Source organism: Calypte anna, chromosome 9 (assembly GCF_003957555.1).
Source record: "Calypte anna isolate BGI_N300 chromosome 9, bCalAnn1_v1.p, whole genome shotgun sequence".
NCBI lineage: Eukaryota > Metazoa > Chordata > Aves > Apodiformes > Trochilidae > Calypte > Calypte anna.
The window spans coordinates 107571-251749 of NC_044255.1; the positions used below are offsets into that span (position 1 = coordinate 107571).

Consider the following 144179-nt stretch of genomic DNA (forward strand, 5'->3'; position numbering starts at 1 on the left):
TACAAGCAGCTTTCTGCATAAATCAGAGTACATTTTGCAAGCACAATGCTTAAAATCTGAAGTCAGGGTTAGTTGCATATGCTTAACATCAGTAAGAGAAAGAAGGGGCTTAAGTACCTAAAAACTGTTCAGTCCTGCCTTCCAAGAACATACTCTGGGGACTGGATACTTTCTAAAAATAAAAGCAAAGAACCACAGGGTAAATTTGAGAGCAAGTTTAGATTTAAGCACATATGTTTGAATAACTTAGTCTGTGAGCTTTTTTTGGACTAATAAAAAAAAGTTTCAGTCTTTGTCAAGCAAAATATGATGGATAGTATCCTTTGGGATTCTCCCTTTCTCCACTACAGAGAAAGATTCAGGAGAAATATCTGTCTACTGCAGAAATTCACCACAAAAAACCCAAACAAACCAGATGCCTTCATGGAAGAAAAGTGTTTTTCTTAAGAGAAGTTGCTCTTGAAGTAAAATAATAAGTTCCTAGGTGATCTTAGCATGGAAATAACAGAAAATGCTCCATAAAATATAACCTGTTCCTTTCTTCCTTAAAGCCAAGTATGTAATCACTCTTGTCAGAAATGTTATTGTGCCATATAGTAACATTTGAGATCATTAAAATACCAGAACAGAGATTTGATATTATAGGCACTGCTCATGAAATTACTTGCTTGCACACTGACAAAATCTGGAAGCCCTGGGAGCTGTTTCCTTTAAAAAGATATATTTTATTCTGACAAAAAGAAATTTGAAGAAATTGTGTGCAGGCTAATTTCCAAGTAACAGCAGAAACCCAAGTCGTGCTCAAAAACAAAAGTCTATGTACAATAGCCTTTAAGGATTGTATTGAGAATGTTGACAAATGAATGGAGAAGAGGTGAAATTCCCTGCATGAAAAAATAAACATAGTGATTACAGAAAGTACATCAAATTCTGTACAGGAAACTTTCTGGGGCATTAATATTTTCATTTAAATAGACTTGTAGCATATCTTGTTTCTTTGAAGCAGTAAAAAGAACCATATAAATACTCCATCAGTCACAGAAGATATAGCAAGATGTGCCTCTAAGTGCAGTTAAACCAGAAGTCAGTGTATAAATTAAATCAACTAAACTAGGAAAAAAAATAGAACTTTCACTATAGAGAAACAAGTGAGTATTAATGACAACTCACAGCAGCTATGGACTAAACACATGAAGTCCTTTTTCATGCATTTAAAAAGAAAAAACAACACAAAAACAAACAAACAAAAAAGCCCAGGATAGCATAGCAAGCTGGGAGAAGCTTAGGAGGTCACCTTCCCCTGCACTGAATTCTCAGAGCAAAAAGCTGGAATAGAAAGATTGAGGGAAGCATCGTAAAACACAGGACCTCCTCCTCACACACACCAAATTCCATGTCAGGAACTTGCATTTGCTTCCAAAGAAGCAGCACCAAACATAATCACAGAATCATAGAATTGGCTGGGTAGGAAGGGACCTCAGAGATCATCAAGTCCAACCCTTGATCCACTCCCCCCGTGGTTCCCAGCCCATGGCACTCAGTGCCACATCCAGGCTCTTTGGAAAGATCTCCAGACACGGAGAATCCACTACTTCCCTGGACAGCCCATTCCAATGCCTGATCACCCTCTCCAGAAAGAAATTCTTTCTCATCTCCAACCTAAACCTCCCCTGGCACAACTTGAGACCCTGCCCTCTTGTCTTGCTGAGAGTTGCCTGGGAAAAGAGCCCAACCCCCCCCCTGGCTCCAACCTCCTTTCAGGGAGTTGTAGAGAGCAATGAGGTCTCCCCTGAGCCACCTTTTCTCCATATTCTCTTATTCCCTCTCATCACACTATCACTCTGAAGAAGAGAGGTACAAGTTTGAATTGATCTCTCCAAATCTGCATCTCAGATCCTTTAAAACACTCTCAGCACTGAGTGTCAGAGTGCTTTTTAGGGACTCAGTGGCCTTTCTGACAGAAGATCAAGTTGACTTTTTTATAGTCAAAGGAGCAAAACATGGGCTACCTGACTGCTATGAAGATTTCTGCATTCAGATTCCTTCCCATACTGCCAGGATGGTCTGAGACCATGGCTTCAGCCTGTTGGTAAGAGATTGTTTTTTTCCCTGCTCCTAATCTTCTCCTTTTCTAATAGTACTTCCTCTTGAATACATGAAAACCTTTTTACATGAATAAAACATAAAAAGTTGGGCAAATGTTTTGACCCAAGTTTCTTTTTGGTGCAACTAATCCCATTTCTCTATTGCATGCCAAAATCATGCATTGCATAAAGCTAGAGAGTTTTGTCTTGAGGTTATTCCTTCCGTTATGTTGGAAACCCTATCACTGTCCCTCTTTTTTAATCCATAAATGTAAAACACCAGGAATGTGGTGGGGGGGGGTTTCTGGCCAAACCTTGCATTAATTACATATTCCCACATTTTGATCCATCACTAGGGGCTCTGCTAAAGCACTTTCCTGCTGAGCAATATGGATAATCTTCAGTTTACCTCCACTTCATTTAGTTGCCGAGTATCAACCTGCATACCTAGCAAGTGCGTGATCAGAACTCATACATAATTATGACAAACACTGTCTGAGATGCTGTCCCAGAATAAGCAATGAAGAGGAAGAAATAAACTTAGGTAATTGTGGAATATAATTAGCTTGTTTCATAAAAAATGTGGGCTGCATCAAAAATAAAGGAATTGTGATTTTATTTAGACATAGCTTAAAGAGTATTTTTAGAGGAGCTGACTGGGAATGTTTCAGCTGAGATGTGCTCTGAACACAGAGACAGAGCTGTAATTTATACTAATGAAAAGTCATAAATGTCTCTATTAAAGAATTATTTCCTGCACAAAGGAGAATAAGGGACTGAGGGGTCTCATAGGTGAATGCAGAAGGAGCAGGTACACTATTTTTTATAAAATAGTTCCAGAACAAGCACTGAACAAGAAGCCATGTCCAAAATCCCTAAGTGGCACTGATGCAGATGCCAGCTTGGGGCCATGGCTTTGGATCAGTATAGTATCACTCTCTCTATGGAACACATTAGTTTCAACTACCACAAAACTGAATTTAAAAAATTAAAGCCTATTGAGCTCTTCTGAGACTGTGAAATCATGTAACTTGGTGCCAAAACCTTTCACTAAAACAAAAATATTAACAAAAAACCCCACAGCTATGTTGTCTGTAAGATTATATCCTTGTGTAAGACTCCAGCACATTTAAGAACAGTATCTTAGGAAAAAAAAAACAAAAAACAAAAACTATACTGCAGCACTCGTCATGAGTGCCAAGGCTGGTGGCTGACAGGTCTAAGGGGGATTTTAGAGCATGACCTGAAACAGGTAACTTCTGCCTTTTTATGTAAGACTTCCAGTTAATATAGTCACTGATGAGGAGGCCAATATGAAAAGATAAAAATCTACCTTAAGTTTTAAGGGAACGGGGTCCACAATTTTTTTGGATTGCACTCAGACTTTCCAGCATCAGCTTTAAGTCATCATCTCATTGTTGCCACATACCAGGAGATATTTGTGGGTCCCTGGAGTACAATCACAGACTCACTTGAAGGGAAAAGAAGTATTTTGATATTCTAGAAATAACTTTATAAATTAGGAGGATTTCTGACGCACAACCTTAGAGATCCTCATGAAGGGGCATCCTCAGACCTCAGGCCCAAGATGGCACCTGGGAGGAGCCCCAGAGCACCAGGGCCAGACTGGGGCTGGGTCACCAGAGAGGGGTCCCTGAGCCTGACGGGGATTGGGTCACCACAGAGGCAGTGGCTGTCACAGTGCAGCGTGCAGCTGTACCAAAGTGGTCACTAAGGAAGGGGACAGCCACCATCACTGTGGGGAGCTGGGCCCTGGGTGGTCACTGAGGAGGCAAAGGGCAGGGTCAGGCCAGACCTGTGGTGTTGGCTGCACTGCAGAGCTCCTGAGCTTCTCTGCAAATGTTTTTGGGTGGTTTTTTTGGTGTTTTGTTTGTTTGGTTGGTTTTTTTGGACTAATTCTCGTTATGAGCTTATAAACAGACTCTGCCATGTCTATGCTATATTCTGAAGATTAAAGATGTTTTTCTTCCCTGAAAGGCAGAGTCCTTTAGCCTCACTCACTATATGCACCCAAAAGGATCACACACACTTTGTTGAGGGGAGGAGTACGTTTTTGCCAAAAACAACTTTTGATTCTTGTAATAATTCCACATCCCAACCCTCAGACATAACTGGGGAATAGTAAAAGGGGAGTTTAGCACCGGGACTGAGATGAACAGCAGTAGAGATTCTGAATCTCCAAGTGACTTGAACCAGATGGAGCTCTGCACTGGTGACTCACGTGGCCCCATGCTCTTGATCATTCTGGAAAACACCAGACTACAATGACAGTTAAGAGCTTAAAACTAGCTAGTGTAATTTTAAAGTGCTTGTTAATTCAAGTGTCACAATAACATTAAAAAATTACAACATCCTTGCTACCACTGTCAGAGTCTGGATGTTTCAAGGGTCCTCAGCACACAAAACCTTCCCGCAGCTTCGTCCAGCTCCCTCTGCTGCCTCATCAGCTGGGTAGCTCAGATTGCTATAGCTGCCCAGGTCTTAAGATCTCATTGTGTAAAACAAAAAAATAAAAAAACCCCCAATATTCCATCATATTCACTGTACTTCTTTGTTTTGAAGAGATATGCAGCCATCACTCCAGCTATTTATAAGGAACTTATTCTCAGCAGCAGATGCTGCTTCTGATTCTTTAAGTTTACAGGCCCAAAAAGACTATGAAAACTTCATTTGGGTCAAAAACTCTCAACAGGACGGCAGAAGAAATAGCTAAATACCTAAAAATACAAAGTTAATTTATGACTGTGCACTAAGAAAAGGTAATGGTTACTGTGTTGCAAGCAACTGAGAAATGAAAACTATCCATTTCAACCTTTCCTCTGGAAATGTTCCATAAAACTAGAGGAGAATGGAGGTCAGCCTGATAAGATTTGTACCTCTGCAAAACCAATGGCAAAATAAATACTCTGTATTAGGGTATTCTGAGGAGGGCGCCATTTATTTAAAGGTGAAGTTCTGAATTTTAATTACCATTTGACAAAATAGAATTCTAAACTTATAGAAGCAACCCTCAATTGGAGACATCAGAGAAAAAAGGGGCATTTTTTTGATAAAAAATTCTGGTTCCTTGACATCTGATCTTGCAATCCAGAACTCATACTTCAGTCATTTAATACAAGCAAGATTGTTCTACTTCTATGAAAGATAAAAACACATAGAGAGGAACCACTTAAAACTTGAGGTCTGAAATACTACCAGTAATTCAGGAGTGTAGAGTAAGGCTGGAAGCATGATATTGATGGAGTTGTTTAATACACAGTTCTGCGCCAAGTCAAGACAGCATTGCTTATTCTCTGTTCTGCTTCAGGTTTTGTGCTATTTAATCTCTGAAAGGCTCAACCTCTGACATAAGGCATTAATTGAGAACACTTTTTAATCTCCTAGTTGTTTATAAAATCCTCTATACATAGGTGGGTTTTTTAATCCTTGAAGTAGCTAATACTGAAATTTGGACTTGGGAATTTTGTTGCAGATCCTTTCCAACAGAACTATTAATACACATCAATTCACTTGTTTGTGTGGATGACCATATCCCCAGAAATGGAGAGATACTTTCTTCTTCTAGGATTTTGTTATTTTGCACTTTTCTTTATGTTACAACCACAGCAGACTCCAACACTTACCCAAAAGAAGGTTCAGAGTAGTTTAACTCACCCAAAGCAACAGCTTGCCAATAAAACCAAACAAAACAAGACTTTACACACAGTCACATATTGGTTATTTTTATCTTGTTCATCATGAGAATGTTACCAAACAATCCCTTTCTTTCAACAAATAATTTGATATGTACAGAAACATCTGTGCCCTAAAGCACCCCAAAAAGATTTGCATTAAAAAGTGAATATAATTATGTTTAAAATACGTAATTGTAGGCAAGTCAGTAGCAGTAAGCAAATAATTCCTAATAAGCATCTATTCTATTCATTCAAACATCTCATTTTAGTACTCTAGAATACAATGTTCTCAAGCAATGCTGAGAGCTGTACAGCAAACTGGGAAGTATAGAGATTCCTGTCAGTGGAGAAAATTTCCACAGGGCAGCCTGGGAATGGGTGAAATGGAGGCTGTTTGTGCATCTGAAACATTCTGAGAAAGCCCATGAGCTAAATCATAAAAGAGGGATGTAAATGAAAATAATCAGAGCAAGCAGTGCTGCCTAAAGGTAACATTACAGTGTCTAGCATTTTCGTGGATGTATCAGGCAATTTTAGAACTTTTACATATTTCAAGAAATGGAGCTGAAAATTTCCTGCACTGTCTTACAGAGGAAGCTCTTACTGGGGCTTTTTGGGAGACGTTATATCAGATGTACTTCAGTCATTTGTAAAAATTAGCAGAATTAGTAGAAACTTCTCTTTTGCCCCTATTAACAAAATTAAATTCCAACTACTTTCTTAAAGAGCTTGCTATGTACTAGTGTTCCTCCTCATGAGGAAATTCTTCACCTGTTCTACGAAAAACACTATTTAGCTGTTCCCATGCAGTTCAGAAATACTTCATCTGCTGGCACTGAGCAGCTCCAGCCTGGGCAGCTGAGGCACAGAAATGCAAGCAGGCTCCAGGGCCAGGAAAGCAGAGTGGTGGCTGGGACGAAAGCCAGGATGAGGGGGTGGAAAGATGCAGGTAGAGAAACAAAGAAGTTGCAGGTGGAAGACTAAAAGCACAAAGTAATTTTAATTTGTTCCTACTGTCTTTGTTAAGTCTGTAACCTCCCTGTCCTTCTAAATGGCTTTTATGTTTTGGAAGTCTAAACGCTTTGCCAGATTTCTTTTCTTGGTCTGTATTTATCAGTCCATTGGCTGACTTAAAGGACAAGATGACTTTATGTCTTCATCTAGCACTGGGAACACGCACATAACTCTGTATATATAGGAATCTGCAGCATTCCAAAAGAAAAAAAAATTAAAAAAAAAAAAAAATCAGGTTTTGTCCATACTGAACATAACTTTTCAGTATAGAGTAACAGTTCATAGACAGTTTAGGTTCAAGAGGAGGACTAGGTATTCCTAATAGTACTCACATTTAGGTGTAAGCATCTTTTATGGTGTAGCTGTGATGTTAACAGATGTGTAATGACTTCCAGTTGCGTGGAACAACAGATTATACAAAGATGTGAGGAAAGAAGAATGCAACAGTACTTCTGCAGCACAATCCTTATGAGAACTCAGCATCACTATCACCTTCTGGAGATGCACACACCCCCCAGATATCTACTTGACTAATGTGACTGATACACATGATGTTGAATTAGAAGATTTTAACCCCAGCTATAACTAGATTTAGCCTTCAATATAAACACTTTTTTTTCCTTCTGCTCACAGGACTATCTTTAAAAATGGTCTGTACCAGCACAAGTAAATATGAGGCAAATATAAAATTGCTTTTGACATTGCTCCTTGACTCATTTCCTTCAAGACCAGTGAACCCTGCAGAGCTGTTATCAACTACACCTAACTCACTGCAGCTTCTTTTTGGGTGCCACACCATATCCCTTGATCCCCTCTATCTTCAGGCATTTGGAAGGAAAATTCAGAGCATCAAAACCAGTGAGTCAATACAATTATATGAATGACTAACAGCACTATAAATACACCCTTGATATATCATCATGCCCCCTCACCCTCTAAGAAATTAGGAACCAAAAAGCCCCCAATATTTTGTTTTGCCTAGGATTTTCAACCTTTCACCTCATGTATCCTGCTCTTTGGGTTTTATATCGGCCTAAGTAACAGGATAGTCACCCTGGATATGAAAATTGTGTAACTTCTTGCAATTAAGCAATAATCCAACAAAACCTCTGTGTATTTGAGGTTCCTTTCTGACACATGGTTTTTACAGGAGCATCAGTAGCTTTCACCACTGGACCTGGACCTGCTGGTAAGGGCTTGCCTGGTTCTGTTGTACATCACCTACTGCTCCTTAGCACTCCTCTTTCTCTGACTCACAGGGTCGTAGTTCTTTTTCAAGTTTATGCTTGCATTCCTGCAGCTTGCCAGCCACAGTGGTCTAATACATGGCAGTTCAAATTCATAGCCAGGAAAGTTAGTGGAGTAAAATGAAACCAGAAACCCAGTTATTTAATCACTTGGGTCCCAGATTTGCACAAACATGTGCATCCCTAGCAGCAGTTGTGCCAGCTTCAGTGAAGTTGGCTCTGACACAGCTGATTAGCACCAAAAAGTATCCAAACAGGGCCTCTGCTACAACACCAGTGAAGCTCTGATCAACAGAGTAATTAAAATGCTTGTAGGCATCACAAGCTAAAACACTTGATGTGAACACAAGAGCTGCTGCATGCTTTGTGCTGCAGTTATCTTGCAATTACAACAGTAGCTACACATCTGTCAAGTATTAGGGATTTGTCACATAGACCCTCTGCAGGAAGACCACCAGATCAAATCCTTTGGGAGATGCCTGCTCATTCTAATCACAAGATAAAGCAAGATGTGTGAATGCCACTGAAGGGGGAAGTCCCTGTGCTCATCTCATGCCCATCACGGAGAGATGGGAGCAGGCACCTTCCCTGCCTGAAGCTCTGCCAGGCTCTGGCAGGAGCAGCCTCCACAGCTTCAGTCCTTTCAGTGCTACAGAGTCTGCAGCCAGTTGACCATTTCAGGTCACCTCTTCTGAAATTTTAATACATTTTAAAAGCTGATCACTTGAACTGACCTGTTTTGTTTTGTTTTTTTTTGTCAGCTCTTCAGACTGGTTTCAGAGATCCCAGAATAAGATTTACACTTCCCTAGCTGTTTTCATGGCGGCCTTGTAAATTCAGTCTAAAGAGTTTTACTACAGGAAAATAAGCTGGTATTTCATTTCACTCCAGTGCATTTTAAACACACCAAGAGCACAGAGCATCCAGGTTGAGCACTGATTTGCATAAACTCGGTTGTTCTCCCTAGAAGCAGCACATTTGCTGTAGGAAATTCAGGCTGCATTGCAGGAACACCATGAAAAACAGAGAGCACAGGAACTCTCTCACCAGCTTCCTCACACACTGAATAAAAAAGAAATCAGCCAAGGTGTTAGACCAAGTAAGAAGGAGGCCTGTATTTGGCAGCTCTTCCCTACATGCAGTTCCACTTGAAAGCAGCAAATGTAGTGCCTCTGGTAGCACATTTCAAGCCATAACCTTACTTCAGCTACACAGAAATTCATTAATTTCTACACACAGCCATATTCCATTTTCTATTTTAACAGTTCTTGAGGTTTTTCATAAGCATGTGTAACAGCCACTAAAAGAACAAACCAAAAATGAAAAAAACTTCATGCACACCCCCCCTAAGACAATCCTGGTGACCTCCCCTTTGCCAGGCTTCTGTGTTCCCAGTCTTTAGACCAGGAACCTGAATTCTGGGAGAAGAGCATGTTTAAGCACATCCTTTATTTTATTCCAAATGCACTAAACCTTTGAAAAGTATCATGTAAATCAAACCTTAAAGCTGTTGGACAAGGTGAAGGAGACAAGAGGGGCAGTGGGAAGGGTTGCTTGCTTTTCTGGCATCCTTTCAAAAAGCAGGGCTAGGCAAAATTCACAGAGAGAAAATGATCTTGTTTAAAAGATGGGGAATTCCTGGTAGAAATAGCCAAGACTTTAAAATCTGGAAACACAAATATCAAGCATGCAACAGAGATATTCTGGCACAGAACTAGTGTGCAGAGATGACCCATTCACCATGTCTTACAGTACAAGAACGAATCATAGAACCATAGAATTGGCTGGGTTGGAAGGGACCTCAGAGATCATGAAGTCCAACCCTTGATCCACTCCCCCTGTGGTTCCCAGCCCACGGCACTGAGTGCCACATCCAGGCTCTTTGGAAATATCTCCAGGGATGGAGAATCCAAGTGCCAAACTCAAATAAAAAAGAGTTGTAAAGCTATGGATCTCCTTGTTAGATAACACTGAAACTTTATATTAAATATTAAAGAGAAACCATGCAGGTTTTCTGGAAGAGATTCCTGTCAATGGTTACTGAGTAAATATCACCTCAGGATGCTCCTGCATTATAACACCTGAAGGCTCAGAGGATCCTGTTTGTGTATATTTGTCCGGTTCTCATGCTCTGTCCAACATGTTTGCTTTTAAATTCCCTTGGAGAAAGGACCTTGGTCTATAGCTTTTATTATTAAACAAAAAAAATAAAAAACTTGCATAAATATCTCTTTATAAAATTATTTCCATGCTGTTCTCTCTCAAGTGATTGTAAGTCATAAAGAAAAAGCCATGTGACTTTCTCTGAAGTCCCAGAGTTTTAAAGAAGGCTCAAAGTAGACAGGTTTCAGAGAACATCTAATGGAGCCCTGGTTTGTATTATCTAATACTTCTTATTCTTCCCAATGGCTGGTCTGTATGGACTTTGTTCCTTTGATACATGACCAAGTCCCAAGAAAAGTAGGAAAGAAAGGAGATTGTCAGCTTACAGCAAAAGAGGTCACATTATATCAAGGAGGAGTCATTCTGCCTTTCAGCTCTTATACAAGGAAGGCAAATAATCCACCAAAACAAGGACAAAGAGGGAGGCTTCTGTAGGTTCTCCCAGACAGTGATTCAGAGTTCAACACCTACTCAAAAATCCTCTGCTGGTGTATTCATCTCTCCCAGGCAGACTAAGAGACAAGCTGGCACACACAGAAATCCAAGCAAAAAGGCTGAATTTAGGCAGATAAATAACCCTGGGTGTGAAGATTGTAAATAAAGAGCCCAAAGAGAGAGAGCTATCAAATAAATTGCTAATGATTGCTTTTAGACTGCCCAGGAATGATAGTATTTTATCATGTCATCATATCTAATAAACAGAAAATGCAACTGAGTCACTCAGTGGGCAATTTCATTTGAATTTTCATTTCTCTTTGATGCTTATAATTTCATTTTATATTAGAAGGAGAGAGGGTAGGCTGTGAAAATTAGAAGAGATAATCTAATAGTGCATATTTATGCTTAGGTTATCATGAAAGTACCAAGACCTGATAACCCCCTAGCAGCAAATAAAGATGAAACTTTCACAGAGACTTTTGCAGCATTCCTGCCATCATTACCCTGCCACTACAGAGAAATCTGATGGGATTTTTCAGCACAATAGAGCAACTTTCCTTTGGCAAAATGCTGGTGTTAGCTGAACTACTCTGCAGCTCTGGAAAGCCCAGAGGAGCTCATTTCGATGGGGGTTAATGGACTGAATTCTGCACTTGAATTCCCAAAATCCAAGCTTCCATGCAGATATTCTCCCAGTTTTACTACCATTCAGCTATCTTTGCTTTCTGCCTTTCTGACCAAAGATAAATTGCATGGCTTCACTGTTTTCACAGCTCTATCAGCTGCTTCAGCTAATGGTAACCTAACTTCACAACCATTACTGTGTGCTTGCATAGCAATCCAGCCACATACTTTACACAGTTTCACCCCATTCCTATTCCAAAAGTCCTTGAATTAATTTAGGTTCATAATTATCCAAATACGCACTTAATTGCTTTTGGGATGAGTCCTTTTTTAATTATTTTTTTTTTTCAGTCTCTCTCAATTAGGCTCAATTTAAATGCTTCCATATCATAGAATCATAGAATGGGCTGGGTTGGAAGGGACCTCAGAGATCATCAAGTCCAACCCTTGATCCACTCCCCCCGTGGTTCCCAGCCCATGGCACTCAGTGCCACATCCAGGCTCTTGGGAAATAGCTCCAGACACGGAGAATCCACTACTTCCCTGGGCAGCCCATTCCAATGTCCGATCACCCTCTCCAGAAAGAAATTCTTTCTCATCTCCAACCTAAACCTCCCCTGGCACAACTTGAGACCCTTTGTGCCCTCTTCTCTTGCTGAGAGTTGCCTGGGAAAAGAGCCCAACACCCCCCTGGCTCCAACCTCCTTTCAGGGAGTTGGAGAGAGTGATGAGGTCTCCCCTGAGCCTCCTCTTCTCCAGCCTCAACACCCCCAGCTCCCTCAGCCCTTCCTCACAGGAATTCTGCTGGATCCCTTCACAGCCTCCTTGCTCTTCTCTGGACCTGCTCCAGCACCTCAATCTCCTTCCTGAACTTCCTGAGGGGCCCAGAACTGGACACAGGACTCAAGCTGTGGCCTCACCAGGGCTGAGCACAGGGGCAGAATCCCTTCCCTGGACCTGCTGGCCACGCTGCTCCTGAGCCAGCCCAGGATGCCATTGGCCTTCTTGGCCACCTGGGCAAACACCCTAAGATAAATCCTCTTCTGGAAACTCTTGCTGTAGACAGCTCAAAGCACAGCAGAAATGGAGCAGAATTTACCTGTCTGGGAATATGAAAGTAGAAGAGTTTTGTGAACTTGATTTTTACCTAAACCAAGTTCTGCCTACTTCTCTCTTGCTGTTTCAATTCAGCAAGTATTATGGGCTTCTGAACTGTAGTACAAAGGCATCTTAACTGCTATGATACTGATGTGGATTGCCTATCTCATGCGTTTTACAGCAGAGGAATAGATTACCTGCAGCAGTTCAAAAGTGTCTAGCAATTAGAATTTTTAAGAATAATTTGGAAAAAACTGCTTCTGACAGTTGTTTAAGTGTAGCTGATGTTACCTTCAGACAAAGGAATTATCTTTCATGCTTTTTCTCGAACCTGTTTTGTAGGATTTTGTGGCACAGCAATATTTAAACTGCAGTGTAAATGTATAAAACAGCAGCAATTCAGAGACTTGGGGATTTGGTGTGGCTAGATGGCCTTCTAAAGCTCTTTCTAGCCTGAATTATCACCTGTTTTTCCCTGTATAGATATATAGATTGCTGTATATCAAACTGTTCCCTTCTGCACACCTCTGTGATTTTAAAGCTCATCAAATACTGAAAACTATAGAGGGTAACCAGTTGGTAACATATATTCCTACATAGAAACATAGTTCTTATACTGTCCATTCCACACCCCTAATCTTGGGGTCTCTATACATCTCCCATCTGTTTCTCTCTACATTGTGGTCTGCCTATACTTCCCCCTCCATTTCTTTCATCTTTTCTCTTTTCCTCTGGAAAGAGGCACATTCTAAGGATTTTAATACATTTCTCTATGTGTTTAGAATTTATCCAAAGTGTTCTAACGTTCTAAAAGATCTTCACACCTAAATGAGCTATATTTACAGATAAACTCTCAGAACAATGAAAAAAAAAATATTTGTGTTTTAATTTGCAGTAAAGTAAGAGCTTGGCTGCCACATCTATAAACTTTTATGTAACTTTGTGAGGCAGTAAATACTTTTCCCTATACATAGTGGATTATGAGGATGTAATGCATTGAGTTTGCTCTCTCATCTCAACACAGAAACAAAGAAAAAGGAACCAAAGAAATTACCACCTTAGGAAACATGCAACGTTCTTGAGTTCAGTGTAACCAGCTTCACAATCTGAATGAGCTTTTGCTAAAAGGTGTTATAAATCCACACCCTGATTTTAGTTGTATCTCTAGAATCTACTTTTTTTTCTCTCAAGAAAAACAGCTTCATGATTCCATAAGAACATTTAGAGATCACTGCTCATGACAGACAAAATTTAGTTCCTCCCAAGGCACCATTAAAACTGTAACATGAATCTGTTGTTTTTTTCTAAAACTGAAGAACTACATAGTTGAGATCCCAAAAACAATAAGAAAAGGTAACTTTATTCTTTCTTTATTATTATTATTGTTACTACTACTTCTGGGTTTTTTTACTTCTTAGGTTAAGGAGGATTTGGATATGTCATATCCAAATATTTAGTAGCATTTTTATGCATATCCAAACACCAGTTGCATTTTTATTTCAATCACAAATCCATCAAGTTTAAACTTTAATTCAGCCTTAGTTCCTGCTGTTTTCCTTTAAATCAACCAGAAGGTAAGAATAAAAGCAGAGTTTGCCTTTGGATTTGTTAATAAAAAATACCTTTAAAAACCCAACCAAATGAAAACTCAAACCCCAAACAAAACAAAACCTAACCCCCCCCCAACACACACACAAAAAGCACCAAATATACACAACCCAAACTTAAAAGCCAAAATTCCAGTATTGTTCACATAGCTGAGCCCTTGCCAGATCCCACTGGTATGTAGGAAATGTATGCCAAGACTATTTTTTATCCAGTGAAAAGAGGGTCTAAGCATCTGTGTAGTTGTGTGGTGTTATATGCATTGAAATTGTTCAAAACTGACACCAAAAGTACTGAGGGAATGTTTAATGAAAAGCTCTGCTATTGCCACTTCCCTGGATATTCTGATTTTAAAGAAATATACCCAAACAATGATCTTGTGAGTTCCTCTACAAGAATGAACAAAAGCCAATGAATCAGGACTTTAAAGACTTCTAGTGTGTCTTGACAAGCTTTAAGGGACTTTACTAAGGCAGAACAGCACAGATTTTTTTAGAGTTAATTTATGAAAAAAAAAAAATTTAACTCATGGACACTTTTGAAAGGAAATTAACTGAATTTTTGGTGAAAACGGCAAAAAAAAAAAAAAAAAAAATTAAGAATTAACTGAACTAGAAACACAAACTGTGAAATAGGTGATTCCATAGCTTTTATAAATGACTTAGAGGTTTGCATGCATTCCTGGACAATCCTACCTGTAGAGATATACTAATCCTTCAGAAAACCTTTCCTGACACCAGGAGACCATACTGACCAGGCTCACAGACATCTTTCCCAAATGCCAGTCCCTGGGGAAGTCAATCTAACCTCAAAGGACTGAAAATTAGTACACCACCATTTGAGTCTTTAAAAGCATTTGGTGCAACATGTTGACAGACACAGAAATAGAATTGTTCCTAGAGAAACCATAATTAAATTTAAATATACCTATTCCACCAGGAGGAACATGGCTTAAAAACTATATTATGATAGTACCATTTTCTGATGAAACACTGTTTAAAGCCACCTAACTTACACCTAGAATATAAGGGGGACCTTTTTTTTGGTGGTTGTCCTTTTGATGAGAAAACCCAAATATCTTCTGGCCAGTATCCCACCCGTTAACATCCTAACAAAAGACACAGATCAAGCCCTTGTGTGCAAAATTGTTGTGGGACCCCCTCATCACAAGGATTTTCCAGCTTCTGGTACCTGACAAGGGACACAGAAAAGTTGAGGTAACGGATAAAACATTTTAATGAAACAGGAACCTTGAGCTACAATCAAAATGAAACTGTTTGCACTGACAGGTGTGATGGAGTCATTGCACAAATGTTGGTTTTGAAGGTAACCATGTGAAATATCAGGTTGTATATACACAGATATCCTTCCAAGTGTTCATAATTTATCCAGGAACTTACATATATACTAATTTGTAACTTTCCTCTAAGACATCACATATTAACATGCATTTTTAATACTGTTTTAAAGAAGTAGAATGACACCTATTTCCCATCTTTCCCTTCCTCTGCCCCACTTCTAGGTGTTTAAATGCAGCCTCTGAAATAAAAACAGTAAGTTTGTCCCCAGGATTTCAGAAGGAAGCCTCATATACCTGAATTGAGATTATTTCCCTATAAGACTCAGATTGTGCTAGGGAAATTCAAGAGAGTTCTGCCATGGATGTCAGAGAGAGCCAGACTGGATATTAAAGGGGATTCAACAACACAAAAATGATCCCAGTAAGTGCAAGGTCTGATAGCATTACCCAGGGGTGAGGGTTTTGTGAAAAGTATGGGAATGATTGCATAGATTTTGGTTTAGAAGACTGACAGTGGAGAAATCTGAGCATGCAGCAGTGGATAAATGCTAACTCCTGAGGTCTACTCCAGATATTTTATACTCTGCATATATAAAGCTCAACCAAAAGGCCATCTATTCAATGTGGCATAAAATAAAGTAAATAATTCAGGGAAACAAGGAACAATATCATTACCAATAGTTTCACCCTTCCCTATGATTTAAAACCCTGCAATTGAAAGCAATGGGGGAAAAAAAACCAAAAAGAACATTAAAATTGGTCTAAGCTTTAATTAAATTATTGAACTACTAACTCAGTTTATCAAAACTGCTTTTTATGGTTCTACTGCTATTTCATTTTGATTTTTTTGATCATAAGAATAAAATGTAAGGCTGACATTCAGGAAATTATTTAAACATACCTTAGTGTTTAAATACCTTTAATGAGATCTACATGTGCTTTATAGTATCTCGGTGAAGGCTGGTTGAATAGATGGTTTAAAATATAAATATATTAAAAAAAAAAAAAACAAAACCCAACTAAAAAGGAGAGGAAAAATAAAAAGCACTAAATCTGAACCTTAGAATCCAAACACCAACCTAAGCCTACTCCCAGCAATTCCAAAAGGAGCTCCACTACTGCTGGGCTGGAGGTTTGAGCTGCTTGGTGGATGGATGTTCAGGTTGTCTGAACTGCAGCCAGAAATATGTTGAGCCATTAACACAGCAGATGTCAGAGAGTGTCTGAAGTGTCTGATCAATTTGGCAGGAAATGTTAAGTTTAAAATTAGCTATTAATTTTAGGAGTCTGAAAGCAGGTGGTAGAGTCAGATTTGAACAGAAATTGAAGAAACTGTCATTGCCTTCAGTAAGAGGAGGAGAGAACCTTGCACTCTGAGAAATCAGGGATCAGAAGAGGCTCAGCCTCCCAGCTTGCATTCAGATCAATACTCAGGCTGCATTTATGACAATCTTGTCAAGGGTTCTTCCATTTGGATCTCTATCCAGTAATCCATATGGAATTGAAACCAGGGTCCCTGGAAGGATACAGTGAGGTAGCCCACTCATTTCTGAAATATAAACGTTTTGACAAGACAAAAAGCAATAAAAGTCAAAAAGGAGCTCTGCCCTGTGGTATATTCCAGCTCTCTGGCAGGAGTTATGAATATTAGCTCTAAATATTAGAAGAAGGGAACTGTTACTGTATTCATGCCCTGCCCCTACTCAGCCAGCCCAAGCAACAGATATATTTTCAAAGACTCTTCTGGATGTCTCTGAGTGGTGGAAGTTGAGATATTAGTGCAAGGTTTTCATACAGCACCATCACAAACTAAAAATATTAAATTAGAAATTATAATTGATGTCACGAGCTATACTAAGGAGCTTTGATCAAAATATCCCCAGCAGGTGGCATAGTCAGTAAGCACAAAAAGTCAGACACCCCAATCCAGGATGTGGCTGCCATATGGATGGGTTTAAAGTGCAATAAATGAATGCAAAAGGAGTCCATTTGCTATCTGTCCTCTTTTCTGAGGACATCTCAAGAGCACTCAAAGGAGAAAGATATAGAGTGGATTAAGTGCATTGGTAATGCACTAAAAAAAAACCTAAAAAACCCCCAAAAAGCCAAAACCAAAAAACCCACACAAAAAAACCCCAACAATCCTTTTCCCTAGGGCAAATGCAGAATGCACATGATTTGTGCAGAACGCAAATAAATGGGTTTGCTGGCTTGCAGAGCACATAAGGAAGGAATTCAGAATTTGGAAAGAGTTCCTCTTCTCATGTGTGCAGTGTAGTTTTGTACAGATACAGAGCATCTACACATACCCAGAGGAGCTGCAGGGTGCAGAGGATGCAACCCAAAAAGAAGTGCAATTTAGAAGGAGAAAAATATTAATCCTGCAGAGGATCAAAATGAGGCTGCTTTGCCCAGGAAATGTCTTCTGCAGATTGAAGCATTTTTCAGATTCCACATGAATTGGCAATTCCAGTACCCAAGGTTATAAATGGAGCAAGCAGTGGTGGAGCTGATACAGGATATTTCATGCTTTTTAGATGATTAGTGACAGAATGGCAAAGAACTCTCTGAAGAAAGATGAGACAGTTTTTAGGACTACTGAATTATCAATTAGGGACTGACAGCTGAACTAAAAAAATCCCACTGGGCCACTGGGACAGTCACTGTGGGGAGTTTGTATAATGCTGGTTGCTTTGGAAAAATCTTGCCCAGTGAAAATGTAACACAGGAAATGTAGGAAAAGTCATCAGCCATGTCTGTAAAAGCCAAAGTTTCGTGTGATAAATGTGAGTGTGTTAAAAATCTGTGGTTTTGTAGAGGATCTTCCCAAAACTCTTCTGAGCCAGAGAACCTACATAATCCAGATGTTTCAAGTGGTTTTTGAATTTAAAACTGTCATGATTTTCAAATGCATTGCACTAATTTGTTTCAAACTTCATCACGTAGCAACAGTGCAACATTTGAAGTTCAAACAAATTCCTAAAGAACAGCAAAACCCTATTCCTGATTTTAATAGGCTTAAAATGAGATGTGCTTGATAGATGTTCTTGTATATTTGTTCTATTACAATGTGCTCTTGGTTTCTGTTAATTCTGAAGAAATACTTTTCTCAATACTTTTAAAAAACAAATACCTAATAATTAGTACTGGGTTTGGTGCCTTTATTTTTTTTTTTAAGAACTCTAGCTCATCCTTCCTATTAAAAATAAAACAGATAACTAGCCATTGCTTACCTACTTGACAAGAAATACATCCCAACTTTGGAAAATTCAAAGGTTAGTGATAGGCACCATGAAATCTAATCCTTATAAGAGGTCTTTATTGGTATAATATAATATTTCCAGTTTTTGTCAGCATCTTTGCCATATTATCTTCACCATTAGAGCATCAACATGCAAGAATGCACTTCTTAATAATACTCTTCAGATTATCTGTAGCTCCTTAAACACAACCAGGCTTTATTTTTCCAGTATGAACCTTAACCCATCTCTTTGTTGTCACTAAGGGTGGCCTCATTAAAGCTTCATGACATGGCTACTCTCTTGATGAGTGCCTAGAGACCATCACTGCCAGACCCAGCTAAGTTTCCAAGGCAGCTGAGGTGCTAAAAGCACATAAAAGCTGGAGAGTGGCAAATTAGAAGCATTACCTTCTGTAAAGACATCCAGTCAGCAAGTGCACTCTCAGCTTCTGCTGTTATTCACACCCTGCCCAGGAGCTGCTGACCCCAGAAAGCTCTTAAAGAGAAAAAAAAAAAAAAAAAAAAAAAAAAAGCAAGAAAAAAAAGCAAACCACCAAAAAACCAACCAACCAAACCACTAAAAAAAAAAAAACCCAAACAAAAAAACCAACAAAAAAACACCACCAAAAAACAAACATCAAAACCCTACTAAAATGCTCTCCCTCCTGAAGTTAGATGAACAGTTACACAGACCTTGATTATCAGTTTCTTAAGAGGATTTCTCAGAGTTCCACTTCATCTGTTTGAATAGTTGTTTTCTCACAAAACCAGAAACAATTGCACTACACAAAGCTCCAAAGTACAATAAAAGCCCCCAATATTTACTATGGATTGCTTTGATTATTTGCCTTATCATCTCTGTTCATACTAGAGCAAACTAGTAGCAAACTGTTCTCCAAAACTCTGACAGATTCCCTTCTAAAGCAACAAAAAGCAGAAACCAGGATGTTGCAGAGGGGTTTTTATGTTTGCATAAGAAAAAAAGGCAATTGGATTACCATTACTGTATTCTTGAAACACAAGAAAGTGGATTCTTGAACATATATGTAAATCAGAGTCATTCTAAATTAGTAAGCTATAAATATGAGTTAAACTTCAAACACTAATTTTCTATTGGAGGGCTGATCATAGAATCATAGAACTGGCTGGGTTGGAAGGGACCTCAGAGATCACCGAGTCCAACCCTTGATCCGCTCCCCCTGTGGTTCCCAGCCCATGGCACTCAGTGCCACATCCAGGCTCTTTGGAAATAGCTCCAGACACGGAGAATCCACTACTTCCCTGGGCAGCCCATTCCAATGTCTGATCACCCTCTCCAGAAAGAAATTCTTTCTAATCTCCAACCTAAACCTCCCCTAGCACAACTTGAGACCCTGCCCTCTTGTCTTGCTGAGAGTTGCCTGGGAAAAGAGCCCAACCCCCCCCTGGCTCCAACCTCCTTTCAGGGAGTTGGAGAGAGTGATGAGGTCTCCCCTGAGCCTCCTCTTCTCCAGCCTCAACACCCCCAGCTCCCTCAGCCCTCACCTCACAGGACTTGTGCTGGATCCCTTCACAGCCTCCTTGCTCTTCTCTGGACCTGCTCCAGCACCTCAATCTCCTTCCTGAACTTCCTGAGGGGCCCAGAACTGGACACAGGACTCAAGCTGTGGCCTCCCCAGGGCTGAGCACAGGGGCAGAATCCCTTCCCTGGACCTGCTGGCCACGCTGCTCCTGAGCCAGCCCAGGATGCCATTGGCCTTCTTGGCCACCTGGGCACACTGCTGCCTCCTGTTCAGCTTCCTGGCAATCCAGACTCCCAGCTCCCTCTCTGTCTGGCTGATATTGGACATGATGTTAATTTTCAAAGGATTATTCATTCTGTAGTAAATGTATACATTCATTATGGACACCAACAAAAAGCACTAGCTCTTGCAAAAATGAATTTCATACAGAGCATATTTTCTCACCACTAAGCATCAGTCTTTTGACAATTCTGTAACAGCTTCTTCATGATTAGGGCCAAAGACATTATTAACTGCTCATAGCACTTTAGAAATTCATTGATGCACGAGTGAGCAGAATGTAATCCAATGTGTGAAGGCAATTTTAGAGAAGCTTACAAGATACAATTATTATTTTGCATGGACAACCAATAAGCAGCTAAAAGCAGTCAATGAACAATTCGTAGCAATATTGTCAAAAATTGCAGACTTTACCTAAAAGTCAAAGGCTCTATTCTGGCTTTGTCTGGGGGGTTGATTTGGGTTGTGGGGGTGGGTTTTTTTGTTTGTTTTTCTTTAAAAAAAACACCAAACCATTAATGCTTCATTTCAAAAACAAAAATAAGGCTGTCATTCCTGAAGTAGGAAGGCCTGCACTGCTATGTCCTTTCTAGGTAACCTGTAGGAACAGAGGACTGGAAGAGGCTTCTCATGCTTCCAACTGGAATTTCATGCTGGAGCAATAGAATTCCCACCCTTCCAGAGAGAACCAGACAAACCATGCATGGGCTTACACGGTAAAGCTGATGTTGTCACCTATTAAACATAACCTTCATGTAGTGCTCGACTATGAAGTCTGATATCATTCTGATAAATGATACATTTAATTTCTGATAAATTACACAACTGGTAAATCCTCCCAGAGCAGAGCCTGGGCAAATCAGTGTGCAGACAGCTAGAAACAAGGCTGAAAGCCCCGAGTTTTCTGAGGGCATCACCAGTTAGACTGGTTTCACGTCCACCTCCTGCCCTGATCTCTTTGTAGACTCTTCACTGACAATGGACTCAGAAGGAGCTGTGCTCTCAGCTACATAACCAGTGGATGATGCTCATCCTGTTATCCTTCAGTGTCCTTCAGTCCTGATAACTAGAAAAGTAATAAAAAACCCACCAGAAACAGGTTCTAATGTTGTTCAGAAGGTTCATAACTATATAAGCAGTCTGTTGGGGGGTAAGTCTTGTCACCCTGGGATGCCTAAAAACCATCTGTTCTGCTGAAGCTTTGTGCCATCTGGTGAGGCCCTGGCACAGGTTGCCCAGAGAGGTGGTGGAAACCCCATCCCTGGAAGTTTTTAAGGCCAAGCTGGACAGGGCTCTGAGCAACTTGATACAATGGGAGGTGTCCCTGCCCCCATGACAGGGGTGATGGAACTAAAGTCCCTTCCAACCCCAAAAATTCTCTGATTCCATGACTGTATGGAAAAGATTTAGAGATTTAGTGGGGTATAAAAATCACAAAAAAGGAGCAGAACTCATCTGGGAATGTATAGTCTTGGCTCCATTCTATACTCTCGAGCTAATAACTCATTTCTTTAGAGAATGTCTTCTTTATATGTTATCTCCTTGAGCTCAAAATCATGAGTCTGTGAGGCCAAGTAATGAATTTTCAACTCCATTTCATTTTAAATTTGAAGATATAAACAGTTGAGTACTACAGAAAATATACATACCCCAAAGCCAAAATAACCTGTAAGTGCTTTAGAGCTTGGAAAAGTAGTTTTCTCCATCAAATCATATACCTTGCAGGTAACATTTTACTACACCACAAAAAAGTGAACTACAGTTTACAGCAGAAAATTGCAGCACTTACTCCACCTTTCCATTTTCAAATCAAAATATCATAATCTTCCATTTTAAACTAGTCTCAGTATTATGTTTGTATAATTTAATAGTTTAGTATCACAGATCCTTTTCTTCCATATAATTTAATGACATTATATATATTATATATGTGGTCAATTTTGAATATAAAACCTACACAGTAATAGCCTGATCATTCATTTATGTGAGCTTATCATATATTAACATCAGAGCCATACTCATCATTTTTAAAAGCCTAAGAGGATATCTCACAGGAGAGGCCACTAAATTGTGGCTCCTTATTATGCTAATGTAGGTGGGAGTTTTCTTAAACAACCAGAATCCATTACTGATTTTCTCACTTTTCATGTAGAAAATGGGACCAGAAAGAAACAAAAGTCATCCACTCCAGACTGTAACAACAGCACAATGCCAACCCCATTCCTCACTGATGGCTTCCCATCCACTCACAAAAACATCCTGTGACAGAAAAGTCACAGATCTCACAGTAATTTATTCCAGTGGCTTGAGTGTAATTAGATTTCCAGCCCATCACCTAAACTGATTTTCCTAAGACACAGAGAATCTCTAAGCACTGTCATCTGCCAGGACAGCAAAACTCAATAATGCATTCAGCTAATGATAAATTATGAAATTTTAGGGAGAAACAAAAAAAAAACCAAACCAGACCAAACAAAAAAATCAGCCTGAAAAAACCAAACCATCACTCCAAGTAGGACTCATTAAATAGTACTGCAGATTTACTCATTTATGGGAATGCTTGGCTATGCCAGAAGTCTTCCAGTTTTGTCCTGTTGTGCATCTTGTTTCTTTGTCTCCCCCAAATTCACAGCACACATGATTAACAATTAAGCAAACAATTAGAACTAGCATTCTAAAAGCATGCTGAATTTATTGCTATTTAAAACTTTAAAATTGCTATTCCCTTAGTATCTCTCTTTACCAAAGTGGGTGGAACTAAAAAAAAAATGGTGTTTAAAATTTTTTCATGAAAAAACAAACTTGATTTCACCATTTCTCATCAAATTCGGAGCAGTTGATCCAATTCAAATGAACCTGGGGTGAGCATCCCCATGAACCACTCAGTTCAACTTGGAATTTTACAAGCTTCCTGGGAAAATACAGATTACTGATGTAGAGACTGGGATATTTAAATTCCTTCAGAAAATAGAGTAGGTCTGCATTCCATAAAAGAGCCTGTGCAGAGAGGCTTTTATGCCTGTGGCTCAACTGTACCTGTTACACATTTCATTTTAAGAACTGGTATTTCTGATTCTGGAAATACCATTAGCTACTATGGTGATGCAAATTGATTTCATAGTAATTATGAAGCAAACTTTTAACTCCAATAGAATTCTGTACATGACTGTAGGCATCTATTTACAATTTCCTCTCCTGCAGCTATTTAAACAACTGTACACAGTTACTCAGAAGCAGAAGGTATCAAAGCCAAGCAAGGTCAGTGTTTTCACATTTATTTAAGCTGCCATGAAGGCTGCTAGCTTTTTTTTTATTCTCTTGAGCATCCAGCCAGAGATGCCTAAAAGGAGTTTGGAGGAGACTCAATAAATTACTTTTTAAAATAGCTGCACTTCTCCTTTCATACACCTGCATTTTGTTGTCTATAGATCCAGCCATTTATTCAAATATATTGCATGAGCCATTTCTCACATCCCATCTCATCAAATCCATACAGAAATTTAAAACCCAGGAGCTGGTATATGTTTACATGAAAAATCTGCCAAAAACTGAAGTGGTTTTCCTCCATGTTTTAACTGTACGTGGTTTTAATGTCTCAATTGTCATCTAAGAAAGCACAAACCAAACTAGCTACAGAGAACCCTACCAAATCAGATTTTTTTCCATTGTCATTCCCATTGGTCTTTGAATTTCCTCTTTTAGCCTCTTTTCCTGACCACTTCCAGTTTTTTCTTGTTTTCTTGCTTGCCTGTCCATTTGGGAAAAAATTGACAGTTATTATTCAGAGCTGCTATGAGACCCTTTTCAGTATGATTTTGCCCTGACCTTTTTTCCTACAGACACACAAAACACAGTTCCTATGTAAAAAACTAACTGCTCTCAGCACTTGAGGATTTCACCCAAGAGAACAGCCAGATATATGAAGCCCAAGGGAAACGTGGGGTTGAGGGATCACAGCTAGAATTCAGATAAAACTTACAAAAATAATTTAGTAATGAAAAATTCCTGTGATTTTCAGGAAGCCTCAATTCCAGAACACATTAACAATAATTATTTGAAAGAATTTAAAAAACTATATGATTAAGAATTAAAAAAACTATATAATTAAGAATTTAAAAAACTATATATATTCTCACTACGTAGTCACAGTCATTTAAGTAAGAACCCACACTGAGAACAAGCTCTGGAGCTGTAGAAAAGGGCAAGAATAAGCATGCAGAATTTGTACAATAAGTTCTCACAGCTGAAATCACACTATTTTTGGATGCTAGAAAACAGAAAAGCATTTTTTCATCTCCATGTGAAAACTCAAGACAGCACAGATGAACTCCAAGTGTACTTGTGAGTGTGTCTCCTTCTGTCTACTCTGCATCAGCACCTTCAGATGCCTAAAATATTTCAGTTAATGCTACAGATGATGGTTCATTGCCTACAAGCTGGTTGTTATTATCAGCTTCTAGCCCAATTCTGAAGAAAAGTGAGTGTGTTAGTCTTGACCTGAGATGAACTAAGTGAGTTTATTACAAACAACAGCTTCTTTCCCTGTGGGAGCTCTCTAGTTTACTGGAATGAGACTGACAACAAACCATTCAGAATTGTAAAAATCTGGGAACTCACTACTCTTGGTTAATCTTCCAGAATTTAGATGCAATCTCCTGCCCCCTTCTTTTCCCCCATCTTTTCTCAGAATGGGGAAAATACAGCATGGATTTGTGAATTGGAGACTGACTGGTTGAGTAGGTTTAATATTGAAACTGGGATATTAACTAAAAAATGGAGGCTGTATTGGAAAAAATTCTCTTTGTAGTTATGGATGGGTATATACACGAAAAATAAATACATCTACCACCCATATTTATGGTAAATATCTGTATTTATTAAATGGGAAGCAGTGTCATTCAGTCTGGAGCAAAGCAATAAACAGCACTGAATATTCTTTTATTGACTCCATACAGCAGGTAGAACAGAAGTCTTTGACTGACAGACCACCTTCCTCTCAAGCTTCTGGACATTGCTAGTGAGAGCCTTGTGACCTAGCTATGTTCCAATATAAATTACAGGAATTCATTCTACTGATTTGCACAGCACATCATGACACCTCTTCCACACTGCTTTGTTAACCTGGGGTCCTTTAGTCACAACCCAAATTCCCATTTCAAAGAGAAAAGGACTTTGATTGACAGAACAAGAATTCGTAATTAAAATACCAAAACTGTAACAAACCAACTTCATGATCCAAAAAGATAACAACATCTTCAAACTAACTACCTCATCTTCACTGTAAAGCCTTTAACCAAGGTAACTCCACAAGCTAAACACACCTGACTTTTTAGGTAAAAAATATCCATCTGTCTGCAGTGCCAGAACTCAACCAAGGTACTGAGCAAGTACCTGAAGAGAATCATAAAACCTAATTAATAACCTGATAGCACATGTGGTAATAATTTACTTATGATATTCAACTGCACAGTAAGACAGAGAACTGTAATACACATTTCAGTCAAGAGCTAGTAGACAATATGAACTATGTTAGATGATCTCTATTTAAAAAAAAAAAGTTTTCAAAATAACTACACAAAATCCATGTAGGAGCCTTTTAATATTCACAAGGAAATGGAGATATTTAAGTTGTCAGGTGGACAGAGAGGATAAATAAAGCTGCACCAAACATACTGTTTGACTGACACCAGTGCCCAAAGGTCTCAATTAAGTTTAAGACCTGGTCATCCTAACTGATTTTCATTCTACAACAGATATATACACCCCATATTGGGGATTTGACAGTATCTTATTTATTTGGGAAATACACTGCCTATGTCCAAAAAAGTCTAAGACATCAAGAGCTTTTTTAATCCTGATTTTGTAAACATGCACCACATGCTAAGCTTACCACTTCCATATTCCTAATTTCTAAGTAGGATTTTTTTTTTAAAAGCAACTCATGGGACAAGAAAAGATCATCAAAAAGCAAACCACAGTTTTACCCTTGCAACACTGATCTATTCCTGAAAATACCATTCAGTTACAGAGTCTGTATAGACTGGAGAGATTTCCTGGGACGTACCAAGTCAGAGGCACAATTTTCAAGCACATTTTTTACTTCAAGTCAACAAAGCTTCAAAGCCACAAAAAAGCACAGAATCTCTTGGGCTGAAAGGGCTCTCCTAAGACCACTTAGTCCAATCCCTCTGCTCAGCAGGGTCAGCTAGAGCAGGTTTTCCTGAGCCACATTCAGAGGGATTTTGTTTATCCCCAAGAATGGCTGGTGTCAAATCAAAGCCTCAGTGTAATTTTGGCTCCCTCTAACTTTTCAGGAATGATTGATGTGTTTTCTCATGTCACAGTCAGCTCTGTTTAGTGCTATTGTTTTACTTTCTGCCAGTTGAAACTAACAGTTCTGGAGCATTTTACTCTTCCTGTCTTCCCATCAGAACAGCTGATTAATTATTTTTAAGAATCGCCTTGGGGTTGTTAAAAAAATCTAAAAATCTCAAAATCTTAAGGCAAACAACAGGAATATGCTTAAAATATTATAATACTATATTCTCTGACCATGACTTTCTGTTATTCAGTGCTGGAAGAGTGTCCCAGGCTGACATCTAGAAGTGACTGGGCTAAAATGCCACAGGAGCCTCTTCTGTTTCCAATTCATATTGAAAAACTGTGGGGAAAAATTCACTCCTGGTGAGAGCTCTGAATGAAGTCAATGTATGGCAGTAATCAGTTCTCTTCTGTCAAGTTAGGTTCCAAGAATAAGGTTTTTTAGCTTATGTGCCAACACTGTCAAGGAATAAGAATAATGGCACAAAGTAGTACTTGGCTACTTTCCTCAGAAATAAAGACTAAAGTCTGTTAGCAAAGAGTAATGCTGGCTACCTGAAACAGGAAAGTTTTGATAGATTGTGATGACAGCAAGAGGGGCTCTAAAGAGGGGCTCTGAAATGGTGAGTATCAGTAATTGGAGAGCTCACATCAATACAAGACAGGATTTTGGAGCCAGAAAATAAAGAATGCCCACAGGAAAAAAAAAAAAAAAAAAAAAAAAAAGGGCAAAGGAATCAAATCACAATATGAGAATCAGAGGGCTTCATGACAACTGTAAACATGATAAAAATCAAAGCAAGAACCAGTACCAGTGTCATTTCAGTGCTATCTGTGGGGGCAAAGGACAGCTGAGTGGCAGTGCATATGATGGGAAAATGATAGTTCAGAGCTGTATCACATCAGGGAACAAAGACCAAATGAAAAGCTGATTGAGCAACAAAAAAAATCTTTACTTACAGTGAGGGAAAAGCCTTTCCTTCTCTCTTTTTTGTCTCTCACAGAACTCTCCCCCTGACATCTCACTGGAGCAATTTGAAATCAGAGTGTGGAAGACCTGTTAGTTCTGGAGTGCAAACATCAGTGACAGAAAATGGTCATTTCCTTTCTCTGAACTGTCCCTAGCTGAAGGTCTCTCTGTCCTTTTCCTTCACAACAGAAGCAAAGAAACTCAGCAATATTGAAGAAGCTGTTTTAAAACCTAGAAACAGCACGGAAAAGATCATTTTTATAGAGCAGTTGGAACAGAGTAGTCGAGTGGGAAAAAGTAAAAGGAGTTTTAAAAAAAGGCTGTAAAAGATGTAAAGAAGAGAACAGCAAAGATAGAGATAATAAAGAATCACTCATTGCTAGGGAAAAAGAGGGTAACAAGTTAAGGATGGGAAGAGGTGTGACACAGGCAAACAGAATACCTGTAGGCAAGCAATGGCTGAGGCTTTCCTCCAAAATCTATCAAGATGATAAGTAAAACAGAATATCACAGGGATAAGTTAACTTTAATCACCTTGCCCTTGGTGGTGATGAGGTCTAAGGAAAAACCACACATAAAACCATGACAACAAATAAGGGCTACAAAGACTGAATAGAGGCTGAGATGCTGGGGATGTGCTGAAGGGAAGGCATCAGAGAGGTGAGATGAGACACTGGAGTTTGGTGCTGACTGACACTGACAGCCATGTTACGTGACTGGCAGTGTCTGTGTGTGGCAACAGAGCCAGGCACAGTCCTGTGATCAGTTGTGCTCTTTAATTCTTAGTGTTTTCTCTTCAGAGAAAAAAAAAACCACATACAAAAACTCAAACAAACAAACAAACAAAAAAAAACAGTCAGGATGAGGTCACACCTGCCTCAAAAACTAAGGGAGATCACATGCAAGTCATGCCCATCAATCTAGCAAACAGGTTTTGACCAAGTTTCATTACTATCCTAAATATAAACTAAGAAACACGTGGGTAGTTACATGTGGACTCAGCTTGAAGTAACAGTAAATATCTGTGGCAGATGAAATGCTTAAACGTTGACAGAAAAGGATAAAATAATTACTGTGAAGGAGAAGTGTACAAGTTACTGAATGAGGGAAGATGTGTGAAGGATTAGAAGGGTCACAATAACAGTACTGAACTCATCAGCACTGCCACAAGGAAAATAGAATACTTAAAATACAGAACTGGAGATCTGACACAAAGTCATGAACAAATAGCTTAAAGAAGAAATTAAAGGAACCTATCAAGTGATTATCAAGCTGATAAAAACCATTAAGCACCACATGGGGGGTCAACAGGGCTGAGGGACACAACAGACCTGGGAGGCCGAGTGATCCCAAAACATGGAGCACACATGGTTAGAACTGAGGATGGTTAGAATTGAGGAGAAGGAAAGGGCATTACAACCTGTTTCCAGGAGTCAAAAGGTTCCAAAGCATTGGAAGATCATGAGAAAGGTAGAGCACAGTGCTGAGGATGTAATTTCAGAGGGGCTGACCTTTAAGTTCTAAACAGAGTGGGTAACATTTCATGTAGACAGTCAGATTCAACACTGAGTTGGGCTTGTATTTGGCAGGTAAAGTCTGTGGTTTGTCTGGGTTGGGATTTCCAGACTTCCCACTCACTCAGAGCCTAGAAAGATTCCTCAGGTCTCTATGCTATTAGCTGGGCTGGCTTCCAGCCAGAGTATTTCAGTTGCTTCCAGAACAGGCTGCTGTGTCTCTTCATATTCTCATATTCTTCACTTCCCATTTAAATCCCAACACTGGATTCCCATTTACTCTTAACCATCACAATGAGGCATGGCAAGGGTGAGAGCTACATTTGTCACTTCACGAGCTGACAGATGACTGCTATAACAGCAGGGATAATCCAGATTCCTAGCACAAAGTCCAGAGAGGTATTTTAAAATTCACACGGAACTTTCTCCACTTGGTTATGAAAAAGTCAGCAAGAACAAACCCATTAGGTAGCCTTTTTTAACAATGAAAAATATTGGTTCAATAGTTAAATGTTTCCATACCTCTGGCTCAGGTAAGTTGGAACAGATAACAAAACCTTATCTAATATACAGAATTATTCCCTACACATACCCCTTACACTCACTTAACTTCATAATTTCATAAAGTTGTGCCAACTTAAGGAACATTAAAGGACAAAATCACTGGATCCTTATTGTAAAAGAAAAAGATTGTTGTCAAAGTGTAGGTTTAGTTATCCTTGCCACCCCCCCTTCCTCTTGGTCTTTGAATTCACTCAGCAAATCTCTGAACACAGCAGGGCAGCACTCAGCATACAACAGTCAAGCTTCCAGCAGTATTTATGGATATTTATCCATTCTTGTCACAGCTTTATTACTGAGTTCCTTTGCTGAGCAAAGTGTTTGCTACAAAACTAATCAAAGTAAAATGTTAATCACCTAACTGGACAGAGTAGACCTTGAGCTCTGACCTAGGTCATAATATACTGAAAACAAAGACTAGTCAAAGGGGGATCTTGCCACTCACTACAAGGTGATGACAGTTGTTTCCAGTCCAAATTTTACACCTGAGCCCAGGAGGCTCTGCACACACTTTGGTTCACAAATAGCTTACATTTATTTGCACCACTCATCACCTGGGACTCAGATACTTCTCATCTCACCTCTTCTCAACTAGAGACCAATTCCTGTAATTTTTACTGCACAAACATGACAAAGCCAAGCCAGGGAAAAAGAAAGAAGCAGGAGAAAAAAAAAATAATAAAAAAAATATATCTATACCTTTAAAGAATTCATAAGTCCCAGTTAACCAAGGAGATTCCTTTTCTACTTCTTGAGTCTCCTATCTAAGACAGAAAGGCACACACACTGTCATTTAAACCAGCCGGGGTTGGGGCTGGAGCTCTAAGGCTCCCAGAACATCACGACATTCCTAGCGAGGGGTCAGACACGATCGTCTGTTCCTTGCTAGAGCCATCCCACACATCCTTGTCACGTCGCAGGTCCCACGCCACGATCTCAGCTTCGCACCACCAACTTCCACAGCCGTCCTGAGCTCGGGGCGCCCGGCTGCGCGGGGACCAGAACCCCCAGACCCCCCCTGATCCAACACCGGACCAGCTCCCGCTGCCAGGCAGGTACGAAGGGTCCCGGGGACGGCGCTGCCGTGTCTGACCGCCGCTCGCCCGTGCAGCCCACACCGCCACGGGCACAGCAAGGGGGGGAAACGGGGGGGATCGCCGCCACCGCGGGGCCCGGTCGTGAGGGAGGCGTGAGGGGAGGACGGAGGAGGATGCCGGGGCGGGGAGGGGAGGAGTGAGGCAGAGGGCAGGGCCGGGAGGCGCCGCGCCGCAGCGCGTTGGGGCCGCGCTCCCGCTGCCCCGACACCGCCGGAGCGGAGCTGAGCGTCCCGCCGCCGCCGCCGGGCCAGCCATGTCCGGCCGCCCCCCGCCCGCCGCCGCCAGGTAGGACTCGCGCCCCCGCCCCTCTCCGCGCGCCGCCGCCTGCGCGCGTAGGGCTGCGCCGCGTCGCGAGGCGCCTGAGGCGAGTAACGGCTCCGGGAGCCGCCGGTCCCTGCCCGCCGAGGAGCCGTGCTGGGCGCCCGCCGGTCCCCTCTGCTGACCCGGTGAGTAACGGCTCCGGACGCCCGCCGACACCCCCTTCCCCGTCAGGTGCCGCGCCGGGCTGCCGGTACGGACGACTCTCGCCTGCGCTTACCCCGGCACGGGAGCCGCGATCCCGCAGGGGAAGGGTCCTCCCGGCCTGAGGGTCCTCCCGGAGGCGCGGGGACATCGCGGCGGGGCCGCGCTTGGCTTCTGCCGTGCCCGAGGGGGAGCACGGCCGGCCGGGCGGACGCGGGCGGCCCCGCGGGTTCGGTGCCGGCGGGATGAAGCGGGCCAGGGCTCGGGAGCGCAGGGAGCAACCGAAACCGGCACCGCGAATTCGCATTCTTCTCCGGAGGGGCTGGGGATGTGCTGCTACCTGCTAGTGGGTGACCGACCACCGCGGCTTAATTCCTGACCGAGAAGCAGAAATTAAGGGGGGTTTCTTACACACGCACAATAATAATATTTTTTTAAAATAGCTTTTTCAATCCAATTTTCCTCTAAGAGCTTGTTTTAACAGCGGAGAGCCTGTAAGTTAATTAGTGCTGTAATAAAATACCTTTAGGACACTGTGCTTGAACCACTTCGTCATCTGTGTTCTACCTGGTAAATCAGATTCTTTCACAAGGAAAGAAAAAACTAAAACCCATTGTACTTTCATTAGCCCAGCTCTATCCAACATGCATTTATAGCACTTATGAACAACAGATGAGGGCAAAACTTCCTTCAAGACAGAAATTGATGCACAAATAGGAGTAACCTCCTGGAGATGCGAGATGTGGTCGAGCATAATTTTCAACAGTCACAAGTAAATTGCATTTTTATGACAGCAAGCAGAGAAATTGCATCATTTAAGTACTACACAGACTATCAAAGATAAAAAAAGCATATGTTGCAAATTATTGCAGTTAGTTTTAGATTGGTGGCTACCAGTGCAGTGTCCTAATGAGAGGTGAGTGGTAAAACATGATAAAGTTTGGAGAAAGCACAGACTTGAAAGGATGTGTAGCTACCTGTATACTAAAGAGAAACTCGGTGGTGGAGGGAGGGATAATTACTTGCAGGAGAAATTTTTTTTGTTTACTTGAAGGAAACAAAATGCTTTAAAGAGAGCTGACTGCATAGTGCTTCATATCAAGAAGCATTCACTGGACAAAGCTTAATAATGATTTTGTATTTTGATCTGAATCGCCTCATCTTGAAATAACATTTCCTGATTTTTTCCCTGGCATTTCAGGGGGAAACAAGCAGGAGTTAGCTTGTGCATGTTAACCTCATCTAGTGATTTTTTGTTAAACTTTTACACATAGAATACCAAGGTGATTGTACAACCTTCAATATTTTATGGAAAGCAACAATATGAAGTGAGACAGACTGAGCTTATGGACAGAGAGACTTGTAGGTTTTCTGATCTGACATCTTCTATTTCATACTCTACAGAAAAAAATAAAAGTGTATCATTAGCCTGGGTCAGGATAAAACAGATTTTGCAAAGGGAAAGCTTTGAGGATATCAAGAATTAGACAAACTGGCTGCTTTTCTTATGGTCTTGCCTTCACTGTTCCACATTTACCTCAAAGGCATACAGCCACCTTCTAACTCCACACATTTGCTCCTGACCATACAAAACTGAGGGAACCCATCCTACTGCACTCCAGAGCTTTACCATCTCTTCACCCCAACCAGGCCAACCACCCAGAAAACATCTATTTCTGTAGCAAGGCTTATTTGGGTTTTGGGGAGTAACATACCTCTGCCTTCTTCTAGAAGAATAAGAGATTTTTCTTTCTGTAGCATAAGCAGGTTATAGGCTTCCTTACACCGAGGACTGCAATTATCCTTTTTATCTCCTGCAGCTGGTTTGTTGACAGCTGCTTGTTATCTCTTAATCAAGACAACCCTTTCTTTGCTGAACAAGTAGGTAACCTTCATACTTTCTGTCAGTATCTGTCTCCAGGAAAGAAGGGCACCAGAACATTAAGACTTTTCCTGTCTTCACCAGGAAAACCTAGGAAAAAAGCACACCTGGGAAGCTATGGAACAGATAACTTGCCCGGGTACACTTTCAGCTTAAGATGCCCATCAGGCAATATTTGACCAACTTTAACTGGGAACCAGTTACAGCAGCTGTCAAGAAAGACAACCAGTGGATGTCTGCATTTAGCAGTTAGCTTTACAGGCCCTACCAAAGTTTCACTGTCCAACAACCATAAATAGAACAGTACTCTGCATCTTCCCTACAGAATCACTGTGCCTGTTTCTGTGGCTATTCACACCTGACCTCATTTAACTACAGCCAGCTTCCACAGCTCTGCCTGCCTTGCTGGCTCTCCCATCACACAGCATCAACTCAGGGTGCACATGAATTCCTGCTCAATATATTTCCCTACTTTGGCTTCCATATGTGAAGGTAAAACCAGAAGCCCTAGTTCTGGATGCCTGCAGCCACGGTGAAGCAGAGCAGGCTCATGGCTGTTGGGCACCCACAGATAAATTAATGTTTCTGGCAGTAGCTTTTTGCAGTGAACATTTACCCTGGGGAGCAGATGAGCAGCTGTAGAGAACTGCATAACTGGTAGCTGTCACTTTTTCTGCAAGCTACTAACAGATATTTTTGTGCATGTCACAGCTGGAACTGTGGTCTATAACAATATTTTTTTTTTTTTTTTTTTTTAATGATGGGGAAACCAAACATTAAGACCTTAAACATATCATCTTCCACTTTGCCTCTAAGTGAGAGCCAGGAAGAAAAATACTTGACTTTACATATGAGCCAGAAACTTCAGTGCTTCTGTCCCCTGTGTAAGCCAGTGGCTATCTGGGATGTGGCTGAACAGCTGCTGAATGAGATATAACCACCCCTCTAGGCAAAGCTGCAATTTTTCTGCTCAAGCTTTGAAACTAAACCTATACACACATGCAATATTTGGCCAGCATTGTATATTTGAAAGTAGTCTTAGCCAACAAGAGTCTTCAGACTTCTTTGGACTGGCACATGCTTTCAACACACCTTTTGTGTGAATACTGGAAACACAATGAGGGGGAATAAATGTTCTGCAAAATTAGAAGCAGCACTGATGCAACATTAGACTAAACAGCAATTCAGAAGTATTAAAATACACACCCACCCAACAGAGATGAGAAATAACAGGTTTTATATTTTAAACACTGACAACACAAGTCCAAAGGATGTCTGGCTGTTTCTGAGAAACTTACTCTCCATGTAATGCAAAAAGTTTGGTATTACCAATACGAAATATTTTTGCTACATCTCAGGAATACCTGGCATGGCAGAAAACTGAGGCACACAGAGCGTAGAAAATGGCTCTGAAAAGCCTTACTGGTTTTAGAGGGTCCTGTTGGAAACCACCATTTTTTATATTTAATTCATACTCCAGGGCTGACCATAGACTCAAAGAAGTAAATTAAGATATTCAAACCTAAGAAAAAATGGCTTTGTGCTAAAATGTTTTCAGGAATGAGTAAAATAAGACTTTGATCCTTTCAGGAGACAAAATTTCTGGCAAAGCCCCAAATAATGCAGTTTAACAGCCAAGGACTAAGCTGTAGATAACTAATTATTTTTTTTTCTTTTTTTCTTTCCTTTTTTTTCCAAAAGGGCAAACCCCCCCACAGAACAGCATGTACACCATCAGGTGTACTAAGAACATATTTTGAGGAATTGTCAGTGTCAAGTGAAATGTCAGTTAGGGTGACAGGTGATGTTTGGTGAGACTGACCACCTGTCCTCTATATTTTTTCACCTCTGTAAGAGAGAAACAAGTCTATTACAAATCTTATTTAAATAAAAGAGAAGAAGTGAAGCAATCCCCCAAACAAGAGAGTGTAGTATCAGAACATTCATTATCAATACAGCTGCATGCATTTGTCTCTTCAGTTGTCAAAGTCATAAATCTATGGGTGAGGCACCTCATTGCTTAAGGAGTGTGACCTGGTGTGGCAGGGGGAGGGAGACTTGCAGAAGTAGTAAAGAAATGAACTATATAATTTCCATGCTTTGTTTTACTAACCCAGGATACACTACAGTAACAAAACTTGTTGCTTATTTCCAGACTTGCATCTCCACTTCTTCCTTTATTTTACCAATCTCATCTCTTTTGGATTCTTTCATCCAGGCTACCATAGCATCCCAAGTGAATTTCCCCAAAACATCCAGTAATCTCTGATTTCAGCTCCCTCTCTACTCCCATACATCACTTCACCCCTTTCTGCCTGTAGTCCCTGTAACAATGTCAGCCACAGCTTGTAAGTACCAATCCTCCTTCTTCATCATTCAGCCCTCCTCTCCTTCAAACGTCCTTTCCCTAGGATTAATTTGAGAAACCATAACAAGTATCAGTGACAGGCGGATATGTCCCTAATTCATTGCTGAATTGTTCATTTTGCATGTGCTTTAAGCTATGATCTCCTTCCAGTAATCATTGTAAGCACACTAATTACTGTAGCAGGATTTTGCCATCTCCTTCCTCAGCCTCACATTAATTACTTCACCCTTTTTTGCTACATGCAGCTTGTTAGGCTACACTCTGAGTAGAGGGATGGAGGCATAGTTTGCTGCTGGGAGCTTTCAGCTGCACTGGAGATAACCCTGGCACTAAAACCTCCTTCAGGTCACTCCTTCATGAAGCTGCCATTCCCTAGTAACCTGGGTCTATGACCCAAGTAAATTAGAGCACCCTCTAAAGAACTATATTCTAAGCCTCAACTGGCACCTGAACAGCCAGAAGTCCAGCTGGGAAGTTGTGTACTGAGACAGCAGAGTGCCTTGTGTCCCAGAGGTGCTGAGGAACAGGATGATAGGAGAGACAGAGAGCTCACTCTGGTGAGGATACCAAGCTGGGATCACAGGGATCCTGGCAGTGGTTCCTGCAGGGAATGCTCCATGTGTCATTCCTTCACAGCTCAGCTGGAATGCTGCAGCTGCCTCTCAGACACAGCATCCAGTTATTTACCAATGGGAAACAGCTTCAACATGAAAAACCAGGAGCACAAGCACTAATAGCAAAGCAGTTTTGAGGATTCACCCAGAAGTGGAAAAGGCAGTTTTAGTTTCCTCTCAGAGGAAGCAAAATAAATTAAACTTCTACATCAAAGCAATTGTTTTAATTACCAAGTCAGTGGATAAAATGCAGCAGCAGTCTCCCTGCATCCTGTGCAGGCTGCTGTGGTGCTGGCGGTGCTCTCTGGAGGAGCAAGAGAGGAAAGCCTGCCCAGCACTGGTGGGTACACTACATTTTGAAACTCTTCACACATATCAGGAGCTCAGTGTCAGAAACTTGTGGGGGTTGTTTCCCAATTTTTTGACCAACTCTTTCTTATCTGTGGATTAGACAGTGCTCGATGCTGCACTTACAGTACACCTCCGCTTCCTCCTGCTTCACTGAAAACAGGGGGGAGAATTATACTAGATATTTGTTTTTCTTTTCAGAAAAAGTATAAATTTAGTATCTGCAGATTCATACTATGATTGGTAGGATTTGTTTGGTGCCCAGTATAAATTTGGAACCTTTTTTTAGTCTTGTCAACCTTAGATTATTTATTTAATCTCTTTAGTTTCCCTCATTAATTTTCTTTGCTTCAAGGCTTGCCTGATTATTATGAAATATCTGACTGCTGCCAATGCCCATGACACATACAAGGTAGTCAGTGGTTTTAATCAAAGCAGTGTTTTCTCTTAGTTGAGGCATCCCAATTTATTATATATGTAATTATTCTTGACTGCTCTTTAAGAAAATTTTCTTTTTAAATCTTGCTTTATTTGTAAAAGAAAGAAAAAGGTCTTTTTAAAAATTCTAACACAGAACCTGATGCTGCAGTGCACATTTCCAAGATAGGGAAATTCAAAACTGGTCAACAAATAAATCCTGTATAACCCTAAGCCATCACTTCTAACACCCAGCCCTATCCTCTGGGCTCTATGTTGAGCTTGCTCCATGCACTTGCAATAACCAGCCCCCAAATATTAAAAGGATTTTTATAATTTCTAGAAAAATGTTGTTATACAAGTTGCTGAAAAACTGGAATTTACTGAATTAAGATAGCCTTCTGTTACAGTTAAAACTTCTTAAACAGAAAGATTCACAGAGTTAGGATACCGAGACATAGGTAATAACTTCAACTAAATTGCTGTTTCCCAAAGGTAAGCAACCAACCATGGGCTGGGATATTGTCTAGAATCCTTACTTAGTGGCAACCATGTAACTGCTTAGATTTGTAGCATTTTGTCTCCATTTGTAGCACTGAAATTCATTTCCTCACAGCGGCAGCACAGGGTACTGCAGCTTCCCTTCAGCCAGGAATCTGGTTCCTGGGAGCATCCCATGGGACTGGACTTTTTTCTTTCAGCAAATAAAAACCTCGCTGGTCCTTATGTAATCCTTGGGAGAGTGCATGATCAGCAGAATTCCATATACCAGGCACAGTGCCACAACAGCCCCATGGGGAGCTCCAGGCTGGGCAAAGAGTGGCTCAGAGCAGCCAGGCAGAAAGGGAGCTGGGAGTCTGGATTGCCAGGAAGCTGAACAGGAGGCAGCAGTGTGCCCAGGTGGCCAAGAAGGCCAATGGCATCCTGGGCTGGCTCAGGAGCAGCGTGGCCAGCAGGTCCAGGGAAGGGATTCTGCCCCTGTGCTCAGCCCTGGGGAGGCCACAGTTTGAGTCCTGTGTCCAGTTCTGGGCCCCTCAGGAAGTTCAGGAAGGAGCTTGAGGTGCTGGAGCAGGTCCAGAGAAGAGCAAGGAGGCTGTGAAGGGATCCAGCACAAGTGCTGTGAGGTGAGGCTGAGGGAGCTGGGGGTGTTGAGGCTGGAGAAGAGGAGGCTCAGGGGAGACCTCATCACTCTCTCCAACTCCCTGAAAGGAGGTTGGAGCCAGGGGGGGGTCGGTCTCTTTTCCCAGGCAACTCTTAGCAAGACAAGAGGGCAGGGTCTCAAGTTGTGCCAGGGGAGGTTTAGGTTGGAGATGAGAAAGAATTTCTTTCTGGAGAGGGTGATCAGGCATTGGAATGGGCTGCCCACGGAAGGAGTGGATTCTCCGTGTCTGGAGATCTTTCCAAAGAGCCTGGATGTGGCACTGAGTGCCATGGGCTGGGAACCATGGGGGGAGTGGATCAAGGGTTGGACTTGGTGATCTCTGAGGTCCCTTCCAACCCAGCCAGTTCCATGATTCCACCATTCAACACAAAGGCTCTTCAGAATATTAAAGGAAGAAAGAAAAGGCATCTATTAGTTTCCAGAACTTTTCTCCCAAAATTCCTTTATAACTGCCTATGCTATTTCAATTTGAAAAAAGAACCAATCATCAGGGTAACAACTTTCAACAACGTGCTTATAGCTTATTCCTCTTCTATGATTTAAGGCAATGCCTTCTTCCTCAGCGAAAAAATGTGTATTACCAATGTAGCTATCTAATAAAAATTAACAGCTCATTTATTTTTACAAGGAAGAGGTTTGTTTCCATGCTGTGATATTGCAATGAAAACCTTATCATCCTCACACAAATTCGGGAATAAGGCCATCCCATCAACTAAAAAAAATAATTGTTTCTCAAATATATAAAGTACAGAAGCAACAGTACTGCTATTTAGAAGCTTTAGGTAAATGCTCATGTTGTACCTGACAATAAATTCAATCCTAAGCATAATATATGCCATAAAAGCAAGTTACACACATGAATTGTACCATTATTAGAATGATGTAATGTAAACATTAGTATAGTTACCAAAGCTTTGATACTCCTGAAAGTACAGCTGTATTTCTAGGATTATGGAAACCAATACTGTACGTTATGGAACGGAAACAGTCACCAGTCCATTTTCACTAACAGCTTTGTCCTTACCACTTTTTAAGTAGCTGAAAGTGATTGTAGGACAATAGGAAATTCCCAAGCTTCTCTGTTAAATTCTGGGGACAAGTAATGCCTTTGCTAATCTCTGATCTCCAAAGGCAGATTTATTATTTCTGAGTAGAGCTGCTACAAAGAATGCCTGCCAAACATTAGAAACACACCCCTCAAAACATGAAAGCAATGTTCACCTTCCTAGCATGCACCTAATCCTGAGCACCTACCACATTTCAATTGCATTTCTCCACTGTTTGATTTGTAATCAAACTAAAAGAGAAAACAGAGGAACATCTAGCAAGTTCTGATTAGATACATGTCTTTTCTAGTCAAATAAAATAGTGACATTTCATTTACGAACTGTCTTTCATTTACATCTCTGTCACATTTTTCTTACTTTCAGAAGTCCTTAGTATCTGTCTTGAATTTAACTAATGAGAAGCTTTTCTAGAGTAGATTGGAGGTCTTTAAAGGTAATTTTTAAGACTTGTCAGATAATTAAATACTTGATGGCATGTACTGCACTTTGAGGCCTGTTTTGTCACTATTGACTCTTCTTCCTCTAATGCTTAGAATCAGAAATGCATTGCATAGGTTGATGGCAAGAAGCTTGGCTGGGAACTGAGCTATAGAGTATAAAAAAGATCCCCAGAAATACTTAATAAACCAGTCAAGCAAAGGTTAAAATTGTCCACATGAAATCACCAGTTTCTTCCCGTGTCATTCCACTGGTTCTCCTGAAATGTCACCTGAGAGTTGTCACCACATGCCTGAGAGTTGACCACCAATGTCACCACAGCAAAAAGAGGAGTAGTCAAAGAGCAGGAGTTGTTTGTGAGATACAAGAAACATTTAAAAGAGACTTAAAAATTACCATTGGTTCATAGCATAAAAGCAGCTTAATTTGCAACATCTTTGACTTCATCTTGAAAAAGGTTGAGAAAGTTGAAATCTGTGGGAGATGCTTGCATGTTTGTCATGTATTTAATTTGGACCTCATTTCACCAGACTCCAGCTGTGTCACACTGTTTTTTTCCATTAACTTTAAAAGAAGATCAGATAACATCACCCACTTTGAACACTGCGCTGAGCTGCACTAACAACACAATCTATATTAAGAATAGGTATTGCCATTAAAAGTGCAGTAATAACACAAGTTGCTCAGTACATACACAATTTTAAACATTTTTGAGAGAAAAAAAAACAAGTTTCCTGTTTGTTCTCCTTTCCACAGCACAAGGACAATCACTGTTATACAGCACACCTACATATGCTAAGTGAATAAAGATTTTTTTTTTTGTGGAGCATCTTTCTTACAATATTTCTGATCTTAGATTGCTTCTTTTTAAGTCTGTGTGCTTAAACAGAAGCAAGCCCTCAGCCCTCCTTCAATTTAGGGTCTGTTCCTTCATCATTCCAAGATTCAGTCATTCTTCCTCATCTGGTCCCTAGTTTTTGATCTATGGCTTCTTTTTATGCCTTCTAAAAATCTATGCTTTTCATACAGTCTGAGCTCACCATGGACCTTTCTACAAGGTTCCCTTACCAAGTAGCCATCCTACTAAAAAAAGTGTAAAAAAAGCTCCACCTGGAAATTGTATTCAAATCAGGGTTAGGTGGAAAAAATGCAAGATGGATACAAAAGCCCAGTTTACATTGGGTTGGCTCTCTGTCAGTAAAAATAGTTCACCATCAAAAAAACAGAAAAAAACCCCAAAGAACCAAAACAAAACTACAAAACAAAACCAAACAAACCATCCCAATCATTTGCCATCCAGCTGCTGTCTGCTGGCTCCCTGAACTCTCAACTGGTCCATCCGAGTATGCCCTGCCAGGACTATGAAATGTGGAGTTTTTCAGACTTGTACTTAAAAGCTTGTTCTTTTCCTTTAAGGATTCAATCTGTAAAGGAAGGAAGGAAGGAATATTTCTAAGTAGATCCTGTGAGATTTAGTTAGTTTGGTTTACATTTAATCTTCAGTAATGCTTATCTGTTCTTTTATAATAACTTTAAAACATGGTTTGAAAAAAAAAAAGGCTGATCATTGCTAATGCTAGTAGAGGCTTCTGCATCTATTTGCTTTTTAAAATTTGGAGGTGAATAAAGAATACCCAGGGCTCAGTGAACATGGAAGGAACAAGCTTTTTTGGTGTGTGCTGTACCATGGGATGGATCCCTTTTTCTCTGCTCGTTTTTTTCTTGGCATATAGCTAAAGACGTGGCCTTTTGGCAGCTTCACCACTGACAAAAATGAAATGTAAATCTAGAGTACCCAATAAACGTTATGAAATGAGCAATCTGAATACAAAGCACTTCAACTTGTACTCTTTTCAGAGCACTGATCTGTAAAATTAGCAACCCAATCCTTTGCCTCTTAGACTGCACAGGCACTGGGGTCTGAGGATGAGACAAGTATTCAGTATTTTCTATTCCCAGTGAAGTCAATAGTAGCCAAGGGACACTTGAAACAAGTCTTAGAACACCTTGAGATCAGAGCCTGGTATTGTCAGTGCTTATAGACTGCACATGGGTTCTCAATCCATAACAAAATCAGACATTTGTTTGAGGTATTTATAGAGCATCTGCTTGGCTAACCATCTGTGCTCTGACTGAAGTATACACATGGTCCAGACTGAATAAAAACCAATGCTAGGGAACAAAATAGTACCTTTGACACTATTATATCTACAGATTTTACTCTCAGTGACTTGGTTGACCTGCTTATATGTAAAAATAAATGTTTAAAGTGTAAAATCTGAAAGGTAGCCTGAGGAAGCTGTGACTGGTCTGTCCACTTCAAAAAGGCTTTGAAGTTAATGGATGCTGTTTGAATGCTGCATACCTGCCAAAAAGGCTGCTTGCTTAGGGTCCAGATGAAGCCAGCTCTCTTCCTGACTTCCTGGGTATTTATTTTTTCTAGGTATTATTTATTATCTTCAGATTTATTTGCAAGTGTAAATGTAAGGATGTGGTTAAGGATTTTGCTGTGCTTTCACAGTGTCTCGTATGTCTATTTCAAAATGAGATAAATCCATTTTTTTGCTGTTCAGTAGAAATAAATTCATTTTGGTGCTCAGCAGAAATATTAGCAACACATTAGAAATGTAGCTGACTATAGCTTGGAGTTAATTGCACAGAGAAACCTCGCTGTGTTTGTTCAGTTTGCTTTCTTCATCAAGATTTGCTTTTCCATGGATCAGTGTGTTTCATATGTTCAAAACACTGTGATTAGGAACCAGAATGAAAAGATGAAAAGCACTATATATACAGGATTACATATATATATATATGTAATGGTCACTTAATTTATTCAAACTTCTCTTTAGGAAGGATTACCAAACTGCAAGTTTTTGGAAAATGTTTTAATATGGTAGGAAATTGAAGTTTCTGATACTGTTTCACAAGATAAGTTTTCTTTAGTGATAACCTGGGGAATCCTTAAAATTACCTCTTAGCTGATATAACACCAATCTGCCACATCTGCAAAGAAGAGAATTATTTTAGGAACAGCTGTGGGGTTTTTTTTATTAAGACTTGAGTCATCAAGGTCACAGTGTAGGAAAATAGAAGCCATTGTTGTTTTGTTCATTAATAAAGGATGCATATGTTACTAGAGTTAGGGTCATAAACCTCATAGGTATTACTGAAGTCCTCCAATTTCCAATAAAACTTGTTATGTTCTTCATGAGAGCTCTTGGCTTTGTATGAAAGGTATCAGTCATAATTCATGAATCAGTAAGACAGCACCTGATGGCAAATAAGGGGCTGTGGGGGCTCTCCTACAAGTAGAAATATTGAAGTATTCTTAGCACAGGATCACAGGTCCAAGTCTCTGCTTTCTGTCTCCAAAACAGAATCATAAATTAAGATCTTTCACACCAAAGGAAAAATCCCCAAACGAACCGGCCTTTAGCAGAGCTTCTTTTTATGCCTGTGGCCTCCCATAATAGCTCTAAATCAGATAAGCAGACTTAAGTCAGATGAACATTCCCCCTCACAAAATAAGCAAGGGGAGTGAAGCAAAGGTGAGAATTAGAAGGTTTCAGGTCCTATCTTGTATCAAAAAGGCTTCAATCTGTGCAGGATGTCTTGAAAGACCAGGGCTTAATTCACTCTTAATGGGAAGTAACAAGTATAGTATGTGAATGTAGAGGCATCATTTGATGATGAGATGACTACATTTCAGCAGCAGTTTCTTTCAGCTTCCTGCTGCTGAGGAACTAATGAGAGGAGGCAGTTTCTCAGAGATAGAATAGTTTTTCCCTGGGGAGCTAATGGCTTTTCTACAGTGTGAAGGTGTTTTTATGGCCTGAGGAGGGCCTCTTAACAAATAACATATATGCTGAAAATTAAAGCTTAGAAAGGGTGCCCACAGGATAAAGAAAGAGAGGTAACTTGGATCTGAGAGATGAGATCACTGAAAAAGAGTTGTTGAAAAGCTAAACCTGTGCTCCATGTTGAAAGACAGCCACGAATCTGAAGGTGTCTAGACAGAGCCTCATATACTGCACCTCCTTGAGTTATGGAAGATCTTATGTTTGTGACACTGAATACCCAACCTGAAGCAGCTCAGCTAGGTTCTCATTTTTATATCACTTACTGCTCCATGTCTGCTTTGTGTGACACCTGGAGTGCTCCACGGAGCTGACCATCTACATCAAGGAATGTTGGCCAAGGTGTGGGTCTCTGTGTTTCTCTTTATTTCTTTTAGAAACCATAAACTTAGCAAGAAAATGCTGTGAAGTCTGTATTTCCAAACACAGCTCTCATAATCTAGGATTTCTTTCTTAAATTTATTCCTCATTTCAGTGAACCCTGACTGCATGAACCTGTCTGCAAACAGTAGGAACCTGGAGTTCAGATTGTCAGCACAATGCCAGAGCTGAACTGCAACACAGTAAGAGAATCAGGGTTCTGCACAGGAAACAAGAACCCTGCAACAAAAAGCAGCTCTGAAAGTGTTCCACATACTCATAAATGTGTTGGCATTTGTCCTGTGAAACACTGCTGTTGATTGAACCTCTGCTCTGAGTTACCAGCTGGACCTGAAATAGGGTCCTGAAATTCAAGAGAATTCAGGTTTCCCAGATTTCAGGAACACCAAGCACACTTTTTGTTGCCTGTCTCAATTGCAGTGTGAGAGTCGGGTTTCTCATTCTAAACTCCTCAAGCATTCTCCATTTCTTTCACTCATCACTGAGTTTTAACAAGCTTCTCTATATTTAGAAACTAAATGTGGGTACCTTTAGGAAAGAACACAGATTTTAAAGGATTAAGATTTTACAAATATTTTTGCTTTCCACATGATTACTTCTGTATGGAGCACGTGTGCTACCCCTTAGTGGATCATCATCTAGAGATAGCACAAACCCATTAATACTTCAGAACGTGACTTCTCAACTCTATTTTCTAGGTATGCTTTCATGTACTATTCTACTTGGACTGTTTAAGGGCTAAAAAGGCCTTCAGTCAGTGCCCACACTATCATCTTTGTAGCTTTGAGACTCAGCAACACTTTATGCCCCAGAAGTTCAATTCCCTGCAGACAGTGTAACTGAGAGCAAATAGTTATTATCAACACATCATCTGCCTGTAGGGCAAAGCAGTGGCAAAGCCACTCAGCCTTTCCCTCAGAGAAGAAGTGGACAAAAAAAATGGCCCTTGCACTTCAAAAACTTCAGGTCAGAGTTGATTTGTAATTTATTGTTAGATGGCAGAAGTGATGCATCTTATAAAAAGCAGTGCACAGCTTCTGCTAGCAGTGCTAAGTTGTACTTAAAACAGAGGCTGCATCGAAATGTCAGCTACTAAAGGAGGGGACGTACAGAATATTTAACTCTAAACATGAAGTTCTCATTTTTAAGGGAGATATAAAACCAGAATGGCTTCATATTTTTAATATCCCTCATTCTTTTAAAGAGCTCGGTACAAGGCCTGAAAAATGCAATTTTGCTTTGTCAGATGCCAGAGAAATTACTGCCCAGAAATGTTGCTGTTTATTTTATCTGAGCAATGGGGCAGAACTTTGTAAACAAGCAAACCCCTCCCTTTTAGATGCAATTGATCCTGATATCTTAGAGAATATTAAGTGCTATCACACTTTTCAAGTGTGTATACAGACCACCCATGCAAATCATGAAGCTTCTCTCCAGTTAGCAAGTAAGTGCTAAGTTAGTTTTATATTTTTCATTCCCTCTTAGCTCCAGCACACATACCTGTATTTTTTTAAAGTAGTTATGGAATAGGACCACACAGCTTAGCAAAATTCTTATTGACTACATCACTTATCAATGGGAGTGGATATATTCACAGAACAGAACTGGCTGGGTGGGAAGGGACCTCAGAGATCACCAAGTCCAATCCTTGATCCACTCCAGCACCTCAATCTCCTTCCTGAACTTCCTGAGGGGCCCAGAACTGGACACAGGACTCAAGCTGTGGCCTCACCAGGGCTGAGCACAGGGGCAGAATCCCTTCCCTGGACCTGCTGGCCACACTGCTCCTGAGCCAGCCCAGGATGCCATTGGCCTTCTTGGCTACCTGGGCACACTGCTGGCTCATGTTCAGCTTCCTGGCAATCCAGACTCCCAGCTCCCTTTCTGCCACTCTGTGCCCAGCCTGGAGCTCCCCATGGGGTTGTTGTGGCCAAAGTGCAGGACCCGGCACTTGGCCGTGTTGAACCTCATCCCCTTGGGATCAGCCCAACTCTCCAGTCTGTCCAGGTCCCTCTGCAGAGCCCTCCTGCCTTCCAGCAATCATCAATCATCCATAAAGATATTAAACAGAACTATTCATAACTGCTTCTAACCAGTACCAAGTGAAATATACATTCCTGAATCTTGGAGACAAAGGAAGCCTTATTGATGTTTGACTGTGGATTTGGGTAAAAAGTGGAAATAGCCACCCCTTAATAGATTGGCTTAAGCTCCAGTGAAGGTGACTTAGGAAAATATATTTTAATTTTTTATAGAGCACACCTAGAAATTGCACGATGTCCATTATCCCATTGGGACTGATGAAAGGTTGTTAGTTAAGCCATTGTCACCTGGTTGCTTGTTATGGTCTGTCACAATGTGTTCTGCATCTTCTCAGAGATGACTTGCAATAAATTAAAAACACTCCGGAGACCCAATTTGTGAAACAGAAATAGATTGCTTAGGATACTCTTTTGCTAGTACATTTGTGGAGAAACAACCCTTCAGCACTCTGTGGTTTGTAATTATAATTATTCTTTCTCTCTGCAGAGAGAAAAACTTCTCTAAACTTGTGACAATTTCATTGCTATACAGAGGAAGATCTTACAATACTGGCCTCAGTATTCTATTCCAAAAGAAAAGTGTAAGGGGTAGTACAAGCTGTGTGTGCAAATAATTTGGCTGAAGAAGCTTGTTCTTATGGTTTTGTATTTCACATCTGCACAGTCCTGAAGTCAATATAACCCAGTTGTGTACAGCTGACTCACAAAACAGAATATGTGCTCTAAACCAAGAATGTAAAAAGCTGTTCCACATAGATTACAGAATTTAATCACTCCTGCTGCATTTTGACATTTTAACCACTTTTGGCAGGCAAAAAATGCAGCAAAAATTTCTTTTTGCTACCAAGATGAATGAATCCACTGAGTGTTTAATTCCAAGATGCATCCTCACTAAAACAAGCTAGTACAACTTTTTGCAGTGTCATTCAAGACAGGTGGATATGAATCTAGGCAGCTATATCCTATATTCTTCCAATTGCATTCTTCAGCTATTTTATATCCAGAGTATGCAGCTCAGGGGAGTCTTCCAAACTGGGAAAAACTCAGGTAATAAATAGATCAGCAATGTCAGCAATAACAGTGCAGACTGCTTCTTGGAGTCTAAGTTAAGATACATCTCTTTACTGAGATGTATTTTGGGATCATTTGAGTTATTTATGTAGCTGAGTCACTGGCAAGGTTTTTTTGGTTTCTTTCTTTTTTGTTTTTCAGCAACTTTGAATCTCCACTGATGCAAGAAGTCCCAGAGCACCAAAGCGGCAGCACAGACAGTTCAGCAAGTAGTTTGGGAAGCTCTGTCACAGCATGTAAGAAGGTAAAGTCTAAGTTTGTTACATTCAAAGGCAGATATGTCCCAGATTATAGCTTGGCTTGCTAGCTTTTGCCTTTATTGGGGAATACAAAATTTAGCTGATACTTAAAAAAAGAAAAGGACCCACACAAAAACATGAACTCTGCGTCCTGTTATGGTATCTTGCAATTTCATCTGCCTGATCTACACTTGTTTGGTCCCCAGATAAATGATACAACTATGGGAGATAAAATCCCCCTGAACATTTCTAGTTTTCCTCATTAGCAATGTAAAATCAAAGCAGCACATAGCATGAATACCTTCATGTTTGCCATTCAATATATGGCAAGTTCCTGGGGACCCAGGTGGAAGGTATAGAGCTTTACTTATCTCAGGTCAAAAAAACTTCAGGGTTCATTCAATTTTCCAATATTTCTTACTTAATTTTTTTTCTTTCCTTTCCACTAGTAATCATAATGCTTTCCTTTTGTTTGCTTTTTCTTTTTTTAAACAAAATAGCAATATATTTCTATACATAAGCAGAGAGAGAGAAAGATAAAACAAGCAAGAGATAAAGATTTCTTTTCCTCATCCTGTAAACCACACTGTGAGTGTGGGGGTATTATGTGTCTACAGAAATTTTTTTAAATGTAAAATCACTGATATGAAAAAAGGTCTCAGTAAATTGATGAGTAGTCTGGGACTGGGATTCTTCAGCTCACCTCAATATGGCTCAAATACAGTATCAATATTTCTTCTGATCAGAGTTTATTTTCAGAAGAAGACCTGACTTGCTAAAAATGTTTCTGACTGCAACAATCTTCACATAGGCAGAAAATACATTGTGCAGGAGAGTATCTTAAAAATCCATTTAATCTCAGAGTTATCTATTTTATGTAAAACTGAAGGACAGTGGGACAGCACTGAAAGTGCCACCACCGTTTACAAATTCTCCCAGCTTGGTCACCTTCAGAAGCATCACTCTCTTTTAAAGCCTAGTCTTTACCACATGATTTATTACTGCTTTACCTGGCTGAGCCCTTACATTTGAAGTTCTCATGAGTCAGTTTTATGATTGCCAACATACTAAAAGAAGTGATTCACTTGTGACAAACAGCAGGATATTTTGGGCTTCTTTACAGCATAGACACAGAAACTGTTACTATTCTATTTTTTCTTTTGTGTGTGTAAAAGGATAAAAACTTACCAAAAATTGGTCAGTACCATCTCTTTTACACTCTGTTATTTACAGTGATTTTTAAGTTAGATGTACAACTGTTGGTGGAATGAAACACTAGGTGTTCTTGCTGCACTACAACAGTTTAAACATTGACTTGTGTGTTTGAGTAGCTGTATTTGGTATGAATGACTCCTGTCAGGAACCATATGCAGCCCATTACTACACAAAATGAAAAAAACTCAGGATCTGTGCCCCTAGATATCTCATTCTGTATGTCCCACTTTTTTTTTTTTTTTTTTTTTTGGATGAGTAGTAATAAACCAAAGTAATTAAGATGCTCAGCCATGAAGATGCAGATGTTTGTGCCTTTTTAATCTTGTCTTGGTTATTGTCACAGTTTAACACTGGCCCGGCGATTAAACCGAATAACAGACGCTCTCTATTAATCTCTCTCTCTCCTTGATAGAGAAAGGAGAGAGAATAAGGGAGAGAGACTGATGGGTTGGAAACTAAACTACACAACTTTAATGAAACAGTAATGATAAATAGGTAAAATTACTAAATATATACAAATATACAGGAAAATGGAAACCACATTCCTCCCCCCTCTCCCCCAGTAACTCTCACATCACCACCGAGGCTGCAGGGCAGCCCTGGGAAAGTCCAGGCTGGACTCCTGGAGTCGGCAGCAGTCGGGAACCGGAGGCAGGAACACACAGATATGGGCTGGCACGGATCAGGACCACAGGCAAACGAACAGACAGGATCCTTCCAGGATGCCGGGTGAAGGAAGGGAAGCAGGAAAAGATCTGGCTCGGCCCTCGTGATGCCTCAAATTTATACTGAGTGTGACGTATATGGGATGGAATACTCTGTTTGGTCAATTCTGGCATCTATCTTGTCTGTTCCTCCCCAAAGGAGGGCTCAGGTGGGGCCTCTTTACTCCTTCTGGAGGGTAAAATATTTTCCTTAGAGCTGATAAGAGTCCTTGGCTCTGTATACCAGTCTCTAGCAGTAACTATAAACATCAAGTGTTATCAGTCCTAGAAGCACACACACTGCATGAGAAACTTGCTGTTAATTTCAGCAAATGCAACTACTTACAAGGGACTTAACTAAAAGCAAAAGTACAGAAACAGAAAAACCACCTTTATCCTGGCCCAAACCAGGACAGTTATAGATATTTCTTGCTTTTTTATGGCTTAGGATCTAAATCAGGGAGCAGGAAGCTGTTACACTCAACTCGGACGCAATATTTTCCTCTGGGAAAGGGTGACTTTTCTAATCCCCACTCTGCTAGGGGCTGATTTAGTTCATTGATTCACAACACACTGAGTAATGCTGACAGCCAGAGTCTCTAGATGAGACTGGAAAATGTTTTTTTAGAACCATGAATTACTGCTGATTTCACATTTAGTGCGTGATGCAAATTCATCCTGAATTACTTCCCAAGTGTGATCATCCTGCTCTGAACCAGATATGCAGCAGTATAGTGTGTGCAGCTGGCCACAGAACTGTGGTCACTGACTCAAGTTCTGCTGTCAGTTGTATTGTTGCAAATCAGAAGGAACCTGGCTGAATCCAGCAAAATTCTTAACTATATGTCAGTGAGATTGGCCCAGAACTTGCCTCAACTGGGTAAGAATTAAGAGAAGTCCAAGGTAGGAGTAGGCTAGTTTAGCAAGTTACACTATTTGCCTTAACATTGCAGACTATATCTATAAAAGGATACTGACTGATAGTTGAAGTACTATATATTTAGGTTTCTCATCCTTTGCTGCAGACCAGTTCAGTATACTTTGAAAATACACTTAAATGCAAAAATGGCAATCAGGATGTATGGGTAGAGCTATGTCTCTAAGGAATACCAATTATCACATTGCATTTGATTAATTAATTAGCCTTCTTTATTTAGGCCAGCTCATTCAAGCTTTTGATCATAACAGCCATACACTATTTTACTCTAAGTGCTTTAGTATAGTAGTTTAAAAGTATGAATATTCCAGCAAGTTTTACCCCCTTTGTATAAGCACATGCACCTAGCTAACAGGCATAACTGCCTTACAACAGCAAGGTGCTGGAAGAAGTCTTACATTCACTCTTACTGCATGTCACTGCAATAAAATACTTTTTGTTTTGTTTGTTACAATTAAATATGCTCAGAAGTTCACAAGGCTTCTATATATGCATTTATTTGCATAGCAGGTGTGTGTAATCAGCATTGTGGGGTGATCTAAATTATCTCCCCTTCAAAGTACCACCCATGGCAAGATTCTGAACAATAACATGTTATTGTTATTATAATAGTCCTAATAATTGTAATTATAATAGCCCTAATGCAGGGACTTGCATTTAATAGAGTTTAAAACCATGCAAAGGTTACTCCTCATTTCTCCCACTTCTTCCATCTCCTGAACACTACTCAGATGTGGAAAGCCATTCAAGGAGGCCTCTCCCACATCCCTTTTCCACAGTCTTGTCTTGTCTGAGGAATTTCCAGAGGGTTTTCAGGTGACTTTGGGCCAACCTTTATTTCTTAGACTGCTGACCTCTACCATCTTCTGCTGCACAGACTTAAGTTATTGTTTTTCCCACTTGTCTGCAAATCTAAATTGCTGCACAGGATTTTCTCCAACCTCCAGCAGTAAAATTGTTATGCCTGCTGCACCCTTCTTCACTCTGCTGACTGCAGTGACTCTGCAGAACTACTGATGCACACGTCAGAGCAGAACCTGGCCCAGGGAAAATACCACCCCACTAATACTGTTTATCTCCTTGAAGTTACTTTAAGGTCACATGCTGTCCAAAACTTCCAGCTTCCATATTATAATTTCTACCCTTGACTTCAAAGTCTCATTTGAAAAGCTGCATACAAGATTTAGATGTCCTATAAAGCCTTGCAACTTATAAACCCTTCTTGAGTGACCCAAACTGGCAGCTATGAACTGACCTGTCTGAAACATTTGTTCAATAGAGTTGTTTCTTCTATTGTTCCTTTACCAGTGTTTGTTTCATGATAAAAACATCCTCTGAAAGAAAGACAGAGCTCCAAAGGGTCATTTAAGATACCACAGGGGGAAAAAAAAGTAAATTTTGGACTGCACAGCTCGTTTCATGGCTTTATCATCAACAATATAACATGCTATGACCACTGCTCTGAAACACTGAGTCTCCATGAGGCAGAGTAGCACCAAGGATTTCTGAAGCTGATTTCTGCCTATTCTGGTTTCTCAGAAACTTCCTGAGATTTGGGAAAGAAAGATCAGAAGTGACTGAGGCTGAAGCTCATTGTGATTTTTAAGGAAATGAAACAAAACTGCTTGTTACTGCAAAAGCTATTTGTGCTAAAGAGAGCTGTTTCCTAGGTATGCAAAATTATATCTTACCAGATAATTGGAGTTTATACCCTTGAGGATGAAAAGATCTAGAAAAAGATGAAATCTGAAATCATATATACATATATATAAAAACACACAGATATATATGTGTGAGTGCTTGTGTATCTTCAGTTCTTCATGTCTTAATAAACAAGAATGGTAGTGTTTTGGAAAGAGGAAAAATAATGCTTGATTCTAGACTTTACTGACCAGTTTATAATGCTTTGGTATTTTAACATTTGAAAACGTTTCTTAAAAGTTTCTTTTAAAAAGAAAAGTTTGTAACACGAACAGAAAATTGTTTCTTTGAGATATGAAGCATATTATTTTCCACATCTAGTCTCAGAGTTAGTTATGGCAGAAATCCTTTTTCACTGAGACAGGAGGTTATAAAATTTATTGAGTGAGGAGTCATTCATCTGGTTTAGCTAGCAGCTAAAGATTAGCTAAGAAGCGTAAGAAGAAACTGGTGGTGATGTGAAGCAATCATGAACTTTTGTAATTATTAGAACAAACTCTTTTTGCAGTGTCTTTTCCCTGAGTATTTTGTGAAACCTAAATTTGTATTCAGAAGCTCTTTGGAAATCCCATAACAGGGCTGGAGTACCAAGAAAGGACCACAAAAACAATTGCAAAACCTAAGAAGGGTGCAGAAGCAAACCAAACTTAGAGACTGTGGTGCTCCCCATCACCTCCCCATCCATCTTCTGCTGACTTGTATTCATAAATCACTATTGAATAACACAGTTAACTAGGTTAACTGGCTTTCTGCCAGAAAGATAAAAATGGCTGTGGGTGTTAGTCTGTGAGTGGTAATAAGCTTACTTCTAAATTGCCCCTGAGTATTAGAAAATTGTGTAAAATGGCCAGATCAGCTTTCCAGAGTCATTAATCTTCCCTGAGAAATTAAGAAGCCTCACAGATTCTTGTCTTTTCCTAAGGAAGGGATCTAGGCTTAGGGATTAAGTGTTCCTCAGATAGGACAGAGGTGTCCCAATGCACAACATGCAGTCATGTAGAGGAAAGTACTGTGAATATTTTTTTTTCTTGTTAGAGCAACAGAATATCAGCATTAAAAAAAAACCCAAAAAATTGAAGAGCTTGAGTACAGCCTATTACCATGTAATGCAAGAATTATGAGAAGTACAAACAAAATAGAAATCCATTTCAGAAACAAATGTAACTGCTGCATGGGGAAGACAATAAACTATAAAAAGTGGTCTATAAGCAGCATCATGGTTGCAGCTATTCTTTTCCTGCTGTTATCTACTAGTTTTCAAAATACAAAATGTCATTTTCATAGAAGAACATTAGTCCAGAGGAAGCAAGTCAGGAATTCAGTCAAATCTAAGCATGAGACTTGCAAAACTGGGCATGCTACTTTATAGCCTACAGGTCTCTGTAGCTCAATTCTGGTTTTGTTTGAGCAAAGCTTGTGGCATAAGCTGTTGGACTGAGACTACACAAAGAAATTTAACACAAAGTTTTGGCCTCAGGGTGGGTACTTATTGCAGCAGGTCTTAAGTACTTTAGCTTCTCAGAAAGCAGAAAAATGCATTTAGGAAGAGTTTATAGCCTAGGCAGTCCCAGAAATGAGGCTGCTGGCAGAATGAGTGCTGACCTGTTGTGGAGAGAGATGCAGTAAATCCTAAAGGCTGCAGAAGTTTGGGAACTGGTATAACTAAATAATGAGTTTTTGCAATATCTGTGTTTATCACTTGAAAAAAGAACAGAACTCCTAGCAATATTTTCCAATAAAAATGCTTGGCTTGGGCATCTCCTTCGAGTATCACCAAGGACCTTCAGTTCTGAAAAAATATAGGTCAGTGCTTCAGGGGCTGTATAAATCACTTGATTTAAGATGCATTAACTGGAGAGGTTTGAAAGGAAGAGGGGTCTCAGTCTTGGCCCTCCCAGATTTTGTAGGCAAGGTTTCCTTTGAGTTACAATAGTAGAATTCAGCCCAACAAAACTATGTGGAACTGAGTAAATTTCAGAATTTTAACTATTTTTAACTATTTTTAACAGATCCTCTGCAGTAACAGTTTGCTCGAATCAACAGACTACTGGCTACAGAATCAGAGGACACCATGCCAAATTGGCTTTCTGGAAGACAAGTCAGAAAGCAACTGTGCCTCAGTAAGTACTCACTGTAATCTCCTCTGGGGAAAAGTCCTTTGTGAATTATTTCAGTAGGGTGTGGAGCTGACCACAGCACATCTCAAATTAAGAAAAAAAAACCCAAACCAAAATGACTGACACTGGAATTTTAGGCTCTCTATAGCTTCTGTAACCTCCAGCTTTCTGTTAAAAGCAAATATACAAAGCCAAAATTTCTATACAGAGCACATTAACAAATATTACTGCAGAAGATTCCCCACATTTGGTCGTCAAACATTGTTGCCCCCTGTATTTTATGTTCATAATTTGCAACTGATTAGAGAAAACTAAGCCAAAGACAAAATTATTCCAAACTGATAAGTGGCAGGTTAGAAAGAGCAGATGTTTAAAAGGCTGCTCAGTGTTCCTGAAGGCACAGAGATACAATTAAAAACACTTTCCATATTAGATGAAGGAAATTTGCTAAAGGACTCAAACAGAATTGTTTTACATTTGAAATGAATTTTCTTGTATGTTATAATGCAATCTAGAACAGAGCTTTTGCTTAAGAGTATACAAGAAGAAAGAAGTTGCTATGTTGCTTTACACATTCTGTACATGAAACTCAATGCAAACACATTGCTATGATTGCAAGAGTTTTTTATTTGATGATGGAATCAAGAGAGCAGATCCATACTCAGGATCCCATTTGATTGTTCCTCCCTCTCAAAAAATGCTTACATGGCCATCTTCATTTGAGCCTCCTAAAATGTGTATTTGTCCTTTTGAAGTTACATGACACAAGCTAAGGACTTCATTCCCAGAAAAACAAACTTGTATATTCACAGAGGAATATACTGGGGGGTTCAGAGGTCTAAAGGACAGAAACAACCCAGCAAATAGGATTTCCACTGTGACCATCCCTCCTAAAGCACACATCAGGAGCCTCCTGAGGTAATCCTTGCCACTAAAGGTCACAGTGAATTGGGTTTGCCAGCATTGCAGGATAATGTTGAAAGCCACATCCAACTCCAGCTACCCAGTAATCCAAGTGACAGCTTGGAGACTGCAAGTTACCTAGAAGCCAAGTTTTTTTGTAATAGTAAAAAGAGACCAGACAATAGAGTTGAAGCACATGCATGGGGTATTTTGGTTGAGGAGACTGAAGTGGAATTAGAGAAAGGGATCAAGCAGCTACCAGGGACACACAATGACTTCAGGAAGATAAATCTATATAATGCAATAATATCTATGTCTATAATTTATTAAATCTATATAAGTGTAAACCAAGGTGCAAAGAGCCTAAAATCAAAGCATGCATACAATGGTACCCAGAGGACTACTGAACTTCATATGTAGAACCAAGTCAGCACACTTTTCAGCAGTGCTGCAAATCACACCAGATGTGAAAATATTTCACATTTGAGCAGGAAAAGGTATTTCTACTGCTAAAGAGAAAAGAAAACCAACATTGGGATGAGTAAACTTGTCTATCATTAATAAAGGCTGAAAAAGTCAACTTGAAATACACATAAAAGTACTACATACAATTTAAACTAAAAATCTCAAAGTATGTACAGTTCAGCTTCTCTGTACCCGTGAGCATGATGCAGGAAATCAATATGAGGAGGACATGAACCTGGGCTCTGTTTGCTGTCTTTCCCAATAAAAAAAGCTTGGACCCAACAGGTGAAACTTGCAGGAGTCGGATTGGGAGCAAATAAAGGAGAGATTACACGTTACCAAACGAGAGGCTGCAAAACTTGCACACAGGTGTAACTGGAGCTGGGTAACTACTGCAAACAGATGCACCCTAATTTACTAATTAAGACAAACAGTCTGAGCACCAGGAGGTCCCCTGGCCATCAGAGGGCCAGTCCCAAACACAAACACAGGTTGGGCAGAGAATGGATTGATTGGGACACCTGGGGATCTTAGCCTGGAAATGAACTCTGCTCACTGAGGGACTCGAGGGAAGGGTCAGAAACAGAGACCAGATGGCCTCCCAGTCCTGTGCTGAGGCTGGGAAACCTCAACTTGCAAGTCTCCATAAAAATAGGACAGCAGCTCAAAGCCAGAAGCCACAACAGATGTTTCATTTGCTGAATCACTAGAATGGTGTAAGAGAAAAATCATCAAGGAAAAGGAAACAGAAAGGAACCCATTCTGAAAGACTCAGAAAAAAGAACCTACTTCCTAGTCACACTCCAAACAATTCTTTACTTTGTGATGGTTTCACAACAAGGTTTTAACACTCTAGCAGTATTTGTACACATTTTGTTACACAAATTCTCCTCCTTTTTGTCAGCCAGAAATCCCCCACCTCACACCTCCTAGTACAGGGACAAACTCTCCTCAGGACACAGAGCAATTCCCAAGTACCACCCTTCATGCCCTTCCAGAGCTGGAGCACTGAGAGCTCTTTCAACATTCCAAGGCTTTGCACAAGACCAAAGGAAACTCCCCAAGCATTACTGTCACATCAGGATCAGCCACTTGGTAAAGGTTTCGTTCTAAATCATCTGCAGCACAGTCCTTACTTCTCCCACAGCACAACACGACTTAGAACAACAGAATATCTGCCAAGGGATGACAGGCACTTTTGTGTCACTTACACACAAGGATGCTGGCAAGCACTCAGGGACAGTCAGAACACAGCAGCAGCAGTAACTTCCTATTAAACTTAACACTTGGAAGTCAATTCCCTGACCATCCTGAGACAACCAGGATAAACAAAACACCTTCAAGTTCCTTCTCTGCTGCACACTTCCTTTACCCCTTTTTTCTCTCAGGCAACACATGTATTATGTTCAATCCTACCTTTTTGGCCTCTTCATTCTTCTCTCCAAGCTGCTGGAGGAGACCAGGAGGCTCTGCTCCTTCTCTGTTCCCTGCAGAGAGCAACTGTGGTTGCTGGGGCTCCGATAGGAGGAAGGGAGGAGGGTTTGACCTCTGCACAGGTGAAACCTGTTGGTGATTGCTGGTGAGAGGTAAAGCTGAGCCACAGCTCCTTGTATGGTGGTTAACAACTTGCAGGTGTTCCTCATTCAATTCTAAGTTCAAGTCATGACTGTTGACTCAGGTTTGCATCTCTGCTTATTCTGCATAAAACCTAAATACCAGCTGAGGGCTTTTATGGAGTCTACTGGGAATCCCTCAAGGACAGGGACATTTCAGCTCCAGCTGAGGAACCCAAACACCTGCTGTTAAGAAACTCAATCTCCATCCCATGGTGGCAGGAACTGGAAGTTTTGCATCCTGCCTGGGGGTGTTGGAGCATGTTGAGAACAGGAGGGGTGATTCCAGAGTGTAAGCATAGCTGTTAAAATTTCAGAGTATGGTCAAAGGTATCAGGGGTCCATTCACTGTCATGCTGCCCACTGTACTCAGTTTCCATGAGATAGAGTGAGCAAAAAAAAAAAAACAAACATTACTCTCCCCACCTTAGATATGTGAGTATTCCATTTGGCTGTGCACATGAGCAAACCAGGAAACAGGGAATACTCTAGCAGTGTGCAAGGATTAGGCATTATTTCAGTATCATACTCAGAACCTGCCAAGCATTTCATGCTGAGTCCTTTCCAATGACTGACACAAAATTAGCAAATGCTGCAGGAATGGGGGAGCAAGGAGGATCTGAACATGGAATAGGTTCCCCAGCTTCCTCATTATCAAGCACACCTTAGTGCCATTAGCAGAAAATATGTTCTATCTTCTCTTTATAAACTCACGTGCCCTGTGGTGCAAGAGATGTTTTGAAGTTTTCATCAGGTTTGCAGAAGGAAAAAGAGAAATCTCAAATGCACTGTATCAATAATGGTTGCTTTTCCCCAAAATAGCTGGTAATATATCCAACTGTAGTGTTCTGTTACATGGTTAGTTACAAGGGGTCTAATCTTACTGTAACTATAAATGCAACAAGACCAGATGAACATCACTTTTATCAACATTATATTCATTATGTCCCACTACAGATTAGCACAGTTTGTACAAGTAAAAATAGACTCAAGGCTGTCTTACATATGCTCACCAAGTATACTAACACTGATTTATTAAACCACTAAATATTTTACTCAGTTATACTGCTATATCTGAGTTATAGAACTCAGAGATATTGTTTTTTAAAAGCAGAACACTAATTTGGTACATTTAAGAACCTATTCATTTCCCAGCTGGCTAATGAAATGTAGCAATCGTGATATGAAATTAATAAATTTAGAGGAACAGTATTTCATATTCAATTATGTTGGAAATCTCCTGAGCTTTGAAAATTGTCATTTCAGATTCTGTTAGCTCACCAGAATAAAAGAAATGTTGGTGTGTCCATATTTAATTCCAAGTTTCTGGTTACCTGCATGGATGACCATACAAATCATAAGGAGAAATAACAGTGAAATGGCAGGGCTCTTCTCCATTTTTCTGCCAGCTGAGCAGAAAGATCATGAGTTCTGTGTGAAAAAAGAGTGTTATATGTATAATGAATATGAAGTGAACAGAGTTTGTAAGATTATCTTCACTTTCTCTTCCTCCTTTCTGAACTTTTGTCCAGTTCTCTGTGAGGACATTTAGGAAATCAAGTTGGAGCAGTGGTACTGAGTCCAGGGGCCAGGGCTGCCTGTCCTAGGCTATTAGGGTTTTCTAGGCAGGCTTTTCCTGAGGTTACTCAGAAAGGAGCAGCTGAAAGATTTGTGTGCTTAAAGTGAAGACACAGTGAGAGACAGAGAAGGTAAATCCTAGGTAATAGCACTGAGTTTTGTTTCTGTGGTTTTTTGGAGTGGTTTTGTTGTTGTTTGTTGGGTTTTTTTTACTCTTTTGGAATAGAAGCATCCTACCAGCTCTCTTTTAGATGTCCTTGGGTTGAAGTGTGCTGCCCTCATTATTTCAAATGACTGATTTTGCTGTGCTGTCTGCTTAAAAAAGTTAAACTCTCTCAAACAACTTCTACACCACTAGTATGAGTGGTTTTTCCTCTTCAGAGATTATTGGAATAATCACTAAACATTAAATTAAACAGTTCAATTAACAATTATACTGCTTAGCAGCAGTTTACTGCTGCAGATTAAAATACAGTTTCATGCTAATATATCATAATTAGATAGCATACATTTTAAAGGTAGTTTCATTATGGAAGTCTTGTTTTGTTTGTTTCCACTGCATGAGAACTTGATAATCAAGATCCACCTAACAATAAAATACATGAATTCATGAAACAGAGTTATTCATAAGCTGCACACAGTGATTTATAAAATGGAATTATAATATCTGTATTGTGACATTCTTATTACCCCATGGAGATGTTTCATACATATATTTCATACGTTTCATACATAAAATATTTGTAGCTTCACATAAATATATACACCATATATTTATACCTTTTTTCACTTCATTCTTGCCAACCATCTTTCTCTGGACCTACATCTGAAATTCCCTGATTTAGACATGCTTTTAAGCAAACCTTATCTAAAAAGAAAAACCTGATAAATACTCTGTCCCTGCTTTTCCTCCAGAGATCTAGATTATTCCACTGTCAGCACTGAACCATTGTGGTTGGCTTATCTTAGTAAAAGTTAAAAAATTGGAATTCTTCCTTAATTAGATTATTTATAGTTTCTTCCAGTACTGGACTCCCCTGAAGTGCAAAGTCTTAATTTTGCTCACAGCAAAGTAATTTATGAATTTTCTTAACATTTCCTGACATTTTTCTCTTCAATGCCTGTGCAGCAAGCATCAGCGTGACTTCAGGTTGTACTGCCACAATGCTAAACATGTATCTTACTTGTCTTCTAGGAATTCTTAGTAAAAGAGTTATTTATAAAAGTGATACAAAACAATTCAAAAACCCATGGTGTTACAGTCCTGCAAGGTATTTGCCATTAATTTCCCTCAAGTTGCATAAACCATAGCAGTGAATTTTCCAGAAAATCTGTGGACTTTCACACTCCAGAACAGCAACAAGATAGAAAAAACATTAGCAATTATATTTGCACTGAAAGAAGCTTTTTTTTTTTTTAAAACTCAAAATGGACCTAGGCTTCAATCATCTCCCTACAAAATGCTACATCATGTCCTCTTCATGTGACCATCTTGTCCCAGCACAGCAGCTGGGAATCAGGCCTGCCCACTCCACTCAACAAGTGTTGGAGTCTTTTGGTAGAAATTCTGTAAATGTCAAAAAATGTCAAAAATGCCTTTTGTCAAGTTTCCTAGAGAAGCAAGAATGCAAAATTTACACCATTAAATGGAAATAATAGAAATGAAAGATAGAAAATCTCCACTTTTCAATTAAGAAAAACAAAAAAATATTTCTCATTTCTTGATTTAGCAAAAGATACCACTTTGAAATGAACTGGGCACTAAAGCTCATTTTAAAAATCATTTTATGTCTGCTTATATGTGAAAAAAAGACAACTGACTTTGCAGCTGGACAGGAGAAGTTTTAAAGATTTAAACTATTTCAAGACTATTCTTGGAAAAATTTCTGCCTGCAAATACTCCTACTCTGTAACAACAATAAATGCTCACACCAGTTCAGGGAGAAAATAAACTATGAAATTAAGAAATTGGTTTTTTCTGGCCAATGTTTTCTTGAATTGTCTCATCGTATTGCAAGCCAAATGCCAGTGATGGAACAAAAACTTCCAGGAAACAGCTCCCACAAATTGATTCAAAGATAAGCAGAAAGGTGAAATATTCTGAGGAAAAAAAGAAAGAGTATAACTTTCAGTTGAATTGAAGTAGATTATGAATGGTTTTAATTCATTTCTTCACCTAAGGCTTTTTAAAGATCCGACACTGCATATCTTTAGATGTTTATATACAAACATCAGTCTTTGACAGTAGAGCTGCTCTCAGGTAACTTGCTAACAACAGTGCAGACCCTGGAGCAGTGTGTTGAAATCTAAGCACCTGTATCTCTTAATTAGATCCCCTTTGTCCTGTGTGTTCTCCAGAGACCCCAAAGAGTGAAAGAATGCCCTTCCTGAAGGATGGACTTGAGAAAGGAGGATGTTTCTCCTCAAGATTGGTGGTATTCAACAAGGCTTTTTATACAGCCTTAAGTCTGGAAGTGCAATCTTGAGAGTCCCAAAGGAGGGTTTTTTTTTTTTATTATTGGGTGTTTTGAAATCAATACCATTTGTCTGTTCCTGAACAGTGACCACAAACAATCAAACTCATTTGTTTTATTGTGTTTGAATGAAGATTTACATTTCCTAGTAAACAAAGCTAAGCCTTATTTGTCTGCATAAGACAGAAAGAATTACAGATGACTATGCTTGCCCTCCCTCAGAAGGTTGCATGCACACCCTCAGCAGAACATCACACAGACAGGGGATTACAAGAGTGTTTATTTTACCTTTCACTCCCTAATTACTCAACCATCTTCAGGAACAGCATTGTCTCTTTCAGAAATCCAAACCCATCCATTGCTTTCCTGATATAAGCCATAATTACTAGAGGTATTTTTAGTTTTAAGTCCCATCTTCCTATTCAGCCTGATGATACCTTAATTGTATCCTGACAAGGAGCAGGAATCAACAGCTGCAGGCTAAATCATGGCATTGAGCTTTAGTCCCTTCTCAGGAATGGGTGGGTGTTCATGTTGCTGTGGGAAGGAGTTGGACCTTCCAGAGAGCCTCTGTCTCACACAGAGAAACAGGAATTCACCAATTCTTCACCAATTACTGACTTCCAGAGCCCACTGCAGGCAGACTGAGCACCAATTCAAAAGACAACTGGAAGGACTACTTCTATCATCTGTAAAATATGTTTTTCTCTTTGCATCTGTACACACTTTGCTCTGAAAAATGTATCTTCACATATGAGCTAAAGTTAAGGCAGAAATTAAATATGCCCTTAACAGTTATCATAGAATCATAGAATGGGCTGGGTTGGAAGGGACCTCAGAGATCATCAAGTCCAACCCTTGATCCACTCCCCCTGTGGTTCCCAGCCCATGGCACTCAGTGCCACATCCAGGCTCTTTGGAAATAGCTCCAGACACGGAGAATCCACTCCTTCCGTGGGCAGCCCATTCCAATGCCTGATCACCCTCTCCAGAAAGAAATTCTTTCTCATCTCCAACCTAAACCTCCCCTGGCACAACTTGAGACCCTGCCCTCTTGTCTTGCTGAGAGCTGCCTGGGAAAAGAGACCAACCCCCCCCCTGGCTCCAACCTCCTTTCAGGGAGTTGTAGAGAGTGATGAGGTCTCCCCTGAGCCTCCTCTTCTCCAGGCTGAACAGCCCCAGGAACCACACATGTTTTATGCAGCAGCCCAAAGCTGCCTCGTGGATTTCGGAGCATGCAAGACTAACAATAGATTTTCTTCTCTTTCCCTGTAGCTTCAGACCCAGATGACCTTTAATCCTTTGCCTACATTTGCCACCTTCCTTCATTTGCCTCTGTGACAGTCTCATGCAGCAGTGTTTTTCTAGCTGTATTTAAGAGAAGGGGCTGCTTAGCCTGACTCTAACAAAGCTAGAAACAAGCACCAGGAAGATCAAAAGTGGCATTGCAGCTGGATCCCCTTCAGCATTTCACACTGGCATATTCTCAGTGCTTCCCTGGTCTGCTTTATCTCCAGACTGGGCATCTGTACCTGCTTGTGGCTGTTCTAACCACAGGCCCTCTCTGCCACCAATTGCCACATGAGGCTTATGGAAATTTGTTAAGCATTAAGCATAGAGGGCACTGGAGAAAGCAGATGGTGTGTGTAGCATAAATATTTATTGGCATATTTTCTTTAAGTCATAAGTGACAATTATTGACATCAAACCCAAAGGAATATGCCTTAGCAGGAAGAAAATATTTGCAGCTGGTTTGAAGCAACACGTTATGAAGTGGGAACTCAGGATGATTATTAGAGCAGTCCAGCCATTAAAATATGGGTAGTTTCTAAAATATCAAGAGCCATTAATCCATCGAGGTGCTTAAGATATTCACCTTCTGAAGAGTAGTTGGGACTAAATTTCACAGTATCACAGAATTATCATTGTTGAAAAAGACCTCTAAGGTCACTGACTCCAACCATCAAGACAGAAAAAAAACACCATGCCCACTCAAGCATGTTATGAAGTGCCCCATCTACACAATTTTTTTAATACCTCCAGGGATGGTGGCTCCACCACCTCCCTGAGCAGCCCATTCCAGCACCTGACTACTCTTTCAGTAAAGAAATTCTTTCCAGTATCTAGTCTAGACCTCCCTCAGTGCAACTTCAGGCCATTTCCTCATCCTATTAATTATTTACTTGGGAGAAGAGGCCAGAACCCATTTTCCTACAACCTCCTTTCAGGGAGCTGTAGAGAGCAATAAGGTTTCCCCTCAACATTCTCTTCTCCAAACTAAACAGTCCCATCTTCCTCAGCCTTTCCTCACAGGACTTGTTCCCTGGACCTTTCTCCAACCTTGATTGCATCCTCTGGACACTCTCCATTAACTCAATGTCTTTCTTACAGTGAGGGGCCCAGAACTCAACACAGCACCTGAGGTGTGGCCTCACCAGAGTACAGGGGCATAGGCACTTCCCAAGTCCTTCTGGCCACAGGACTGATGCAGGCAAAGATGCCATTCATCTTCTTGGCCACCTAGGCACACAACTGTCAGGTTGTCAACCAACACCCCCAGGTCTTCCCCAAGCCTGTAGTGTTGCCAGTTGTTGTGACTGAAGTGCAGGACTCAGCATTTGGTTGAACCTCATGCATGATGGCTTCAATCCACCAACCCAGCCTGTCCAGGTCCCTCTGCAGAGCCTTCCTACCCCCCAGCAGATCAACACTCCCATCCAACTTGGTGTCACCTGCAAACTTACTGAGGTTGCATGCAATACCCTCATCTAGATCATTAAGATACTGAATGAGATTGGCCCCAAAACTGAGCCCTGGGGGATAACAATGGTGACCAGATATCAATGGGTTTTAACTCTGTTCAGCATCACTCTCTGGGCCCAGTATTCCACCCAGCAAAGAGGACACCTGTCTGTGCCATGAGCTGCCAGCTTCTCTAGGATAATAGAAGGCCCAGGCTTGGCTTCAAGCTGTTGTTTCCCAACCTGCCCTGCATCCTGCTCAGAGAAACTGTCAGCAGGTCCTACTTGGACAAGGATGGATTTCTGGATGGTTGGGAATTGCCTGATCTTACTTTGGTGAGATGAGGAAGGTAACAGCTGAGGGATCCCTGTCATGAAGTCTTCTGAGTTCTTTAGGTTGCATTGCACAAGGGGTACCTGAGCTTTCCCATGCTCTAAGGTTACCACTTAGGAATTCTCCTGCCTGGGTAGCACTGCTGCCTCGCCCTTCCATCTTTTTGCAAGCAGATACATTGCAGGCATCTCTAGTACTTCTAAAATATTAATTTTGTTTCTGCATTTCACAGCTGGTTCTGCTGCCAGAGTAATTTTGGCAAGTATAGAAATGAATGCAAGACAAACACTTCATCCAAATTTTAATGGATAATAAGCTCTGTCTTCCAGAAGATGATTTTTTGTTTTGAGTCACTATCTGGCTATTCCAACCACCTCATAAGACATATTCCAAATCCAGAGCCTCTTTAGCCACTTAAATATAGAAGATCAAAATCTACTTCGTGTGGAGAGCTCTTGCACCATTCCTGGTCTCCTATCTACCAAAGCATTGATCTATGCATGTTAGTTATAACTATTAAAGATCCAAAAAAAAGAACTGTTGAGAACCAATGGCAGGAAAAATAAGTAACCAAAATTTGGTCAATGTGGGAAAGGAAATTGTAGTGTAAAAGCAAATAACTGCAACATAACAGTAATGACTGGTAATTTTCAGTTCCCATATTTCTTATGAAATATCTTGGATCTCTACAAAAAGGAGGTATCAAACACATTCTTCTTCAGCAGGCATTTATCTCTATTCTTGGGGAAGAGAAACACTTGGAAACTACCAAATTATGTTCTTCCATCCCACGACAGCACAAAAATTCAACAGCAAGGGAGAAAATCAATTTTGCCTGCTTTTCAAGGCTACTCAGAAGTGTAGCAGTAGGAGGCTAAATAATAGTAACAACAAGGAAAAAAAAAAGTGAGAGAACACTCTATAGAATATTACCTGACACTCAGCAAATTTCAGCAAGCAGTTTGTGAACTCTTTGTGATCTCTCTTTCCCAGAAACCATAGGAAAGTGTCTTTTCCTCTACACCTTTCCGATGCAGGTGTCACAGCCTCACTGCTCTGCATGAAGACATTTTAAGAAGCACGCTATACAACCAGAAGGAACCTCAATGAAGATTACACATTAAACATCCTGAAAATGTATTGCACAAGAGCACCATACATGCACACTCCCACTCTGGATAATCCTTGTTTCCTCTTCATTAGGGAGTGACAGCACAGCTTTGTTTTTAAATAGCTGAGCAATTTGTGAGTGGGCCTGAGTGAGTGGAAAGTCTGCCTGCCCCCAGGCAGCTTGGCTCATTGCTCTGCTCCAGTTCAGTCTGCTGCTGGCTGCAGCAGCACAGCTTCTACTGAGCAAAATGAGCTGTTTCTTACACAGATAAACACACCTGCCAAATTACAGTGTAAGCAAGAACTCGGAGAACATTCTTGTATTGGAAGTTCTTTTGTGTGTAGCTTTGTGCTCTTATAGTTCAGCACATGAGATCTTACCTTCCACTTGAAGTGAAACCCAATTATTGCAGTTGAGTGTTCTGCCATACAGGTTTTGTTCTACAGAACTCAGGACCTTCTTGTGACAAAGTGTATGTTGACTTGCTCTTTGAACTAGAAGATTGACTGCATCTGTCTGCACAGCATCCATTTCATTATCATGGTGTTAGCATGTAGATGCATTATTTTTTCCCCTAGCTGCACTACGGAAAAGGTACCAGAGGCAAGCAAAAGCAGGGATGGGAATTTCTGTTTCATAGAGATCCTTACATTCTCAAATTAGAATTTATACTTCTTCTAAGCATAAATTAGAAAACAAGCAGGAACCTTACTTCAGACTGTTACTGAAAGTACCTAAAACTCCACTCCTGAAACTGGCTGAAATTTGTAACTACTTTTCCAAAAAGATCAATCCAATCCTCAGCTGAATGCTCAGATTTCTCATCTCTCGTTGCCCTTCTGCAAAGAAACTGGGAGCTACAAATCCCCTGTCTAGTCATCACCATGGAATCTTCCAGACCCTGCTCTATACAACATTCCCAGTTTAGGGATGATGCCACAGAACGCGTGTCAGGGATTCCCACAGTCCTGTTTGCACCACTGGTCTGGACCTCTAGGTTAAAGAAGGCCTTGAAGAGAGCAAATTCTGTCCTGATAAAAGTTTAAACAATTCTAAAATTTTCCAGCTTACATCTTAAACAGTGGATCTGGGAAGAGAAGCCCCTCCAGAACCATACCTTTCCCCCACTGTTTTTCTTTTGTGTTTTTTTCCCCTGGAAGGTGCTTAAAGGACTCTGTAAGAATAAATAAGTTATGTTTACTATTTCATAGTAGATTCAGGAAATCAACAGAACCAACTTCAACAGGGGCAACACCTAGATCCACCAAAAATACCTTTAACTAGACAAAACAGTGTTTTAAAGCAGTTGTTGAGCATAGAAATATTATGACAAGTAGTTGAATTAGACCTAAATTAGTTTGATTAAATATTTTTTTAAGAATTCAGGAAAATACCTCGGATTACAGCCTCCATGAAGAAACATTAGTATAGTTTCTGTTTGCTTGCTTACCTACAGAAATAGTTTCAGGCTCAACTGAGAGCAATGAAAGCAAATTCAAGTTGAGGTGAGGGCAAATCAAGAAGATCCGGGGGGAAAAGAAAATTTCAAAGTTCAGTTAAGGCTTTCTTTCTAATTATGCAGTGACATTTAGGGTTTTGAGAGTGCATATTTAAGATGTCAAATTAACTGTCTCAGAGAATCTTTTTAACGTGGCTGAATGACACATTCTGTGAGTATGGTAGGCACGGTGATTCATGATTTTATTTTCAAAAAATTTGTGGGATACGAGATGGTGGGATCTGATATTTTTATGGGTGCTAACACAAAGGAGCCCTCTAAAAATAGGCAGAGAGAAAGAGTGCAACACCAAAGCAATACCCTACTTATAAACAAGAGACAAACCCACAGGCCCACTCCTTTCAAGGACGTATTTGGCAACAAAACCTCCCCTCCTGGCACTGAGGGGCTAAAATAGAAAGAGAGAAGAGTCCAGTGTCTTGAAAGAGCCATGTCAAAAAACCTCCCACAGCAGCAGCCTTGCGGCAGCAGAAGCTGAGCACCAGGATTCTGCTTTTTTCAGAGCCAAACTGAAGCCCTGATGGTCTGTGGGAGGCAGGCAAGAACAAAGGCTGAAGGGTGGTATCTCTGATATGGAGACAGACTGCATTGCCACCAGTGCTGAGAGTGGAAGAAGGAAGAACTGGTGCTTCTTCCCCACCAGTGTTGCCTCCTGTGACTCCTCTGCAGTTGGCAGGATCTGGCATCTCATGTGCTTGACATGTCGTGCAAAGCTTCCATGCTGTGTGCTAGAGATTACAGCTTCCTTTCAATCAAGACACAGCTTATAAGTACACGTGGTAGAGGTCTCCATGGGGCAATCAGCAGTCAGTGTTAAGCTTCTTGGGTGATATTTATCTAACCTGACAATAGGCCAGAGGTCTCAGAGGTAAAAACTCCCAGAGGTTCCATGAATCTAGATGAAACTGGGAGATTTTAAGTGTGTCACCTGAGTGGGAGCTCAAGCCTTGTTCTAACAACAGAGAAACAAGAAAAAGCCAGACCTTCGGAGAAACTCTCCTGAAGGCAAAGTGGCAGCCAGCGCTTACACCTCAAGATGCTAAAAACATAACCTTGAAATGTTAATACACAGCCAAGCAGGCTTTTCTAATCCCAGCACTCACAGAAGCCATTCAGAAAATGGATTGTTTCCCACTTCACAAGCACAAGAAAGTGTAATATTTCTTCTTTTTCAAGCAAGTTTGCTGCTTCAGACTTCTACTTATCTATAAGCTAACAGCTAGGGCAGAGTTTCCCTGGATTTTGCAGGGCACACAAGAGCAGACAGATGCCATGCAAGTCTCCTTCAGCAGGAACAGAGGTCAGTCCCTGAAGGTTTAGTTGAAATGCCTGAAGCCACAGGCAACCATATGACATCTTTTTCAGAGAATTTCAGTCAGAAGTGATGAAAGGAGAGATTGGTGAGCCACAGCAGGAACAAAACCCCCACTGAAAGTCTGAGCTGGTGAGATCGGGCAATTAGACTTTTGTTTGAAACATACTGCTAAGAAGGGACAAACAAAGCAGAGGGCATCACTCCTGTTCTGGGCTGATCCTCAGCTCTGACATTTCTGTTTTTCTGCTTTCCTGTTACTGTTTTCCTTAGTAGTTCATGTCTTATCTTCACTGTCCTTTGTGTCACTGAACTGATGTAGGTTAACAGATCTCAGGATGCATTTAGAGACTAAATATTTCTGAATTTAGAAGCTACATCAAGCATTGTAAACTCAGAGTTGAGAACAGGGTATGTTATCTTGTGAAATGCAGTGGAAACCACCAGCTAGTTGCGAAGAGTTTGGTTTATGTGGAAAAAGTCTCTAACGAACAAAATGGTTCAGTCACAGAATAAATGGATTTTTTTATTTGTACTTTAACTTAACCAGGAGATTCCTACAGCGTGGCTGTTCAATACTGACAATAATGTGCATGGAGCTAAGAACACTGCAACCAAAATATCCCATTATAAAGCTTTAATTTTTGTTGCTTATAAACATTTGTTTATCCAGCCATAGCTGGATCTTCTGTGTGCTGAATGCAAGTAGTGTTAAGGGACAGATGAAACATTTCTTTACAGAGGGGAGAAAATGGGTTGGTCTTGATTTAAAAATTTTATCTCATGACTCAGGAAGCAAAAAGAAGCACTGGTACCTTCATGTCTCCTCCCTCAGTTCCCATCTCGTTTTCTCAAAAGCAGAGAGGACTTACAGAATGGTAAGCTTTTACTACAGAAGGATCTCACTAACTAGTGGAAGGAAGGGGCATGTTTTTTAATCTAGAGACAATAGTTTCTGATCCACTGGATCCAGTCCTGAAAACCTTTCACAAAAGGCTTTGAGGAGAGCTTTTTCAGTAGAGCTGTGGCAACTATTGAGCTGTGGATTTTGTCTGCAGTCCTGCAAAGTACCACCTCCCCATTCCTCCTTCCCCATCTGTAGTTTAGAACAAAGATAACTAAACCCAAGAAATCCCATCAGAGCTGCCCTACTGTGTTGAAGATCGTATGAGAAAGAGATATATGGTCTAAATAATAAATGTAGACTAACATTATACTACAAAACAGGGAAAAAAAGCCCCATATTTGGTATCATCACGAAGTGATAAGCATTACTGAGTTGTAGAGGCAAGTAATAAAAGAGCTAACTCAGTTTAAAGAAAAAAACAAATACAATTTTCTAGATATTGCTGCTTCAACAGCTTATACTCAGTTGCCCAGCACACAATTTACTCTTTTTCTCCCTCTGATAGATGTGCTTGGGCAGTGCCTGCCCCACAGACCTGGGGCAGGTGGAACCTGAGTCCTTTCATTCTGTCATATGGAATATTTTCACTCAACATCTTTGTTTAGCACAGTCATTTGCCTTTTTTAATTAGGCTTAGCAGCATTTTCTTCCTCATCCTGTTCAAGTACAGAAAATGCCTGTAGAGCATCATGGAATTGTTTGACATGCACAGATAAGCAGAATGGGTTTAAGTACTTATAGCTTGTTCATTTCCTTTTACTTCTAAATGACATCTTCAGAAAAAAAAAATATTTTTAGGAGTTTAGATCAACACTGAACCAAATGAACTATCTAGGTCTGTTGAAAAATTGTATTAATAATAATTGTAATTAATAATAATTTCTGCAGCTCCAATGAAAGAAGACTTCTACTCTCCAAAGTCGCAGTCATAATGAAAACCTGAGAGCAGCTTTTCCAGCACATGGATCAGAATAATGTTCTAGAAATCCTACAGAGAGGTGCAGACATGCTGGCCTAGAGATGTCAGCTGTAAAAGTTTTGAGTAAATAATTACAGTGAAAAGACCAAAGCCACAAATCAGCCCCCAAAATTAGCACAAGCAGCTTTCCTGCAAGCCCTACCAAACCTAAATGCTAAATAAATTCCTGATATCCCCGAGGTTATGAGATAATTTTATTTATTTAGTATGGGAAGGGTAATCTCATGGGACATGTTAGAACATTTATTTAGAAATCAGGATTTTACAGCTATTTTTTTCTCTTGCTAAAAAAAATAAATGGTACTTGAAATTGCTGTAATTACAAGACTCAAGAATCTCCAAGTTAAAAGAACAGAGAGGTCCTTATAGACAGGCTATAGATATAGATAGATATCACAAGAAGTCCAGGAGTCTTTATTTATCCTTCACATTAGCCTAAATAATTCAAGTGAAAATAAATGCAAGGTTCTTTTTGGTAGCTTGGCAGGCCACTATTTTGATAGCCACCAAAGCAAATTGTCTTGTCATACAGAGAGAAAAAAGAGGTGGCTACATGCTAGAATCTGCTTGAAAAGGCATTTTATGTCATCCTAATATAAGTCAAAAACATGTGAGTATTGCTGGTCATTTTCAAAGAGACAAAGCTCAGGAAATTTTTATTTTATTTTTTTTTTTAATGTTTCCTGTGGGTTACAGTGTGCTTTGTCTCAGATGCTTGGAGTAAAATGATATTTATTCTTAGGGTTTTCACTGCCTTCAGCTGCACATTCTATGAAATAGACACTGAGCATTCCAGGGAGTGATGCCTTGGAGCAGCTACATTTGCTTATTGTGCTGTGAGGAAGTTGTGTTGATCTGATTTTTTTAAAGGCAGGAGACACTGACTTTGGTGTAACAAAAGTTTAGAGCACCTGGATATTTTTAGTTTTGCAGGGATGAAATTAGAGTAAGGATAGGGCTCAGAATTCCAGACCTTCCAGCCCATCCCAAAATGCTTTGAGCAGAAATTAAGGAGGTCAAACACTCCATGAAACCCTTAAAACCAACTATCACAGCAATCAACTGCTGTAAAATTTCACAGCCCTCTTCATGAACTGTATCCTCACAATTCTATATGTTAAAAAGGATTAAAGTGTTCAGCAGCATAACAGAATATAAGAAACAATATGCATCCTGAGAAGAACCATTACCTGCCCAAAACATAGAAGAGAAACAACATGGAAATCAACACAAAGCATTTCTCCAAGGATAATGCTAAATAACTGGAACATCACTGCATTATTCTAAGAGGCATATTCCTCACATTGGGTACAAAGAGCAAGGAAAGATAAAAACAAGAGCAGACTTTTATATTTTTTTTACACTCAGCCTTCAACCATCTCTGCTGACTTAGTATTCTGACATAGAAGACTGGAAAATAAACAGATTTTCTTCTTAATTAAAAAAAACAAAAAAAAAACCAACCCCCCCCCCCCCCACATTTAATTAAAAAATCCCCAAGCTAGGACTTGTTTTAATTTCACCAAAAACTACAAGATATTGCATAGGACAAAGAAGAAGCCTTCCCTTGTTGTCAACTAGACAACAGAAGAGCCATTACCACTTCCTAAAAAAAACAGAAAAAAAAGTAGTTTGGCAATCTCTTACCTGGGGAAAATAGAAATGAACTGAAATAGACTTGATTTATTGTAATAAAGGAAAAATACCCTTTTTTTTTTTTTAACTGGTTTTAGTATTATACCTTTCAGTATTTCTTTCCTACCTGTGTGCACTTTTATCTAGGGAATATTGTAATGCCAGCTTTGGTTAACACAACTGGAATGAAAGCTTTAAGGAAAACAGAGACAAGAATATGTCTTTTTTTGTCATTCAGCTCTTAGCCAGCATTAATACTCTGATAAAAATGAAATTTCTTTATTCTTCTCAAGTGAGAGAACTGTGTTACACTTAGCAATTCCCCAAGGCAGTCTGTCCCTGTGTACCATATATTGTGTAAAGGACATTATATATCCTTAAGTGCTTTATAAACAGCTTGTCTTAAAATGTAGTTCTTTTAAGAAGTAATCATTTGAATTTGAAGACAGTGGATGCTGAAGTGTTTGCAGAGTTTCTGACTCAAGAGCAGATTTCATGACTTGAAATTGTTGATCTAGAGAACTCACTTCATGCACCTCTTACCAGTCACAGAAATGATCATGCAATAGGGGAAGAAAAGGGGAAAAAATACAGGAAAAAAGGGGGGGAAATGCTCTTTTTATATATGATCCTGGAAGACTTCTTCAAGATGAAAGTTCAGCAAGTCAGTGATAATAATCTGCCTGGCACTGTCCTGGTAGAAATGCATGGAGAGTTTTATGAAGAGGAGGCTTTAATGTAGAAGAATCAATTCAATGTATTCAGTGTAGAAGAATCTGCACAGTAAATATTATTTTATCTGCTAATTTTATTTTTTTATTTATATTTATTTTATTTATTTTTATATATTATTTTTATCTGCTAAATATTATGTATATCTGCTATATACAATATTATTTTGTATTAAATGGTTTCTGGGTATTCATGCTGCTTCTGACAGTATTGAGACTCTGGATTTGAGTGCAGCAGCTCACCAAAAGAAAAGTCTTGTTGTCACTTAGAAACACTCCTGAACCAAAAGTAGGTATCAACAGGGAAGTTGTGGGTGAAAAGCCAGAATTTCAGTGCTGATTTTTTCCTTTTTTTGTATTAAATAACACCATTTCATTTTTGTGGGTTTTTTCCTTCCAAAATAAGTAATTCCTAAGCCAGAAAAAAGGCAATATCTCTATGTTTCTGCATGGCTGTTTTTAGCTTTTAAGCTTATGTTATTTAGCTTTAATTACCTTCTCAAAATTAAAACAAACCAGCAACCCCCTCCCCACTTCAAATAACAGATATTCCTACTCATCCTCTTATTTCTCCTGCTGTGGCACCAGTGAGTTTTATACCACACACACCACAGGAAACAGATGACAACTTTTTGGCTGCTGACAAAGAAGACACTTTTAGGATGTAGTCAGTGTCACTTGTGGGAATGCAGAGAACACTGCCAAGACCCAACACATAGGTAGCAAGGGACAAAAAAAGGTTTGTCACAGTCAACTGGATGGATGGACTGTGCCCAGAGACCTGACTATTCCTGGGTACCTTCTTCCCAAAGCTTTCCCACTGAATCCAGTACAAAACTGACTTGAGAAACTGGACCCAGACCTGCCAGGGCTCCTTCCCTGGTTGCCAAATTAACAGTGGCATCAGCCAAGGCACCTCTGGGCTCAGAAATCATGGATCACTGTGGGCACTGGGCAAGGAGACGTGTTAACCAGAAGGATAATTTTCTCATGCTTTGTAATAACCACCTGATGTGTAAAATGCCTACCTCTAAAATTCTAGAGGAAAGGAAGACAAATTTTTGTCTGTATAATGAACTGGAATGTGGTTAGGACAGTATATTGCCAGGGGATATTTGTAGGATTTCACAGCTTAGAAATTTGGGTAACTCTTCATTCAAGTTGGCCATCAAATGCAGATGACCCTAGCATATCCTAACTGGTGACATTGTCAGGCAGAGAAACATTTTTCCCAAAATCATAAAAATGTTGGAAAGTGTGTTTTTAAGTGCATATACAGATGCCATTAATCTATTTAAAAGGGCAAAAACCTTACTTTTTCAGTGTGCTTTTTTTTGGGTTTTTTTGTACAATGGCTGGGTCTTTCCATCTGCTGTGCTGGCTGTTACTGCAGATGGTCATAATCTGTACATGTGCATATATAAACTGAAATCAGTCTTGTCCTGGGGTAAAAAAAGGCACACAACAGGAGTTCAGATGCCTAACACAAGAATATTGGTGAAGGGGGATGCATTTTAGTTTTCTAGTGAGAACTGACATAGAATTAGAGAAAGAAACAAACTGCTTGCTGGAGGGAACTTCTGGATCTGCACTTTATTTGGAATTAGGTGTTGGTTTTAACTCAGACCTGAATCTGTGCCAGCTTTTGGCTTTAATCAAGACAAGAGCAAATTCTCACAATCTTGTAAAGAGATATCCACAGAACAAGGAATCATTCCAGCTCCTGATTCTATTCCTGAATCTAACTCAGAAACGAAGCTGGAAGAGAGATTTTCTTTGCTAACATTTCAAACTGCTTTGTGTTAGGAAAAAGCTTCACACGCTCAACCACAAGGATGCAAAGGGAACATACATTGAATTTAAAAGGGTTGCTGCCATTCTAATGTGACTTTGTTGCTTTTTTTCTCTTATTACAGGTTTGTTTTGTGAACTTAGATGCAAACAGTGATGACTGCAGCGATGAGCAAGTGAAACAGGTAACAGCTCAGGTCAGAATAACAATCCCAGCAGGTCTAGGCAGCTACACCAGGACTCTCCAACACAAACACAGCTCAAAATTCTTTGGTCAAATCAAAACAATCTCTAGATTTTTAATCCTTACAGAGAGCAAAGCATCAGGAAGCTGAAATTTTCTCAATGCCAGGTCATATTTAATAGCTTTTATTACTGCTATCCCAGAAGTATCTTAGGGATTGTAGCAGCCTGTGAGTCCAGAGCAGTTATCATGGAAATGCACTTCTTGCTCAGCCTTGGTTTTAGCAGAAAATTGAATGTGGATATGTCATACATCTATTTTTTTTATTTTGATGTAATACAAGATTAAAATGATTTTTGATGTCTCTTTCCTGCTGCCAAAAAGGCTTGAAGAATCTTATACTCATTTAGGTCTTGTCCAGCACCCAGTCTCATGCAGACTCTTGATAGCTGGTTTACATGGTCTTAAAACATAAACAGATAAAACAGAGCTAAAGGTGTAATTTACCTGTCTGACTCAGAGTTTGGAAGGTGGATGGAAAACACTGTTTTTAAAAAAATGAAAAATAAAGAGAAAAAGCTCCACCTTTTAACAAACACTGAGACAAGCTACATTATGATGTGGTATTTAAAATATAGACCAGCAAAAAAACCCCAAACTCGGACCTGAGGAAGTCACATTTGAAAGATACAGCCTGGTGTCAGTTTACCTCTTCCTTTTTTTACATCATCCTGGCCTGATACCCATGATCAACAAAGCAAAGTGGCACTAATATGTGGTAAGTGAACAAACGTAGGCTCTCCTGACAATACCCAGGGAGTTCCTCAGTAAAATATGGTGGTTAGTTATGGTTAATGAGCTAAAAAAGACCTTTAGCTAACAGGAGGACAGTGAATGCTGGGATCTTGCTGTGTCCTGCAAGTCCTTTGTTAGCAGAAGATATTTTTCTGTCCTGTTTTCTGCATCCTGGATCTGTGAAAATTTCAACCTCAAACCCAGATGTGGCTTCCTGCAGCAAAATGTTTTGCTGTTGACTCAGCTGGTCAGCTGTGTGGAACAGCCTGAGAGGTTTGACTTGACTCAGTCCACAGAAGTACTAGTTATTTTCTAATCAGCAATGGTTTTATTGTTGCTTTCAATGTTTTTTAAGGACCATAAGCTTTAGCAAGTCGTAAGGAAATACCAGAGGCTTCTCCCTCAATTTTAAAGTTAGATATCTGGAAATACCTGACCACACTTCACCAAGATGGGTGCTGGTGCATCCCTTAGCCATGACTGGGACGTGATACTTTTCCTTTTCAGTGCAGGTAATAAAAAAATTCCCTGCTGGCACAGGTACTGTGTATTCTTTAAGAGGAAACTCACTCATCACAGTTTTTGTGTATAATCTACATTTGTGTAAAATAGCTTTGAGCAGGGTGATTTTTACACAGCACACTAATGTGGCACAAGCATTTCATAGAAGAATTTTAAAGCTGTTAGCATAGCTGCTTTTTGCATGAAGTATATAACTGTTTAAGGAATGGCTGTTGTTCAGAATTTGCAGTACCCTTTGAACCTTTCTATTCTGAAAAAAAAGATAAGGAACTTAAGTAAAAGACACACAAAATGTCATCATTTCCTACCTAAGCAATCTGATAAAATGTGGTAGTTTAGGCTGTAGAAAAATACAGATACATAGATAAATGTGTGTTTAGCAGAAAGGTTATAATTTGAAAAAAGAAAAGGATTTTTTTTCTGTACTATTCTGAAATGTCAAATTGAATCGAAGCACTGAATTTAGTTATGTCAAATATAAATACTTAGCCTCATCTGAAGATCAGTTGACAGAAAAGTGAATTGTTCCCCAAAACCAAATTAGATTTGCTAAGGCAGAAAGTTTTATTATATCTAAATCACTCTGAGAAGAAATAACAGTATTGCAAGCTTATTATTTTGAAGATGAAAAAGTGAAGCATCCTAGTATTGCAGAGCAACAAAAGCACCCAGCTGGGTGCCCAGGATCTGCATTCCCTCAATGGCTTTGCCATTTGGTGGGCTCTGTTATCACAGAAAATGGAGCTGGCATTTACTGCCTCTGTAAGGAGGGTTCCTTGATTCCCTGTTCATAGAAGCAGCACTCTGAGATCCTTGGCAGGAAGGAATTGGAAGCAGCCTCAGTGTAGGTCCTGTCCTTTTGGTCTTTGTACCTCAATGAGCAGAGATGTCACCTGCACATCTCTGGGGACTCCTGGCAGGAGCACAGTGCAAACCCACTCTGTACCAGAGCATCACTGGGGCTGTGACCATTGCCACTTCTGGCTCTACCAATTACACAGCAGGTACAAAACTACTGTGTTGTTATAAATAAAAAAGGTCATGAAATTGTCCAGTGGAACAGTAAGACAAACATGGATGTTGCTTCTGGGCATTAAAAACTTTGCTATGCCAGGTTTAGTATTGCATCAATTTGATCAGCAATTTTCATCCAACTTTCACTTTGGTTTCCTGTTTGTCACATGCCTGGAGGAAAACCAGATTTGTCCTATCCTCATTACCACACTCACTGAGTCTTTTCTGCTTTAGCCAGTGGCAGACACAGTACTCCAGTCTCTTAGGAACTCCCTCCTAAAAGGAAGGCCAAGGATTTAGATGCACAGATACAATCAAAGCTGTTTAGCAAGTGACAATGTACAGGGTGAGAAATTGTGAGAAACTGTCCTCCTGGACAGTTGTGCATTATTTTACACTGTCACCAGTGTCTTGCCTACCAGCTCAAAAGGAAGATGGTGCATTTTCATTATGCCAGTTCTATTTTTAATTGTCTCAAAGTGTTAAGTTCAAACAAAGTTTCCAATAAGATGCCTAAGTATTTAATTTTGCTATTTCTGAATATAACCGTGCAACTCAGGCTTCATTACCTGAGACCAAAATCTATCTTTCATCCTACAGAGGCTGATCAGTGTCTCTCCAAATCTCCCCAAACTTATCAGCTCAATCAATGTACAGCCACCAAAGGAAAATGAAATAGTCCTGCTGAGTGGATTAGCATCAGGAAACCTTCAGGCTGAATATGAAGTTCCCCAGGTAAGAATAAAGCTCATCTTTAAGATCACAATCACACCTGGGAAAGATGGAATTAGGAAAATGGAAAAAATAAAAGGAAGCTGAAAGAAAAAAACCTTGCACCGGTTTAAGAGATGAGGGGGAATTCGCAAGCATGAAAATAAATGTGACTAAAAAAAGGCTGTTAAGTGAGTGTAGCAAAGGGGGGACATAAAGATAGGACAGAGATCCTGCTATTCCCTCTGGATTGTGTGGATGTCTGGCTTGCAGCTGATAATGCTTTAAGCCCTATTAGCAGCTGATCCTTCAGGGAAGGCAGGCACTGGTGGCAGAGTTGACTCATAAGCCCAGATGTCAAGAGCAGCAGGAGTCAGAAGGGCAGCACAGGGAGGGAAGGGAAGATGTAACACTTTTTCTGTGCTTAGCTCAACTGGGGCACAGCTCCTACAGCCTCCCTTTCAAGTGAAACCTTGCTAATTCCCACTTTTGTTCCCAATCTGTCTTCTCCCACACATGCAGCTTGGCAAAGTCCTGACTATAGGACTTGAAGATCCTAGAGGCTACTGTAAGCCTGGCTGTGACAATGGAAAATACCAAGCTACATGAATAATGTTAGAGCTGATAACCCACTTAGCTTCTGTCAACTTAAAAAGCAATTAATGCATTAATTAAAATTTAACATTGAAAGGAGCTAAAGGCAAAGCTCTCGTGCTAACTCCTTCACTCCCATTATTGCCAATAATATGGAATCTGAGAGTCAAGAATTCCTTTTGCTGGCATCACATAGCAAAAGGAAGCAAAAAAACCCATTTACTTAAAGGTATCAACACCTTATTGTAGTAAAAAAGCTTTTATTCCTTCCATTCTTCTTATCCTTTATCCCTGTTCATGTCTTTGAAATACTTCAGTAGTTTTTGGCCTGATTCTGATCTCATTTAGCCAAACATGAAGTGGGAACATTGTCATTCCAACTGCAGAGTCATCCTGGAGTATAAAATTGCCTTATCAAACTTAACACATGAACTTGTATGCAAAAATCTTCATGAAAGAGGCCCTGAAAGAGCTGTATTACAAGATCATTGAATTTTATGTTTTACCAAGAAGCTCATCTTTAAACAGAGAAATTGCCTGGTGATTGGGCTTTCTTGCCACTTGTAACTTTAGAAAAACCAGAAAAAAATACAAGCACAAGCCTGTGGTGGGAAAATTCCAACTTCAAACCCTGCTTCCCTGGGGGGAAGATGCTGCAATACACACAAGGGTATTTCATGGCCTGAACAAGATGACTCAAGTACCCAAAGTCATCCCCATTTCCAAAAAACTCTGGCCATCAGGACCTGGAAGCCTTCTCTGAGAGAATGGTTCTGGCCTGAGACAAATCAGAACTAACATAAATTTTTGCCTTTTAAGATGGAGAAAAGCTTTGCCTCGAGTCTGGGTGAGATTTATTGGCCAGATAAGCACAGGCCAAGTTCATCCTTACATTTGTTTGGCTTTCTAGAGATTTTTGTTTGGAAGGATACTCACATAGTTTTCATAGAAGGATTTTTATTCTGCTCTCCCCCTCAGCCCTTTTCACAAGTACAAGTCTGCTGTGGACTGGAGAAACAGCAGGGGAATGCTTGATCTAAGACTGCATCTGTTTTTAATAACTACTTTCAAAATACAGTGTATGCTCAAGTCTGATTTAGCAACTATTTCTTAGCATCTAGTTGAAAAAAAAAATCTCCCTTTTCAGTTTTAATTACAACACACTAATTTATCTGATTTTCTGCTCAGACATTTTTTTATATGGAAAGGAAGAGGAAGCTAAAACAAGATTCTATTCCAAAAAAATACTCATCCCACTCCTCTTGTTAGTAGATATTTTCTTTGCATTCACACCCAAAGACAAAAGATGTAGCATAGAATTACATTCTCTTAGATACTCTGCAAATACACAAGGGGTCCAGGGCATCTTTTGCACTGCTTGAAATCCACCACCTTGATCCAGAGCTTACTTCACTCTAGCTGGCTCCTTCCCAGGGCCTGGAGTTCAAGCAGAAGATCACAAGCTGCCAGAGCTTGGCTTTGCTTCAGACTACATCCATACCACAGAAGTAGTCCCATGCAGAGATACCAACTTAGCCCTGTGGTTGGAGAAATATCCAACAGTTTAAATATCAATAAAATGAACATAACAAGAGCTCCTTTCTCTTAGTTGCTGCCCAACTTTGAGCTTAATTCTACAGTTTCTCTGGATAAGGCAGTTTTATACAGGGGCTTGGCACAGTGTGCAGCAGAGCTCCATTGCCAGTGGGAGGTTAAACTGGTCTGAAATCATGGGGCTTTGGGCAAATAAGGGATGTGAGGAAAAAGAGCTAAGGAAATAAAACACCATTTTAAAAAGTCTGTAGGGATAGCTAAAGGTAATTTGCTCTTAACAGTCTCACCAGCCAGTACTTACAGGGCTGCAACAGAAATTTTTTGGACAAGAAACTGATGCCCTCAAACTGTTCCCTTAAGAGACAGGCAACACCATGTGGTGTGAGGCTGCTAATAACAGTTTGTCAGATGACTAACTCTGACATGGATAAAAGCAAAAAACCTCTGTCATTAAGTTGGGTTAAAACAACTTGGTAATTTCAAAAAATAAAGATGCCCCTGTGATACACATGGGTTCTTCACTAAAACTTGTGAATAACAAAAGCTGTCGGTCCAAGCAGTCTTATTTTGGGGTATATGTAACTGCATGCTGTGCTAAAAACATCTAAATGACAAAATAGATTGAATCTTTGCAACAGAACATTCCTGGGATGTTCATAGAGAGGGAAGATTAAAATAAGTTTCTTTTTAATTAAATAACTATTTGAGATTCTTTTCCCCTCCAGTGTCCTTGGCTGGCAGATGTCTGCTTGGTTCAGTGTGCAAGGGGGGACAGGAAAAACAGTGCAAGCTGCATCATTTTTGAAATAAACAAGTTTCTGATTGGACTTGAGCTCGTTCAGGAGAGACAGCTGCAGATAGAAGCTCATGTCTTAAAGCCTGAGGATGACACAAACTGCTCAGTGTCCTCAATAGAAGAAGATTTCCTCACAGCATCTGAACACCTCGAGGATGACAACGAGGCTGAGGAATATAAAACTGGTAAAAGCAATGGGACTGAGCATAATTCTGCTATTGTTCATTCAGCAAAACACCACCAGCAATACTCACAGAAACTGCACTTGCTATTAATTCCTGCATATATTTAGTTGTAATTTAGAAAACGAACAGCCATTCATATTTTTAAATTGTTGTTCCAAGATGAGGATGTGTGGCTGTGTGGTTCCACACTGCAGCCATGCTGCCGTTTTTAAAGTTCCAGGGTACCCTGCAAAAACTAATTTCTTGTTTTCTTTTACTAGGTCATGACAAACTAAGCGTTTCAGAAGCATCTTCAGATGCCAAAAAAAATAAAGGAAAGGGATTTGAAAATCTTCACTACAGAAAATCCAGGTTGCCAATCATTCATGAAGGGAACTGCATTAATGAAGATAATGCAGCTACGAGAACCTCTGAAGCTGTGAATGCTGTGGCTGAAGATGGCACTTTACAACCTGCAGATATGTCAGACCAGGAAATACTGATGCAGAAGAATTTAGATGAAAGAGCTACTTCATCCCTTATCACTACCAATTTGATGAGTGAGGTTGAAAATTCCTGCTCAGCACATGTGTTAGAAGATGTATCTTTAACTGAAATGGCTAAAGAGGAGCTGGTGCCTCTCTGTGTTCAGGAACCAGCAAAACACAGCAGTAAGGCAGATGGAGAAGATTCTGCAGGTGTTGGGCAAACTGATCTTCCTGTGCAAAACGAGCAGGCAACTACAGGTGAGTATGCTACAAACTTGGCAGAATCTGTTCTGCAAGATGCATTCATCAGACTGTCACAGTCCCAGCCCACTTTTAGTGAGGAGGCTGCAGTCAGCATCTCTGTAGGAAGCTCCTCTAAGTCAGAAGATGGATCTGCTCCCCGATCGTGGAATGAACTTCCCAAGATTGTCATAGTGCAAAGCCCAGACAGCTCTGAAAATGTGGCTGACTGGCCAGGGTCTGCCTTCCCCAACCTGTGCCACTGGACTGAATCAGAAAGTTCTGCTGAAGTTTCAGATTACTTGGAGGAAGAACACTCAAATGGACACGGCCAGAGTGCTCTGGAAGTGGCTCTAGCCTGTGCAGCCACTGTTATTGGGACCATTTCCAGTCCCCAGGCTGCAGAAAAATTCAGACGGGATCAAGAAGCCACGGACTCTAAAAGTGGAGGAGTTGGTAGAGAAGAGCTACACCCAGAATCTTCACAGGTAATGGACGGCTCTGCTGACACAGAATATTCATTTCCATCTGCACTGTGTGGAATGACCCAAGTAGCAAGTGCCGTGGCCATCTGTGGTCTGGGGGACACAAAGGAAGAGAAGTACCCTGCAGCTTCAAGTGGCCTCCTGTCTGCTGCTCAGACTTCTGCAGCCATCACTCTTCATTGCAGCATAGCTATAGGAAGCAGCATGGAGAAGCTCAACCATAGCATTGCAGAGGCACTTCTCAAAGAGGCATCAATCATTTTGACAAAACCCAACACGTACAAAAACGTAGGGCATTTTATGGAATCCATAAATGGAAAAATTATTGAAACAACAGCAAGGCCACAAGTTCCACAAACCAAGGAAGTAATCAGGGATGAACTTGCACAGAACCTGTCCAATATTATCCTACGCCATTCTATTGAAGAGGTTAGGAAGAGGAGACTGCTACACCCCCATGCAGAACACAGCTCAACTGCAAAAGACATTTTCACAGAGACTGCAAATGAGTTACTTTTTAACATAATCTATTTCACTTGCAAGAAGATGAATGACATAAGACAAGTTGAAGAGTGTTCTCCTCTCTTTTCTGAGGACACAAAAGCAGATCAAGTAACAAGAGAAGCAACACAGGCAGCAGCATATGAAACTCCACGGAACCCCCTTGATCACTTTGCTGTTAAGCCATTCAGTACACCCTACAGCTCTAGTGGTGGTGAAGATCTTGGAAGTGACACAAACACCGAGAAATGTATTGTGAAAGATGCCAACAGTAAGACAAGTGCCACATTGAATTCAGAACCAACGAGCAGATCTACAGGGCCGAACACACTTGCTACAAAAACATCTCCCAAGAAAAGATACCTGAAAAGAACTGCACGAGACTGCTACAAATTCCCAAATCAGAGTAACAATCCTCATCAAAAGAAAGACTGCAGATCATTTTCAGACAGAGAAAACACCTTTGCAAACAATGAGTGCAGGCACAGTGTTCAGGAACAGCTCTCATCCAGTGCCACCATGAATGCAGAAGATGAGGTCAAGCCTAAGAGTGACACTGTGCTAAATAATGATGTCCAGGTCAGTTTATCTTTATTAGGAAACCATGTGTTGCTTCCTTCTCAGCCTGTGCTACAGGTGAAACATTCAAGGGGTAAATATTGTATTACTGATTATGCAGAAGAATTGGCAGAAACAGTTGTCTCTATGGCAACAGAAATAGCTGCCATTTGTCTTGAAAATTCAAACGGAAAGCAGCCCTGGTTCTGTGCGTGGAAGAGAGGCAATGAATATCTGGTGACCCAGAGTTTATCATGCAGGAGCATGAAAAGGAAAAAGGAAACCCATGCTAATGGTTCAGTTGTCAGGAAGCACAGGGCCCCGAGACTTAGTGAGATCAAAAGGAAAACTGATGAACATCCTGAGCTGAAGGAAAGATTGATGAACCGGGTGGTAGATGAATCCATAAACCTTGAGGACACACCAGATTCAGTCAACATCTTTGCAAATGAAGTGGCTGCCAAGATCATGAACCTCACTGAACTCTCCATGGTCGATGGCATCTGGCAAGGTCCAAACCACCCCAGGACCAGGCTGCATTGTGAAAGATGGAGCCGAGCCAAGGCCTCGAGCTGCGAGAGCATCCCAGAGGAGGACTTGGATTCCAAAGCCTCTTTCAACACCCTTGGGCTAATGAACACTTTTGGGCAGTCTTTGAGCCAGACCAGTTCTGTCTCCAAGCAGTCTAGTTGTGAAAGTATTACAGATGAGTTTTCAAGATTTATGGTGAACCAAATGGAAAACGAAGGGAGAGGTTTCGATTTATTACTCGATTACTATGCAGGAAAAAATGCAAACAACATTTTAACTTCTGCTTTGCAACAAGTTGCCAAGAAAAATGGTCATCTCAATGTAAGACCGAGCTGTCCATCCAAACAGTCCAGCACTGAAAGCATAACAGAAGAATTTTATAGGTATATGCTAAGAGAAATAGAAAAGGAAAATAAAGAGAACTTATCTTCCCCTCTGAACTCAAAGGACTGGTGTGGCAGTTTGCTACCCCCCTCTCTACGATCACCTTTTTGCTTTAGGCAATCATCAGTGCCAGACAGCAGATCATCAGGCTCTAGATTAACAGTTAGTGTCCCAGTTAAGGCAAATTCATTAGATGGATTTGCCCACCATCACCAAGATTCCTTAAGTTTACAGCCAGGCAATACCGTGGCTTCTTCAGGTCTTTGCAAGTCTGACTCATGCCTGTACCAAAGATGCAAGACTGACCAGATAACAGATATGTTGATTCATGAGACATGGGCAAGTTCCATCAAATCTCTGATGTGCAAGAACAAAATCATAGCAGATGAGGAAGAGGCTGCAGAGCTGGACCAGTTTCCCAGCGATTCCTCACCACAGGTGGAACAATATGCAAACAGATTGGCTGCAAATATTGTGGCAACTGGTAAAAATTTAATTGGTGCCCAGCAGGATTCCTGTGATTATACAAGCCAAGAACACATGCTGGAAAGCAAACATCCCCAAAGTGCAGCTCCCAGTCGATCAAAACTCAAAAGGGATGCAATACATTTGGATGAGAAAAAAGAGAGAATCAAGAGCCCTGGGTGCCTCCCTGCAGGTCAGCACAGGGAAGTGCCTTTAATTCAGATAGAAACTGATCAGAGGGATGAACCAGATAAAGCCTCAGAGTCCTCAGCTTCATGGCACCCTGCCAGAAAGGAGGATCAAAGCAAAGAAAAGCCCATAGAAGCTTTGGATGAGAAGGACACAGGTTCCAGTTCCCTAATAAACAGGTAAGTGACAAAACAGCAAATCACCATATTGCCTTGGTGTTTGTTTTGACTTCCTAGTAAAAAAATTTTTGATAAAAGACTAAGATTAGAAGAGAAGCACTTTTAAAGAAATAAACAGGTCTGGCTAAAGGCTTCTAATGGCACAACACACCCAATTATATATTACAGTGTCAGTTTCTGGAGCAAAATTACACTGAACAGGACAATACTGTGGTTCCAAGATTCAAATCTAATACTGCACAGACAACTAAGTTCTCCCACTACACATATTTAGGCCTCTCACTGTAAAGACAAGAAATATGGACAGAGTTTGAACTTTCATTTAGTGCTGGCAGGTACCTCAATTAAAAAAAAAAAAAATCAAATCAGTCCAAGTAGAGAATAGAATATAGCAGAATTTGACCTGTAGTTCTCTACTAGCAATTTATGTACCTGGAAAAAAGACCAGACTTGCAAGAGCTAAAGCTCAGTTTAGTGCTTACAGTCTGGAACTACAAGTAATAAAAATTCTTTAGTGGAGGATATAACAGAGGGTTGGATAGGATATAACAGGGGTTGGACTTGATGTCAGAGGTCCCTTCCAACCCAGATGATTCTATGATAGAAATTAAAAGCACCTGTCACCTCCTTTGATTCAAAACTTCTCTGAAAAAATTTAGAGAGAAGCATAACCTTCATGTTACTTGAATTTCCTTGAGTTTATACCCCAGTTTACCACCCTCTCCTTACAGCTGCACTGCTTTTGGTGAGAAATTTGCAACTTGCTTTAGTTAGGACAGAGCATAAACCCAGTCTGAGAGTGCAGAGCAAACAGAGGGGATTGCAGGGGGTGCTGTGAGGTTAAGAACAAGGCTCTCTCTTAAGGCATTGTCTATTTTGAACTGTACCTCTCATTCATATCTGATACTTCAGTGGTACCCAAGCTGCCAATCATTTGCAGCACTGCAGCACCCTATTATCTCAGAGATCCACAAAGAGTGGAGGTGTTTGTATTAGAAATACTTTTGTAACTCATTTTATTCCAGGCAGTGCTCTGGTTTGGGTTTTGACAAAGCTCTGCTTGAAGTGAAGAAGCATGTACTGCCCTGTGTGTGGCAGCAATTAGGTGGATAATTATCACGGTGCTGCTATTCTTTCATACTGACTCTCCTCCACTGCCCTTCAAACTCAACCTGCTTTTAATAAGACACATTTAGATAGCTACCAACTTGAATCCCAGCTTTTTGAAAATGAATTATTTTCACATAGTTAAGGAGTGTTTTGAAGAGGCTGCCTGAAAAGGAGGAGGGGGAAAAAAAATATGCCAAGTAACACCATCTGATCAGGCATTGGAATGGGCTGCCCAGGGAAGTAGTGGATTCTCCGTGTCTGGAGATCTTTCCAAAGAGCCTGGATGTGGCACTGAGTGCCATGGGCTGGGAACCACGGGGGGAGTGGATCAAGGGTTGGGCTTGATGATCTCTGAGGTCCCTTCCAACCCAGCCAATTCTATGATTCTGTGATCTACAAAAATCTGTTTGGGACTTGCCCTTATTAAAATTCTGAATAACCCCACTACTCTGTGACCCAGCTGCTCAGTGTTTCTGTGTAACTACAGATGCTGAGGTTGGTACTTGAGGGCTCAGGGGTGGCAGGCAGAGTTACCTGACAAATGCTGACTGCCTGGCAGAGCAGAGACCCTCCCACAAACAAGTGCCTGCTTCTCCCTGTGCAGGAAGCTGCCTCTATCTAGAATCCAGTTCCTAGTGCTGCAGCTTCTAGCTGTCCTGAGAGACAAGAGCAAGAGGAGATATCCACAGTGATACTGTCTCAGAGTATCCTTAAAGAAGTTAATTACTTGGGAGCAACAGAATTGTAGGGGTGATCTCTTGCTCTAACTGCAGGGCTCCCCAGCCATGACTGTAGAGAGAAGGCTGAAGGTGAGAACTTCTCCAAAGGGATCCCGCAGAGGGTTGCCAGGACACATTACATTGAAAACTCACCAAGTTACAAGTGCAGGCCATCTAGGAAAGACCAAAACTAAGTTTTGGTTTAGTTGTTATGCTGGTGCTGCAGTGATTTTAACAACTCCTCCTTATCCTCCAAAAGAAGGAAGGTTTGGGTTACTGTGTACTTCTCTGCCTGCGTATCAGGAGTCCCACATTAAGTGTCACAAAGACCAGTTTGGCTCTGAAATGTTACTCTAAATAGTTTTTACTTTTTGTTTTGGGAATGTGTACGTATAGAGGTGTCTTTTAAATATGTTTTGAGTGTGTGTAACATGTGAAGTGCACAGAATCACAAACCATTTTTCCCTTGGCCCTGTATTTTCTAAACTCAGTCTGGGCTCCATATCAAGGCTGGTTTCTGACTACCCACTGCACACCTGCCTGGAGAAGGAACACTTAGTTTTTCCCATCCTAAGCAGCAAAGATGCCAAGAAACAAAAGAGACTGACAGTCATTAGTGATTCACAGCAAACAGTCCTTTCCTACTTGGAGACTGCTTTTAGATCTAACAGAGTAGAAACCCCGGCAAGAAACTTGCCCCCGTTAGTACAACATGGATTTTGTGCCAGTACAAGTTTCCAAGAGCTGCCATTCCTCTGCACTAACATTTACCATGGATTTCAACCCTACCAGCTGACTGGAGCACACTAAGCAATAAGGCTGTGCAGGGAGCTGTTCCTTTTGTACATGTAAACCTTTTTTTGTACAATTTAAACCTTTTTTAGGCATATTTCAGTATAAGACTTACTTTGTGTTTGTTTATAGCAGCCACAAGATCCTTTTTGAGGACCATCTTAGACCGTATGTTCAACCAGTCCACAACTGGACTTTGTGTATAAATTACAAGCTTATCCTCTCTTTTGCACCTCTATAATTTTGCAGCTTGGTTGACTTGAATAAGCAACATCACCTGAAGGTTTGTGGTAACTGTTTGCCTGTATTACAATATCAACATAACTTCCTTACCACCCCTAACAGCAACAGTCCTCAGAGCAGAACAGATGCTGAAATCCTAGGAGAGACAAAAACAGCTGAAGAGTTTCCAAACCATCTCAGCAGCAGTGAAGAAAGCACTGGCAGCTGGTCCCAGCTTGCTAATGATGAGGACAATCCTGATGACACAAGCAGCTACCTGCAACTCAGCGAGAGATCCCTAAGGTACCCATGGTGTCTGTCCTCAGTAAATATGGTCTGATAAACCAAGCCAAGGAGGTGGCAAACATGCACCAGGAATGACAGTCAACAGCTTGAGATTAGTTCAGAATACTGTAAAGAAAGCCTAATAACAGAGGTCTTCTCTTTATTTTTTAAAAAGGAAAGGGGAAAAAAAGTGCCACATTCTGATTCTCAGACAAGTCTTATTATTGGTGAGCAGATAAATTCACACACAGAAAAAATGTCCTGGCCCCATTCTAATACCTCAGTCCCACAGTGAAAGAGCCATGGGACAAGCCAGTTGCTGTGGTCTTTCCTTTGAGATATTTGCATAATGTTTTTTCTGGCATGTCATCTAGAGTTGAGACTGGTGTTCCCATCAAGTACCTGTGCACCAAGAACAGAGATAGAGACCTGATCTGCTCAGGGTGGCCCCAGGGAGCAGATCAACAGAGGATGGCAGAGTTCCCCCCAAGCAGGCATAAATTCCAGAGCTTTTTGTTCCTATTCAAGTCAGGACACGTGTCTGAAGAATGTTATCTTGTCCTTGCATAAAAGTGATGCTAGTTTGACTTCAGCCTTTGCAGAAATTAAAACTGAGCAAGGTTTTTTCTTCACATGCTCTTAGATTAGGTTTTAAAATACTGTCAAGAAATTACAACCTCCTCTAGGGTATTAAGACAACAAGGAGGACAGACAGTATGGTAACAAAGCAGAAAGAAACCATCAGAGAGCACTGCTGGCTGGCTGAAAAAACCTTGTCTGTCAGTGTGGGTGAACATTCATCCCATTATTATAGAATCAACATTTAACAAAATCATTGGTCTGAGAGCCACTGTGCCTCTGCACTGAAAAAGAAATTGCTACAGCAAGTCTGAATGCATGGTGTGCTGAGACTGACTCAGAAAAACCTAATGGGCAAAGGAACTGTCTAGTAAATCCTTCTAATGTACAGAAAAATACTTCTGGTTGCTTTTGCAAAAACAAAAATGGTTCAAGTTCACATCAAACAGAACTTGTTTGTGCTGACTTGCAGCTAGCCAGCTCCCAACCTGTTCATCAGACTATTGCAATACCTACACATTCACTGCCAAATTCATAATGTTATAAAGTGAACTAGCACTATTTTTTTCAAATATTATCAGATTTAACACTTCATTTTTGTGATGAAGTCAAAGAGAATGCTTCTACATATTACTGGTCCCTATGAGCAATGGCTTTAATTAGAATCTCAGCCTTCTAAAGTACTCAAATAGAGAGGGGTGGTCACTGGAACTGGGGGCTTTGTCAGGTCCCCAGTAACACCAGGGGCACGATGCTATACACTGAAACTGCTCCTCCTGACAGGCAGAGTCCCCAAGTAGATAAATAGCATGATGGGCAACCAGATGCCTTACTTACAAGACAGGGAGATCTGAATCTGTGGGGTTTTTCCCAGGACATCTCTGTATTGATAATTCTTTTCAAGGAGTCAAGCAGGCTGCTTTTTGGTTTGGAGGCCACATGTTTGTTTTATAAACCCTTCATGCAGTCCATTTCTTTTTTTTTCTACAGTTTACAGCATCCTGTGAAACATATCTGTATCTAGAACTATTTTAATCAAAGCCTCATTATTTTGAGCAGATTAGTGTGCTGCTTTCTGGGAACCAGTTGCTGAGCACAGCTGAGTCTGTGGAACTCCCCATGACAAGAGGCAGCCTCCTCACTTTGCTTTGGACATAGATAAAGTTTAAAAAGGTGTAAAAAAGGTGTATGGAGACATGTTCAGTGCAGCTTGGCACTAATATTTAAACTTTTGCTTTGTCAGCAATGGCAACAGCAGTACAACTAGCAGTCTTGGCATTATGGACCTGGAAATTTATCAGGAGAACGTGCCATCTTCTCTTATGACTAAGTAAGTAGTTACTGAAGTGAGACTTGATGTTTAGCCTAATTTTAACTGAAAATTATTTAAGCCATCTAAAATGTGCCAAGCCTTGCTTTGCACGTGCTGCTGCTAGCTTCAGAAAAAAACATATACAGGTGTCTGTGCAGAGTGACAGCAGTAGGCAGTGAAAGATGACAGGAAAGCCCATCCAGGTGGGTCCCTGAAGGGACTATGGATCCACCACCTGCTCTGTTTAAAAGAATTTTCTGAGTTTCCCACTGTGTGAACTTTATTTTCTGAATAACTTGAAATACTATCAAAACTTTACTGTAATATCAAGGTCAAGCAAAAAAAAAAAGACCAATTGAAGTCTAAGGAAAAACTATTATAAAATACATAATATAATATACAGTATTATAAAAATATTATAGCCTTTTTTCCAATACTTAGGCTCAAAGTGGATCTTATCCATTGTTTCTGGGCATGTTCTACTGAACATGCAATAAAATTATCAAGAGATGTGCAAGTGTCTGCCTGACAACCCTGTGCCCAGTGGGTGTCATGGTGCAGCCCGGGCAAGGCCCCAGGACCAGGGTACATATTTTATGTCACACATTGAACACGGAAACTTTGTGAAGTCAGTGACATCAGAACATCTTCACAGCTCATTGTCAGACTGCTCTGCAGATTTTCTGCTCCCAAGAGGCTGGGTTTTTTTGTAAGAAACCCAGGAATCCATATTTCTGTCGTGTTCAGGGCATTCTCCCTCAGCTGCCAGCCCAGAGACCAACCTTGCTAAAATGTGCCCATCTCCTATCTAGGCACCTCCTACACACACCCCTAAAGATGCTCCCTCACCTCTCTATTTCCAGGGACCAAAGGGGAAATTTTCTGACTTCCTCTGTTAGCTTTCAGGGGCTCTTCTTAGGTGTTAGCCAAGAGGCACAAAAACTTGGTTATTCTGCAGATCTGAGGGGAGACAAAATATATCTGCTGTTCCAAGAGAAAACTGGAAAAACATCTGGTGGGAAGGAAGTTCTTAAGCACCTAGGACTCTAAGTCAGGACAAACCAAACGGGGCACTTCATTCTTTCCTCTCCCCTCCTGCACTAACCACTATAGGTGTGTTTCTAACCTTGATTCCTTAAAGCCCTGGGAGAGATTCTGAATGAGGGTAGTAAGAGTAGCATCCTCTCAGGCCAAAAATAAAATCTTCCACTTGCTGCAGTTCCCCTCATTAAGGGGGAAAATGGACAGTTGGGAAACGTGTGCTGTGCTGTCTCTCCAGAAATGATGAAATGAGTGCAATGAGCTGTGACACCAATAGTGAGCTGACAGGTTCTGCCACACATGCACAAGAGCATGGACATTGTGTTCTGAAATGGAAGCTGAAACAGGAACCACATGCCAGGAGTTTGGTTTGGAGAGTTTAACAAGAGAGACAGGAAACAGGAATTAAGAGGGGATGGAATAAATTTGGAACTTCAGAAATTTTTGCAAGGTGTTAACAGAATTTGTTTCTCCAAAGAGCTAGTTTCTTTAAACACAGCAGTAGTTGAAGTCATTTCTATTTGTGATTACATTAAGCTATATAACTGGATAAATAGAGATACAGAACTAGAAAGCAAGACTGTAAAAGAGTGAGCCAGGGAGCATAGCACTGCAAAACAGAGACACTTCAAGTTCAGCATTTCCCCCCAGGTTATGAGGCTTGCTCTGCCTTATCATAATGTCATTTGCTTGACATTGTGTAAAGATAACCAGATCCTGATGAAACGTAACACACACACAACAAGTATTTCATCCTACTGCAGAAATAATACTGCAATTCCCATAGCTTTAACCTAATTAAAGATTAAATAAATGAAACACATTCTGCAAAGTGCTATTTCATCCTACGTAACTTTTTTCTTGCAGTTTTCTAGGTCTTACATTGAGGGAGAAGTTTATCCATCATGAAGCACTGTTCTAGACTGTTCCTAAATATCACTAATAAGCTTTGTTGTTGTTTGTTTCTAAGTGAATTAGTAGAAGAAAAGGTTTTCCTTAAAGAACAGACAGAAAATACAGAGGGTAAGTTGAACCATATCAATTAAAGCATGCAATTTGAAGTTAACACAAGTCACTGCACAGTAACAGCTGGGATTATCTTTCCAGAAAGCACGTGTGGGCTTTCAGTGGGAACAGCCAATTGTCAGAAAGATCTCCTGGTGATAAACTTTGATCTGGAACCTGAGTGCCCAGACGTGGAGCTGCGAGCCACCCTGCAGTGGATAGCTGCTTCTGAACTTGGAATTCCAACCATCTATTTTAAGAAATCTCAGGAAAACAGAATTGAAAAGGTAGTATTTGCAGAATTTGGCTTACTATTGATTCACTTGCATCACAGTAAGGCTTAGAATTTGAGTTACTAAGCTTAGAAGCAGATGTAAAAACATCTTCATTATCAGGAGATAGCAGCACTACTGTTTATTCCAGAAAGGGAGAGAAGGATGAAATGTGTCAGAATTTAAGATCACACATCTGTGACTTGGAAAATTAGTCTAAAATACAGAAATTTTGAGGCACCTCCCCTGATTTACAAATTAAAAAGTGCTGTGGATGCCAGTATCCTTTTGCTCCTGCCCACATCAACTCCACTGGAGACTTCACCAAATGCCACCCATGACATTTCAGGCATAACCTAACCCAGCCCCTTCCCCATGGTCAGCAAGGACAGCTCAAACTTTAGAGCTTCCCAGAAGTGTCTCAGTATTCAAGTTGATTAATGACACAAGTGTCTCAAACCAGTATTTTCATCTTTTAAAGTAATGTCTATTGGAAGATCCCTCTGAGTAGCAGACATCTTGTTGGATTTTCTTGAGTACATGCATTTGGGAATCATAAACATTATTTAAGATGCATTCAGCAGCAGCAGACCCAATTGCATCTAATTAAAGGAACAGCTGTCAGCTTTAGCCATGTGCTTTGGAACCAGTTAATTCAATTGCAAAAATACACTAGAGAATAATGAAGCACATCCTGCCTACAACAGCACTGTTGGAGATCACGTGCCTATTAAATATCATTAAAATACATATTAAAAGTTTAGTATGTAAATAGCAAACAGCTAGACTAACCCGAGACACACAAGATTTTCTTGGAAATGTAGAAGGAACAAGCTAATTAGAGAGTGATTGTGAAATTCAAAGAAATGAAAAGCTTTGATTTTCATTCATGGGCTTCAGCAAAAAATGGGACCACATGTAAGACACAGCAAAGCCCATCTGTCATGGTTTGAGTGGACCAGGGCTTTTGGTACCAGTACAAGGACCTAAAGAGAGGATCTGCAGAATCTGAGAGGGGCAGAACACAGAGGAGTAAAGGGCTCAGTATTCCCTCCCATTTCCTGCCATACTCTGTAAGAAGATGGGAAGCACAACTTGATTTTTTTTTTTTTCCCCCTTTTTTATTTTGCTGATACTTCCCTGTGCTCTTTGACCACCAGCTCCCCACATTCATGACCCTTTTTTCTTCCCTAGGGAGGGTGGAGGGGAGTAATAGCAACTCTGTCCTATGGTTTTCAATCCTTCCAGCCTGCTAAACTCTGACATCATTATTTAGTATAAAGTGGAGAAAATTCAGAATTTTTTAACAACTGCATAAGAGGATATATTTAACCTGTTCTTTCCTGGAAGCTAAAAAAAAAAATAAATTAAAAAATCAAATCTAGATCATCTCTGTGATTCAACAAAAATTGTGATAAATGTCTTCATGTGACAAAGGTTTACCCAGTATCTCCTTTCTCTTACACCGTGTGAATATTTAAAATGTTGTGGGATGTACATGTAGAAATATAGAAAATGAAGAATAAATTCAAATACAGCTAATTATAATTGGGTTTTAATTAAAATGGATAGTCCCACATCCATAATTCTGACAGCGGGTTCTTAACAAGGAAAGTTGTGGATCCTTTATCAAGCTCCCTTTCACTGTTTTTACTCTCAGTGCAATAAATAAGAAATAATTCATTAAAGCAACTGATTTAGAAAATGTTAGAGATCTGACCAGTTTTTGGGGAGCAATGGAACTTCCCAAAGAGAGCTTTATAAATAGGTTCAAGAAGGCCAAGTGCCGGGTCCTGCACTTTGGCCACAACAACCCCATGGAGAGCTCCAGGCTGGGCACAGAGTGGCTGAGAGCAGCCAGGCAGAAAGGGAGCTGGGAGTCTGGATTGCCAGGAAGCTGAACAGGAGGCAGCAGTGTGCCCAGGTGGCCAAGAAGGCCAATGGCATCCTGGGCTGGCTCAGGAACAGCGTGGCCAGCAGGTCCAGGGAAGGGATTCTGCCCCTGTGCTCAGCTCTGGGGAGGCCACAGCTTGAGTCCTGTGTCCAGTTCTGGGCCCCTCAGGAAGTTCAGGAAGGAGATTGAGGTGCTGGAGCAGGTCCAGAGAAGAGCAAGGAGGCTGTGAAGGGATCCAGCACAAGTGCTGTGAGGTGAGGCTGAGGGAGCTGGGGGTGTTGAGGCTGGAGAAGAGGAGGCTCAGGGGAGACCTCATCACTCTCTCCAACTCCCTGAAAGGAGGTTGGAGCCAGGGGGGGGTTGGTCTCTTTTCCCAGGCAACTCTCAGCAAGACAAGAGGGCAGGGTCTCAAGTTGTGCCAGGGGAGGTTTAGGTTGGAGATTGGAAAGAATTTCTTTCTGGAGAGGGTGATCAGGCATTGGAATGGGCTGCCCAGGGAAGTAGTGGATTCTCCGTGTCTGGAGATCTTTCCAAAGAGCCTGGATGTGGCACTGAGTGCCATGGGCTGGGAACCACGGGGGGAGTGGATCAAGGGTTGGACTTGATGATCTCTGAGGTCCCTTCCAACCCAGCCAATTTATGATTCTATGACTTTTACATTGCTCTGCAGTCAACTGTGTCCACTGCCCCATGCAGCAGTGCACCTACAAAGGGAAGGTGCCCAGCAGTTTGTGTGTCTTCCTCTAACAAAATCTTAGTAAAAAGTTATCCAGCTCCTAAGTGTATTTTGTTTTTTTTTTTTAGTTTTTAGATGTTGTGCAACTGGTTCAACGGAAGTGCTGGAAAGTGGGGGATATCTTTCATGCCGTGGTGCAGTACTGCAAGCTGAGTGAGGAAGGCAGAGAAATGCCACCCAGTCTGTTTGACTGGCTTCTGGAATTGGGTTAAAAAAAAAAGTTGACTGGTTCAGAATGTTTGTTTTACCCCATTTTAAATAAGCAGTGGTTTGTGTAACACTCTGATTTCCAAACATCAGCAAATCAAAATGAGCAGAGAAATACAAACTCTCCAGAAGCAGCGTGAGTCCTTTCCACAACTGAACAAGAAGCAAAGTGACACCAAGATGGATTGGATCTTTCTGTCTCATGAGGGATGCCTGACAAATATATTTTGCTACAGGATGTACTGGATGAGCAGGGGATGGATTTTTAGCCTTCTGAATTAATGGACACAGTAGATGCTAAAGTACCTAATACACTCCGTTTTCATCAATTTGATTAAATTAATCAGCTGAAATGGAACAGAGCACCAATACTCAGTTTTAAAACACCAATATTTCTATGGTTTAACTCTTAGAAGAGTGTGTCCAGAGACACCCATGCCCACAGATAACTAATGCTCTTTTGTAAATCCCCACAGTCTGCTCAGAGATAAAAACTTTGGAACAATTAAGAACTTTGGAGCTATACAACACAATAAAAAGCTGCTGAAAACACATTTTAGTTTCTTTCCATCAGCTTATTTATCTTCCATATCTGTTCCCCTTTCCTTTATTCTCAAAGAAAGAAAATATAGGCTCGGTTCCTACCCTTAAAACTCCCTCCTTTTCAGCTGGGGCAGTGCAGCTCATCACAGCCCCAGGGGTGAATCCCTGAACACAGGGACTGAGTCCTTGGAGCAGGTTTCCAAACCCTGTCCCACACCACAGACCTGCTGGGCAAGTCATCTCACCTCTGTGCCTCAGTTTCCCTACCTGGTAACAGGGAGTAATGACAGCACATTTGTTACCTAAACTGTGTAACATGGTACATAGCAGTTAAAAACAGTGAAAAAAACCACTCTTTTCAATGTAATCAAATCAATTGTTCATCAGGTGAAGAAATGCCAGTCTGAAAAGGGTGCCACCTCATCATTAAATTCTTCCTAATTTTTGTAATTGTCAAGAAAGTGGAATGATTGTTAAAACTCCAGCAGACTTATTGTTCATTTGACATCTAAGTGTCTGGACTACACGTGAGAGTTCACATCACTGTAACATTTATATAACTGTTTGATAAGAGACACCATGGTATCCTCTTGTTGAGATGCTCTGTTAGTAACATGCACTTAATGATACCTTCTCTTAATTCTGCCAAAGAGGTTGGGTTTGAATTTAAAGGAAAATGGAACTTAGCACATCACAGCTCTTCTGTGATTTGTTTCTTTGAAAAGATTTATCTTTCATCTCTCCCTACCCAAACAGTGTCATGGAAAACCTGCTTGCTATTCCCAATAAAATATTTAAGAGACATTTTATTTTCCATATATTAGTATATGCTTCTGTAATATTTCTTGGAAAAGAACCTTATCCTTTTTGCACTAAATATTTTTGAAAATTTTGAAGTAGTTTTAAATAATTTCTGAAAAAGAGCCATATTCTCAACATTCTCTTTAAATCCATTTTTAAACTTGCATGATTGCATAACTCAATTTATTTTAAAATAGAAATGGACAGGCAATCACAGTCTAAGGTGGAACATCAAACATGAATAATTCCACATCTCTGTGGTATGCAGAAACACTGCAGGTCATTTTACTGTGGAGTTAAAGGTCAATTTGCAGCATTCACTGAGTGTCACTGTGCAGACACTGGGCCTGCTCCTAACAATTACTGAGCATCTCTTAGCCCCAGGAAGGTGAGTGACAATTGAATGCTCAGCATGCCTGAGGCTGGAAGTTAATGCAGAGCACCAACTCTGATAAAGTGCTTTGTTTGAGTTGATAAATGGGAAAGTGTATTTATTTTTAAACCAAAATACAGTTTGTTGTCGTGATGAAATTTTTGCTGTGCTAGAATAAATGTTTGCTACAAAGCACAAACATCATGAGTTGTAACAGTGTGATGCAGTTTCTCTGTACACTAGTTCTTAATCTTGCAATTTATTCAGAAATAAATTTATGTTACAATGTATGTCCTCTTTGCCTTTTTTCACCTATTCATTATTCTTTGCCTGCCATCCCTGGAGGTTCTCAAACCCCTGCTTCTGAATGAAAAGATCTGGCCTGGGGCCCTGACCAAAACAGGTCAGAGCAAGTTCCAGGTCTTACCTCTGAACTAAAGCTATGGCTTTATCAGGTACCACAGTTCATTAAAGTGACACAAGGCAAATCACAACCTTCTCAGCACCCCAGTAAAACAAGTTCATTGCCAAGAGTCAACCCCAGAGTGATTCCCAACATACCCCATCTCTATGGGTGCTCACTCTGTTTTTAGTACCTGTAAAAGGGGGCAAGGGAAAGGGAGACAGAAGCTCAGGAGTTGAAGTTTACACAGATATTTACTGCCCTGCTCCTAGGTGTAAAGGTATTTCTACTGCTAAAGAGAAAAGAAAACCAACATTGGGATGAGTAAACTTGTCTATCATTAATAAAGGCTGAAAAAGTCAACTTGAAATACACATAAAAGTACTACATACAATTTAAACTAAAAATCTCAAAGTATGTACAGTTGAGCTTCTCTGTACCCGTGAGCATGATGCAGGAAATTAATATGAGGAGGACATGAACCTGGGCTCTGTTTGCTGTCTTTCCCAATAAAAAAAGCTTGGACCCAACAGGTAAAACTTGCAGGAGTCAGATTGGGAGCAAATAAAGGAGAGATTACACGTTACCAAACGAGAGGCTGCAAAACTTGCACACAGGTGTAACTGGAGCTGGGTAACTACTGCAAACAGATGCACCCTAATTTACTAATTAAGACAAACAGACTGAGCACCAGGAGGTCCCCTGGCCATCAGAGGGCCAGTCCCAAACACAAACACAGGTTGGGCAGAGAATGGATTGATTGGGACACCTGGGGATCTTAGCCTGGAAATGAACTCTGCTCACTGAGGGAGTCGAGGGAAGGGTCAGAAACAGAGACCAGATGGCCTCCCAGTCCTGTGCTGAGGCTGGGAAACCTCAACTTGCAAGTCTCCATAAAAATAGGACAGCAGCTCAAAGCCAGAAGCCACAACAGATGTTTCATTTGCTGAATCACTAGAATGGTGTAAGAGAAAAATCATCAAGGAAAAGGAAACAGAAAGGAACCCATCCTGAAAGAAAAAAGAATCTACTTCCTAGTCACACTCCAAACAATTCTTTACTTTGCCATGGTTTCACAACAAGGTTTTAACACTCTAGCAGTATTTGTACACATTTTGTTACACAAATTCTCCTTTTTGTCAGCCAGAAATCCCCCACCTCACACCTCCTAGTACAGGGACAAACTCTCCTCAGGACACAGAGCAATTCCCAAGTACCACCCTTCATGCCCTTCCAGAGCTGGAGCACTGAGAGCTCTTTCAACATTCCAAGGCTTTGCACAAGACCAAAGGAAACTCCCCAAGCATTACTGTCACATCAGGATCAGCCACTTGGTAAAGGTTTCGTTCTAAATCATCTGCAGCACAGTCCTTACTTCTCCCACAGCACAACACGACTTAGAACAACAGAATATCTGCCAAGGGATGACAGGCACTTTTGTGTCACTTACACACAAGGATGCTGGCAAGCACTCAGGGACAGTCAGAACACAGCAGCAGCAGTAACTTCCTATTAAACTTAACACTTGGAAGTCAATTCCCTGACCACCCTGAGACAACCAGGATAAACAAAACACCTTCAAGTTCCTTCTCTGCTGCACACTTCCTTTACCCCTTTTTTCTCTCAGGCAACATATGTATTATGTTCAATCCTACCTTTTTGGCCTCTTCATTCTTCTCTCCAAGCTGCTGGAGGAGACCAGGAGGCTCTGCTCCTTCTCTGTTCCCTGCAGAGAGCAACTGCGGTTGCTGGGGCTCCGATAGGAGGAAGGGAGGAGGGTTTGACCTCTGCACAGGTGAAACCTGTTGGTGATTGCTGGTGAGAGGTAAAGCTGAGCCACAGCTCCTTGTATGGTGGTTAACAACTTGCAGGTGTTCCTCATCCAATTCTAAATTTAAGTCATGATCATTGGCTCCAAGTCTTTGGTGTGGAGAGTTTCTTCATGCTGGCCAGAATCTCTGGGCCAGGGTTCATAGTTGGAGTTACCACCCATGTTTGGTTTCTTTTACCTCAGGTGAAAGTGGTAAAATGAGGGCTGAGCAGAAAGGAATTGAATGAATAGAAAGATGTGGGCAAGTGTGAAAGTGAGGGTGAGCAGAAGTTCAACTCCAGCAGGCACACAATAGTTAATTGCAATGCAGCTCACAAATGGTTGCTGGTTTTCCCCAGAAATACCAAATGGGTATTGAATTAAAAGTGGAGGAACTGTCATTTAAAGTCAATACTTTATTACACAATAAAAACATTACCACTAAGCATAAAACCACCTCCTTCATACCTAAGAATATTATAAAGCTGTACTTTTTTTTTTTCATAAAAGGGTTACAGCTGAAAAGTGATACACAAAGAAACAGCCATCTTACTGGGTTCATTCACAGTAATCATTTCTCTCAGGTGACAGAGAACAGAGCCAGACTTCTTGGTGCTGCCCAATGAAAAAGCAACATGTACAAACTGAAATACAAAAAACCATTCCCTGTAGGTGTAAGAGGAAAAATAAAAAGCAACTTTTTTTCACTGTATGATCAAACACTAAGCAGGCTGCCTGGGGGAACTATGGATTCTCTGTCCTTGGAGATATTCAAAGCCACGTCATTCCTGTGCAGCCTGCTTGGGGGGCAGTGCTTTGAGCAGGGCTATTTTACTAGATGATCTCCAGAAATCCCTTCCAACTCCTACTGTCCTGTGATTCCCTGTCTACTAAGCATCAGCAAAGCCAAACACATCAACTTCTAGGTAACTTTTCTACTTCACCAAACCCAAAGGTGAACAAAGCAAAGAGCTGAAGGTCAGTTTATTGACTATGAAACTCACAAAGCAGGCATACACCACACTGGATCCTTCCTTCTCTTCAGTCATGCCATATTCTGCAGGTGTTATCCTTGCTCCCTGTTAACAAACAGACATTGTGAAGGAGTCATTTGCAGTATCACACAACATAACCTGTTTTTGTCAACACCTGCATCAACAATCTATACAGAGTGATGAGGAGCCAGGGAAATATCTTCTGTCCTTAAGTAGCAAGAGACAGCAGGACCTACAGCAAAACTTTGAGCTGAGACCATCCTGTGTTCTGATAGTTCAGTCAAAAGATGGAAGCAATCACAGTCTGTTCATGTCTCTTCCAACTTCCACAACTTTTTGTCCAGAATGAAGGAAACCTGAGCAGTGCTTGGTGTCAAAGAGACAAAAGATGTGCTCCCTTTCCAAAAGCTTTGCCTTTTGCTCATCCAGAACTCCCTCCCTGCAATGGGAGAGATGATAGGATATGCCCACACCTTTCTACAAATCAGCTCATGGCTGTATTCACTTAATCCTCAGTTCAAAAGTGACTTTTTGGGCTTTTCTTGACTTTATTTTAAGTCACTGCTGTTGCCTGGTTTGGGGATATGGCCCCAGGAAACACTCTTTTTTTTTACCATAACAAGATTTCAAAGATATCTCTCTCAAAAAAAGAACAAACAAAGCAAAACAAAAAAAAGCAACCAACCAAACAAAAAGCCCTATATTAATTACCTGTAATGATTGTGTCACCTTTGTAATTGAAAGCACAAGAGAATATTTCATCAGTATGACCCTCTAATATCTGAAAGCAGTATCCAGTAGCAGCATCCCAGAGTCGAGCTGTTTTATCAGAGCTGGCTGTTAGTATGCGATTGCCTTTAGGGTTGAAAACCACCTTGAAAAACATAGAAAAGTTACATTACTTAGCAAGTCACTATGCCTAAAAAAAAAGAAGCATTTCTATTGATTAAAACAGAAACCAGCAACTCTTACATTCTCCTTTTCAGCTAAAATTTAGGATAGTGTTTGACTAGAGTCACCCAGCAAACTTCTGTAGCTGAAAACTTTGTCTAGTAAGATGAAGACTTCAAAATATTATCACTCAGCACCACAACTGCTCCACAACTGTAAAAACTTTATTTAAATGTTATCATTATTCCAATGTGACATTTATATATATTTTATCTAGTTCTTAATTAAATAGCATACATCTCAGTAATAACAAAACTCTCACTAAAACCAACTCATTTTGTAGTATGACTGTTTTTGTTAAACATTCATTGCCCAAATTGCATGTATTTCTAGCTAATAAAACACATTTTTATAGCACTAACTGGACAAGACCAGGTTTATTATACAGTGTTCAATTTCTTAGCTACTGAGGGCAAAATCCTGTTCCCCAGAAATTTGATTTCCATGTAATAACCTTCCCAAGATCACAGCTACACAGAAAAAACATCTGCAGAAATAGATTGACTTTTCAACATGCTCCCAGATGAGCAGATTCTCACATCCAGCAAAGAAATCACAGCAGCTGTAAGGACCCTGAGGGAAGCTGTCCATAACCCACCACAGGTCAGCATGTATCCCCACTGCATTCCTCAGTGAATATTTCAAGGAGAATATTCATATTTTGATTACAAACCACATAAAACAAAAGCAGCACAGAATTAGCACACTAGCCTGGAAGCTACTGAAAAAAAAATCCATTGAAAAGAATGGTGAAAAGCTGCAAGCATTAAATAACAAAGCTTGGAAAATATGTACAATTTTTAAAGTAACTAACCTGATTTGCAGCTGAACTTTGGTACTCAAAACTGAGCCAGACAATACTTCCAGCAAGAGACATGAGCACATATCTCAAGACCAACTGGTTTTTGAAACAGTCTCTATACTTCCAAGCCCCTTTACCTACTGTTGAAAATAAGACTATGTATTTTGCCTCAGAAATGTTTTGTCTATCCAAGTCCATAAATCAGGTGTGCAGAGAAATGCAAATGAGGTAAGAGGAGCAGATCTGGTGGAAGCAAAGAATAAAGATGATTGTAAAAGCCTCAGAGGAAGCAGTCTGAGGATGTCACTGTTGTGCTTTAGGCCCAGCCAGTAACAACCAGGCTCCTCTCACTCACCTTCACAGCTATCATGGGATGGGGAGGAGGAAATCCAACCAAAACCTCATTACTTGAGACATGGATAAGGAGTTTTTCACTCCCCACTTACAGTAAATGGGCAAAACCAGACAGACTCAACTTGGGAAGCAAAAAAAAAATTTCATCTACCAGGAGAAAGAGAACACACAACCCCAGCCTAAATTGCTTCACTCCTGCCTGCCCTTCAGCAGCACAGGGGGACAGGAACTGGGGGCTCAGGGTCAGTTCCCCACACGGTGTTTCTCCTGCTCACATTCTTCCCACACTCCAACACGGGGTCCCTCTCATGGGAGGGAGTCCTTTCCCAAGTCCTCTGACATGAGTCGCTCCCACAGGTGCAGTCCCTCAGGAACTGCTCCAGCCTGGGCTGCACACAGGGTCATGGCTGCTTTGGGAAGAGGCACTGGGAGCTGCAGATCCATGTGTGCCCACCATGCTCCTCCATGGCTGCAGCTCTACCTCTCCCCTTCTGTCACCCTGCACAGGATGCAGCTCCACAGCTGCCCAGCCTGGTCCTGCAGGGACTGCTCCAGTGTGCTCCTCCATGGGGACAGACTCTGTGGGCCACAGGAAAATCTCTGCTCAGGCACCTCCTATCTCCTCCTTCTTCATCCACTTTGATTTCTCTGCTCTGGCATTGCTCTCACCTCCCTCTCTGAAGATCTGTTTTTAATTTTTTTTTTTTTTCAGTTTCATTTTCTCTTTCTTAAATATGTTACTCTTAGGGATGCATCCAGCTTTTCATACCTGCATGGGTTCGAGCCAGGGGAACTTCCAGCAGCTTCTCACAAGAGCCACCCTTGTGCCCCCCCCCCCATTGCTTCCAAAACACCACTGCACTAACCCAAGACAGTGATCAAGAGACTGAAAAACTTGTGCTTGTTCTGTCAGAGAATCTGAGGACTCCAAGGACAAGTACAATTCAGGTCAGATCAGGCAGAAGATCTATTAGCCTTGACCATAGTGAAAGAACATTTGTACAACAGCTTCCTCTCTGCTCCCCAGTTCTTTGGGTTACAGAGACCCAACCTATGTACTGAGGTAAAGAACAAATACTCATCTCAATGTTAACAGCTTCAGGTGCACATCCCTGTGGAGGGATGAAGGAATCAAATAGTGAACAACATGACAATAATGAAAGATGGCTCTTGGTGGAGCCTGTGGCAGTAGTACACCCAGTATTACCTTAGCTCAGTGGTGGGGAGTTGTAAACAATCCCCTTTAAGTTGAAAGGAATGTTATTTCAGGAAAGATAAGTTCTTAGCCAGACCTCTCACTTTTAAGCATCACTTATTTTACCATCACATTCTACAGCAATGTTCCTGTGTCATGAAATAACTGGTGGGTTGGATGTCACAGAGAATAGCTGCAAAAGGCAAACAGCTTACCTTGGAAATCTCACATCCGTGCCCTTCCAGCTTTGCAATGCATTTTTTGGTTTCAACATTATAAACTCTGGCTGATCCTGTTGAAGCAGAGGAGGAGCTATGTGTGATTGTTTTGCTTTAAAAAAGCAAAGTGTGCAAAACTTCTGCACACTGGTAACAAAACCAAGCAGCTTGTTTCACTCTCTCTCTGTTGCATATTCTCTTGTGGTTAATTTCAATAGCCCAGCAGCAGATGTAAGAGTAATACTCCAACTACCTTTTTAAGCCTTAAGCTGGTCCTCCCAAATCAAACCACTCAAAAGCTACACACATGAACATCTGAAATAAATTTCCAACCACAAGTGACATATTTCCCTGCATGTTTGAAGCTAACAGGGAAAGTCACGTTGAGTTCATTAAAGTGTGAAAAATAAAAATATTTTCTGTGGCAAAAACATCTTAAGTTTCACGCCAGACCTTCTACAACTTTGCTTGAGCTACAGTTTCAAGTGACACTCCTTCTCAAGCTAATTCAAAGCAAAACCAAAGGAAGAAGACAAAGGTGTTTCATGCTATTATTGCAGTTTTACAGCAGTCCCAGTTGTGTCACATACCATCAGCAGAGGCAGTTGCAATATTCTGGCCAGCATAATCGAAGCAGACATCCAATATTTCATCACTGTGACCTGTAAAAGTTGCTATATGTGTCCCAGCAATAGCATTCCACAGCTGCATAGATAAATAAGAGTCATTTTTTTTGCTTATTTTCACTAATTTGCTTAGTAGATATCTAGCTGATCTCTAAAGAAATATGTAGAGGACATTTCTGATATCTGGTAATGCAATAACAAGAAAACTGGATATAGGTCAATAAAGAGTCACTGTTTAGTCTGTTTAATTAAGTGCTACATATTTTTTATTTTAGTGTACTGATTAAATTTGTTATTTAACTGGACTTCACTGAAATAAATAATGCTATAGGTTTTGCATTTAGTTGTAAATTATTCAATGAATTACATGCACTAGTTTAAAATAATGTTTAAAATAAACAAGTTTAAAAATCTTCCATTTACAAAAGCTATTTTTAAATATGAAGTGGCTGTATTCAGTACATACAACACTTTCTTACCATGCATGTTTTGTCCATTGATCCAGTGATAATGAGAGAACTGTCCCAGTTGAAGTGTGCACTGCTAATCTCTCCTCTGTGACCTATTAAAATATGTAACTTCCTATAAAAAAAAAGAGGATTGGCCTTTTTAGTGTGTATTTTGACATACACATATAAATTATAAGTGAACTTATAAAATGTTATAGTTAATGTGACAAGTCTTCAAAATCTTATCCATTAAAGCAATTAAATGGAGTGGTATGGCTTATTTAGGATTCTAAATCATGTTTTATCTGTGATAGAGACAGTAAGTAATGAAATGGAAAGGTCTTCCCTTCTCTTTCAAAAATATTTTAGTGACTGTATTTCAGTGAAACGTGATGACTTTCCAGTTCCAGGGACAGATTTGTATCTCTATCCATGTACATACAAAGAACATATACCAAGTTTTCCCACATTATCCTCCCATTATCTTACTCCATTGAACTCAAAAGAGCACATCTCTAAAACTCAATAAATTCTAAACCTCTTCTTAAATCCCCTGAAGATCAAGTGGTGCTGAATCAGGTGCTCATTGTCAGCATGTTCCCCAGTGACAGGCAGTGATGGCCAAACTGAAATATAATTTCTAATCCTCATTATTCTTAAACTTCTTGTTTAAGTACAAGTTCCATTAAATGCTTCAGTTTTAGCTGAATAGAGAGGATACAATTAGCTATTACTGCTTCAGATTAATGGCCTACAAGGCAATGAAACCTAAAAAAAGTGTTGAGATAAATATATATATATTAAAGGATTAGTAAATTAGGTTATTATCACAATTATAATATCACTGTATCATTAATAGAAAACTGTATTAACTACTGAATAAACTAACAACTGGAAAACAGCTAAATGAGTTTATCTATTGCATAAGATATATGAGGGTAGTTAAAATGTAAATGCTAAATGAGCAGCAAAACAAATCTCCTGATTAATTGAATTCTCTGTTTCTTTTATGATAACAGAAAACCTGATTATACTCAGTCATTTTATAAAATTATTTCTTTTACTTTCTAACAGTGTGAGACATGAACTGTTGTAACTGTGTAGACTTTTTCACAACAAAAAAAATCATCAAGAAAAAAAAAAAAACAGTGGAAAGATTCTTAATTTTGTGAAGATACTATTTGTCCATCAAGATTGCTGTTACTGTAGTACCAAAACCACATAAAATGAAAGACTTTTTAAAAATCAGCTACAGTCATAATACTTCTTTAGCCTTCAGTTTCCAGTGACATTTAATAGACGGATGCTCTAATATTAATTGTAATAATTAATTGTAATAATAATTACATATCAGAAGATACTGTCTCTGTCTCAGCATCCTGGTGCTCAGTGATCCTGACCCCAGTTAGAGGCTGTTGATTTGTCTTAGGACACCTTTAACTGTGGAGACACTATTCATGGAATACAGGCCCATATTACACAAGTGTGTTCTACCTCTCACCCTGTTTTATTTATTTTAATTTAACTTAACTTATTTTACCTTCTTTTTCTAAATTTATTTTTTCTTTTAAAAATTTATGTCCAAATCTTGAACCTTCTTGAGATTTTTTTGTTTGGAAAGTCATCAGCAATCTCCCTTAGGATCACTGTGGATATCCACCCAGAGTAACAATGAGGAACTCAGGCAATCATTAGTGTAAAACAGCAAAATTCAAAGAAACTTCAAGTTCAACCCCAATTTGGAAAGCAATTTTCACATGGTGAAAGATGGCAACGTGCAATCTCACCTATGAGATTTTTGCAAATCTACCTGAACAGGTACACAAGTAGGATTTGCTCCCAGTCTTTCTGACTGCAACTTTTCATGATTACTAAATGTATACATGTCCAAGTGCCACCTAAAAAGGTTGAATCCTGCCCTGGCACAATCACAGTGCCCACTAGCTAATTGCCAGGTTGCCAGTGCTTAAATAAGAATTTCCTCCTTCAGATGCTCCTTCTTGATACTGACCCTGATGTGAAGCCCACAATCATTTGTTAGAAAATAAAGAATGCAATATGAAAATCCCACGGCTTTAACTTCACTGCAATCTCAGATAAGAGGCTGGAAGAAGAAGCTGTTTTCAAATAAAATATTTGCAAGAACACCAGACAATGATGTTGAATCAAAAAGTCCAATTTGCTGAATGCACGCAGGTGTCCCTGGGATTTATGTGGCAAACATTAAACTCCTGATGTTTAACAAGCTTCAAAATGACAGGATCAAGCCTTACATGATGTACTACATGTATATTATTTTTTAAATCAATGTTTACTGTCATCTTGCAGTGATACACAGGGTCTATTACCCCAAGATACTACTGTACACAGACTTTCCTTGTATATATGAGATATCCTCCTTCCTCTCACAAAAAGAAAAAAGACTGAAAACATAATAAGATTCTGATCTTCATAAGCTACTTTGTCAGTAATCAGGGCAATCATTTTATCAATCTACTTGTACTGAGTTTCCAGCTCAAAAAACAAATGGATTTGTCAGAATGAATCAACAAGTTCCTACTTAGCTCCTAAGTTATTTTTTGTTGGCATCATAATCAAGACATTTTGTTCTCTGCACTCAGGGGGTGGTCACATTTTCTCCACTTTTATATTGGCATAAAGGATTGTCAGAATGAAAACATACCCTCCATAATTTGTAAAGACAATATTACCAGAAAAATTTTCTACACCATAAAATATACTTTTTCTTTCTTAGTTGGAACAGTCTGTTCCATCTAAAGATTTCAGACACCTTCCAAACCATGAGTTTATATGTTCATTAAATATTTTTCTGTCTAGAGAATTCATCAGCAACAAACACAGGATATGCCCATTCAGTTTGCCTCCTCAGTGCCCTTAAGATGGAAACTTGGAACAAAAAGCATATACTGAAGTACATCATGAGCAGCACTCTTTTTTAGAAGAACTAAGGGAAAAGCAGTAAAAAAATTATCAGAAAAACATCCTCTAAATGAAGCAAAAACCCAAGGTCTGTAATTTGTAGCTGAGCATCTTTCATTTGGCATTAAAACATGCAATATAAATGATATGTAAGAGTTCTTCAGTACCTGCCAGTGCCAACATCCCACACTACCACTGTATGGTCAAAGGAGCCAGTGATAATCCTATCTCCAGTGGTGTTGAAAGACAGTGCAACAATTTCTGCTGAGTGCCCCTGAGAAAGTTTTTAAAAAGGCAGATGAGAATGCAAATTATGGCTTTTCCATTATTGGAGTTTAACGTGCAACTTTTTTCTCAGTAAGTCCTTCTATAAGCCTTCAAGATATTATTTTCTGTCTCAAATTTTTTATAGGAAGATCTCTTGGGTTGGGACATAAGCCAGTATCCAAACAACTGAAAAAAAAATCAGTCACAGCACTTAAGCAGTGAGCAACTGTACAGTGATGCCATTGGTGTATATTTTCCATATTTGATTTAAACAGAATAAAATTTTTTCACTGATGTATATTTATATCAGGGGATTCATTTACAGTAAAGTACAGTGCAGCTTGTCAGTGCTGTCATTGGTGGAGAGGACTGGAAAAATTAATGTAAAGCTACCTATATGCTAAAGAATCAAACATTCCACTACCCTTTGCTCTGCTCAGGGCTCTGAGGAAGAGAAAGTCAAGGAGAAGGAGGAAATGCCTTCCTCATTCCACAGGCCACATACTCCAAAGGAAGCTTATGCACTGTTATTTAGGATTCATATGAGAGAAATGAATTGGAATAGCACAGGCACCTTGAAGCTGTGGAATCCCAGCAAGCCAAGCAAAGAGACATTAGAAACTAGAGGTAACTGGAGGGCTGCCCTCTGCTGATGTCTACAGGAAGAAGATCCATGCAGAGGTAATGTTTGACATTGATGTTCTAAGAGTTCCTTTATGTTAAAGCAGAGGAGGTCATAATTCAGTGTCACCAAGTGTTTTAATGAGCAATGGAAGGCATTCTGATACACAGCAGTAATATCACTGAAAAGAGAAAATCCATCATTTGATAAATAAGACTTCTTATAAAATACCAAAGTTTTATCATTCCCTTCAAGCTTTCCTAATCTTTTTTGTAACTGCAGTTACTGTGGGACCACCTGGTAAAAGAAACTCTGCAAGTTTAGAACTGTTTTAATGTTATTTATCTCAGTTAGAAAACTAAGAAAGCAAGGAACACCTTTAAAAAGGAAAGCAAACATACACTTAAAGTGATTATTTCTTCTCCTTTCTCTATATCCCATAATTTGGCAGTGGTATCCATGCTTCCAGTTGCCAACAAAGTGCTCTGAAGATTAAATGACAAACATACCTGTAGCAAGAAACATGGGATGGAAAAAGTGGGAGAGTATTTATAGACATTTTCTAAAAAAAAATTTGAAAAGTGCTCAGTATTAATATTTCTAATCACCACAAAAGTCTGACAAATTGCAGAGCTCTTCCAACAGCTCACTAGAAGAACAACAAATCCTTATCCCATAGCTCTGGATAACTACTCAAATCAAGTGGACTAATTGGCTGCTTTGCAATGGCAATGCATTAAAAAGACTTAGTGAAAGATTTCCTGTACTTTTTCCTGAGCCTGGATCAAAATTCATTATTTAGGTCCTTCATTTTGTCTCACGGGGAGAAATTATTTAGTTTACAAATTTTTAATGGAAATCAGGATGTTAATTTATTAACAGTGCCAGGTTAAATGGCAGAGACCCATGTCTTCAGTAACAGTACTGGTAACAGAGGATACAAACTTATGCAATCTTAATAAACAGCTGCAAATTTCTAAACCTCTTTGACTCAAAGGAGTTTTGATATCTCTCTCTCTCTCACACACACACACACACACACACACACACACACTTTCTCTTGCATGCACACTCCTCCTCTCTCCCAGGATGCAGAGGTTACCAGAGTTTGTGTTCCTCAGCCTGCACACCCTTCCCTAGGAGACAGGAGTGCTCTGACTTCAGCTGAACCCATTCCCCTTCCTACCTTCTGCTGTTGCCCATGGCAGAGAGAAGGCATCCAAATTCACACCCACCCCTCTTCCAGAGGGACAACTGCCTGTTTGTTGAAGCCTGTACTGACAAACCACTACCTGGATGCATGCTCCCTCCTCATGGTGTCTCCAAAAGGAAGAGACCTTGAAGTTATACACATTATTTATTACCCCAGGATATAACTGGACACTGAAAGGGGTCTCTCTGGTTTAGGCAGAGACTGGGATGGATACCCAGACTTTGGCAATTGCTGCTTCCAGACTAGTGTCTCGCCCACCCTGTTACAAATTATCTTCTAATTCTTGTTTTTTCTTTATCTCAAAATTTTACTTCTTTATTTCAAAATTCTCTTTGAGATTGCCCAGTTATGGTTAAACCATGATTGTTTTGTGTACTCTCAAACACACTCTGTGCACTCACACTTGACAGGTGCCATTACCTAGGCCACTTAATATTTATTTACAAAAAAAGCAAGAACAAAAGATCAACAACTTCCTTAGTTAACTTTTGACATTAAAATCTCATGTTGTCATCTTCCCATTCTCTGTCATTATTCTATGTGACTGTTCTGGTAATATAGAACAGGAGGTGCCATGTAAAAAGGAAAACAGTAGCTGAGAAGTAGTTCAGCATTTTCATGTGAATTTTCACCATGTCCATTCTCTTTTTTCTTTTCCTTTAATACTGAATAACTATGGACATACCCTTGCAGCAATGCTTCATATTCAACAATAGTCTTTGAGTCACAGGTCTCATTGGATATTAGGAAAAATTTCTTTACTGAAAGAGTTGTCAGGCAATGGAACAGGCTGCCCAGGGAATTATTTAAGAGATGGGTGGATGTGGTACTTAGGGACAAGATGGACTTCACAGTGTTGGGTTAATGGTTGGACTCAATGATCTTCGAGGCATTTTCCAAGCAAAATGATCCTATGACTCCCTGACAGTGCAGAAATGCTCACAATGTCTGCATGTGTGAATAGATGCAGCAGAATAGCTGCCCCCTCCCAATGTCAGCTCACACAGACCTGGAATCAGAAGCCATAGTGATGGTGTGAGGGAACACAAAGGAATAAGAAATATCCACCAGTACTCACTATTTCCGCTCTGTGTCCTCTGAAAGTATGATAACATTTTCCTGTTTCTGTACTCCACATTTTGCAGGTTTTGTCAAAAGATCCAGTGGCAATCTTGTCACTAAATGGAAAAAAATCCTGTCATTTTTATTTATAAAAGACTCTCTTGCTTCAAAGATGTTAGAATTCACAGCAGCTATACCCAAAGCAACACAAGCTGTCCTAAGTGCTTGTATCTCACATATACAATTACACAGAAGCAGTAAAGAATCAGTAATATTCAGAAAACAATCTTACAATGTAGATATGAAAATAAATAAATGCATTTCATATTATTAATCTTGCTCATGTTTTCAAGACACTGAGTACTTAATGAAATTTATGCTTTGAATTTCTACATTTCATTTTTTAAATGAAAAACCCACGTTTTGAATGTCTCTTACAAATAACATAAGGTGTCACAGTGTTATTAGCTACAGTTGAGCTCCACAAATTCAGAAATTGAACTTTTTCCATTCAAGATACCTTATTTTATTATAAATGTTGAGTAACAGTTCTGTATTTGCAAGATAGCATCATTAGCAATTAGGATGGGTCTCACAGTAAATATATTTACCCATAGGGATTATTGAAAGCTATTGCATAGACAACATTTCCATGTCCCTCCAGTGTATGCAGCTCTTCTCCTGATAGAGTGTCCCATACTTTGCAGGTCCTGTCATAACTTCCAGTGATAAAGCTAAAGCAAAGGGAAAATCTTTTCTGAGTACATTAAACATATTACCAGCCCTGGTGCACAGTTATTTCCACAGATTTCAGTTAGTACTGTATCAGAACCTAAATTGCTTTCTTTTGAAAACAGAGATTAATGACCACAGAGGTTCCTGGGTTTTTTAGCAAATATGGGCTCATTAAAAAAATTTGTTTCTAATCTTTAACATATTTCAACTAAAAAGGAAGCTGCTGCTTTCATGACATGAAGAAATTATTAGACCCAGAGAGAAATCAAATAACTTGAAATTCCACTACAGTGAAAGTCCCAAACGAATTTATGTCCAAAGACTTATTTAGCTTTTAGTAATATTCACTCTGCTGCTATAAAGGTGCTTCTTCATGAAATATGGTAATTGCCAACAAACTAGCACCCTGGAAAAAAAAATTACATAAACTGAATCTCACACACTACTTCCTTTCCTCTCTCAATAATTCCCAGAGAGAGGCCTGAAATCTAATCCCCACTCATGCTTATAAGCAGCAGAGCTGAATGCTTTTTTCAGCAAGATAAGAGCACTGAAATTCCCTCACAAATGAATTTACAACTACAAAACTTCAATTAGTGGTTTTGTATTTTGACTTTGAAAACAACTCACCGGGAACCAGATTTGTTAAATGCTACATTGGTCAGTGGCAAAGTATGGGCTCTAAGTACCTGAAATAGAAGCAAGGGAAGGGAGAAAACATTTGATATAAATAAATAAAATGAAGCTAATGGCTCAAAATAATCAGTAGAATAATATTTTTCCTCCTCCTGTCAGTAAGCAGCTGTAACTGTAATTCATTGATCCCTAACTAAAAAATCTCCCATGCCTCAGCAGGTTATCACTGCAGATATAGTATTTGTGTAGTATTAATTTCAAATTAATATTTTACTCGAATGAACAGGTTTTTATTCCATATTTGCTTTCCTCCAAATTCTCTGAGAGCAGCAAAGTAACCCTAGACCAGAGCTGAAAGGGGAAAAGAGAATGAGTGAGAAGACCACACCTGGTGACATCACAGATGAATGAAATCCCAACTAATGTTAAACCTTGCATAATGAGTCAAGAGGTCCAGCTGAACTGAGTATTTTGAGTTTTTCAGGTTGTGGGGTGCTTTCAGCCATTATGTGATTTTGTTTTAACAACCAGGAAGAACAGAAATGGGCTAAGCCTGTTTTTCTAACATGGCTTCCAAGGTCCTGTAATCAGACAGCATATTAAAATTATCTCATAGCCATAATAATATCTATGCAGGTTATCAAAATGGATAATTATGGAAATTTGATAGGTGGAAATTTGTAAAGGGCTCCATGCTGGCAGAGCTGAACAAAAAAAGGTATTTAACAATTATGAAATGGAGGAAAAACAAGATGGCTTTATGTTTTGATTTTAGATCATGAGACTAATTCTAGTTTTCTAATACCCAGTGCTGCAGCACTCCAGACCAGCAAGGAATTGCTATTGCAAATGATCCAAGAAGCAAACCCTAATGCAGTATTTTTTTACAGTGTACCTCAGTTCTTTAAAATCTGCAAGACATTTATTCCCAAGGTAAAAATCTGCAATTCACTATGGCATACCAGTGCTATGTAATAGTTTAAAATCTGAGAAATTGTTTCAAAATCTTGTTTCTCTGCAAGGTGCCTAACCCAACACTGGCACCACAATTGCTGGAAAACAAAATGGGTTTATTCATTTGTTCAAGATTTGTACTCCAGAGCAACAGGAAAAAAATATTCATTGTCAAACAATGCAAATACCTGGGATATTTCTGGGGAAAATAAAAAAACAAAACCCCCCCAAAAAGCCCAAACACACAAACCCCAACTCACTGCCATCTTGTATTTTGTTACAATCTCAGGAGTACCTGATACCCATATGTTTCATTTAGAAGCCCTAAACAGAACTTAAACATAAAACAAGATCTTTACAGGCTTCTAACTACTCTTAAAGGAAAGAAATAAACCAGCACTGATTGGATTTGCCTGCCTCTAGTATTTCCAAATACAGAATATCAAATGTGGTACTATACCCATCAAAGAAAAGACTTATTATTTACACTGAAAATGGAACTAGCATTTGATGATTTCTCATTCTCTGTGATGAACTATTTCAAAAGCTTGTGAAAAGCAAGTCTCAGTTGAGAGCATAACTGAAAATATTACATAGCTTTGTTTCCAAAGTTAAAGACACAGATCTTTGCAGATTTCACCCAGATATCATCTGTTGGCCAACAGAATCCCAGGTATATCTAGCAACATAGAAAGGTTTTTTTTTAGCTAAACAAACCAACACAAACCTCTCTTTTTCTCTCTAAATTCTCTCACCAGGAACACACCGAGCAGCAATTCTTTTATAGCTACACATTGCCATCTGCTGACACAAGAGAGGTACAACACGTCATTATTTGGGATGGCAACGGGCAATGTCTTGAAGTAATTTTATTTCTATTTCCACAATTAAATACAGTAAAGTCAATTCCCTTCTGACAGACTGAATCCTGGATTTGAAGCCAGATGTTTAAATCTCTGTAATAATTGTTCTTTAAAGACTTATTTAAAATAAATTTCACACCGAAGATCAAACTATTGATATGCAAACATAATACTAATGACAACCAGTATTCCTGTATATTGCAGAATACATTAAAACCACATAATTTTCACAAAAATGAGAACAAGCAGACAATGGTATGAAAATACTTAAGGCTTTTTCCAGCAGCTAATTTACTTGGGGCCCATTTTTAGGTTTTTGGTAAACCTAACTATAGGTGTTGATGGTCCACTGAGTCTCGAATAACAAACAGGAGAATTATTTCTCTCCACCCAAAACACTCCCTCCTACATCAGCCCGTGTAAGCAGTGCCTAGGAAGATATCTCTCAGCATTTTGGGGGGAATTCTTGGCAGACATAACCAGACTCAGTTGCTCTAAGCAGTGAGAGGTGACTGAAAAGAGCTAAGAAATTGGTCACAGATTCCAAAGTGTGTTCTCAGGCACAGTATGCACAATATGCAGCATTGAAAACACTCTCAATATCAAAACAAAATGCCCAAAATTATTTTAAAGATGCCTCTGACCTTAAAAAGTTTGAACTTGTGATCCTCTTTTTCCTCTAGCTTCTCTTGCAGTCTTTGTACTAAACGTATGACATGTTCCTTGCACGAATCTGTGATGAGAGGTTCTGCATTTTGTATTTCTTCTACTAAGGCTGTGGCATCTGTGCTAATTGTGGGGGAAAACAAACAAACTAATAAACAAAAAGCATCTCAAAACATAAAACCATCAGATTTCATACTTTGGCAATAATTATGAATACAAAAGTAAGAAATTTTTACTTGCAGAAAAACTGAAGCAGGCAATTAGATTCTATATGTTTATCTCACTCTGTAATGGCTTAAAGAATGGATAAAGCTTTCTTGGTTTCTAAACTTCCCTCTCTTACTTAAGTAATACAGTAAAATTTAGCTTTTAGAAGTTCTAACTTGGCAAGAAATTTACCCATGAAGTAGTAATAAGATAAATTATGTATGGAAAATGTTAACATTATCTCTGCCTGTGTCTTCACAAATCTATGCCTGTTTCTGTAACACTCAGTTAGAAGAACTTTCAAAATGTGGTCTGCAGTCTATTGGTGTCCACAAGACCCCCCAGGGATGCCAACTGCAATTCTCTTCACAAAAAAAAACCAAACAAACAAACAAAACCAAAAACAAACCAGAAAATTTCCATTACTTGCAACAAAGCAGATCCTTAGTTTCACCATGTAGGAGACACAGTAACTTTCAAGACCAGAAATACTATTACAGAACCCAGGGACTGTTATTCATTACAGCATTACCATGTTAAGTGCTGTATATTTCTAATGGCTTTGTACAGGCACCTTGAAAATTGTAACTCTGTGAGTAAAAGGAGGATTCACCTCTGAAAAGTGTGACAGGAATAATAAGCTGGAATGCAGGGCTCTGTATTTAAAATGGCAGTAGAATGACTTGTCTGTGGTTTTCTCTGTGTGTTACAGTGAACAAAGACAAGGCTGACCTTTAAAACAAGCAAATAAAGTTGTAGATAAGCATGCTATAAAGCAGCAGAGAGTGCTGTCATCTGAAATAATATCATACTTACTCAGGTCTGAGATCAAGTAGATCTATAGATCTGGTCTTTGTCTCACCATCTTGCACATATTCCAGAATAATTCCTTTAAATAAATAATTTTTTAAAATTATTAAAAGGCCTTAATTGGATGTCCAGGATTTCATAAGATGCATTATAGATGACAATGCTTCCACTTTTATTGCTCCACTAACTTCAGCAGACCTACATTCAGTTCATCCAGTTCTTGGAACTAGAAGGAGGGTGGCTGTTCTTACTCAGAGCTAGCAGGATGATGAACAGCTCTGATATGCCTATACAATAAAAGATTTTAAACATTTTTATTTATGAGCCATTTTCTGTTCTGGCAATGAGCAACCTCTTTTTCCCCAACAACTCTTTGCATTATTCATCAGCTCTGCTTTCAAAGAAACAGTCCTGAGGGGACTTGCTGTAGTTTGGTTTTCCAACGAGCCTGGAAAGCATTGTCATACAAACCTTGTTATAATGTACACCAAAGGCAGTAACATAAAAAAAATCATAACACAGTTCCTATACCTATAAAGGAGTGCTCTGGCACCTGTGCACCTTCTACTGAGCTGAAGCATTAAGGTGCTTAACTACTTTGCTTCCTGTTTTGAAACTGGTTGGATTTTTGCTGCTCCTTGGTTTTCCGTGGGAAGGATAATTCCAACAAATTTTTAGGCATTTTGCATTTTCCAAGTCTGCTAGAAAAGCATTTAATTTGAAAGAAAGATCTGTGATTGCAATACACATCCTGAGCTGTCCATCTCCTTGGTGTTTCACTTCTAAAAAACTCATTAATTCTGCTGAGCTGGTGATAGCTGATGAAGGCAGCCTCGCAGCACAGCTCTGCTCAGAAAACCCACAAAAAGAAAAAAAAAAAAAAAGGAAAATAAGAAACGTGGCGATATTGGGCTAAACAGGCCTCCCGGTAACGCATGCACAGCTTAGGGTGCCAAGGAACGCACCTGTTGCCTTTTTAAACTCCTCATTGCACACATATCAGACCAGCTGGATTTCAGAAGGAGAAGTCACTAATTACTGCCCCACATCCAGCTGGAAGTCTCTCAGCAACCCGCAGAGCAAACCCACCCGCACCTGAAGTCAATCCGGGTGCGGGATCAGCCCGCGGGCTCCTGACAGAGCTGAGCAAACCACCATGACAGGAGCCCCCCTCCACACACCCACACAAACACCCACAAACACACACCAAACCACCACACACACACACACACACACACACACACACACACACACACACACACACACACACACACACACACACACACACCCTGCCCCTCCCGCAGGGAATGTGCCCGATCTCCCCGCTCCGCACCCGGAGGGTAATAGCGCAGCAGCAGCCGCTTCAGCTTCATCTTCCCCGGCTCTCAGCCCCGCACGGAACGGGCCCCTTCCATAGCAACGCGCAAACAAAGCCTGCGCGCTTGCGCGGCCACCGGGCAGGGAAGGAGCTGAGGGCGCCGGGCTGGGTGTGTGAGGAGCTGGAGGACACCCCCGGCCCCTCGCCCACCCGGCCCCTCACACACCCGGCCCCTCGCCCACCCGGCCCCTCCTCACACACCCGGCCCGGTGCCCTCAGCTCCTTCCCTTCCCTCAGCCCGGCCTTGGGCATCCGCAGGGCCAGCGCGGAAAAGGGGGAAGGACGGGGAGCTGAGCGGCGGCCCTGGGGACGGGGACATGGCGGCTGAGGCCTTGGCCTCGTCCTGCCCCGAGCAGGCAGATGAGGCCTCCCCTGAGGGGCCGGGTTGTTGTGAGCTGGGATGGCAGCACTGCCAGTGTTTCATGTCCAGCTCACAGTTCTTACCGATGGATTCCTGACGGCCGTCGTTTTATTTCATCAGAATTATCCCCTACAGTGCCCAGATAGTAACAGAGAAACAGCGAGCTACAGCACCCATCACCTAACACAAACCTAACACAAACTTAGGTTTCCTTTCTCCCAACTGCACCAATTTGTAATTATCTCCACTGAATTTTCTCTACCTTTTATTGGTTTATCACACGATCCTGTAAGGCTTTTCTGCAGTTTTTGTGGTCAGCTCATCTTGGCCGCCCTGAGTGCTATGAGTAGAGCTGCTTGTGCTATGGAATCCACATGGAACTGCAGGGGCTTCTCATTTATCCTATAGGAAGGAAAGTACCAGATTCCAAAGGTTAGAGTGCATCAGAATGAGTCACAAATAGCAGCAGAATAGATGTATGAGAGTTTTTTGGAAAGCAAATATTCATTTAATGGTTAAGGAAAATGGGAAGATTAAAAAGAAGTTTTAGAAAAGAAAAAAATCAGTTACAGGTTAATTTTTTTAAGAGAAACTCTGGAGATATACCTGAGTATGAAAATACTATTTTATCAAAGACACAAAAATATATTTGAAAAGAGCCATCAAATAAATCATTAAAAGCTAATGTATTAACAGAATACTAATATTAAGTAAAGCTTTATGCAAAAGTGACTGTAGAGCATCAACAGGGGGAAGCAGTGAACACGTTTTTATTTAATAAATCTTCCCACAGACATTATTGACAACAGGTCAACAGAAGACAGTTCTGGTCAGCATTTAACAATAAGTGACTTTCCCAAAAACACCCATACGACTCCCTACAGCTTCACTTTGAAGACAACCCCTTGGTTTCTGAAAGCCAGGAAGTGAAATACAATGGGACAATTTCACATTTACACTGGGACGTGACTGGGGGACAAAGTAGGTTCTGGGGGTTTCTTCCCATTTGTTTATTCTAATCTTTTGTCTTATTTTTATGTGGAAAGTCTTGAGGCAGATAAGAAATTTTTATTTAAAACAAATAAAGCAAAAAGCTTTCCAACTGAACTGACTTACTCAGAACGACCCAATTCCAAAATAACTTATTGAATAAACTCAGCTCGTTGTGGTCTCCAGTTTCTTAACAGCTTTTTGCATTTGATTGGAATAATTTATAACAGATTATTGTTTCTGCATAAAAATATTTTTCTGTTCTCTTAATTTAACTGATACTACAAATGACCACGGCTTAGGCACGGCTCCCTATGTTAACACCACCTTTATTCTTCATAAATATACATTCATGCAGCCTTTCTGTTGCCTTCCACATTCATTAACACCAACTACAAGTGTTACATGAACATTTTTTCATCAAATTTCAAGGCTTGATACTTTTCTACAGAATAAATGAGTATTTGCAGTTCCACGTGACATATGGCACACCATCTCTTCAATTCTGTACTTCAGGGCTGAATTTGCATCATTGACTCAATTACTGTGATTCTTGAACAAATTTTTCACCTTTTTGCATATCATATGCTGACAAGTTTCTTTTTGTGTTTGCTTTTCATGAGACACGGAAAGGGAAAATGCAGCCCAGCCATAGTAACAGAGGAGAGGGAAGTGGAAAGCTGCAGACATCAGTACCTGGTGCTTCAGTGCACTCCCTCCTCACTTTCTTACTCAAAATTTGTCTGAACATGCACACATCACAGCTTGTCATCACCTGGGACTGAGAGACAGTGACAACACTGGAAGATGATATATCAGATGGGGCCTCAACTATTACCTCCTTTCCTTGCTCCTGTAAGCAGAGGATTCAGGAGCAGTGGAGTCATGACAGAAATCAGTTCTGGTAAATCTCTGGTTCTGGTATGCAGCCTGTCCCAAAGAGGCACTGCCATAATGGCATTGTTTGCTCTGTCCCCATATAGTACTTGGAAAAAAGAATTGCCTATCACCTGAACAAAGAGCTAACACTGTGCTGAGGTACTTCCCAGAGTGCCACCCAGAACAGGCCTGTCTGCAAAATAAATATAAAGTAACTAACAGTGTGTCTGTCTGACAAAACAGAACCAGAGCTGTAGCATGGGAAGAATTATCTAAGGAGACTTTAGGCAGCAAAGGTAAAAGCTGTCATAAGGGACTTGAGCACAGACCCTATGAGGAGAGGCTGAGGGAGCTGGGGGTGTTGAGGCTGGAGAAGAGGAGGCTCAGGGGAGACCTCATCACTCTCTCCAACTCCCTGAAAGGAGGTTGGAGCCAGGGGGGGGTCGGTCTCTTTTCCCAGGCAACTCTCAGCAAGACAAGAGGGCAGGGTCTCAAGTTGTGCCAGGGGAGGTTTAGGTTGGAGATGAGAAAGAATTTCTTTCTGGAGAGGGTGATCAGGCACTGGAATGGGCTGCCCAGGGAAGTAGTGGATTCTCCGTGTCTGGAGATCTTTCCAAAGAGCCTGGATGTGGCACTGAGTGCCATGGGCTGGGAACCACGGGGGGAGTGGATCAAGGGTTGGACTTGGTGATCTCTGAGGTCCCTTCCAACCCAGCCAATTCTGTGATTCTATGATAAGGGAGTGGAGGGAAAGATTTAAACACAGCTCATTACTTGAGGACTCTGATGGCACAGCAGACCAAGCTGAAGTGCACACAGCTAAACCTGGCAGGGATGGGCAGCTCTTCTACTTCTAGAGGAAAAACTTCTAGACTGCTGGGGCAAAACTGCTGCCCTGATAGTTTTTAGCATCCAGAGAGACCACACAGCTTCTAAGCAATGAAAGGCCAGCTCCAAAGTCTACATGCACATCACAGAGAGTTCAAAAATATCTACAGTGAAAAGCAGAATTTAATGCTGAGACACACAGCCTGATTCTCCAGCAATTGTTATCTCTGCATGAGATAGAGCTTCTATGCACAGAGATTCAAACTATTGATGTTATTGGCCTGGAAAGGTAATTTATAGATCAATTTCTCCCTGTGCATTTTTCCTTACATCAGCAGTTTGCAAGAGTGCCAGAAAGTAAGATAGGATGAAGCTCACTAGAAGTCAATATTCAAAAGCTTCTGAAAGGCTGTGATATAGACTTATCTTGAGTGCTGGAGCTAACTATATTGGACAGTATGAAGCAAAATTAATTCAGTTACAAAGACGAGCCACAGTTTTGAGAACTCTGGGTTCCTTCCTGCCACACAGGTCTCAAATTCTCTTTTCTTGAGCCAAAGTACTGCCCTAAGAAGAACGAAAAGTAAAGAGTGTTTCTGACTCAAACTCGCTTGCAGAGAGAAGTGGGGTTCAGGCTTCCTGATTTAAAGTTTTATCATGACCCACTTGTTCTGAAGTAGGTCAGTCTGTGGTATGCTGAACTCAATCAGAAAGGCCAGGCCAAGAGTTGCCTGGGTTAAGGGAAAGATTTAGAAGCCACTTCCTATTTCTGTTATGTTAGTAATGGGTACAATGAATTTTTACTGAGGTAAGATTTTGCATGCTGTCCTCTCTCACTTGCTGTGCTTCCTTCATGATTTTCAGGTCTGTCAGATGCAGAAGGACTCTGCTTTGATATTTCCTTGTTTCTGCTTGGTGAATTAAATGAGTTTAGGTAATTTTTTCAAGGTTGTTTTATTCTGGCAGAGATAAGCTGCTTCCTCTTGGCCGAGCAGACACTTCTGTTCACATACACTTCTATTTGCATTGCATTTTTTGAGCTCCTTCTCATTTCTGCTTTATATCCAATGCTAATCATGACACAGGCATGAAAAATGTTAAAACTGTATTACTTGTATAAGGAACGTGATTTTCTGGGAGCCTGCTCTTTGCTAGGTAAGAGCCATTCTGGGAGAAAGAGCTGAAAGTGTGCTGTAACAGCAGACAAAGTAGGCACCCTCTCCAAGATAGCATTTCATCATTGCAAAGCTGTTTTCTTCTATTTCAAGTTTTCTCAAGCAGTAATAATTTTTAAAAAACCCACCTGGTTGCTATTTGCCTGGACAGTGTGTCAGTTACAAGTTTCTGTTCACATTAATAGATGCAGGTGTTGTTTACCTATAGTGAGAGAAGAACAAGTACCAAGAAGGAACAGTAGTTGGCTTTGCTCTTCCATTTCTGACACACTGCTCAGACATCCCAGGCAGTCAGGCAAATCCCATACATTCTTACTTGTATCAGTCAAACTGCCACTTAGCTGAAATTTTCCTTGCTGCCTTTGTTTTAAGGGAAAGCCTTTCCTCTTAACCTTGCCAACCTGATGGGTAGACTTGAAAGAAAAAAGCCTCAAAGCAAAAAACCCAAAACATCTTTATCTTACCCTCTCTGTGCAAATTTAATGCCTTTAATATTTATCTCCAGGGTCCATACTGAAGGGGGCTGAAAACCTTTTAGTTAACAAGGTATCATCCAGTCAAGATGGCAAAGCTGACTGTACCAGGTGGTTACACAAGTATTCTGGAGTAAGATTTCCTGTGCTGGAAGATGAAAGTCAGTGAGAGTTATCTGAATGCACCTCATGGGGAAAATAGAGAAGCACTTATTTTACATATAGCTAAAACACAATTGACTCAAATCACTTTGAGTCAGGAGGAAGCAAAAAGCTTCTGAGAAATAAGAGGATTTCTAGTAAGTCTGCAGTAGAATTGAAAAAGATAAGTCATGGAAGCCACTTTTTTTTTTTTTTTTTTAGAAAATACAGCTTCATTTAAGCAAAGTATGTTCCACCCACCATTGATTTTAAGTATAAAAGAAGTCAAAATAACTCAGCTGGGCTTTTATATTTTTTAATGCCATAATTCCTTCAGCATTTCATAAATCATCATGTTTTGTATGTACCTGCATGCCTTCAACTAAGTGTGGTAGTCCTACTGCATAGACTCTATGTTTGTTGTTTTCTAAGTTTCCTTACCACCATTTTGATGTCCCTCACATGAATGTGCAAAAATATATAAATGTGTATCATTTTTTCATTGTGATCAACACTAGTTCACCACTACCCACCTTCAAATTCATAAAACATTTTGCCTACTCTCATACCAGTTTGGAGGATGATATGGAGTGAGCAACTCTGAGAGTTGAAGAATCTCAGATAACTTTGAGCTTTGTGTTGTCTCAGAAAGACATTTTGACCATGGATTCCTGGTTGTAACAATAAGAAACATTCAGATGCCCACTAGAACACAGCCATGTATTCCAACCTCCTCTAGGAAATGTACATTAAAAAAAAAGAAATAATTTAGTGAAGCATGTAGCTAAAATACCATTTTCAGACATGCATGATAAACTTCCACATGAACATTTGTATTTGGGTTAAGTACAGCTGTATAACAAAGCTTAGCCATATGTGAGGTGCCCCTCCACAGCTCTTATTTGCCTGACACATTATACCTATCATTCTGACAGTTTCACTGCAAATTGGACTGCTTATTTGAACCTACCTCCTCTGACAACTCTAATTAGATGGTTTGACTGGTCAGTGCATAGCACCTTCCTATCTCCCCACCCAATTTTCCCTTTAAAGTTAGGGAGCATCAAAACCTCAGGAAGAGAGAAATTTAGATGCAGATGCTTACAAGTAAAGTTGTTACTTTGTTTTGAGGGAATAGCTGAAGTCATATGAGTAAAACTACAGAAATGCTGTCATAAATTCATTTGAGTAAAAACTACAGAAGTCATATCAGTAAAACAACAGAAATGCTGTCATAAATTTAAGAGTAACAATAAACAATAGCATTTTTGTCTGCTTTTCCTGTGTCATGCTTGCTTTTTAAGCGTACAGTATTCTAAGCTCCATTTTATAACTTTAATTAAATATGTATTTTGCATAATCTTTGCATAATGCCATAAACTCAAGGACATTAAAATACTGTTAAACAAGTGCTTGGTTTTATTTATAGTAGTAGCTTCATGAGCAGTACCCTGTGCTTCATTCAGAATAGCAACCACATACTATTTATTGCATATTGTGTTTAAATACAATTTAAAACTCTTTGAGTGGAAGCTCTCTGCAATTCATAAGGCAGAGGGAACCAACACAGCCATTTAAAAACCTGTCAGTCAGGTCACTGACACCTCCTGTAACAGAGGAACCACAAGATCATAATTTTCCATTAATATACAGCCATAACACTAAAACCTCTTAGTAAATGTGAAATACACAATGTACTGGCTTTAATCTGAAGACTAAAAACTTCTTATATGATTTGTATTTTGGCAAAGGGTATTTCCTGTTGCCTGGTATTTGGAACAAGGCTGTGAGGGTGTAACAGAGCTGAGCTCAGCATACCATTGATCCTCTGCATTGTTTGGATGTTTATCCAGCTGGGTGCATGCCATTAAAATCAAGTGATCCTGTCATAAGCCTCAAGTTCTTCTTGGTTCACAAATTTCCCAATTCACTTCTTGACAGAATTACAGCTGAATTATGCATTTCAGTTCAGCAGGAGCAGCTTAGTTCTTATTGGTGTTGGTACTGGTAATTTAAAATAACTGAATTATCAACACCTGTGCAAAAGACACCATGGAAGTGTCATTGTTGCTAAGCACACCCAGCCATGCCTGTGTTTCAGGGAGTTAATGAGTTATACCAGAAAACATGTGTAGCAAAGGCTAAGGGTTTTCACTCATTTTTCTCTTGGATTTGTGCACAAACCCCCTTTATGTGAAGGGTAGGAAAAGCAAGATGAGCAAAGAAGTTTTCAACTGCTAGTTATGAGCTATCATCCACTAAAGAGTAATTCAACAAATAGCTTGCCCAGCAGATGAGATGGGGAAGAGTTTATATTTTAACAGCACAATGACACCAGCAGGTTTGCTGTTCCTTACAAAAACCACTGCCCATGCAATACATAACGTGAGTTATTTTTATCAACATTTTTCCTACCTTTCATTAACACCTACTGATTTCTATACTTGTGGTGTGCAGAGGGGGATAAAAGTGCATCCTAAGAGCCATTCCTCATTGTATACCTTTTTCTATAGAGATCAAAAAGCACAGTACATAAAGACATTTTTCCACTAACCAAGAACAGATCCAAATCTTAACTAGAGCAGATCCAAAATAGGGCAATACCAACCAATATTCTTCATATTACTGAATTTCTTTCAACTTCCACAAGAGCATTCTACAGACTTCTACTGACAGCTGTTCCAGGTAACAGATGAGAGCCCTGGGAGCAGATTTCTCTGTGTAAGAAAGGCAGCAGTTAGAGTTGCTTTATGCTGTCACAGACAAGAGTGGAAGGTCTTAAGGCTGCTTAAAGAATGGCTGACAAAGGAAAAAGGTGATTTTTGATACAGATTTGTGAAAGTGTGACTTAACAAGATGTGCTGGCAAGGTTCACTCCATTACTTGCCATGTGGAAGGAGCATGTAGGGGTTGGAAATGGATGGGAGTGATTTCTACAGGGATCAAGGGCAGGAGAAGCTGAGCTGAGGATGAGCTGGAGTAATTTGCACTGGAATTAGGGACAAGAAAGAGGAAGGCCCTGGTGAGTCATGAGGTTCTGAGTCAACACCCTTGCTTTCTGAACTCCTGGGAGAGGAGTCTTGACGCAGCTGAATCCATGCCTAGCCCCAGGCTTGGTCAACAGTTTACAACTAAGGATTTTAAGTGTAGGAATTCAAGAACAGTGCATAGGGCATAATTATGGGTATGGTATGATTTACAGTAGCAGTAAATGAAGATTGTTTAACACTATTATAACAAATTACAAAATTAATTGTATGGCTTGCTTATAACAATCTAATCAAGAATCAAATATAATCAATACAGAGGGTCAAGTAAAAATCAGCTTCTAAACTGAATTGTGCAGAAACTGACACATACAGACATAAATATTAACCTGTTAAGATGTTAAATGCTGGTAACTAATATCATGAAAGTAGTTTTTTTCCCCCACCTCCACTACCCAGCAGAGTCAGATTATATCAGCCTCTTATAACTTGATTTTCCCCTCTACTCACTCTTTCAAGCAGCTGAATTGGCTTTCTTTGTGAGACATGATGAGGGCTGCAGCTTTGTGTGATCCCAGAAAGCTCTGAAGAGCCACCCTCTTGAGACCAATACTTATAGGGTCCAAGATAGTTGATTTGGGTCAGTACTTTTCCATAACAGCCAGGATTTGGGTTAGTTTGACAAATTTCAGAGTGGGCCTGTGTTCCAAGCAGGAAGGGGTCTCAGGTATGTTCTGCAAAAAGAATGTCAGGTGCAGTTAAGGAGTGCCTAATTGCCCAAACCCACTGTGTTTGCACTAAGAAAAAAAGGTACCCAATTATCTCAGCTAAGTGCTCTGCTTTGCAGGATGAGAAAGTGCCCAACGGGATCAGCCTGCTGCACTTGCTACTGAAACAAGAACAAATTATTAGGCTCACTGCTTTTGTGACTAAAGCAAGAACAGTATCTTGCTCAGCAAACAGGGAGGGACTGCACCACCACATGTGCTAAAGTAGAAGAAAAAAATTTTAAAAATTAGTAAATCTGATTATGACTCTATATATGAAGAGAAAGTTTTCTAGCAAAGGTACCAAGCATAGTGAAATGCTCCAGTGTCCTGACAGGGGGTGGTGTAAGATTGCTTTAGGGGGGGAAAAAATAGAATTAAAAAGAAGCAAAAATAAAAATTAAAAATAATGTAACAAAGAAACAAAACACACACACACAAAGAAATAATATGCACTAGTAGGATTCAACAATAATACTGAGGACTAAAGCCATGGATGAAAAAGAAACTCACCTATACAAATGCAGAACAGCTCCACCAAATCAGGATTAAGGTTTTCCTAGAAACAGTCATTAATTTCAGAGCTGTCAGCTTTCCCCTCAAGTTTACTTACAAAAATGAGCTTCAAATCTAATGATCTGAGATAGCACTCACTCAATCCTTAGGAATCCCTGTGGAAGGACATGCTGTTTTATATGGAATTTCCTGCCAATAATATAATAATAACCTTCTCAATCAATGTTATTGAGCATATTGAGCAATTTTTTAAATTGCCTTTTTTTTTTTTTTTTAAACTCAACCAAGGCTAATTATCCAAGAATATTGAACCAGAACAAAACGAAGTAAAAAAAAAATTAAAAAAATCAGAGCTAAAGCTCTGTGGATGAAGCAGCTGGATTTTTGTGTCAATGAACCCATAGCTGACAAGAGAAAAGACAAGTTGCAGAAGAAATAAAAAAACTTTTAACAAGTGCAACCTGGGAATACAACTAGCCACCCACAGAATTTCAGACATCCATCTTCCCTTTTTTAATTTGCTTCCTTGCTTTGAATTTACTTTCCTACTCTGTAGTTATGGTTCCTAACATCTCCACCAATACCTACTTACTCTCCCAGGGGTGCCTTGGGGAGCCTCATCTTGTGACACGTGTAACACAAATCCATCCCTTGTGTCCATACTTTGTTGTGGTGCCTGGATTAGCCTGCAGGATCTTGTAGCCTTCACAGAACCCACACCAGTGCTGGCAGCATCAGGCAGAGCTCAGCAGTTCAGCCTAGAAGCTATGGAAATCCCCAAGGAACCTGCTGGGTCATTTCTCCTCCCTAACAGGCTGGTAGCTTCTTGCATGGTATCCTTAATATCAGGGAGTTGCAATCCACCTGCTGAAAATTAAAGCAAATTAATCCTTCAGAGCCTTACCCAGAGACAATTGCCACTTCCCAGATTGACAGAGCCAAAAGCAAACTGCCTATATTCTGGGAAGTTTTGAAACCAGAAAATAAAAGCCTACACTCATGAACATTATTTTGAAACTTAAATGTAAAGTTTTAAATTAAACTGAGTTGTTCTATCTCTGTGATTAAAAAAGTACCAAGCCACAACTTAGACATACCTGCAAGAGTATGGTGCTGGCAATGAGAGGACTGCACCTACATTGCCTAATTGGTCACATCCCTAAAGGATGTGCAATGGTACCTAAAAAGCTGAGCAACCTTCCCTATTTAATCTGCACCCATATCCCACCTGCTCCATGAAGTCACATCCCTTTTACCAGGCATCATTTATACTGCAGTAGTGCCTGCAGACCTCCATCAAGAGATCCTTGTGTCAGGAAAATCTCATTATGCCAGAAGTCACAGGTTACTACAGGAAACATAAAAAGGGGAGGAAAGCACTGCAAAAATAGCCCTTGAAGTTGAGAGCAGACTCTGCTACCATAATCACAGTCCTTCTCAGTGGATGAGCTAGAATCTTGCTCTGTAACTACACGTGTAAGGTTGCTCCTGAACATAGAAATTCCCTCAAGGCTGATTAAGGAGAAATTGAGCTAAAAACAGGTCTTCAGGTTAAGCAAAAGCTTCATATCTAGCTGCTGCCTAGGGGAGAGGAAGGAATTATAACCTATGGAGGTCATAGGTACCCATAAGGCAGATAAAGTGAGCTTTAACTTATGCAAATGCACTTGTGTAATTGTTTCAGCTGGAGGCTGGTAAGCAAGGGAACTGCTTTCAAGGTGAAATCACCTTTTTCAATTAAAAAATAAACATATCACAGAGGATGCAGTTTTTAGCATTTATTTTCTTTTCAAGTCCAATTTTCATTTTTTCTACAAGCAGACTTTAACAATAATTCAAGAGGTACTGTAATGCTGACTACAGTCAAAACCTTTTGGCACAAGACCATACCAAAGAGATAACAAAATATACCCAATAAATAACCTGCTTTACACATGCTGAAAAAAAAAAAGCAAGCAATAAAGCTACTACAATTTATACTCTGTACAACAGCTTACAGCACTCCTTACCCTTGTGTCATTTTATTAACATAAGCATGTTAATAAAAATAGAAATTTCAACAAAATGCTTAATACAAGCAAACCAGTGATGCAATATGAATCAACACAAGAAGGTCAACGGTTCCAAAGAAGCCAGAGACAGCAGTGAGTAAGCACACAACAGTGTACAAGATTATCATCTCAACCAAGAGGTTGAACCTAGTGGTTCTTCAGCCACGTCTGTGTCTAGTTCCCTGATGGAAACCATGTCATGCTGACATCTTCTTGAGTTTATGGCTGTTAAAGGAATGAGAGAACACATAAATCATTTCTTCAGACATAGGACAAATACAGGTTTTTCTCCAATATATAGTGCCTCCTGAGAGAACAGGCCAGGTAGAAAAAAGGACATGTGATATGACTGTCCCCAGGAAGATTCTAAGAAGCAGCAGCCACATCTAACAGAAGATGGAAAGACAAATGTGTTGAATGCCAAAGAAGTAAGAAACAGGCTTTCATACATAGTCTGTTTTTATCAGCCTAATAATATTTAAATTTGCAGATTCCTACCTTAGGAAAAGAAGATGCTTCTTCACCCAGCCTTCCTTGGGATTTACACAGGCTTTCAGTCCACTGCGGGTGTGGAATCTGGAAAAGAAACCATGATCAAGAGATCATTAACTCACTAGAAATCCCTGCTAGCAAATACTATGAAGATGCATTTGGTCAAAAACATGCAATGAAGATACTCTGTAACAATAAACAGTAAAATAAAAATATATATACATGAACTCTAGGTAGATATGGGATGCTACACAACACCTCAAATACTAAATGAATAAAAGGAAACACCCAATAGAATTAAAATGTAAAAACAAAAAAGCTGCTTCAGTCTGAGGAACCATAATGCTGCATTCAGTTTAGTGGAACTGAGACAAAGAAATTCACTACATGCTAGAAATAATTTAAGACTAAGAAGAACAGTTGCTGTCAAGTTCAGGTGATGGATCAAAATTTAGGATGTCTAAAACCTTGGGGGAAAAAATTTCCAGTCTCTGTAAATAAAGAAAACTTTTGTTGCTTATGTGTCTTTAAGGGGTTTTGGTTAGGGGTTGTTAGTTAGAGTGGCCCTCAGCTGGAGCTGAACCACATCTTTGTTAGAATAGCTGATTCCTAAACAGCTTGATTCATTATTTACATTGTGAGGCTGTCCTGTTAGTAGATCCTATCTATGTGAGGCTGTGGTTTTTTGCTTACAAGTACTATCTACAATTTATTGCCTCAATTTAATGTTTTGAAAAATCACCCTTATAATGTTCAAAAATCATTGTTTCTGCTCCAACAGACATCCTGAGGTTAAGACACATTGGATAAACCAGAGGATCTCCTGAAAAGGAACTTACATGATGGCATGGATGTCACAGACTTCACTGGAGAGCTGTTCCGTGTAACCCAATATTGCCCACCTCGGCAGGCGCACTTTGGTGTAAGACAGGCAGCAATCCTGGTTGGTTTGGGCTGGAATGAAGGAAAATGACAAAGTGAATAAAACCCATTTGGACCACGTCACCACGCTGACTACAGTACTCGCTGTTCAGCCCCTTAATATCCAGCTCCTCATCAGAAAATAAAAAAAAGAAAAGGAGAATTGGGCAGTGTGTCTTGGAAGGGGGGGTCCCTTCCAACCCCCCTCATCCAGCAGCAGTCACACACACTCCAGGGTTGGCTGGTTGATGCTGTGTGGAGCAGCACCAAGACCCACTCACCATCTGAGCTGCACAGGAGCAGTGCCAGGAGCCCCAGCAGGGAAACCAGGACCAAGCTCTTTCTGCCAAAGGCAGCCATTCCCACTCCGGACAGCAGCTCTGCTCCAGAGAGTGCTGCTGGGCTGCTGCCTGCTCTCCCTGCCAGCCCTGCTGCTCCTCCACCTGCTTATAAAGGGGTGGTGGGAGCCGTGGGACTTCACAGGCGGGCGGGTTCCTGTCGTCAGCGGGTTTCCCCATGGCAAATTCCATCATGCCCAGTGCAGCCCCAGAACACCTTCCTGGTGCCATAACCTGAGATAAGAGGCACGCCGGGGAATTTTTTTTTTTTTTTTTTTTTAAGTAGGCTGGAAGATTCAGCCAACAAGAAAAGGAAATAAAAGGCTGTGAGGTAATAGTTCTGTGGGTGAAGCGTGTATATTTTTAGGGGTAGGAGTGTGGGTTGTGAAATGAGGCAAATTAAATGTAGGTAACTCCTAGTTTCCCACAGAAACTTCGTAGCTGCTGCGTTCTAGATTAATAAACCCAAGCTGGAGGAGAGTGAGATGGGCCTTACCTGGACAATCATTCCAATGTGGCATGGTCACAGGAACTGTGTAACTATCTGTGCAACTGATACTGGTTGGCCAGCACAGTGATGTCAGGCTTTCCAGATTACTGCTTTCTGGGCTCCAGACTGCAGTATTGGTAGGGCTGTGTGGGCAACATGGAGTATTCATGGAAATGAATTTCTTTTACCATATATTCACTGCCCTTACTCTCCGCCAGTTTGCCACATCAGAACTATTTCATGTGAAACAGAGTTAGCTTAAAAGCAACTTGAACTAGGACTGTATTTTCTACTGCATCAGTACTGTCTGGAATGCATTAATGCTGCTTCATAAGCAATAGCTGTATCTTGTTATTTCCCATGCCAAACTATTGTGACTCCTTAGCACTCAGTTAAAACACACAGAATCTTAAAGCCACTTTGCATGGCTTGGCAGAAAGCCCTGCAGAGGGGCTCTGCCACCACTAAGTTCTCCATTTGAGCTGCTGTTACTTTCCAATGCCCCTCAGTGACCTGTGTAAAATGAATGTGATGGCTGTGGGCCATGTCCTGCTCAGCTGCAGTCTGCAGAAGCTGATACCAGCTCCAAGTGGTCATTAGTTCACAGTTACCCTTCTGTTCTTTAAGGACTGACAGTAACACTCATGAAGGGCGAGTTCCTATTATTTCTTCCAGTAAAGAAGGAAAAAAATGTAGAAAAATATGAACTCTGGAACAGATTGTTATTCAGAGAAATATTTTTCTCTATGTAACAGCCAGAATCTAGGGAAGCTTGTATGGCTGGGGTACTTCCAAAAGACCTGGCAGTCTGTGTAGCATCACATATGTTTAAAGATGATGTATCCTTCACATCCAATAGGCCAAGTGACAGAGGAAGAGGCAATAAGGATGCCATGCCCTGATGTACACTGCTTTTTTTAACTGCTTTATGGATCATAGTGAAGTGTCGTGAAATGCATAAAGATCAGTGCTCTCAGCATCCAGCAATTTCTGAACTGTTTTAAGGACTATCAGTGTTAGGCAGTGCTACAAAATAGCCAACTAGAAAGATAGCACCTGAAAGGACCGAAGTCTGGCTTGGTAGCTTTTTTCTCTCCATAAAGACAAGAGTAGTTAAACATTAATCACTTAATAGCAGGAATCATTGGGTTACCAGTGTAAAGCAGTTGTCTATTTTCTTCATCAACACAACATAGTCAGTTTGTCTGGGTTTTTTTTGCTTTGTTTTTTTTAACTGGCTGTCCAGTAGCAAGCTGGGATTTTTCATTTATGTTAATTTTTAAACAGGACTTTGCACCATTCAAGCAACAGCCTTTAAGATATTAAAATTAGGCACTGGGTTACCAATCTGCATTCCTCCCCTTCCACCCTCCAATTTCACTCCAGTGCTGATACCAGCAAAGTCTCCACCTACTTTAGAAAGATAACTTTGTAAGATTGTCAAGATAGTAACCATATCTTCTTATGCATGTATTAGTATCAAGAGCACCAAAAGCAGTATGTAGCCTCCTAAAAAAAGATCAGTTTGTCTCCTCTCTTGCTGCTATAACTTACTCCCTAAATTCTCTTCACCCTATTAGTTCTTAGGCTAGAGACATAAATAAGGGTGATAATAATGTTAAATGATGATTCAGCATGTTTTTAAAAAAGGTAGTATCTTAATTGGCTAATAAAACTATTATTATTAGCAATATTACTTCACAACTCTATCACTTTAAGTAACACTGAGTTAAAATTGTTGCTTACTATACTGATACAATGGTTACATTAATATATTGGTTAAACTGTTATAAAGAATATTGAAAAACCTCTATTAAGTGCTATTAAATTCCAATTTTGCTGCCTTGCCTCCTGCACCAAGTATTGGGGTACAAGTCCATAATTATTTACAAGTTAATCCATTCTGACTCCCCCTCCTGCACTGCTTTCCAGACACCAGGCCTCATGGAGAGCCTGGGGGATTGTCCCCAGCATCCTGAGGAGCTTGGCCCCCCAGGCTTCAAGCTTCCCTACTGCTTGAAGACATCCACACTCCTCCTGCTCCAGGATCATACTATTCCTTGCTCTCCTGCTTCATTTTATACCTTATTCTCCATTTTTTTCTTTCCTTGAACCCACTCTTTCACCATTGCTGCTTCTCCTCTCCCTAGCTCCCCCCAAACAAACAACTCACCCCCAATTCCTTTTCCTCACTGATCCCAAATCTGTTCCCTGTATCCAGCCTTGGTGTTTCTTATGCTACTTCCTAGGCAGCTACAGCTCAACATGTGATTACAAACACTGTCATCTAGATGGACAGAATCTTCTCAGCTCTCTAATAATTAAGTTTGGATGCCGGGCAGTGACATCTCCCAGGTAGTCCTCACCCCATCCCTCTGCCCTCAGGCAAGTTTCATCATCATCCTTCCCCTTCCCACCAGAGGCCACGGGCAGTGCTGGGCCTCCTGTCACCACAGCCACTCTTGCTGCTGGAACTCAATTTATCTCATGGTGTGTTTGATCTAGGAAATTAGGTTAAGATTTAGAACAAAACCCATCAGAAGGCCTTGAATTTCAGAAGCACTGTCCTTCTATATCTATTTAGTGTGCACAAAGTACTTCAGTTTTATTTTTAAGTAGCTTAAAAAACAAAGTTTTCAGGAAAATGACTGGAGAAAGTTGACTTCTAGGTCCTGATATGACTCACCATATCTTAATAGTCTTTACAATTCCATAATGCAAACAGAAGACAAAAAAAACCCAGTAAAATCAGTAAGGTGCTTGTGTGTTGAAGGGAAATTATTATTTTCTGCAGACCAGGGGACAGTAACTGTTTATCTTTTTTTTCCATCCTGGTTTCCCTTAGCACCTGTGTGACTGAATGGGCCTGGAACACCAGTGAAAAAGATGGGTGGCCAACCTACAGCATGGGGACCAGCAGCTGGGAATGGTGGGTGGCCACTGCAGAGCCAATCCACTGGGTTGGGTGTCCCCATACTGATGCAAACAGGAGCTTGCACAGGAGGGGTGGTGGGGATCAGGGAAGGGGCTGCCAGGAGGAGGAGGCCACGGCACTGGGCTTGCCAGGCCGTGGGTCTCCCAAAGGGGCACAGCTGAAGCACAAGAGGCGGAAGCCACAAGTTGTGAGAAGGGAAATTCTCATCAGACATAGTGAAAAAGCCTCTTCTTAGAGAGGGGGATGAAACACTGGGACCCTGTGAAAGCCCAGCCCGATGACCCCTGGAGCTACGCAGGATGTGTGCCTACCCTGGACTTGGTCTTCTACTTCGGTTCCTTCCCAGGCCACACTCAAATCCACATTTTCTTCTGGGTTTGTCACACCTCATTCTCCTTTTCTTCTTTTAGTTTCCTAACTTATTATTTGTCTCTTCCCAGCTTTCCTTTGCTGTAAGCTTCTCAGCTTGTCTGCCTCCTGTTCTCCCTCAGATCCCCTCACAAACCCTACTTTCCACCGCAGATGCTGCACTCACAGGAAGACAAAGCAGAAAAGCACAGACAGACAAAGGTTTAAGCCCCTCCTAAGCCTCCCCTTCTGCTGTTCCAGGGGCCAGAGAACAGGCCAAACCCCCCCTGCATGCCCTGCATGTGGCAAAGGGGTGCCAGGGCTATAGAGGCATTCAGAGCTGTGAAAGGAGAGAAAACTGAGCCTTTCCCAAGGTAATATTGGTAAGCAGATAGTCCCGAGCAATTTGGGGATCCTAAAGAGGAGAGCTGAGGAGCTGGACCACTCTTGGACACCAGCTGCAAAGCTACAGCCTCCCTGTCCCTGTTTTACCCAGCTCCCAGGCTGGTGACCCCTGGTAACACCCTGACTCTCTTTTATCCCAAGGGCCTGTTCTGACTGAGGCACCTGCTGAAATGCTCATGTGCTAAAAGGACTTAGCAGTCCTACCTTGATGTACAACCCTGTACCAGTGGAAAAATGGGCATAATTTCTGAGGAATGGGCTTGCCCCATCACTCTCCCACTGTGGAACAGCATAGAAGCAGATGGCCTGATTTCCAGGTACATATGGAGCTGTATGACTAAACCTGTACTTGTTTTCATTCAGAACCTTGCATATGAGAAGCTGTATGCACATGGGAAATTCAGAACTGTACATGGTTTGGAAAGCAGTCTAAAGACTTTCCCACTGTAACCCCACAATGGTAACCTATTTGACTATGCAGCTCTGCTATGAGATCCCAAAATAGTCATAAAGAGACAAGGCTTAAAACACTCCATTAACTTGTGAACACAGAAGGTATTTTATAACATCAACTATTTGGTTGATAGACTACAGCTTCTAGTCACTTCTTTATGAATTTAGGTCTAATATTAAAGGTAAAGGAATTAATTAAAACCTAAAAACAACATTCCTTACCTACCCTGATGTTAGACAGGGTAGGCAGACAAGTCTATAGCATCTTCACCTATTCCCTACAACACACTTACAATACAATTCATCAGTTCCCTACAATAAGACAAGAACCATATTGACAGTACTTAATTGGCAACAGTTTAACAAAATTTCCATTTTTATTCATCCTCACCAAGAGTTATCTATTAGGAATTACTGCCCACTTGAACTGCTGAAAGCAAAGCATCCAAGCAATACAGCTAATAAATCAGGAAGGACAGGACTGAGCTGGGGAAATCCCCTTCTGTAATTTCTAGTGGTTTAGGACACGTTTGACAGAGCAAAAGGCAGGAGAAGGCTTGAGTTCAAAGGAACGGGGCCAAGTGCAGGGATTTAATTATTGCATAAACCTTGCTGATGAAATAAATAATAAATTCCAAGCACCAAAGTTCCGCAGATAACTTGCTAAGTACCTCTGGAGTTTTAAAGGCTGTGAAGCAATTCAGTGATTTCAGGCCATTTCAATATTAGTGTGAACGAAAAAAATCCTTATCTGAAGGAAGGAAACAATTTTCACTCATTATCCATTGCACATCATAAGGAACAGATCTAGAAATAGCATTGGCTTGATGCAATTATTTACAAATAATATGTTTGCTGGGGGAAATGCACCTCAGATCTGTCAGAAGTGCAGGTTATGAGGAGACTGGTGCATCTGCAACAAACATCCCAGCATCCATCCTAGCACTCGTGGTTCCTTGCTGCTACATACAGAGAAGCTGAATATTTGGTGCTCTAAGGGCAGATTTCTCAGTTTCAAAATTTATCCTACTCTGCCTATAGCCCCTTGTGGTAGCCAACCTCCTTTTCACAGAAACAGCTCCCAAAGTGAAAGGCAAAACCTGTAGCTAGAAAGACAGATGAAAAAATAGTCAAGAGGAAACAATTAAAAACTGCCTAATGAGCTGAGCTGTAGGCTACATGCTCTACATTCTTATGTGCCTTTAAGCATAATAAATACAACCAAAGAAACATTTAGACTACTGCATTTCTGACCAGTAAAGAAGTTGAGAAGTGCCAATTTATCTGCCTAACAGTTACAAAGGTGGGGAAGAAGGGAAGGAATCACTTCAGATGATACCAATATACATCTCCTGCAAGGGACTGAGATCAGCAAGTGTCACTTGCAGACAGAAAACCACAACCTGTGACAGAAAGAAGTAATTTACTATGATTTTGAAGTATTTACTATGGTCCAACATCCTGGAATCTTCACCCAAAAAAGCAACTTTTTAGCACTGGGGTTGTCATACAGCCACACAGAGATTAAGATGAAGCTTCTTATTTTCTGTGGCCTCCATCTCACCACTGCTGCTCTTGTCAGTCAGTGCTTCTTCACTGCTGTGGTGTGACTGCCTCCCAAACATACAGATCCCAAAGAAGATCTGGAAATGAACAGTCACTGGGGCCAAAATTGACAGCCTGAACATCAAGGTGCCTTCTGGTACTAACAAATGAAGGTTTTCACTTCAAATATGCTTAGTTCACAAAGAAGAGGAAAATATACTATTCCTTGGTAATTATGAAGGACCTTTATGTGACATGTGCCAGATTTTTATAACTAGTAGACAAGAACAGAAAAACCTGGGACTTAAAAACTTCATTAGCAATGGAGTTTTAGGTGGGCTGAAACCATTCATTAATTCAATTGAGACACAGTGAATAGTTTTGTCAAAAAATTAGGGAATAATTTTAAAAACGTGAAGCTTCTGTTATCCTGTGTTCTATATTTGCTTCCTCAAGTTAACCTAAAACAAATAAATCAAACCCTAAGAAGAAAAGAGAAGAAAGAAAAACAAAGTGACACAAAGTGGTAAATTTTCAGCTCATCTAATGAAGGTCACACTTGACATAGAGAGCATTTGATCACTCTGGACTACTTACTACAGCCCTAACAAAGCCAGCATTTTGTCATATAACCGAAAAATCAGCTTAAAAACACCCAGTGACACCTCTTTATTTTGGACTGCCAAACAAAAAAAAAAACAGGTTTTGGCTTTAAGAATTACTTATTAATACTACTGAGTAGCTGTGTCACAACCATTGACGCATCAGCCACGGGAACAGTCTCCTCAAAGCAAGTGCTGCAATCACCATTTCTTTCCAGAACTATGCAGTTACATTATAGGGACTTTCCTGTGAGGAGATTTAAACCACAATTGCCCAAACCAGCTGGCTCAGCCTTCCCTCTGTCCAAGAGTCCTGCTGTCTATCCAGGGAAACCACAACCCTTCCCAACTCTTAACAGGTTGTGTTGCAAGACACAACTAAGATACTGCCTTGCTTATCCTTCCTATGCCCCTTAAAACTCCTTTTCTGGACCTTAGTCCTCACCTCTTGATGTGTGCAAGAGGCACCTGGGAATCCTAACAAAGGAAGTCTTGCCTTGGTTCCTATTAAGGAGACATCCGCCAGGGTAATTTTCCTTTCTTTCTGCAAGGTTTCCTTTGACTGCTTCAAGCATACTTTGCTTGTCCTTAGTTTCAAAGTCTTTCTCACATTATTGCTCACCTGGACAACTTCAGCCAGCACATTGGACAAATCCAGTCAGCCACACCAGTACCCCGTTGGTTAAGTCCTAGGCCAGGGCTTTAAGGAAGGTGTTGTTCCCAACCATGCAAGACTGCTCACAGGCTTCAGGGGCTCCTGGAAATAACAAGGGCTTTATCCACAAGAACAAGAGCCAGAAAAGCTGCTCAGACAGAAAATGTTTTTTGCTAAGCAACCTGAGCTTGACAGAAATCTGCTATTCCAAAACAAACTGTGTTTTTCAAGAACATTTTTACCTAGAGATAACCTTAGCCTTCCTCAGACCAGAAAACTATTCTGTTTTTCTTCATGCTAGTACACAACCCCAGCCCATGTAGGGACCTGTGAACCAGGGACAGAGCTTCAGGATATAACACACCCAATGCTTTTGAAAGGACTAACAGAAAGATTTCTGTTGGAAAAAATCATGGACCACCTGAAAAAAGAAAAAAAACTATACTTCATGAGGGGGGAAAAACCTCACCATATTATTGGGGAAAAAGAAAAAACCCAAAACAACACAGGTGAACAAAACAAAAAACAAGCAACCAAAAAAACCCAATCAAACAAGAACCCAATCAAACCCGAGAACAACCAACTCTAGAAATTCTCAAGTACACTACAAACGTTTGGCAACTCTTATCCAAACCCTTCTGAGTTGGCAGGAAATTAAGGTGTTGGAAGAATCTGGGACAGTTTGAGTACAATGATTCTTACTTTGAGACAAACACTGATGCATTCGTTTTAAGTCTCTCTCAAATATTATTAGAGATTTAGCTTTAAATGAAGCATCCAGCTAGGTATGTGCACTTGTCAAAATGTGACAAATGTTCTTCAGCAACACTTAACCCAGGCTGATGCAATCATTCCAACTCTCCCACAGTGACTGGAACGCAAGATGCACCTTGAGGGGAAAAAAAGAAAAAGGTAGAGTGGAGGTGCTGAGCTGAAACTTCCTACATGAGCACATTGTGCAAATGCAAATCTGATCTCTGAAACAAGCTGCGTGGCTGTGACGAGAGGGCAAAACCAAAACCATGCATTGTGGGAGGTTTGTAGGGTGAATGTGTAAGGGAACACACCTCAGAAAATCATCTTTCAACATGGAAAGTGACTTAGAAATTCTTTCCGTTTTTTTTTCTCTCATCTCTCTTTGGCAATCCACAATAAGTCATCAGCAGCCACTAAAAGAATTAACCAATTTAAATGCTATTTCTTTGACCTATATATCATTTCCTCTTGGTTAATTAGCTGGAGATGAAGAAAGTATGCAAAGAAAGGCTAAAGCCCAAGCTAAGAGTGGACACTGAAATAGATGGTATAGTATAATTATAAAAACTACACATAGGATGGCAAAGTCTCCAGGCTCAATCTTGAAGTAAAAACTTGGAGAGATGTCATCTTTCGGGTGCAGGAATACTCCACCTATGCATCCATGGCTGCAGTGCCCTCCAAATTCTAAAGGTGAAGCTTCATAGATCCTTTTATTCTCTTCCTCATCTTCTAAGAGCATGATTTTGTCCTTTTTTTTTTTCTTTTTTTTTTTGTTACAATGTTGAACAAAGATTACATTAAATTTAAAAGATGAGGGGTTTTTGTTCTACCCAACACGAAATCAGTGGGAGCTGGCAGAAGCTCCATGTCTTGAGACTTCTTACCTCATGGACCTTGGCTGGCTCACTGGTCATGGGGAGCTCTTTGCTGTCATGGGACTGATGTGTGGTTGGCACTGATGAGCAAACAGCCCACAGCTTTTAGAGCATTTGCTACTTTGTGAAAGTGATTGTATTATTCTTACATGCAACACGTATTAGAGAAGTATGAAGCAAAATGTTCTTCATTAACCACAGAAAATAGATGTGTTTATCTCAAACCACAGTGTCTGGCAGCACTGAACAGCTCAAAGCCAACTGGTGAACCATACTGACAAACTTAGAGTGATTGTGAAAGATAGCCTTGCAGTCACAACAACAACAACAAAAATCAAACACTTCTTCCTTGAAGGATCATTTATCCTCCATTTCATCCAGAAACAACATCAAACTGCTGCTCTTCCTTTAAACAGTGTTGGAAGAGCTGACAGACACTGTGTGGGGTAGAGGGAAACCAGAGCCCAGTGCACTCATCTGCAACCAGCACTTGCACAAAAACCAGTTGCAGATCTTCTGTGACCACCATGAAATTTTAAATAAAAGGAAAACCCCTAAAGAATCCCACTGACAAAGTAGTAATTCCTGTTGAGAAAATTCCATGTGAGTAATTCTACGGTGAGAAAAACAGAAGGAACTACTTCAGGTATAGCCTATTCTTCTGTAAGCCCTTCTGCCTTCTGTTCTAACTTCCATTGAATGCAAAGGGAAAACATTCTCCAACTTGCAGTAAAATTTGGATAATGCTATTTCCTTGTTTCAGTTCTGTGTTTTAAAAGTTTTTTCTACTATTGGTGCAATTGCAACAGAAAAAAATTTGGCTGTTAGGGCTAAAATACACCCCAGTGCCAAGAGGGAGACCACATGTAAGATATCATTTGCCTGCTTAATGCTAGAAGTTTTATCACCTATTCAACTTACTTGCTGGATTTTGTTCTTGTTCAAAAGTGGATTTGAAAAACTAAAAAGGTTGAAATGTTCACATTTAATTTACCAGCGTTCTCAGACACATAAATCAAAGAGGAAAATACTGCAAAGCTCACAAACAGCTTTGAACAAGAAATTTTGTGGCAGAAGAGTATCAGCAGATAGGGACACATGCTGGCCTGTGGCTCCTCTGAACCACACTGCTCTGCACCCCTCAGCTGGGAGCCCAGAGTGTGCTTTGTGCCAAGCAGAGGAAAAAAAGTGAAAAGGAAAAGTGCTCAGCTGAAAAACACAATCCTCAGACAACCAGAAACACCTCTGTTGGGACACCTGGTAAAGTCTCTGTCAGGTTCCCTAACACAAGAGGCATGAAGCAAACCAGAGAGATGCAATGCAAAGGAGGATGCCACACATACATCCTTGTACAGCCTTGGCACTGCTCCCACAGGAGCATTTACACCCAGAGTTAATTGAATGCTGTCTCCTCAGCCTCTCACAATGTGGAGGTGCTGACCTTTCACCTACATTTAATTCAACAATGAAACTGTAACCAAAGAATGAGAAAATCCAACCTGTCACTTGCCTTTCAGGAAGCTTAAAATATTGCAAATTAGCTTTCCCTGGGCAACATCAGGAAATGAACAGGAAAAAGCACTCCTTTCAACCCAGCACTGGCCTAATGGCAGCAGTGGACAAAAGGGGACATAGAGCACGGTGCTGCTGCCAAGGAGGTTCAACCAGTCCCTACAAGCTCATCATAAAACCTCTACATAGAATCATAGAACTGGCTGGGTTGGAAGGGACCTCTGAGATCATCAAGTCCAACCCTTGATCCACTACTGCTGCAGTTCCCAGCCCATGGCACTCAGTGCCACATCCAGGCTCTTTGGAAAGATCTCCAGACACGGAGAATCCACTACTTCCCTGGGCAGCCCATTCCAATGCCTGATCACCCTCTCCAGAAAGAAATTCTTTCTCATCTCCAACCTAAACCTCCCCTGGCACAACTTGAGACCCTGCCCTCTTGTCTTGCTGAGAGTTGCCTGGGAAAAGAGACCAACCCCCCCCCCGGCTCCAACCTCCTTTCAGGGAGTTGTAGAGAGTGATGAGGTCTCCCCTGAGCCTCCTCTTCTCCAGCCTCAACACCCCCAGCTCCCTCAGCCTCACCTCACAGCACTTGTGCTGGATCCCTTCACAGCCTCCCTGCTCTTCTCTGGACCTGCTCCAGCACCTCAATCTCTTCTCAGATGGGCTGTCACCTGCTATAGCTTTAGGTTCAATTAAATATGCAGTGAGGTAGAACCCAAATAGCCCTGGAATCAGTGCCAGAGAGTGACTGATGGCTGGGAAAGTCCAGAAAAGAACTAATTCATTAAAGAACATTGAATTTCAGAATTATTTTAACCCTTCCATGCAGTGATTGTCACATACCTCACAAAAGCTCCCACAAGCATACAGCAGTGTCCCAGGCAGGATTAGGTAAATTAAATAAATTCAGAGACAACCAGGCTGACAAGTATATGATAAAAGCAATAGGCAGGGATGGCCTCTCTGGCAGCATCAGTCCCATGACTTTGAGCACTGAGAAGCAGGAGTCAAAACTGCTGCAAATGAAGCCAAGACAGAAGGCAAAATACAGGTCTAGCTGAGCAACTGCTCTGACCCAGCAAGGAATTTCATACATTTTTCTTATTCATATGCTCGTTCATTAGATCTCCCTACTCTAAAGCTACTGTATCATTTTTCTGTATGTGAACTAAGAAGCTGCCTTCCTCTTAGAGTGCTGGATAATTCACTGTTATTTATAAATTATTTTCCTATACTGTATTGGTCTCATTCCTAAGTATTTACTTTGTACTTCATTCTGAAACTGTATGTTGTAGGATGGGCATGGATCTAGATTCATAGTTACATACTTATTGTGCAAATCCATACATTTCAGATGGCAGCCTCTGCTGTTGTGATCCCTGTGGAATCTTCTGAAGGTGACTATAGGACCATTTCCTGTCGCAGGAAGAGCCTTTCTTGCTCATAAGGCTCAACGAGCTGCTGGCCTCTTCATCGCCTTGCACCAGAGTGAGCTCTGCTCTGTGGGTGTGTGTCCCACCTTTATTGGCCCCCTGATCTTGCTCATGCCCAATAGGGGCCTGTCCTAATCAGACACAGGTGGACTCACACCCACTCACTGGCAATTCGAGGCACCTGGTTTATCTTGTTTCTCTACACCTGGTTTATCTTGTTTCTCTACAATTTCCATCTTCAGCAGGATGGTAAGGACCTGCCTAAGAAAAAGTTTTGATAAATTTGCTAACAAACAGTCAAGGGAAAGCAGAGCAGAGTGTTTTACTTTTTAAACCAGAACAGTATGAAATCTTATTCAGTGGGGAAATATTTAAACTTTGTAACACTGATATTTGTTTCCTTCATTACCCATGTCTAGCTACTGCTCCATCTTTAATACAGACCAGTTCCAGGCACAGGCAGGTCCCAAGCCTGTACCCCACATTTTTGAGAGCAAGATTAATTCTATTGGTTTGTGCCAGTCAGTGACCCAAGCATGTAATTTGGGTCTCAAACTAATGCCTCTGGGCAAGGTCAGGCCAGGGTTCCTTTAAGGGTGCAGAAAGTGGATGCTGAAAGAAAGCCAGCTGGAAATGTTTTCAAAGGAGGTGTCACCAGAGCAAGCTGAAATACCAGAAGGACAGGAAAGAGAAAAAAAAATTAGCCCAGTAGCTGCAATACACACAGGGCAACAGACCAGCCAGAAGACAAACAGGAGAAATTAGAAGTGGACCTTTTTCTTGGAATTAAAAAAGGACCAACTCCAGTGGACAAGGTAAGATTATATATAAACTTTTACAAATCAGAAATCTCCCAGTGACAAAGGAAAGAGGGAAGAAAGAAAGAGGGAGCTGTGGGACCAGGTCAGGCTGTGTGGGAGAAGAGCTGGCAGCTTTGGCTATAATCAAGAACTGATGGGGGGAAAAAAAGAAACAGAGGAAATTTTGCTTGAGTATGGTATCAAGGCATCCCACCCTATAACTACATGTTAAAAAAAACTCTAGAGTTACAAAAGACAAATTGACCACAAGGGGTGACTGAATGGGACAAGTTGGATCCCTCCTCCTTAAGTACCAGGGCACAGATGTCATTGTCAAAGGTTTGTAGTTCTGACTGCAGAACAGAGGAATTGTACCAGCACCAGGGGCTGCAGCAGAGCCCTTTCCTGATAGCTCAGAGAGAGGGTGCAGGGTGGGTGCACAGCCCACTGCAGGCAGAGCAGCACCCACGGGCAGAGCCCTCAGCCCACTGAGAGGCTTTTTCCTGCACAGCTGCTGACATCAGGTGGGAAACTTCTGACTTATCTGCTAGCATGACAAAGGTGCCAAGCAGAAACCCCCAAACAGCACACATGCTGGGGCTGAATCATAGAATTGGCTGGGTTGGAAGGGACCTCAGAGATCATCAGGTCCAAACCTTGATCCACTACTGCTGCAGTTCCCAGCCCATGGCACTCAGTGCCACATCCAGGCTCTTTGGAAATAGCTCCAGACACGGAGAATCCACTACTTCCCTGGGCAGCCCATTCCAATGCCTGATCACCCTCTCCAGAAAGAAATTCTTTCTCATCTCCAACCTAAACCTCCCCTGGCACAACTTGAGACCCTGCCCTCTTGTCTTGCTGAGAGTTGCCTGGGAAAAGAGACCGACCCCCCCCTGGCTCCAACCTCCTTTCAGGGAGTTGTAGAGAGTGATGAGGTCTCCCCTGAGCCTCCTCTTCTCCAGGCTGAACACCCCCAGCTCTCTCAGCCTCTCCTCATAGGGTCTGTGCTTGAGTCCCTTCACCATCCTGGTTGCCCTCCTTTGGACCTGCTCCAGGACCTTGATATCCTTCCTGAACTGAGGGGCCCAGAACTGGACACAGTAGGGATGCAGTGACCACTTGGAGTCACCGTATAAAACTCCACCTGGAGTTTTTCTGTAAAAAGCTCAAAACAGAAATTACTGTAAATGACAGCACAGCCCTTCCATGGGTAGGCAGCACCCTGTAAGCACAGCACTTTGCCTCGCTCTCCTCCTAGGGTACAGGACATTTTAAAAGAATGGAGACATTCTGCCTTGGTGTCACACAACCTGCCACGAGAGAGACCAAACGTGGTGAGGCTCAAAACAGACTATGGCAGAGAATCCAGGCTGGCAAGTGAAAAATACAATTTAGCTAAGTCAGAGCTAACTTGTGCAAATATTCTTCAGTACACTGCCAGAGATGCTCTTCATCCCTCCTCTTCTTTCCACCTTTCCTCAGAGCCTCTAGGTACCACGTGAAGCATTCATATGGAATTAGGGTGATGAAACACTTCAGTGATTATCATGTGAAAGCAGAGGATGTTTTGGTGACTAAGTCTGATCCTGGGCAGGGCCAAAACTGATCCTGCCAAAGCCATGTTTGCAACAGAAGCTATTACAACAACTGAGGAGACAGGAGAGGCAGACAAGCTTCTTTGCTTGAGCACTCTGAATACCTCACAGTGCTCCCATACACATTTTTATTTTTATGGGGTCATCTTGCCCTCTAGTGGCTGTCATTCCATAGCTGCCACAGCCCAATTAATTTCTGCTATAAATCCTGTAGTATCAGTGTTTTCATCCATTATGCATAAAATGGAATAATTCAAATCCTTGCTTATCTGGACCCATTTCTTAGAGCATCAGACCATTAGTAAAATGTACTCTCATGGTGTGAAATTAGAAAATAAGATGCATAACACTTGCTAGCTGACAAAATATATATTACACTCTATAAGAGAATCCTCTGCCCACCCAGTCTGAAGAGATTTAGTCAACGGGTACCTGAACATTTATGGCTGCTTTGGAAGAGAAGTTCATCTTTTACAAACAAAACAAAAAACCCCAAACCAACTTTGAGGAAAAATACTGTTTGTGGAAGTTTTCATTTTTAGGATTAAAAATTTTGCCTAAAAAAAAGTTGTCAGGAA

General features: G+C 40.5%; 3 protein-coding genes across 3 annotated transcripts; 1 reads left to right on the forward strand and 2 right to left on the reverse strand.

Moving 5' to 3' along the window:
- The first annotated feature begins 31006 nt into the window (after positions 1-31006).
- Positions 31007-94401, forward strand: SPHKAP (SPHK1 interactor, AKAP domain containing). Its single transcript, XM_030456209.1, has 12 exons — positions 31007-31038; positions 47004-47106; positions 53668-53778; positions 73994-74053; positions 76984-77118; positions 79968-80223; positions 80484-84222; positions 87189-87368; positions 89173-89259; positions 91253-91305; positions 91390-91574; positions 94258-94401. The coding sequence occupies exons 1-12, from the start codon at positions 31007-31009 to the stop codon at positions 94399-94401; spliced, it is 5085 nt and encodes a 1694-aa protein (XP_030312069.1).
- Positions 94402-99367: 4966 nt separating this feature from the next.
- DAW1 (dynein assembly factor with WD repeats 1) lies at positions 99368-116264 on the reverse strand. Its single transcript, XM_030456290.1, has 13 exons — positions 116225-116264; positions 114898-114970; positions 113853-113997; positions 111386-111444; positions 110632-110754; positions 110037-110136; positions 108147-108254; positions 107024-107130; positions 103947-104049; positions 103432-103546; positions 102839-102915; positions 100033-100195; positions 99368-99405 (listed from the first exon to the last, which is right to left on the reverse strand). The coding sequence occupies exons 1-13, from the start codon at positions 116262-116264 to the stop codon at positions 99368-99370; spliced, it is 1251 nt and encodes a 416-aa protein (XP_030312150.1).
- Positions 116265-127177: 10913 nt separating this feature from the next.
- On the reverse strand, positions 127178-129210 carry CCL20 (C-C motif chemokine ligand 20). Its single transcript, XM_008492493.2, has 4 exons — positions 129132-129210; positions 128769-128883; positions 127936-128013; positions 127178-127662 (listed from the first exon to the last, which is right to left on the reverse strand). Exons 1-4 carry the CDS (start codon positions 129208-129210, stop codon positions 127635-127637), a joined length of 300 nt encoding a protein of 99 aa, XP_008490715.1. The 3' UTR covers positions 127178-127634.
- Positions 129211-144179: the final 14969 nt, after the last annotated feature.

Bases quoted from the DNA above. Each gene is read 5' to 3' on its own strand.
- CCL20 (XM_008492493.2), bottom strand. From the start codon at position 129,210: ATGGCTGCCTTTGGCAGAAAGAGCTTGGTCCTGGTTTCCCTGCTGGGG. The intron at 128,884-129,131 runs GTGAGTGGGTCT...CCTTCATTCCAG, and splicing joins GCTCCTGTGCAGCTCAGATG to CCCAAACCAACCAGGATTGC. The intron at 127,663-127,935 runs GTAGGAATCTGC...TTCCTTTAACAG, and splicing joins AAGCATCTTCTTTTCCTAAG to CCATAAACTCAAGAAGATGT.
- SPHKAP (XM_030456209.1), top strand. From the start codon at position 31,007: ATGTCCGGCCGCCCCCCGCCCGCCGCCGCCAG. The intron at 87,369-89,172 runs GTACCCATGGTG...TTGCTTTGTCAG, and splicing joins CTCAGCGAGAGATCCCTAAG to CAATGGCAACAGCAGTACAA. The intron at 91,575-94,257 runs GTAGTATTTGCA...TTTTTTTTTTAG, and splicing joins AGGAAAACAGAATTGAAAAG to TTTTTAGATGTTGTGCAACT.
- DAW1 (XM_030456290.1), bottom strand. From the start codon at position 116,264: ATGAAGCTGAAGCGGCTGCTGCTGCGCTATTACCCTCCGG. The intron at 108,255-110,036 runs GTGAGTACTGGT...TTCTTGCTACAG, and splicing joins GAGGACACAGAGCGGAAATA to GTATGTTTGTCATTTAATCT. The intron at 104,050-107,023 runs GTACTGAAGAAC...TTTTTTTTATAG, and splicing joins TGGGATGTTGGCACTGGCAG to GAAGTTACATATTTTAATAG.